The sequence below is a fragment of the Elephas maximus genome, chromosome 9 (assembly GCF_024166365.1).
Source record: "Elephas maximus indicus isolate mEleMax1 chromosome 9, mEleMax1 primary haplotype, whole genome shotgun sequence".
Lineage (NCBI taxonomy): Eukaryota > Metazoa > Chordata > Mammalia > Proboscidea > Elephantidae > Elephas > Elephas maximus.
Window position 1 is genome coordinate 67,295,212 of NC_064827.1, and position 144,179 is coordinate 67,439,390.

The 144,179-nt window shown below is 41.2% G+C and overlaps 1 protein-coding gene and 1 long non-coding RNA gene across 2 annotated transcripts; both read left to right on the plus strand.

Moving 5' to 3' along the window:
- Nucleotides 1-13,441: 13,441 nt before the first annotated feature.
- TLR4 (toll like receptor 4) lies at nt 13,442-30,811 on the plus strand. Its single transcript, XM_049895612.1, has 3 exons — nt 13,442-13,791; nt 24,502-24,668; nt 28,456-30,811. The coding sequence occupies exons 1-3, from the start codon at nt 13,699-13,701 to the stop codon at nt 30,719-30,721; spliced, it is 2,526 nt and encodes an 841-aa protein (XP_049751569.1). The 5' UTR covers nt 13,442-13,698; the 3' UTR covers nt 30,722-30,811.
- Nucleotides 30,812-37,297: 6,486 nt separating this feature from the next.
- LOC126082739 (uncharacterized) lies at nt 37,298-77,368 on the plus strand. Its single transcript, XR_007518632.1, has 3 exons — nt 37,298-38,066; nt 73,419-73,517; nt 74,709-77,368. It is a non-coding gene; the product is annotated as an uncharacterized LOC126082739 (long non-coding RNA).
- Nucleotides 77,369-144,179: the final 66,811 nt, after the last annotated feature.

Sequence of the window (144,179 nt, forward strand, 5' to 3'; positions counted from 1 at the left end):
GCTACCACCAGCTCTCCACAGTCACTCCTGGGAATGGTGCCTGAGAGTTCCCAGCAATTCAGGTCCGGCAACTCCTCTCCACTTCTGAACTGTCTCTCCCTCTCCCTGCCACCCAGTCCATTTTATAACTTTGCCTTTGTTGTTCAGGGCTCCTAGCTTGTCATAAATGTAATCATTCCACCTGTTTTTTGGGGTCTTTGTTATAAGAGGGTTCACCAGAAGCATCTGACTACTTTGCCATCTTGCCCCACCTCTGTATTTCAAAATCTTAAGACCCTTTCTGTTTTCTTGTTTCTTTTTGTCTTGTGATAATACTACCTTTTTCTATGTTAAAGTTTTTCCCCATTGTCTACTTGTTTATTGGTTTCTTTGTTTGACAGTATACTTGGGTTTGAACCCAGGCTCTACCAGATATTAGCTATATGAAAAAGGGCATTGCATATCTAAGTTTTTGTATTCACAAAGAAAAAAATGTGTTTTTTCCAGGCTCAAGAAAAAAAGAGACTCCGTTCTTGGGAACTTTACTCCATAATCAAGACTAATGATATAGTCAAGCTACTACTGATTGATCCAGTCAAGAGTTCTGAAATTTGACTCAACTATAATAGTATTCTTCGTCCTTGTAGAAATTATGGTATTGCTAGTGGAGTAAGGAGGAGAGGGCATGCTGTGAACAAGCATTTTCAGAGACAGGCCTTGAATTGTCTACTTTCCTGTGTGTCCCTTATTCTTTATTTTTGATTCTGTTTTGCTGACCTCCCAGTTTTCCTTTGTACTCCCTTATCTTCAGGCCTTAAAGCTTGTTAAAAAATTATGTTCCATGCTTCAACCACAGAGCCTCTGTCTCCATTTGTCATCTCATTTTATTGACTGTTTAGGAAGATGCTAGCTATCTGCATGAGTCTGATTTATCCCTACCTATAGCAAAGTGGTTAAATGCTACAGCTGCTAACCAAAAGGTCAGCCATTCAAATCCACCAAGCGTTCCTTGGAAACCCTGTGAGGCAGTTCTACTCTGTGCTATAGGGTCGCAATCAACTTGATGGCAACGGGTTTGGTTTTTGGTTTTGGATAGCTTACATAGACATGCCCAAGATCTGCAGCTGACACCTAGTCAAGTACACCCAAAGTCATGTTTCTATATGACAGACCACATTTCAAATTCACAGACTGAATCTGTAGCCCTAACAATTTGCTTCACATTGATCATATAGATACTGCTCTGCACCTTACTTCACCATGACCAAGACAAGCTTTTGTGGAGATGTTATGTTATAAACCTTATTTCCTGTGTGAACGACAGGCCATTCAAAATATAGAACTCTCACCCTACCACTGCCTCTTGTGTAAGGGAAGATGGAAGATGAGCTTAAAGATGCTACAGATCAGCAATGAGCAACCTACAACCATATGCTGCCCCTCAGTTTTGCTATATGGCTCTGAGCCTAGTTTCCAACTCTCTTTTCAGCACATTTAAAGGAAAAGAACTTAGATGGGGATGGGGAATCTCCATGAAAACCACCTTCAAGGGTAGAAAAGAGATTTTAGGATGGTCAGCTCCATGAATGTGTTCTCCAGCTGGGCTGTGACAGAGGCAGGAATAAAGGCTTGTGTTTGGTGGAAATGAAGCAAGTGTTCCTTGAGAGGTCCCAAGGCAGCTGGGCTCATCGGCTCCATTGTATAGCCCTGACTGTGAAGTCCCCAAAGTCTCTTAGAAAAAGGAAATGGGTAGAGCATTCACTTAAGTTGTAAGAGAATAAGATTTTTTCTTTCTTTCTTTCTTTTAGCTGCATTGTTTTTGAGCTTCACATTATGCTTTATTGCAGGGTCAAATTATTTTATTTTGCTTGAGAGGGTTATGTTATGGATAATTTTTCAGTCTTCTTTTAATTTATTGCACTAAGAAGTTTTTTTCCCCCATCTCTTCTTCCTTTCTTCAATTAAACAATTCTTTCTACAGAGCAAAAGGAGCCCTGGTGGCCTAGTGGTTAAGAGCTTGACTGCTAACCAAAAGGTTGGCAGTTCAAATCCACCGGTCACTCCTTGGAAACCCTGTGGGGAGGTTCTACTCTGTCCTTTAAGGTTGCTGTGCGTTGGAACTGAGCCGATGGCACCTAACAACAACAACAGAGCAAAAATGAGCCCTGGTGGCACAATGGTTAAGGACTTGGCTGCTAAACAAAAAGTCAGAGGTTCTAACCTACCAGTGGCTTCATGCGGGGAGGGGGACCTGGTGATCTGTTCCCATAAAGATTACAGCCTAGGAAACCCTACTCTGTCCTATAGGATTGCTATGGGTCAGAAATGACTCAAGAGCACACAATAACAATAACAACGCAGCAAGGTGCTATGTAGATATCTTCGGCTGGGTTCTCTACAGAAGCAAAACTAGTGAAGAGAGAAAGAGAAGAGAGATTTATATCAAGCAAATGGCTCACACAGTTGTAGAGTCTGGAAAGTCCCAAGTCCTTTGGTCAGTCTGGAGGCTTCTCCCAACTCACGTAGCTGTGGAGGCTGGTGCACCCAAGATCCAGATCATGGAGGCTGAGGAATCACAAGTTCATTAGGCAAGCTGTTAGTTCAAGTTGCAAGAACTGGAGGTCAGATGAATAGGAGCCAGCTGCAGGACCCAGAGTAAGCAGAAACCAGAGAGCCTTGCTAGAAAGTCTACCTATATCTGATGCAGGCCACAACCCCAAGGAAACTCCTTTTCCATTCATTGGCTCCTCACAGCGGGCCTTATCATGGAGGTGATCACATTATATCAGATCTCCTCATGGAGGTGATTATATCATTATAAGACTTCCAAACTACATCATAACTACCAAACCACTGGGAATCACGGCCCTAGCCAAGTTGACACACAAGCTTAATGATCACAGTAGAATACATAGATATGCAAAGCAAGGTACCTATTCTGGGGAAGTTCAAGGTCTTTGGGGAATATGAGCTGTGATAAAATTCCTTTCAATGCATATCAGTATTCATAAAGATCGTGGCAAATTTCTACAGAAATTCAGAGAAAAACAAATCACATTGACCTGGTATGTGTAAGTGTGTGTGGCTGAGAGTAGAAAACGCTGATGAAGAAATCAGAGAAGGCTCCATGGATGAAGTCAGCTTTGAGCTGAGTCCAGAGCTTTAGAGAACAGATTTGTTTCCAAATACCTAGGCCACTGTCTCCTTTCCACACTCCATTTCAGTAGGCCTAGTTAAGGCAACTGTGTGCACAATTACTGAAGAAAATGAACTGCAGGTATTAAACCCTAACATACAAAGTAATAGGAGTTCCATCAGGCATTTACTTTGTGTCTTGATAAGTCGTGGGACTCTCCAATCAACTAAAAAATATATTAGGAAATCAATCCAGAATAAACTGTCTGTGAGCAGAAAAGTGCCTTGGGTGTTAACCTTACACTAACAGTGAGAAGTCCTGATAACATTTTACCATGAAACACAATAATAAATCTTAATAATTGTCATAATCTTCACCTAGTTTACTTCATTTTCTCCTCACTACAAGCATTGTACAGAGAAGGAAACTAGGGTTATCAATGTTAAGTGACTTGAAGTGATAGAGCAAATATTAGAAACAAGGACTACCAATCTAATGTTTAGTCCTTGCATTTTGTCATTACTCCACACCAAGTCACCAAGATACTCCATTCAGTCATTCAGGAAATATTCATTGAATATTTACCCTAAAGAATTCCCTGTTTTGAGCTCCAGAGGAGTCTAAAATGAAAAAGTGATGTGGTTCTTTTGATATGGCTCAAAAGGGCACAATCAAGATAAAAAAGTATTGACTCTTACCTCAAACTCAATTCCTTTTCTACAACGTCACATCAAACATTCCTCTCTTCTTCTCTCTTTCTGTCTCCCTCTCCCCATCTTCCTTCTCCCTGGGCCTCAACCTTCCAAGACTAAGGCTTTAGGAAGAAACTTCTTTTTTTCTTCCTATTTTGACTCAAGGCAGGAAAAGAGGCAAATACTTATATGAGCACAAAAATAAATAAATAAATTGCTGAAAAGTGTTTTGTCTTCTCCACATGAGTTGATCCACCTTTTAGTTTATTTTTATTAAATTTTATTTTTTTCCACCTGATGATCACTGCACTGCAATGACCTCTTTGTCCCACCCTCTTCTCCTCAGGATTTGTAGATTTCCCCTTCCTCTAATCATTAATAACACCAAGCACAGCAGGGAATAACTAGCAATCTATATTGAAGTATGTGGTCAATAGAATGCCTGAAATTTGGAAGGAAGAGAAGGTTATGGAACAAGGGACTGTGGGGTTGGAAGAAAGCGTATGAGGAACATGGCCGTGGGATGAGCCTCTGTCCGGTAGAAAGGATGGCTTATAAGCAGGGCTTTCACAAAGGTTAGGGGTGAAGCTGGGGACCTATCATGGATTGAATTGTGTTCCCCCAAAATAGGTGTCAACTTGGTTAGTCCTTCATTTCCAGTATTGTCTGGTTGTCCTCCATTTTGTGGTTGTAATTTTATGTTAAAGAGAATTAGAGTGAGATTGTAACATCATTACCCAGGGCACATCCCTGATCCAATGTAAAGGGAGTTTCCCTGGGGTGTGGCCTGTACCACCTTTTATCTCTCAAGAAACAAAAAAGGAAAAGGAAGCAGGCAGAAAGGGGGGACCTCATACCCCAGAAACAGTGCCTGGGTCCCTTTGCAGAGAAACTCCTAGTCTGGGAGAAGATCGATGAGGAGGCCAACAGAGAAAGGCTTCTCCTGGAGCTGATGCCCTGAATTTGGACTTCAGCTTTCTTTACTGTGAAGGAATATGTTTCTCATTGTTAAAGGCATCCACTTGTGTTATTTCTGTTATAGCAGCACTAGATGACTAAGACAGGACCCACGGAGGATCCATAAGATAATTCCACTAGGGATGACGCTCCAAATCCCATGCCACCCTTTGGTTCTAATTATATCATTTGAGCCTCTAGTAAAACATTCATTGGATACTTTCCAGTGTTCCATATGTATTTGTCCAGTTTGTATATTTTCCCATTGTATTCCTCATCTGATCACCTACAGATTCCTGGGTTCCTCCAGTGTGAAAGATAGAAGAAAAAGAGAACCACCTGTGGTATCAACCAGCTAGTTGACAAATAAGATTTACTTACTCATGTCCTTATCCCCTTCTTTCCAAAGGTAAGTGTCGTAGAGCCTTGGGTTACCTAAGAATGTGCCGTCCACAGTGATGAGTTATAATGTGACCCACAAGTACGGACCAAGATTGCATCACATATCAACTCAAAAATATTTTGTCATGGGTTAACTTCTAGAAAAGGAGCAGATATTCCTCCTTCCTTTTTCTTGGAGGAAGTTGCTAAGAAGAGGAGAAATAATGTACTGACTGAACATTAGACAAAGGCATGATTTTATATATAGCCCACTCATTACACCATTCAAACAATGTTTATTCATAACTTATTATGTACTTGTTTGTGACTAGGCATCAGGGCTACAGCTTGGAATGTAACGGGTAGACATAATATGTTCTGGCTTATTTTAAGCACTCAATATATATTTGATAAATGAATAAATGTAAAGCTGTAACATTTACAAAGTACATCCACATACATTATCTCCTTAACACTCAAATAATATCAGTTAGACCACAATATTATTTGCAAACTGTAATTAAGGGAAGTCAGTGGTGTTAAATAACTGATACAACCAGGAAACGATGATACCAAGAATTACATAGGAAAATTAAATATTTGAAAATAATAGCACTCTGCACCACACTTTTCTGGGGTCTGAATGGACAAGAAGGATTTGCTGGGCAATTGGAAGGAGTAGGGAGAGATAAGAAGGCAGGAAAAGCCTCTTGGCCATAGGGAATAGAAAGAAGGAGAAAACTTGAGAGGCCCCAGGATAATCAATGGGCATCTTAGAGTCAAACCGTTCAATACGAAAAGGTGGTAACCCCTGCAAAATACTAGCTACCTATTAAAAACAAGTTCAGATATGTTGTTCATTGATTCATTTACCATTTATTGAGTAACTACCTATGCACTCAGTAAATGTGAACACTGGACAAAGCCTCTGACCTCATGAAGTTTACATTCTACTGGTAGAGACACAGTACAGAGATAGAAAATACAAATTAATTATAAAAAATAGCATGAGAAATGTCATAGGCATTTAAGACTGAGAGGAGAAGACCTTGCTTAGGGCTGTTCGCCCTGAGATCCCCTGTGGAGAGCACTCACTTGCCTCTGGTACTAGGAACGTTTGGGAGGAAAATATCGAGGCATACAGAGAGGTACTTCATGTGAAGACCTAGCCTTAGAGACAGTAAGTGGGTCACCTGGAGCCAGGAGAATACCATTTATGCATCTGCTTAAAAGCACCATCTTCCATGCTGTACACCACGGCAATGTTGGTCCATTGCATGTTAATGGATACTGTTAATGGATGCTGTCTGAGGATAAAAGAGCTGCATAGTTTAAAAAAAAGTTGAGAAATATTGAGTACTCCATCTCCTTTTGTAGATGCAAAATACACACTAACCCAGACTAGTAAATTTTCTAAAGAGTCCTTAGGAAATAAATCTTTTGTTGTTGTTGTTGTTTAACCCACTGCTTCTTCAATTACTTGAACATAAGATTTTTTTAATTCTCTTAGGGACAAAAGTATACTTCTTTGAGTCTAACACTGATTGTAAAATGCACCATTATTTTGTTTGCTACTAAAAAGGAAAAACTAAAATATCTCCAAATTATAATTGTGATATATAAATCACTGTATGTGGACTAAGGAAATCCTGGTGGTGTAGTGGTTAAGAGCTACAGCTGCTAACCAAAAGGTCGGCAGTTCGAATCCAGCAGGTGCTCCTTGGAAACTCTATGGGGCAGTTCTACTCTGACTTATAGGGTCGCTATGAGTTGGAATCAGCTCGACGGCAATGGGTTTGGTTTTGTTTTATATGGACTAATTGTAATATATCAACATCAGTTTGAGACACATCCTGATTTGAGAGGTGTTAACACGTGAAACTTAGAATTCATGAATGGAATTGGGTTTGGTTTTTAAATATACCAAAATAAAGAGGTCTTTCTTGTATAAGCCAAGCTGTACTGTCATTGCTTATTATTATTTTCTTTTAATCACCATGAAATGTAAATTACAGAATTCCAAGGTCATGACACAGACAACCCACTGATCACCAAAGTGTTCCCCTTCCATAGTATAGAACTGATGCTGCAAAATTGTGCCCACCAGTGTCTCTGTGTGTCTTTGTGTATGCTTGAGCGTGTCGTTTTCTGAGAGAGTTTTATGTAGGCACAGAAGGCTTGAGGCTTAGGCTATTGAGAGTCCTTGCAAGTGAGTGTGGCCATTGAACTAGTTTTGGCCAAAGGAATTGGAACAGAGGTGATATGTGTCATTTCTGAGCAGAGGTAGTGAAGTGTCTGGGTGTTTTCCCCATGCTCTTCATATCCCTTAGCAAATTTGGAGGCAATGTATTGAATACGGCAGCATAATAAGAAAGAAGCAATCTGAATCCATGAGTATCCCTTAAAATACTCCCAGTCAGGGATATCTTTACTGAATATTTAATGAGCAAGAAATAAAATTTATTGTGCTAAGCTACTGAAATTTGGAGTTTGATATAGGAATTATTCTATCCTAGCCCTGGTGATGCAGTGGTTAAGAGCTACAGCTGCTAACCAAAAGGCTAGCAGTTTGGATCCACCATCTATTCCTTGGAAACAGTATGGAGCAGTTTTAATCTGTCCTATAAGGTCACTCACCCATGCTTCTATCAGTTTGTCTTACTGTGGGAGCTTGTGTTTTGCTGTGATGCTGGAAGCTTTGCCACCAGTATTCAAATACCTGCAGGGTCACCCATGGCAGACAGGTTTCAGCTGAGCTTCCAGATTAAGAGAGACTAGGAAGAAGGACTCAGCAGTCACCTTCTGAAAAGAATTAGCCAGTGAAAACCCTATGAATAGCAGCAGAACATTGTCTGACATAGTGCTGGAAGATGAACACCCCAGGTTGAAAGACATTCAAAAGATGACGGAGGAAGAGCTGTCTCCTCAAAGTAGAGTCAAATTTAATGACGTGGATGGAGTCAAGCTTTCAGGACCTTCGTTTGCTGATGTGGCATGATTCAAAATGAGAAGAAACAAATGCAAACATTCATCTATAATTGGAATCTGAAATGTACGAAGTACGAATCTAGGAAAATTGGAAGTCGTCAAAAAAGAAATGGAACATATAAAAGATCCATATCCTAGGAGCAAGCTGAAATGGACTGGTATTGTTCATTTTGAACTGGATAATCATATGGGCTACTATGCCAGGAATGGGAACTTGAAGAGGAATGGCATTGCATTCATTGTCAAGACGAACATTTCAAGATCTATCCTGAAGTACAGCAGTATCAGTGGTAGGATAATATCCGTATGCCTACAGGGAAGACCAGTTAATACAACTATTATTCAAATTTATGCACCAATCACTAAGGCCAAAGATGAAGAAACTGAAGATTTTTACCAACTTCTGCTCTCTGAAATTGATTGAGCATCCAATCAGAATGCACTGATAATTACTGGCAGTTGGAATGTGACAGTTGGAAACAAAGAAGACTGACTGGTAGTTTAAAAATATGGCCTTGGTGATAGAAATGATGCCAGGGATCACACGAAAGAATTTTGCAAGACGAGCGACTTCTTCATTGCAAATACCTTTTTTCGTCAACATAAACGGGGACTATACACATGGGTCTTGCCAGATGGAATATACATGAATCAAATCAACTACATCAGTGGAAAGAGACGATGGAAAAGCTCAATATCATCAGTCAGAATAAGGCTAGGGGCCGACTGTGGAACAGACCATCAATTACTCATATGCAAGTTCAAGTTGAACCTGAAGAAAATTAGAACAACTCCACTAGAGCCAAAGTATGACCTTGAGTATATCCCACCTGAATTTAGAGACCATCTTAAGAACAGATTTGACAAACTGAACACTAGTGACTGAAGACCAGATGAGTTGTGGAATGACATCAAGGATATCATACACGAAGAAAGCAAGAGGTCATTAAACAGACAAGAGAGAAAGAAAACACCAAACTAGATGTCAGAAGAGTCTCTAAAACTGGCTCTTGAACATCAAGTAGCTAAAGCAAAAAGAAAAAATGATGAAGTGAAAGAGCGGAACAAAAGATTTCAAAGGGAGGCTCAGAAAGACAAGGTAAAGCATTATGATGACATGTGCAAAGACCTAGAGATAGAAAACCAAAAGGGGAGAACATGCTCAGCATTTCTCAAACTGAAAGAACTGAAGAAACAATTCAAGCCTCGAGTTGCAATACTGAAGGATTCTATGGGAAGCATCAAAGAAGATGGAAGGAGTACACAGAGTCACCATACCAAAAGCAATTGGTCGACGTTCAAACACTTCTGGAGGTAACATATGATCAGGAACCTATGGTACCAAAGGGAGAAGTACAAGGTGCACTGAAAGCACCGGCGAAAAACAAGGCTCCAGGAATTGATGGAATATCAACTGAGATGTTTCAACAAACGGATGCAGCATTGGAAGTACCTACTTCTGTGCCAAGAAATTTGGAAGACAGCTACCTGGTCAGCCAATTGGAAGAGATCCGTATTTATGACTATTCCCAAGAAAGGTAATCCAACTGAAAGCAGAAATTATTGAACAATATCATTAATATCATATGCAAGTAAAATTTTGCTGAAGATCATTCAAAAGTGGCTGCAGCAGTATACTGACACAGAACTATCAGAAATACAAGCCAGATTTAGAAGAGGACATGGCACCAGGGATATCATTGATGATGTCAGATGGATCCTGGCTGAAAGCAGAGAATATCAGAAAGATGTTTACCTGTGTTTTATTGACCCTGCTAAGGCATTCAACTGTGTGGATCATAACAAAGTATGCACAACATTGAGGAGAATGGGAATTCTGGAACACTTAATTGTGCTCACGAGGAATCTATACATGGATCAAGAGGCAGCCGTTCAAACAGAGCAAGGTTTAAAATCAGGAAAAGTGTGTGTCAGAGTTGTATCCTTTCACCATACCTATTCAATCTGTATGCTGAGTAAATAATCCAAGAAGCTGGACTGTATGTAGAACGGGGCATCAGGATTAGAGAAAGACTTATTAACAACCTGCATTATGCAAATGACACAACCTTGCTTGCTATAAATGAAGAGCACTTGAAGCACTTCTGATGAAGATCAAACAACACAGCCTTCAGTGCGGATTACACTTCAACATAAAGAAAACAAAAATTCTCACAACTGGACCAATAAGCAACTTCATGACAAATGGAGAAAAGACTGAGTTTGTCAAGGATTTCGTTTTACTTGGATCTACAATCAACACCCGCGGAAGCAGCAATCAAGAAATCAAAGGATGCATTGCGTTGGACAAGTCAGCTGCAAAAGAACTCTTTAAGGTGTTGAAAAGCAATGATGTTGCCTCGAGGACTAAGGTGCACCTGGCCCAAGCATGGTGTTTTCAATCGCCTCATATGCATGTGAAAGCTGGACAATGACTCAGGAAGACCGAAGAAGAACTGATGCCTTTGAATTGTGGTGTTGGTGAAGAATATTGAATGTATCATGGACTGCCAAAAGAACGAACAAGCCTGTCTCGGAAGAAATGCAGCCAGAATGTTCCTTAGGAGCAAGGATGGGGAGACTACATCTTACATACTTTGGACATATTATCAGGAGGGATCAGCCTCTGAAGAATGTTATCATGCTTGGTAAAATAGAGGGTCAGTGAAAAAGAGGAAGACTTCAACGAGCTGGATTGACACAGTGACTGCAACAATGAGCTCAAGCATAGCAACAATTGTGAGGGTGGCACAGGACTGGGCAGTGTTTCCTTCTGTTGTGCATAGGGTCGCTATGAGTTGGACCCAATTTGATGGCATCTAACAACAACGACATAAGCATCTAACAACAACAACATAAGGTCACTATGAGTTAGATTTGACTCGACAACGGTGTTCTTTTTGTGTGTGTGTGTAGCAAAGATCATACAGTTTTTTTGTTTCTTTACTTCTTACTGAACATGGTGCCTGCCAAATAACACCAAATATTTTTTCCAGGTGCCTGGTGAACATGAGATTCGTCTATTGACTAAATGATTATGGACCCTGAGTTGACCTTGCTTCTCATAAAAGGGATGGAAAACCAAGTGGCTTCCCAGGCCTTCTGACTGAGTCTCTGCTATGTTGCTGAACGTATGATTATTACTGTACTGCAGTGGAAGTTCTAGGCCTATGATAGTGAATTATTGCCATTCTCTTTCCTCATTGCAACAGTGTAGTGGTGGTAGGTTCATAAAGGGAAGCAAATGAGATTTGATAACGAAGGGGCTTAAAGATTATCTCTTGTATTCGATATGTAGTTTATGTTCTGGAAGAGGCACACAGAACTTAGATATCTGTGATTAAGGTCAGTAGATGAGCTTCATTTCCCATGAAAAGAGACCATCTTTACAAGGCACTGTCAGGCATTCCCAAATCGCAAAATTTCCTAGGGAAGTTTCTGTAAAACACATGTATTAATAACTCACACAACACAGCCTGTGGAATGTCTAGGGATCTTCCTGGACACCTTTTTTTCAGCCTCATCTTGACCATTGAGGGATTCCCTCTCAAATGGTGGGAAGAAAGAGCATTTGCCCCCTTTTTTATGCTTATATTACTCTATTCACTTAAACTCTGCATCCTAATAATGAGGTCTAGTTATGCTTGCTCTTGAATAATAAATATGCTTGTTTCACCTTCAGAGGTGGACTATGTCTGTGTCAGTGTGTGTGGTGGTTGTGGTGGTAGGAGCAGGGGGTATAAAGGGCAGGAGAGTTGAGGCCTATGCAATACACAGCCTCAGAATATTATTAACAGAATGTGAGATAATTATATTTGTATTTTAGAAAATTGATTTGATTGCAGGATGAAGAATGGGGATTGGAAGAGACGAGATATTGGAAGAGACAAGACATTGGAAGGGACAAATCTGGGCCCTGGGATGCCATTAAGAGTGTATGTACTAGTCTAGCCCATGGAATATGTTCAGTAGTAACAGTGGTAGACATGAAGCATGACATTAGAAATATTTTATAAACAAAATCATGAGGACATAGTTTAAAGTTTGATGTAAAAAAAAATGATGACGTCAAAAGAGTAAAGTCAAAGAGATTTCCATCTTAGATGACTATGTGGAGGTGAAATGCCATTAACTTTCTAGGGAACTAAACTTTATTGAGAAACTACTATGTGCTAGGCACTGCTCTAAGAAATTTACATAGTCTCAATTAATCCTCAAAGCAAAGTTTTGGCAGAGAGGCCATTTTTTAAGTTAATTTAACAGAGGTATTGAAGAAATCTGACACAGTTCAAAGAGTGAACTCAGTCTCAGTCCATTTCGACATGCTTCCTCACAATTTGACTTTAGGGATGCTGGATCTGAGGCACCTGCAGGACATCTCAGTAGAAATACCTAGGACACACTACCAGTAATATCCACAATTTAAGATATGTCCTTATTTAGCAAACACACTGTACTTGCTACTGTCCAGGTATGAGTTTCACAAATAGCAGGTCATTTAATCTCATTGCAATACTAAACTCATTGCATTGAGTCAATTCTGACTCACAGTGAACCTCCCAGGACAGAGTAGAGCTGCCCCATAGGGTTTCCAAGGAGTGGCTGTTCACACTGCCAAGGTTTTGGTTAGCAGACAAGCTTTTAACCACTGTACCACCAGGGCTCCATAACAATACTATGAATTACATATTATTATCCCCGTTTTATCCACATTCTTAATTATCGTAACAGCTGCCATTTGTGAAATATAATGATGAACCATGCACTAGGTAAGGAATTTTATGCGAGTTAACTTAATTCAATCATGCAAGAAAACTCTTATCATCTCTATAAGCCTTGGTAGTTTGTGTAAACTGACTAATGTCACATGGCTTTCTTTGTACCAATTTCTAAGCCTGAGCTTCTGTTATTGTTAAACACTATTATGTCCATTTCACAGACCAGATATTAAGGCTTAGTAGTTTAAATGACCCAGTCAGTGCCACGTGGCCATAAATTCACTGGGTCTGAATGTGAACTTTAGTACGTCTGATTTTGAATTCCAAGTATTTTGAAACATACCTATTCTTTTCAAACAATGTTCCACTGGAGCTTTATTTTTAAAATCATTTTCGGGCATGTGAACTTCTACACATTTCATGGGAAAGTAACTTTTCATTACTAGAACATGTTTGTAAACCACTGTCCTAGACAGTTACGCAGTCTGACCACACCCTGATGTTCTTCCTAAGTTTACCAAGCCCAGAGGTCAGGTGACTTCCTGGGATAAACGCCAGCTTCCTCTTGCAGTTGCTCCAGCCACTGCTCTGCATACTTTTTCTTCTTCTCCTTCTGACTTCCCCTCTGTGACAAGATAGATAAATACTAGAGAAACAAAAGTCCAGAATGCTGAGGCTGCCACTCTCACTTCCTCTTGCCCCTTGCCCAGCTCTGCTTTGAATACAGTAACTTCTGTGGGGCACCAAGCTGGGGAGAGAAGACGCCAGTGCTTCAGAGCTGCCCAGTCAGGCCGTTACAGCCTGTCATGCTTTCCAAGGACGACTGCTGGTCACAGAAAATGCTGGGATGATGCCTGTCTCATGCCTGGCTGGGGCTCTGATACCAGCCATGACCTTCCTCTCCTACTTGAGAGTCGAGAGCTGGGAGCCCTGCGTGGAGGTAAGTGGTTGGTGTCAGCTCTTCTCCTGTGCGCTTTGCCTTGCTTCAAAAAACTGCTCCTCTGCCCAGTACTGCCCACTATGTGCCCCGGTTAATTTATTTTGCAAAAAGGAGTCAAATTACTGTAAAGACCTGAGGAAGTACAGGGACCACCTCAACGCTATGGGGAGCTAACAGGGATTGGATGGGGCCATGTCTTACTTAGGACTTTGACTGCTAGTAGGGGCTTTAGGTCAGGTAGATCTAGTTAAGATCATTCTTCTATGACTGGCTGACTGTGTGACCTTGAGCAAGTTATTAAGCCTCTCTGAGATTGATTTTCATGTCTTTAAAATAATTATGATAATACCTCCTTCATTAGAGAGTAGTAAGCAGGCTGCTTCAGTGTCATTCCTTCCTGCTGGTGGTTTGTACACTCAGCTTTAAGCAGTTACTCTGCCTCTTTCAATCACAGGAGGGAGGTATCTTTTCCTGCCTCATAACAGAAAGAATTCGCAAAGTGAATTTTAGACTTCTGCAACCACTCATATAGTTCCATTCAGAGGATGAAAAAAATGAAAGAAAATGGAAAAGAGAGAAAGAAAAGGTGGTGATGAGAGAGAGAAGAAAAAAGAGAGAAAATGTCAGTTAATGCAGCGGTGGTTTTCTTTGTGAAGCACCAGTCAGCTGGCTTGGGATCAATCTCCTTCATGATGGACCTGTTTTGTTCCCCCCTCCCCCACCCCCGCAAGGCCATTGTTTTGGAAGCCCATAGCAGAACTGAACAGTCAGGAAAGTGTCCTGGAATTTAAGGCGGGGCATGGTCAGAAAGTTAGAAACATGGAGAGTCAGAATCCTGAAGTTGAGGACATGGGGGAAAAACAGCATACTTTAATATGTAACAAAGACTAATTCATCGTCTCAAAGTTCCCCTTCCTCCCCCATTCTCTTCCCACAGCCCTATTCCTCATGACCCTTCCTGTATCCCTCTTGCTGTTAGGTTAATGAAGGTAATTTCCCAATCAGAGTCATTCCAGGGCAAACCCACAGCCACCCATAGCTCCTCTCTTTCCCCTTGATTCATGTTCTGTCAATCCTCCAGGCCTGTCTGCTTCCTTGCTCATCCTCTCTGTGCCCCCCATGTGCAGGCCTTCAGCTCAACTGGTCTTGACTCTTGGACAGTGACTGGTTTCCTGATGCCATAGTCCTCTTCCTTTAGTCTATTCTGCATTTTTTGTTTGTTGTTTATTATTTTTTCTAAGGCTTGAATCTAACAAATTATTTTCCTCCTTAAAACCTTTCAGTAACACTCCATTGACATTAAGACAGTTTCCTACCACAGGGCCTCTGCAATGACTATTCCCTCTACTTGGAATACTTTTCCCCTACATCTGTTCAATGGCAAGATACTTAATTTTAAATTTTCTTATGGTCATATTAAAAAAAAAAAAAGAAATAGGTGAGAGCAATCATTTTCTCTCTCTTTTTTTTTTTCTTTACTGTACTTTAGGTGAAAGTTTACAGAGCAAATTAGTTTCTCATTCAATAGTTTATGCACAAATTGTTTTGTGACATTGGTAACAATCCTCATGATGGATGACTACTCTCCCCTTCTCCACCCCAGGTTCCAGGTTTCCCATTTTCATTTGCCCCATTTTCCTGTCTCTTCCTGCTTTCTTGTCTTTGCTTTTGGGTAGGTGTTGCCCATTTGGTCTCACTTACATCATTGAGCTAAGAAGCACGTTCCTTAGGTGTGTTATTGTTTTATAGACCTATGTAATCTTTGGGTGAAAGGTAAACTTTGGGAGTGACTTCAGTTCTGAGTTAAAAGGGTATCTGGGGTCTATAGTCTCAGGGATCCTCTAGTCTCTGTCAAAACAGTAAGTCTGGACTTTTTTTGTGAATTTGAATTTTGTTCTACATTTTTCTCCCACTCCGTCCAGGACTGTCTGTTGTCATTCCTGTCAGAGTGGTCGGTGGTGGTAGCCTGGCCCCATCCAGTTGTTCTGGGCTCGGGCTGGTGGAGGCTGTGGTACTTGTGGTCCATTAGTCCCTTTTGACTAACACTTCCCGTGTGTCTTTGGTTTTCTTCATTCTCCTTTGCTTCGGACTGGATGGGACCAGTAAATGTATCTTAGATGGCTGCTTACAAGCTTTTAAGACCCCGGAGGCTACTCACCAAAGTGGGATATAGAATGTTTTTTATGAACCATGTTATGCTGGTTGACCTAAATCATTGTCCTCAGTCCTCAGCCCAGTAACCTCAGGGTGTTTGGATGTGTCAAAAAAGTTTCTATGACTTTGCCTTGGTCACATTGTCCTGACTTCCCCTATAATGTGTCCTGTCTTTCCTGTCACCAAAGTCAAAACTTATCTATTATCTAGTTAGTGACTTTCCCTCCCTGTCCTTCCCTTTCCTGGTAACAATCAATGATTGTTTCTGTGTGTAAATCTTTCGCTGAATTTTTGTAATAGTGGTCTCATACAGGATTTGTCCTTTTGGTGTTTGATTTATTTCACTCAGCATAATGCCCTCCAGATTCATCCATGTTGTGAGATGTTTTCCGGATTCATCATTATTCTTTATCATGCAGAGTATTCCATTGTGTGTATGTACCATAGCTTGTTTATCCATTCATCTGTTGATAGGCACTTAGGTTGTTTCCATCTTTTTGCTACTGCGAATAGTGCAGCAACGAACATGGGTATGGGTATGTCTATTTGTGTGATGGCTCTTATTTCTCTGGGATATATTCCTAGAAGTGAGACTGCTAGATTGTATGATATTTCTATTTCTAACTTTTTAAGAAAGTGCCATATTGTCTTCCATAGTAGTTGTACTGTTTTACACACCCATCAGCAGCGTACAAGAATTCCAATCGCCTCACAACCTCTCCAATATTTTTTTCTTTGATTATTGCTGTAAAGCGAGGGTGAGATGGTATCTCATTATAGTTTTTATTTGAATTTCTCTAATGGTTAATGATCATGAGCATTTCCTCCTCTGTTAGCTACTTGAATGTCTTTTTTTGGTGAAAACCAAACCGATTACCATCGAGTCAATTCCGACTCATAGTAACCCTATAGAACTGCCCCATAGAATTTCCAAGGACTGCCTGGTGGATTTGAACTGCTGACCTTTTGGTTAACAGCCATAGCTCTTAACCACTACACCACCAGGGTTTCCTTTTTGGTGAAGTGTCTGTAAATACCCTTTGCCCATTTTTTAATTGGATTATTTGTCTTTTTATTGTTATAGTGTTGCAATATCTTATAGATTTTAGAGGTTAGACCCTTTTTTCCCAGTGTAGGTTCTCTTTTTACTTTTTTGATGAAGTCTTTTGATGAGCATACATGTTTAATTTTTAGGATATCCCAGTTATCTAGTTTCTCTTCCAGAGTTTATACATTGTTAGTTATACTTTGTATCCTATTTGTGCCATGTATTATGGCCCCCAGTATTGTCCCAAATTTTTCTCCCAAGATCTTTATCATTTTAGGTTTTATACTTAGGTTTTTGATCCATTTTGAATTACTTTTTGTATATGGTGTGAGGTATGGATCCTGTTGAATTTTTTCTTTTTACAGATGGGCATCCAATTTTGCCAGCACCATTTGTTAAAGAGGCTATCTTTTTCCCATTTAATGGAATTTGGGTCTTTATCAAAGATCAACTGACCATAGGTGGATAAATTTACATCTGGGTTCTAAGTTATGTGCTATTAGTCTCTCTGTCATCTTAGAGTATCAGGCTGCTTGGACTTCAGTGACTTTGTAGTAAAGATCTGAGATCAGGTAGTATGAGGCCTCCTACATCATTGTTCTTCAGTAATGCTTTACTTCTCTGAGGCTTCTTCCCTTTCCATATAAAGTTAATGATTAGTTTTTCCATCTTGTTAAAGCATACCATTGGTATTTGGTTCTCGGTTGCATTGTATCTGTAGATCATTTTGGGTAGGATTGACATTTATACAAAGTTGGGTCTTCCTTTCCATGAGCATGATATGTTTTTCCACTTATGTAGGTTTCTTTTGGTTTCTTGCAGTAGTGCTTTGTAGTTTTCTTTGTATAGGTATTTTACATTTCCTGGTTAGATTTATTTCTAAGTGTTTTATTTTATTAGGTGCTATTATAAATGGTATTTTTTTTTTCCTGATTTACTTTTTGAACTTCTTTTTTTTTTTTGGTGTATAGAATCCAACTGATTTTTTACGTTGATCTTGTATCCTGTATTCTGCTGAATCTTTCTATTAGTTCCAGTAATTTTCTTTTGGAATCTTTAGAGTTCTATATGTATAGTACCATATTGTTTGCAAATTTTACTTCTTCCTTACCAGTTTAGATGTCCTTGATTTCTTTTTCTTGCCTTATTGTTCTAGCTAGGACTTCCATCACAATGTTAAATATGAGTGGTGTTAAACGGCATCCTTTTTTTTTTTTTTTTTCCTATTCTCATGGGAAATGCTTTCAGCCTCTGTCTATTGAGGTGATGTTGGCTGTTGACTTGTATAGATGGCTTTTATTATGTTGAGAAATTTTTCTTCTATTCCTATTATATTGAGAGTTTTTTTTTTTTTTTGTCAGGAATGAGTGTTGGACTATATCAAATGTCTTTTCCGCATGGATCGAGATGATCGTGTGGTTCTTTTATTCTATTTATGCTGGTGATTATGTTGATTGTTTTTCTAATGTCGAACCATCCTTGCATACTTGGTATGAATCCCACTTGGTCATGGTGTATTATTATTTTGATATGATGCTGAATTCTATTGGCTAGGATTTTGTTGAGAATTTTTGCATCTATATTCATGAAGGTGATTGCTCTGTAATTTTCTTTTTTTTTTTTGCAGTATCTTTGCTTGGCTTTGCTATTAGGTTTATGCTGGTTTCACAGAACGAATTCAGGAGTATCCCTTCCTTTTCTATGCTCTGAAAGAGTTTGCGAGTATTGGTGTGAGCTTTTCTTTAAATGCCTGGCAGAATTCTATGGTGAAGCCATCTGGGCCAGGGCTTTTTTGTTTTTATTTTGGAGTTTTTTAAAAAATTACCTTTTCAATCTCTTCTCTTGTTATGAGTCTGTTCAGATTTTCTACCTCAGTTTGTGTTAGTTTAGGAAGGTAGTATGTTTCTAGAAATTTGTCTATTTCCCCTAGGTTTTAAAATTTGTTGGAGTAAGGTTTTTCTTATTTCAGTTGAGTCTGTTGTATTGTTCCCCATTTCACTTCTTATTTTGGCTGTTTGCTTCCTCTTCTGTTTTTCTTTTTTCGGTTTGGCCAATGGTTTATTGATTTTGTTGATTTTTTCAAAGCACCAACTTTTGGTCTTGTTGATTCTTCCTATTATTTTTTTCTTCTCTATTTCGTTTATTTCTGCTCTGATCCTTATCGTTTTCTTTCTTCTGGTGGTTGTGGGCTTCTTTTACTGTTCTCTTTCTATTTGTTTGAGTTGTAGGGCTAATTTTTGATTTGGACCCTTTCTTCTTTTTTAATGTATACATTGTTGCTAAAGATTGACCTCTGAGCACTGCCTTTGCTGTATCCCAAAGGTTTTGGTATGATGTTTTCATTCTCATTTGATTCTAGGAATGTTTTTTCATCTCATCTTTGATTTCTTCTATTACCCAGTGGTTTTTAAGGAAGTTTTTTTTTTTTTTCTTTCCATTTCCACTTTTTTTATTTTCTTCCCCTTGCTCTTCCTGTTACTTAATTTCTACTTTTATGGCACTTTGATCAGAGAAGATGCTTTGTATTATGTTGATATTTGGAATTTTATTGGGGATTGCTTTCTGGCCTAAAATATGATCTATTCTGGAGGATGTCCCATGTGTATTGAAAAACAACATATACTTTGCTGCTGTTGTGTGGAGTGTTCTGTATATGTCTCTGAGGTTGAGTTGATTGATTGTGGCTTTAGATCTTCTGTATCTGTGTTTTTTTCTTTATGTTCTGTCCTTCACTAAGAGTGGTATGTTGAAGTCCCCTACTATTATTGTGGAACGGTCTGTTTCTCTTTTCAGTGCTGTTAGTTTGATTTATACATTTTGGAGCCCTGCCGTTGGTTATGTACACATTTTTTAAGATTAAGTCATCTTGGTAGATTGTCCCTTTAATCACTGCATAATGTCCTTCCTTGTCTTTTATGGTGGATTTTGCCTTACAGTCTATTTTATGAGATTAGTGTTGCTACTCCTGCTCTTTTTTGGTTGCTGTTTGCTTGATATAATTTTTTCCATCCTTTGATTTTTAATATTTTATGTCTTAATGTGTGAAGTGTGTCTTGGAGACCGCATATTGATGGGTCAGTCATGTTTTTGTCCATTCTGTCACTCTCTGTCCCTTTATGGATGCATTTAAGCTGTTTACATTCAATGTGATTATCAATAGCTGTGAGTTTATTGCTGTCATTTTGTTGTGCTTTTTTGTGTGTGCGTGTGTGTATGGTGCTGATATTTTCTTTGTTCCTCTTACTTTCCTGTGCTCAGTCCTTTTGTTCATGGAATTTCTTTTCATTATTACAGGTTTTGCGTTAACTGAGTCTTTACGTTTCTCTTTTTTTGTTTTGATGAGTATTTTCTTTGTTCCTCTTACTTTCCTGTGCTCAGTCCTTTTGTTCATGGAATTTCTTTTCATTATTACAGGTTTTGCGTTAACTGAGTCTTTACGTTTCTCTTCTTTTTTGTTTTGATGAGTAGGTTTGTTAATTATCTTCGTGGTTATGTTAAAATTTACACTTATCTTCCTAAGTTTAAGTAAGTCATTTATTACTTGATATTGCCTTGATTTTCTCTTCATTTGAAAGTTCTATGCATTCACCGTTTATTCTCCCTTTTATTGTTTTGGCGTTGTTGTCGTTTACAGATTAATATCTCTGATTCCCTGTTTTAAACCTTTTACTTTTGTTTTATTACTGAGAGTTCTTTACCTAGGTTGGTCTCTGGCTAATGCTGTCCTTTGTCCCAGCTTCAGGCTGTTGTTGGATGTTGTTGGTTCTCTAACTGAAGGACTCCCTTTAATTGGTCTAATAATTTTGGTTTGGTTTTTACATATTCCCTTAAGTTCTGCTTATCTGGAAACGTCCTAATTTAGCCATTGTATTTGAGAGAGAGTTTTACAGGATATATTATTCTTGTTTGGCAGTTTTTTTTCTTTCCCATTGCCTTCTTGCCTGCATAGTTTCTGCCAAGTAATCAGAATTTAGTCTTATTGTTTCCCCTTTGTAAGTGAACTTTCTTTTTTTCTTGAGCTGCTCTCAGGATTCTTTCTTTGTCTTTGGTTTTGGCAAGTGTCATTATTTTATGTCTTGGTGACTTTCTTTTGGAGTATATCCTATATGGAGTTTGTTGAACTTCTTGGATGATCATCTTTTCATCTTTCATGAAATTAGGGAAGTTTTCTGCCAGCAAATCTTCCGCAAGCTTCTCTGTCTTTTCCATCTTCTCCCCCTGTTCTGGGACTCTGATCACACACAAATTTTTGCTCTTTATTGTGTCCCACATAATTCTTAGGATTTCTTCATTTTTCTTATTTTCTGATTTTTCCTCAAACATTGTGGTGCCCATGGATTTGTCTTCAATCTCACTGATTCTGTCTTCCATTTTTTAAATTTGTTCCTAAAACCTTCTGTTGAGTTTTCCTTTTCTGAAATTTTGTTGTTTATCTTTTGGATTTCCAATTTTTTTTTTTTTTTTTGGTATGATCTCTAATTGTTTATTTTGATGTTTTGTTCTTGTATTATTTTCTCGAATTCTTCTATTGCCTTGTCTGTGTTTTCCTTGATTTGGGCTGTGTTTTATCTGTGTGGTCCATGATTTTGCCTATTTTTTCCTTGATTTTGTTTGTGTTTTCCTTGATCTCTTTCTTAATCTCCTGGAGAGCCCTGAATATTAATCTTTTGAATTCCATATCAGGTAGTTCTGCTGCCTTTTCTACTGGAAAGTCATCTGATTCTTTATTTTGGTCACCTGTTAGAGCCATCTTGTCCTGTTTTTTAAATCTGTTTTGATATTGTTTGCTATCTCTGAGACATTCAGATATTATTTTCCTTATGTACTGATTGTGTGTTTGTTTTGTCCTGCTTTTTTGCTCTGTTTTGATATGTCTGGTTGGTCAGGACAGGCGTGCTTTGTTGCTTGCTCATCTGTGGGTGTGATAACTCTCATGACTTTGTCTGGATGGACAAGGCAGTTTGCTCAGCTGTGAGGCAGCACAGCAGGGCTGGCAGGTAGGGAGACCATGGGGCCAGGACTCTCAGCTGCAGGGTATCTGTACAGGGCTGGTGGGAAGGGAGGAATATGTGGCTGGGTCTCTCAGTGGTGGCTTATAGGACCAGCCTGCGGAGTGGGGGGGAAGGGCAAAGAGCCTGATTGGCCAGCTGCAGTACAATGGGGTAGAACTGGAGGGGGGAGGTATGTGGGGCGGTGTAGCTTGGCTGTACTGAAGTGGGGTGGAACCAGTGGGGAGGGAGGGGCATGGTCCAGGGCACCCAGCTGTGGCACTGTGGAACAGAGCTGGTAGGGAGGGATAGGCACAGGGCTGAGTTGCTCAGTTGCTGTGCAGTAAGGGGGATGTGGTGTGGGAAGGTGCATGAGGCCAGGTCACTCAGTTGTGGGGAAGTGGGGTAGGGCTAGCAGAGAGGGCTGTGCATGGGCTGGCACACTCAATGTGGGATGAGTGGGCAGAGCTGGCAGGGAGGGAGGGGCACAGGCTTGGGTGCTCAGCTGTGGGGCAGCAGTGTGGAGCTGTAAGGAAGGGAGGGGGCATGGGCACAGGCCTGTGTCTTCTGGCTGTAGTGCAGTGGCTTGGAGCTGGCAGGGAAGGAGGGACACAGGCCAGGATGCTCAGCTATGGGGCAAGAGGGTGGAGCTAGCAGAGAGGGAGGAGGTGTGGGCACAGGGCTGTGTTGCCCAGCTGCAGCACCATGGCTTGGGGCTGACGTAGAAAGAGGGGGTGTGGGTCTGGATCTCTCCACTGTGATGCAGCCAGACTGGCTGGCAGGGAGGGAGGTATGCAGAGTCAGGTTACCACTAATCACCAGAAATGTGGGGGTCGTCAGAACATGTTATCAGAACATGTTACCGTGAGAGAGTGTCTGGACACTTCCTTGAGCTGCAGCCAACAAACCGGACCTTACGTTGCTCTGTGGTGTCTGTACCGTTCCTCTATCTTCTATTGGGAGTTCCATGAAGGTGACTTTCTGTGCTCTTTGCGTGGGGTTTCTGGCTTTATGTCAAGGTGGCTGTGCTGTGCCGTGCCAGTCAGCAGGGAACCTCCACTCCATATCTCTACTCATTTGCTGTTTTTGATCAGTTTCTTCTTCTCAGTGGCTTCTGATCTAATGCTTAATCCTTTCATTTAAAGTTTAGGGTTCCAGGATTGATGTCTGTATCTGTTCTACTTGGGTTTTTTTGAGTCTTTGTTGCAGAGGGATGGCTTGGTGTGTTTGACTAGTATGTCATCTTGGCTCTGTCTCTGGTGAGATTAATCTTGATAATATTTTTACTTAACCCAACTATTCAAAATATTTAAATAGGTAATTCGTATTAAAATTATTAATGAGATATTTTACAACTTTTTTGGTACTAAATCTTTAAAATCTAGTATATAGTTTATAGTTACAGGACAAATCAATTTAAATAATTCACATCTCTGGTACTCAATAGCCACGTGTGTCTAGTGCCTACTGTGTTGAACTAAGTAGGCCCAAATATTTTTGTGGCTTAATTCTTCCCTCACTTCATTCAGATTTTTGCTTAAGTGCCACCTCCACAGGAAAGTCTCCTCCAATAGCCCCAAGTAATAGAACCTCCCAGCTCCCTATATTTGTCTTTAGTTCCCTTAAGCTGCTTTGATTTTTCCCATAGCACACCATTATTTATTTTTTCATTGTCTGTATTCCCCTTGGGAATGGAATATGTAAGAGGGCAGGGCCATTGCTGGCTTTATTTATCACTATATTCCCAGTTCCTGGCACATAGTGGTGGCTCGATTATATATGAGGTGGCTCCTGATCTGACTCTGGCTACCCATCTGGTTTAGGATCCACTACTCATGCCACTTGCCAGAAAATTTGAATTAGTTTTCTGCCCATTTCATGCTCATGCTGTTCTTTTTTTGTAAGATATCCTTCCTCTTTCCATGTATCCAGATCTTATCCTCACCCAAGATGTGCCTTAAAATCTCCACACTCTAGGAAGCTTTCTAAGATTCCTGCATCCGGAACCTGGGTTCTCTGGAACATATTTTCCGAGCCTATTTTACGACCCTTTTAGATAGTGTTAGTTTTGTTTCTATCTTAACTATTACTCTGGACTGTAAGCTCATTGAAATCTGAGATATACAGAAAACTAAAAACAAACAAAGAAACAAAAAACTCTTGCCCAAATTACAAGGAAGAGCTAGGATGAAACCCAGAGCTTTCTGACTCAAGATCCTCAGCACTTCATCACTTGACTCCATTTTCTCTTGTTAAATGTAGCCACAGTTAGAGTAGAGATTAGAACATTGAATATATAGTAGGTGCTCTTTTCTTCCTAATCTTGAGTAGAACTTTTAATAGGTATGAAGTGAGTGTATATGTGACTGAATAAATGAATGGGGGATGAAAGAAGGTTGATTGGCCTCTGTGCCTGTATTAGAGGCATCTAAGACACTATTCTAGGAGGAAGGGAGTTGGGGCAGCAGTCCTTTGAAATATATGCAGCAAGATACTGCAGCTAATGTGTGATCTTTGCAGGTAATTCCTAACATTTCTTACCGATGCATGGAGGTGAATCTCTACAAAATACCTGACAACATTCCCTCATCAGCCAAGAACCTGGATCTGAGCTTTAACCCCCTGAGGCACTTAGGTAGCCATAGCTTCTCCAACTTCTCAGAACTGCAGGTGCTGGATTTATCCAGGTAATGAATGAACTTTTACACAATATTCAAGGTGAGATGTTCATTGTCCTATCACATCATTCTTGCTCCAGAAAGCCTGGTTGGTAGAGTCTCAATCTCCACTCATTAACTCAACAGATTTATTACTTGCTATGAGCTACAACTGCTAACCAAAAGATTGGCAGTTCAAATCCACCAGCCATGCCTTGGAAACCCTGTGGGGCAGTTCTACTCTGTCCTATAGGGGCGCTGTGAGTTGGAATCGACTGTAAGGCAACGGGTTTGGTTTTGGGTTTTATATAATCTTAGGCAAGCCACCCCCCTTCCCCAAGTCTCAATTTCTTCATCTATAAAATAGGCAATTGGTGAGATGTTTTCTAAGTGCAATTTTATCTTTGGGTTTTTTTTTTTTTTTTAAGTCAGTGTCTTAGTTCTCTTAAGTTCATAACAGTTCTCTTAGTTCATCACAGAAATGACACAGGTGGATGGCTTTAACAAAGGGAAATTAATTCTTTCACAGTCTAGGAAGCTAGAAGTATGAATTCAGGGTGCCAGCTCCAGGGAAAGGCTTTCTCCCTTTCTGTTGGCCCTGGGGAAGGTCCTTGTCATCAATATTCCCCAGTTGAGGAGCTTCTCAGCACAGAGACCCCAAGCCCAAAGGATACAATATTCTCTTGGCTCTTGTTTCTTGGCAATATGAAGTTTACATTCCTCTCTTCTCCTTAGTCTCTTTTATATCCCAAAAGAGATTGACTTAAGACACAACCGAATCTTGTAGATTGAGTCTTGCCTCATTAACATAACTTCCACTAATCCAACCTCATTAATATCATAGGGGTATGATTTACAACACATAGAAAAATCACATCAGGTGACAAAATGGTGGACAATCACACAATACTGGGAATCACGGACTAGCCAAGTTAATACACATTTTGGGGGGGACACAAGTCAATCCACCCTTTGGCTCCCAGAAATTCATGTCCTTGCCGTGTGTAAAACACATTCACCCCATCATATCATACCAAAAGTCATAAATTAACTCCAAATCCAAAATTCAAAAATTCCTCTTCACCTGTGAAATGTAGAATACAAGTTATCTGCTTCCAAAGTATGGTGGTAGAATGGGCACAAGCTAGACATTTTCATTACAAATGGAAGAAAAGAAGGCATAACAGGCACCAAGAAAGTCAGCAGAACACATTACATTAACCCTCAAGATTTGAAAATAATCCTCTGTTCTCTGAGATTATTTACACAAAGGCCCTGCCCTCCAGACTCTAGGTATTGGCCCTGGGCTTTGGTTCTGCCTTCCAGGTCCACTGGAACAGCAACACTGCTCCCTCGCATTTGGAGGGCCCCGTTGTCCTAGTCCATCTGAGTGGCAACTCCATCCTTTGAGACCCCAGATGTAGTGGCCTTACCCTTTGAGACTGAGGCAGCTTGGCTTCCTGTTTTCCTTGTCTCTTCACCTCTGCTTCCTGGTTCCTTGGCCTCTGGGCCCTTAGGCCTCACCACATGTGCCTACCCTACTGGGGCAAGTGTTTCAAAGCTCTTTAGCTCACAGATAAGTGTCCAGGGACACCCCACTCCACCAGGGAGCCTGTTGCACAAAGGCGATCAGCTCTATAGCTCCATGGGTTGGCTCCAGTGCTGTCTCATGCTGGTCTCCTGGTTCTGCTGCTGCTGTCTGCTGCTGCTTCTCGCCATCTGTGCCATTTCTATTGTAATCACTTCCTTTTGTGTCCTCCCCAGAATCGTCTTTGATGTCCATAATTCTACCAACGGTCTCTCCAAGACAAGCTAGGCTTTTATTATCACGTACTTTAAGACACTTCCAGCCACTACCCATTCAGTTTAGAAACCACTTCCACGTTTTAGGTATTTGTTAGAGCAGCACCCCACTCTCTCAGTATCAAATTCTGTCTTAGTTATCTAGTGCTGCTATAGCAGAAATACCACAAATAAAGGGATGGCTTTAAAAAACAGAAATTTATTCTCTCACAGTCTAGGAAGCAAGAGGTCCAAATTCAGAGTGTCAAATCCAGGGGAAGGCTTTCTCTTTCTTTTGGCTCTGGGGGAAGGTCCTTGTCATAAATATTCTCTGGTCTAGGAGCTTCTCAGCTCAGGGACCCTGGGTCCAAATGACATGCTATTCTTCTTGGCTCTTGTTTCTTGGCGGTATGAGTTCCCCATATCTCTTTTATGTCTTAAAAGAGATTGACTTAAAACAACCTAATCTTGTAGATCTCATTAACATAACTGCCACTAAACTGACCTCATTAACGTCATAGAGGTAGGATTTACAACACATAGGAAAATCACACGAAGTGACAAAGTGGTCCTTAGTCACACAATACTGGGAATCCTGTACTAGCCAAGTTGACACATATTTTTAGGGGGACATAATTCAGTCTGTAACAGTCAGGATAGAAAACTGACTTAAACTCTTTCATTAACAGATATTTATTGGCCACTAGCTATGTATTGTACACTCTGCTACAAGAGTATATTTATACATAACATACAACCCCCTCTATTAAGGACAGCATATCCACTTGAAGGGTCTCTGTGTTTTGTTTTTTTTTTTAATTAAATTTTCCAATCCTAATGTTCCATATTATGCTATAATTCTACATCCCAACTGCATTCATTTTCTAGGGCTGCCAAAACAAAATGGCACAAACTGGGTGGCTTATAAAGACAAAATTTTATTTTCTCATAGTTCTGGAGACTAGTTCTAGAGACTAGAAGTTCAAATCAACATGTACGTCAGTCCATGCTCCTTCTAAAGTCTTCAGGGAAAGACCTTTTCTTGTCTCTCCCAGCTTCTAGCAGCCCCAGCCATTCCTGGGTTTGTAGATGCATCTTCGCATGGCCATTCTTCCCCGGTCTTTCTGTGTCTCTTCTCTTATAAGGCACTACTCAGATTCTATTAAATGTCGATAACATCTTCAAAGACCCTATTTTCAAATAACAAGGGATTAGGACTTCAACATACCCTTTTGGAAGACACAAATCAATCCAAAACATTCCATGTATCATGTTTGTCACATACTTCGGGGCTTTTGTATCTGTTGTTCATGTTGTCTCCTTTTCTTGTTAACACTTACTCATCTTTCATATTTTAATGTGCTCTCAGAGAAGCCTGATTTGATCCCCCTGGTCTGGGTCGGTTTCCTCGATATAAACTTTCATAGCACACTTTCCATTTCCACTCCCCCCAAAAACTCACTCATATCATGTGTTACTAGCATTTACCTGTGATAAGGACACCACTTAAATATCTAGCTATATACAGAAATTTTCATAAACATTAAATTTATCTGTAAGGCTTGTAATTTTTTATATCTTTGAAATTGACCTTCATCAGTCATTTATCATGCCTAACAACTAGCAATTATCTGCATCATCTGTATGAATCAGACGTACACTCACAATTATTTGTGGTAGGAAATGGAAAAATTTGATCTTAAATGATATTACATACTCTACCAACCACACAGTTATTGTGTACCCCAGTCATTACTCTTTAACTGATTTTTTTCTGATGGTTTTCCTCTCTCTGCTAAACATGTGTGCCAAGTGTAATGAAAAGAGTACATCAGTGTGGCCAATGTGATAATACTGGATCTGTGGGGACTTCTTATTTGTCCATGCCATCATCTTCCCTGCTTGATATCTTTACCTGGACACAATCATACAGCAAGTCACATCCTATGAAGAGCCAGATGACTGGTAATGCTATTCCAATTTGGGCTTTTATTCAGCAGAAGTATTATATAATCTGTATCTCTTTTCCATGTAGGTGTGAAATTCAGATAATTGAAGATGGTGCATATTGGGGACTAAATCATCTCTTCACCTTGATATTAACGGGAAACCCTATCCAGCATTTAGCCCTGGGAACCTTTTTTGGACTATCAGGTTTGCAAAAGCTGGTGGCTGTGGAGATAAACCTAACCTCTCTAGAGGACTTCCCCATTGGGCATCTTAAAACTTTGAAGGAGCTTAATGTAGCTCACAATTCTATCCATTCCTTCAAATTACCTGAATATTTTTCTAACCTGTCCAACCTGGAACACTTGGACCTTTCCAATAACCAGATCCGAAATATTTTTCGTAAAGACTTGCAGATCCTACATCAAATTCCTCTACTCAATCTCTCTCTAGACCTGTCCCTGAACATGATAGACTTTATCCAACCAGGTGCCTTCAAAGAAATTAGGCTCCATAAACTGACTTTGAGAAGCAATTTTGATAATATGACTGTAATGAAAATGTGTATTCAAGGTCTGGCTGGTTTAGAAGTCCATCAGTTGGTCATGGGAGAATTTAAAAATGAAAGGAACTTGGACAGGTTTGACAAATCTGCTCTGGAGGGACTATGCAATTTGACAATTGAAGAATTCCGGATGGCATATGTCAGCGACTTCTCATCACATGATATTGATGTATTTAATTGCTTGGCAAATGTTTCTGCAGTTTCTCTGGTGAGTCTGAATCTAAATGAGTTAGAAAGATTTCCTGAAGATTTCAGATGGCAATCCTTAGAACTGGTTAACTGTAAACTTCAACCATTTCCTGCACTGGCACTTTCCTCTCTGAAAAGATTTGTTTTAACTGCCAATAAAAATAGTAACACTATTGTCGAGTTTAAACTACCAAGCCTTGAGTTTCTAGATCTCAGTGGAAATGTATTGAGTCTCAGAGGTTGTTGTTCTCAGTCTGATTTTGGGACAACCAAGCTGAAGTATTTAGATCTGAGCTTCAATAATGTTATTGTCATGAATTCAAACTTCCTGGGCTTGGAACAACTAAAACATCTAGATTTCCGATATTCCACCTTGAAACATGTCAATGATTTTCCACCATTTCTATCACTCACAAAACTACTTTACCTTGACATTTCTCACACCCATATTCACGTTGTCTTCCACGGCATCTTTCTTGGCTTGTATAGCCTCAAAGTCTTAAAAATGGCTGGCAATTCTTTTCAGGACAACTTCCTTCCAGATATCTTCACAGATCTGACTGACTTGATTTTCTTGGACCTCTCTTACTGCCAACTGGAACAGGTGTCCCGAGGAGCTTTTGACTCACTTCTCAGACTACAGGTGATAAATATGAGTTCCAACAACCTCCTGTCCTTGGATACACTTCCCTTTAAATATCTCCACTCGCTTCAAGTTCTAGACTGTAGTTTCAATCATATAGTGGCCTCCAAGGTACAAGAACTACAACATCTTCCAAGTAACCTAACTCTCTTCAATCTTACCCAGAATGACTTTGCTTGTATTTGTGAGCACCAGAGTTTCCTGCAGTGGGTCAAGGACCAGAGGCAGCTCTTGGTGGAAGTTGAACAAATGGTGTGTGCGACACCTTCAGACATGCACGGCAGGCCTGTGCTGAGTTTTAGGAACACCACCTGTCAGATGAGTAAGACTGTTATCAGTGCATCAGTTCTCAGTGTGTTCATAGTATCTCTGATGCTAGTTTTGGCCTATAAGTTCTATTTCCACCTGATGCTTCTTGCAGGCTGCAGAAGATATGGTGGCGGCGAATGCACCTATGATGCCTTTGTTATCTACTCTAGCCAGGATGAGGACTGGGTGAGGAATGAGCTGGTAAAGAACCTGGAAGAGGGAGTGCCCCCCTTTCAGCTCTGCCTTCACTATAGAGACTTTATCCCAGGTGTGGCCATCGCCGCCAACATCATCCAGGAAGGTTTCCACAAAAGCCGGAAAGTTATTGTCGTGGTGTCTCAGCACTTCATCCAGAGCCGCTGGTGTATCTTCGAGTATGAGATTGCCCAGACCTGGCAGTTTTTGAGCAGTCATGCTGGCATTATCTTCATCATCCTGCAGAAGGTGGAGAAGTCCCTGCTCCGGCAGCAGGTGGAGCTGTACCGCCTTCTCAACAGGAACACCTACCTGGAGTGGGAGGACAGTGTCCTGGGAAAACACATCTTCTGGAGACGTCTCAGAAAAGCCCTGTTAGCTGGGAAACCATGGAATCCAGAAGGAACAGCAGATGCAGAGAACAACCAGCTTGAAGCAACAACTTTTACCTGAGGCAAAGAAACTCCTGGGATGCTTTCCCATCCAGCTGGGCTCAACACTTGTTCAGCTAATACCAAAAAAAAAAAAAAAACCCACTGCCATCTAGGCAATTCCAACTCATAGCCACCCTATAGGACAGGGTAGAAGTGCCCTGTAGGGTTCCAAGAATGTAACACTTTACAGAAGCAGGCTGCCACATCTTTCTCCTGCGTTAGGCTAACAAAAAAAAAAATTTTTTTTTTTTTTTTGAGGCTAACAAGCGTGTATTAAATGCTACAATGTACCAGGTACTGTGCTGTGCTAAGGGCAGATAATTCAGTGGTGTGCAAGATACAAACACAGGGCTGCTAATCTCATGGAGTTTACAGTGCAGAGGGAATAAGTACCAGGGCTAAAATACAGAACCTTCTAGATTGGTGCTTTAGCCAGCTCAACTAAGGAGTCCATGACAGGGAAATTTCAAGTCAACTCTTAGCCCATCAAATCGAATTAGAACTAAGAGTGAAAGCAGAAAGGAACACTATTCTTTTCCTGAGCATTTGAATAGAAACTACCTCATGTATTATGTTTTGTCATTGTTAGCTGCTACTGAGTCAGCCCCCAACTCATGGTAACCCCACGTGCTACAGATCAGAACTGCTCTATATGGTTTTCTTGGCTATAATCTTTATGCAAGCAGTTTGCTAAGCCCTTGTCCCTGGAGCAGGTGAGTGGACTCAAACCACCAACCTTTAGGTTAGCAGCCCATTGCAAACTGCTTATGCCACCCAGGCAAGTAACATATTTAAGCCATCTTAAAACAAAACTGCCATGGTAGTTTCAATAGAACTGAGAATTTACTCACTTTTTCCTTTTCCACTGAATATAATTTAAATTCTACTTGACGATTCTGAAGGCACCTGATTCAGGATCCTCCTTCCACTTCAAGGCCGTTTACCTTCAAAGGTAGAACCCCCGTAACTAATTCCTGAGGAATTATACACACTCACAAACTTACAATCATCCTAGTCATTGCTTAGAACATTGTATTTATTAATTTAAAATCTGATATATATTTTGTCTTTATAAATCCAGTTCTCATTTTTTATATCTTTGGTATACCCCCATATCATAAATAAGGCTGTTGGGGATATGCTGGAAATAACTGTATTTAACCACAATTTTTTGAGCCAATAAAAAAAAATACAGTGTCACTTTGTCATTCAAAAGTCGTACACCTATAAAAATTTGAACTTGCAAAAGTTGTGTGATAGGTATATTTATAACAATAACAAAAAGAGAGATAGTAGCTGCCGAGGCTGCTTATGTACAGCCAAACACCTCATGGGATTTGGTTCCTTAGTTTGGAGATTCAGGTTCATGGTTTCATAGAATATCCCAGTTAATTGGCCTGTTGTTGTTGTTAGGCACTGTCAAATGAAATGGAGGTAACTGAATGAATGAAACAGTGCCTGGTCCTGTGCCATGCTCACAATTCTTGCTATATTTGAGCCCATCGTTGCAGCCACTGTGTCAGTGCATCTCATTGAGGGTCTTCCTCTTTTTTGCTGACCTTCTCTTCTTTACCAAGCATGATGTCCTTCTCCAGGGACTGGTCCCTCCTCATAACATATCCAAAGTAATGAGACGAAGTCTTGTCATCCTCCCTTCTAAGGAACATTCTTGCTGTACTTCTTCCAAGACAGATTTGTCTATTCTTCTGGCAGTCTGTGGTATATTCAATACTCTTCACCAACACCATAATTCAAAGGCAGTAATTCTTCTTCAGTCTTCCTTATTCATTGTCCAGCTTTTGCATGCATATGAGGTGATTGAAAGTACCATGGCTTGGGTCAGGCTCACCTGAACCTCAAAGTCACATCTTTGTTTTTTAACATTTTAAGAGGTCTTTTGCAGGAGATTTGCCCAATACAATATGCCATTTGATTTCTTGACTGCTGCTCCCATGGGTGTGATTGTGGACCCAAGTAAAATGAAATCTTTGACAACTTTAATATTTTTTCCATTTATTAAAATAATTGGCCTAATATCAAGTTTAGTGCTTCTGTTCTACCTCCTAGTTCATTGTGCAGTATCTGGGGGTCTTAAAACCTCACACATGGCCATCCAAGGCATGACCATTAGCCTCTATTCTCCTGGAGCAATAGAGGAAGAAGAGGAGTCAGGAACAGGAGGAGGATATTGAATTTGTGGCTAATTACCTCCATGAACTGCCTCCTTTGCCATCAGATCAGAAGAACTGGGTGGTACCCAGCTACCATAAGCAAACATTTTGATCAAAGATTCCATAGAAGAATCCTGACCTAAAGGGGGGAAATGCAGAACAGAATTTCAAATTATCATGGACTCTAGAATTTCTGGAGCCATGGAGACCTGAAAATATTGCCCTGAGATAATCTTTAAACCTGAAACCAAAAAATATCCCCTGAAGTTATCTTAAAACCCAACAGTACCAAAAAAACCAAACACTTTGCCATTGGGTCAATTCCAACTCATAGAGATCCTATAGGACAAAGAGAACTGCCCCACAGGGTTTCCAAGGAGTGGGTGGTCATTTGAACTGCAGACTTTTTGGTTAGCAGCCGAGCTCTTAACCACTATGCCACCAGGGCTCCATACTGTATGTGTGTGTATATACACATGGGGCAGTTCTACTCTGTCTTATAGGCTCGCTATGAGTTGGAATCGACTCGATGGCACTGGGTTTTTATATATATATAAGAAGAAAGAGTGAATGCTAAAAGGATAAAGCCAAAATGCAGTGATTATATCTTAATGGTGGCATTAAAAAATATACGTATGTATTTTATAATTAGGAGTAAAATTATTTTCAATTTGGAGGAAAAGATAACATATAAGGAAATTCAGCAATGTAATAAAATTTTATTTTATTTTATTTTTGAGATAGATAGATAAATTTGTTATATAGGTTCACTAGTAATAAAGGTCTGTCTTGAGCATTACGCTGTTTTAAGAACTAACTATAGGGGATCAGATTGACAACAGCAACTCCAAAGATTAGATAGAAACCTTAGGGGGCAGTGAGTTTATATTAATGAGAGAGGAACAACTCAGAAAAGGAGGATGAAAATGGTTGCACAACTCCAAGAATGTAATCAGTGTCACTAAATTGTACATGCAGAAACTGTTGAATTTGTGCATGTTTTGCTCTGTATTTTCTCAACAACAACAATAAAATAATAAAAAAAAATCATTACCTACTAAATTATGACTTTTGAGGAGACGGTGTTAAAAAATTTGGTTGAAGGTGACACTTGTTTAAAGAAGCCCAACTTCTGAGTCTCATAATGGTCAGTTCTGATTAAAGGCAAGAGGAAAGATGGTGTGAGCTTAGGATGTCACCTCTTCTCGATGATCTCAGAATCATATGGGCTAATGTAGCTGGGATGACCACATGAAATGCCTTGCAGCAAAGGATTCTTCTCAGGGTAAGTGTTGTTTGGTGAAAATTTGAATCCCTTCTGAGAAACATAGAGGGCTGGGGTCCCCCCACCTCCCACTGATAGGAGAACTGTTTGTGAAATGATTCAACATGTGGAGCTCACATTGCTGCTTCCTGTGGGGGCTTCACTCACAGACTACATTTAGGAACGACTGGAAGTTATTATTGAGAAAGCAATGTCCCTGAGGTTAATGGGGGTCATGGTAAGGGGAGTTCTCAGAAAATCACACTTACCCAACTTCCCCAGACCTGGTGCATTCAAAGAAAGGGCGATGTGGACATGTAGAAAATCCAGTGGTCAAGCACTGAAGATAAGGCCACACCCAGGAGTGTGTTTCTAACAGTGTTTCAGAGTATATTTTGGTTTGATCATGGCTGGCATTGTTGAACATGCTTGATGTGTTTATGTGTCTTGGGTGCTAGTGAAAGTGGGCATATGCATTTGTACATATGCTTCCGTGAGTTCCTGTCAGGGTTTGTGTGTATGTGAGAGTGGTTTTGTCTGTGCGAACATATCCACATGGAAGGGAATGTGATTATACCTCATGGGGAACACATGCATTTGATGCAGATGTTTACAGCTGTTTGCTATAGGTTCTGTACACTTGTCTTGGCACAGGATTGCATATACACAAATGTTTGAGTTAGTTTCTGATTTGCTAGAGGCTGTGTGTTTGTGTAAGTCCATGCTATATTTGAGTGTGCTTGTGCTTATATCTGAGTAGACATTCTGCGTATGAAAGTTAGTTCAAGCAAATACACAAGGCACCAGGGGTGAAAATCAAAATACAACTAGAATGTTTCCTTTATACAAAGCTGACATTGGCCCCTTCCCATCAGTCCCCTCTCCCAGATGGAGAATTCTGAAAATTGCAGGTGAGGTAGGCAAGAAGGCAAAGAAATGATATGGACAGACACAGAAGGAGAAAAAAGAGGAAAGTCAGGGCTAGGATGGGCTCCATGGAGCTGTTTAAACCCTCTGGATGAAAAAGAGTTGAAGAGTGGAGTGGAGAGAAATTAACTATAGTGCTGTAAATTTATGTCATAGCCTACAACTTGTAACATAATCATACAATTACAATCACATTTAAATGTCTCATTTTTTTTTTTTTTTTAGCCAGGTGAGGTAGGCAGATCAAGAATCATTAGGTCCATTTTACTGATGTGAAACCTGAGGTTCAGTGAAGTAAATTTACTGTCAACAGGCCACTGAGTGAGCAAGTGGCAGGGGCTGAACCTGGGCCTCTGGCCCACTCAGTGCAGCTTACTTTCCACTACACCCTGGGGCTTTACACTTTAAGTTGGCAAAATGGGAAGTGAAACCCCTGTAGTGTCACCTGTAGAACCCTGAGAAACCTCCCCTGTGGTTGATACCAGTGGAGGGTTTTTCACTAAAGCCATGACTCATTAGGCAAATACATATCCATATATATTATGTATACATAACAAATAACTTATGATATAACACTTTCCACATAAGACTTGAGGGAGCTTCAAATAAAGTATACATGGGCAATAATTAGTTGCCATTGTGTCAGCTACAGCTCATGGTGACCCCATGTGTGTCAGAGTAGAACTGTGCTCCATAGGGTTTTCAATGGCTGGTTTTTTGGAAGTAGATCCCCAGGCCTTTCTTCTAGATTCCTCTGGGTAGACTCAAACCTCCAATCTTTCAGTTAACAGCTGTGTGCGTTAATCATTTGTACCACCCAGGGACTCCACATGGACAATAGAGTTAATCAGAAGTACAAAATCTGGACAAAGAACAAAGAGAGGAAGAAATGGTACTAAGAGTGAGCATCAATGTAGTTTTTCTAGTGCTAAACTCCAGAAAGACCCCCCCTGGTGCTTTGCATCATGTGGCTTCTGGAGAAAGCTCCAACTCAGATTCACCCTTACCAATTAGCTCTGTGCCTTGGGCTTCACTTCTCTGAGTATCCAGTTAACTGCAAGGAAAAACCAGGGCAAGGATATTACTTTGTAAGGTTGATTCAAGGATTGAAAATCATGTATGTTCTACATGAGGAACACAGTTCTCTTATGGGTGAGGGCTCCTCTGGGACTTTATAAACAGGGCACAGGAAAAAGCATTGGCAATGTTCCCCACAATGGCTTTACAGCAATTGCTGTGTTTCTCCAGCCTATGGGAGCATAAGAGTGACTTAACTATAATTAAACAGCTTCATTCTGACTCAGCCTCCACCCACAGGATTTTCAGAAGCCCAGCTTCCTTCTGGACGCTGTAACCCTTCTAGAAATTGCCAGCAGGTTTCTAGATGGTCTTCATGGACTTACAAGAGTCCCCACTAGATTGACTGTAAGCTCTGTGAGAAGAGAGAGCATGACAGTTCACCCTCCTGCTTCTCCACCTGTGATCACGATGCTTGAAGCATAGTAAACAGGAAACATCTATTTATTTGAAGAATCGATGAGTAAACAAAGCTCCATTTCTACAGATGATGTTTTCTGGGCCTCCCAGTCAAGGCTGCAAAGTTCTAGACCACAGTTCTCTGCTGCCTACATAGCCTTGCGGGCTCTAGACTTTCATGGTTGTCTTCCATTCCTGTTCTTGTCAACTATTCCCTCCACTCTGCTTCTTTAAGCTCAACTATTCCAAACATTACTTGTGGAAGGGGAGAGAATACCCTGGTAATGTATATCCTTAATGGCTATCTCTAGGTCTTATTCTTCTTTATGTATGATACCTGTTCATTTGTAATAGAGCAGGCTCTTGGTGGAGTGATCACTCGAGATCTGGTTCAGGCTCTCCATCTACTTCTAGGGTGATTTTGGGCAAGTCATTCAGGTCCCTTGAGGCTCAGGTTTCAACACTTAAAGTGGGGGTAATCGTCTTCTCTCACTTGACAATAATGATAATAACAACAATTCAAAAAGAAAAAAAAAAAAAACTTGTCAAGTCCATTTTGACTCATGGCGACCCCACATGTTACAGAGTAGAACTGCTTCATAGAATTTTCTTGGCTGGAATCTTTATGGAGAGAGTTTTCTAGATCTTTCTTCCATGGAGCCGCTGGGTGGTTTGGACTACCAGCCTTTAAGTTAGCAGCTAATCACAAGCTGCTTGTACCACCCAGGCACCTTACAATAACAATAAACAACAACAAAAAGTTGCTGTTGAATCGATTCCAATTCATAGAGACACTATAGGACAGAATAGAATTTCTCCATATTGTTAATTGAGCAATCATTTTGTGCAAGGGGTTTATATAAATTATCTCATTTATTTTGCCACATCAGTGACTTAGGAAGACACTACTTCCAATTCACAGATGAAGTGACTGAGGCTCGGAGTCATTATATAACATGCCCAAGGTCACCTACACATAAAAGGCAACTCTGGGATTAGGATCTAAGTCCATCCTGCTTCAGAGCCAGGATTTCTAAATACAGTACTATGCCAAGAGCACCCTTCTCCCACAAAAATGCATGAGACCACTTATCTCACCACGATGGATTTGATGTTAACCAAAGGGGGATACTATTATTGCTAGTGATGAGAAATGGATGCCCAGAGAGGATGAATAACTTGCCCAAGGTCACACAGCTAGCATGTATTGCTTACAATAATAGCTACCACTTGCTGAGCTTTTGTTACATACCTGGGGCAGTTTTAATTTATGTACCGATTGATTTAATTATTAAAATGAGCCCATGAGGCAAGTATAGATAGGTTTGTCATTTTACAGATGAGGACAATGAGATGCAAAGAGAAAATTGTCTAACACCACACAGTTGGAAGAGGCAGAATCAGGGTTTGAACCCAAGCTGACCTGTTTCTCAGGGCTGTATTCTTTCTACCAGGTGATGGATGCCTTGATATCCTGGGCTGGCTCAGGATAACCTGAGGAGTGGCTGGAGAATAATTTAGACAAGGTCAGTAACTCCCACTCCATCTAGAAACTGAAAACTTAAAAGACGGAGTGTGCTACCTTCTTGATTTTGACAGCAATAGAGATGATACCTCCCTGTGACAGCTCTAAGTGACAATTCTGAGTGTAAATGTGCTTTTTGGCACAAATTTCCCTGTCCTAATAGTCTTGATTATAATTATAAAATAATGGGTTTCTGAAAGGCTGCAAGCAGTTCTGGGAATGGCAATAAGTGTTTAGAAATGACATGTTACAGGAGAAGTGTTTTGTGAAAATAAAACCCAAGTTTAGGAGAAAGGATTGTGTTGTATGCTCCTAAGAAACTATCTCACTATGTAATTAAATCAAAACCAGTCAGTCGCCAATTTGAGCTCTTGTCTCATACTAACAACCCTCCCTTTCCCATGTACGAAGCAAGGAAAGACTAGCCTTAAATAACCACAGCCTGATTCTCATCCGCTGCTTCCCCAGAGCCCTGCGCCCCTCATCTTCCCAGGGCCCGGCTGGGAGATGCTACTGTGTGGTCCTCTTTCCTCCTGGGACACTGTCTATCTTTTCATCATAGGCTCTGCCTTAGAGGTCTTCCCAGCTCCATGAAAAGGAATGTACACCCTTCCCACTGAAGGACTTACTGGGAAGCCCTATATGGAAATGTTGTTATTGGTGGCCCCTGACTCATGGAGACCGCATGCACAATGGAACAACATGCTGCCCAGGCCTGCACTAATCCCATGATCCACTGCGGATTGTGCTGTTGTGATCCATAGGGTTTCCATTGGATGAATTGCAGAAGTAGATTGGCGGCCTTTCTTCCTAGTGTGCCTTAGTTTGGAAGCTCCTCTGGAATCCGTTCAGCGTCGTAGCAACACAATCATAGCAAATGGAAGCCAACACTGACTGGCAAGTGGTGGCCGTGCGTGAGATGCATTGCCTGGGAGAAGAACCCAGGTCTCTCGCATGGAAGTTGAGAATTGTACCACTGGACCACCATTGCCCACTATGGAAATTGTGAGTTTAATAAGAAAAAAAATATATATACATATATAGGAAACCCTGGTGGCGTAGTGGTTAAGTGCTACGGCTGCTAACCAAAAGGTTGGCAGTTCGAATCCACCAGCCACTGCTTAGAAACTCTATGGGACGGTTCTACTCTGTCCTATAGGGTCACTATGAGTTGGAATCGACTTGGCGGCAGTGGGCTTAGGGTTTTTTTCAGTATCACTGGTCTAAGGAACCCTGGAGATAGAAAGGTTAAGTGCTTGGCTGCTAAGCAAAAGGTATGCAATTCGAAACCACCAGTGGCTCTGGGGGAGAAAAGACCTAGCAATCTGCTCCCGAAAAGATTACAGCCTAAGAAACCCTATGGGGCAGTTCTACTCTGTCCTAGAGGGTCACTGTGAGTCAGAATTGACTCCACAGCACACAACAACACCAGGGTGGTCTGGGTGGTTCTGAGTTTACCATATCCGTTTAGACTCTGACTGGGCAATTGTTTGGTTTTCCCAGGTCCTACCTAGTATGTCAGCAATTTTCCCTTTTCATCCTTTGGGATAGCTGAGGACCCAGCAAAAGGTTATACCAGAAAAATGCCACGGTCTGCCTGGAACTCTCTGAAACATTCACCACCAAAATTTCCCCCTGGTTTTTCAGTACAAAGATAAAAATAAAACATGTCAGCTCCACTTTTGCAAACAGAGTATTCAGCTTGCTATTGACTATCAAGATTTCAAAAACAGCATTCTCTGGAAAACACCAGGACCTCCTGTGCAAAGGCTTGCTAGGTTATTGTCAGAGCCTCCCAGGAACATCTTTTTATTATTGCTGGGGGTAGGGAACACTGAGCACTGAAGGTTGGCAGTCAGTAGCTTTGGCCTTTAAGCTTGAGACCCTGAATCCCCTGGAGGAGGTCGACTGCTCCCCAGTTGGAAAATACTAGCTGTAGAAACTTCCTGCTTCCAAAGACCACTTTTGAGATTAACAACAGGAGGTGAATCACTGGCTATTGCTCACTGTTGGGTCCTGTTGAATCCTTTCTATGACACATCATCTCAGGCAGTATTGGCTGTAGTCTCACTTTCTGGTCCATACCTGAGAACCCACCATGGGTAAAGCAGGGAACATTTTCGTCATTTATTGGAATATGAGCCGCTGTAACCAGGTAAGTGAGCAGAGGCTAGGAGGCTGATCTGCTGCTGGGAGCCCCTCTCAGGGCTCAAGTCTCTCACCTGTAAAATGGGAAGTTTGATTCAGATCAACGTTCTCCAGAATGTGGTGTGTTAGTAAATGGGATGATTTCCTGTGGTTGACGGATCAGCATATTACTTTTAATGGTTATGTATTTATTTTTATGATGATCTTTTCTTTATGATAAGCTTTGTGAACAGTAAGGAATCAATGATCCCTTTAAAAATGTATTTACCTTTAAAATGTAGGCCTGTTGAAAAACAGAGAACAAGATGAGTTACACAATAGATATGTAGATGTGGAAAAAAAAATTGCCATGACAAAGACCCCAAATTGGAAAGCATTTGGCCAAATGAAGGATGAGGGTCAGGCCAACTCTCTGACATTCTGGCATTTTCATGTTCCAGGCCTACTTTCTTATCTACAACATGTGGAGCTGGAGTAAATGTCTTCTATGATTAGGGCTGTAAATTCCATCATTGAAAGTTTTGAGCATCCTTAACACGTAATTCTAGTATTTTAAAACTCCTGATGTTACCCGAAAAAGGGATATACATTAATCAAGTAGTGACTTAGTCATGCACTTATAATTTTTCCCACTATCCCCCATTTGTGAAAAGGTGTCAGTAAGCACATGAGTTGAGTCATGGAAGAGGGAAACAGAAGAATTGGTTGGTGACTTGGGCCCATCATCAACTAGCTGTTTAACAAAAGCAAGACCCTTGATCTCTTGGTCCGTTGGTTTCTGTTTCTTTGTCCATGATGTGGGATGGTTTATGGAGTTGCTTCTATGATAGTTTTGACAATCAAATGAGACAGAAGATTCAAAAAAATTAGGAAAGTGATATATAAATGTGAGGAATTGTTATCAAACTTGATTGAAAACCCCTTGAAGGAAGGATTCCTTTTCTGCCCAACTGTACAATCCCAGGTATACCTTCCATCCTGCTTGAAAATTGTTGTTAAGTTGATTCCAACTCATGGTGACCCCATGTGTTACAGAGTAGAACTGCTCCACAGACTTTTCTTGTCGTAATCTCTATGGAAGAAGATCACCAAGCCATTTTTCCACAGTGCCACTGGGTGGGTTTGAATTGCCAACCTTTAGGTTAGTAGCTAAGAGCAAATCATTTGCACCACCCAGGGACCTTCTCCATTCTGCCTACATATTTAAAAAAGTTTTAAATGAAGCCATATGTCATTTTTATAAGCTTCTCCTTTATTTCAGCAAAGTGTATACTTGGCCGCTATGAATGATCTTAAAAAGAAAAATAGAGTTTGTCCGAATCCAAGAACTTTCTTGGACAAATGCTTACAATTATCCTTCCCCTATCCTGTACTTGACATTTAAAATGCTACTCACAGTCTCCCCCTTAATGGTTAGCTATGGAGGCACCACCCGACCCCTTGTGCCTCTCATCGTCTGTGACTTCTTGCTAGTAGAGAGTAAATACCCTGAAAAATTTCACAATTGGAGATTCATAACGCCATGGGCCTCTAGTTCCTCACCCCCTTTTGCTTTCCTTCTTAAAATGCCATCCATAATTGTCCCTTGTTTCACTGTGGTGCTGCCATCGTCCCTCATCCATATGCCACCGCAAACAGCCATCAAAGGTGCATGCAGTGGCCAGATTGCCAGGCCTTCCAGGCACTTCCCTTCTTAAGCAGCAGGGTCAAGCTGCTCCCTTCCTAAGCTGTGACATCTGCCTCTAAATCATTCTTCCTTCTTCGCCTGCTGCAGGCCCTGTCTTTGCCCTCACTCTTTTCTCGCTCCTGAAACAGTTGAAGAAAACTCCAATTACCTGGGGCTCAATTTTGGTGCCATTCTAACCTATCTAAATGTCACCTATCTTCCTTTCTTGGCACCTTCTTATTGGATACTAAGTTGGCTCTTGCCTATTAAGTCTTTGTCTCCCTCTCTGCCTTAAGCTGTCAGTATTCCAACTTCTTTATTCTTTTTTTTCATAATTTTTACTGTACTTTAAGTGAAAGTTTATAAATCAAGTCAGTCTCTCACACAAAAACGCATATACACCTTGCTACGCACTCCCAATTACTCTCCACCTAATGAGACAGCCTGCTGTCTCCCTCCACTTTTCGTGCCCATTTTGCCAGCTTCTAACCCCTTCCACCCTCTCATCTCTCCCCTCCAGGCAGGAGATGCCAACATAGTCTCAAGTGTCCACCTAATCCAAGAAGCACACTCCTCACCAGCATCCCTCTCCAACCCGTTGTCCAGTCCAATCCATGTCTGAAGAGTTGGCTTTGGAAATGGTTCCTGTCCTGGGCCAACAGAAGGTCTGGGGACCATGACCACCAGGGTCGTCTAGTCTCAGTCAGACCATTTAGTCTGGCCTTTTTATGAGAATTTGGGGTCTGCATCCCACTGCTCTCCTGCTCCCTCAGGGGTTCTCTGTTGTGTTCCCTGTCAGGGCAATCATCGGTTGTAGCCGGGCACTATCTAGCTCTTCTGGTCTCAGGATGATGTAGTCTCTGGTTCATGTGGCCCTTTCTGTCTCTTGGGCTTGTAATCGCCTTGTGTCCTTGGTGTTCTTCATGCTCTTTGATCCAGGTGGGTTGAGGCCAATTGATGCACCTTAGATGGCTGCTTGCTAGCGTTTAAGACCCCAGGCGCCACTCTTCAAAGTGGGATGCAGAATGTTTTCTTAATAGATTTTATTATGCCAATTGACTTAAATGTCCCCTGAAACCATGGTCCCCAGACCCCTGCCCCTGCTACACTGGCCTTCGAAGCATTCAGTTTATTCAGGAAACTGCTTTTGGTGTAGTCCAGTTGTGCTGACCTCCCTGTATTGTGTGCTGTTTTTCTCTTCACCTAAAGTAGTTCTCATCTACTATCTAATTAGTGAGGGCCCCTCTCCCACCCTCCCTCCCTCCCCCCTCTCTTAACCACGAAAGAATGTTTTCTTCTCAGTTTAACCTATTTCTCAAGTTCTTATAATAGTGGTCGTATACAGTATTTGTCCTTTTGCAACTGACTAATTTCACTCAGCATAATGCCTTCCAGGTTCCTCCACGTTATGAAATGTTTCACAGATTCCTCACTGTTCTTTATCCATGCATAGTGTTCCATTGTGTGAATATACCATAATTTATTTGTCCATTCATCCATTGATGGGCACCTTGGTTGCTTCCATCTTTTTGCTATCGTAAACAATGCTGCATAAAGGCTCTTATTTCTCTAGGATATAGTCCAAGGAATGGGATTGCTGGATTGTATAGTAGTTCTATTTCTAGCTTTTTAAGGAAGTGCCAAATTGATTTCCAAAGTGGTTGTACCATTTGACATTCCCACCAGCAGTGTATAAGTGTTCCAATCTCTCCACAGCCTCCCCAACATTTATTATTTTGTGTTTTTTTGATAAATGCCAGCCTTGTTGTAGGGAGATGAAATCTCATTGTAGTTTTGACTTGCATTTCTCTAATGGGTAATGATCGTGAACATTTCCTAATATATCTCTTAGCTACCTGAATGTCTTCATTAGTGAAGTGTCTATTCATATCTTTTGCCCATTTTTCAATTGGGTTATTTGTATTTTTGCAGTATCATGTAGATTTTAGAGATCAGGTGCTGATCAGAAATGTCATAGCTAAAAACTTTTTCCCAGTCTGTAGGTGGTCTTTTTACTCTTTTGGTGAAGTCTTTGGATGAGCATAGATGTTTGATTTTTAGGAGCTCCCAGTTATCTAGTTTTTCTTCTACATTCTTTATAATGTTTTGTATACTGTTTATGCCATGTATTAGGGCTCCTAATATTGTCCCTATTTTTTCTTCCATGATCTTTATCGTTTTAGATTTTATATTTAGGCCTTTGATCCATTTTGAGTTAGTTTTAGTGCATTGAGTGAGGTATGGGTCTTGTTTCATTTTTTTGCAGATGGATATCCATTTATGCCAGCACCATTTGTGAAAAAGACTGTCTTTTCCCCATTTAACTGTTTTGGAGACCTTGTCAAATATCAATTGCTCATATGTGGATGGATTTACGTCTGTATTCTCAATTCTGTTCCACTGGTCCATGTATCTGTTGTTGTACCAGTACCAGGCTGTTTTGACTACTGTGGGGGTATAAAAAAAAAAAAAAAAATAGGTTCTAAAATCAGGTAAAGTAAGGCTTCCCACTTTGTTCTTCTTTTTCAGTAATGCCTTATTTGTCCGGGGCCTCTTTTCCTTCCATATGAAGTTGGTGATTTGTTTCTCCATCTCATTAAAGAATGTTGTTGGGATTTGTATTGGAATTGCATTACATGTATAGGTCGCCTTCGGTAGAATAGACATTTTTATAATGTTAAGTCTTTCTGTCCATGAGCAAGGTATGTTCTTCCACTTATGTAAGTCTCTTTTGGTTTCTTGCAGAAGTGTACTGTAGTTTTCTTTGTATAAGTCTTTTACATCTGTGGTGAGATTTATTCCTAAATATTTTATCTTCTTGGGGGCTACTATAAATGGCATTGATTTGGTGATTTCCTCTTCGATGTTACTTTTGTTGGTGTAGAGGATTCCAACTGATTTTTGTATGTTTATCTTGTATCCCAATACTCTGCTGAACTCTTCTATTAGTTTCAGTAGTTTTCTGGAGGATTCCTTAGGGTTTTCTGTGTATAAGATCATGTCATCTGCAAATAGAGATACTTTTATTTCTTCCTTGTCAATCTGGATGCCCCTTATTTCTTTAACTAGCCTAACTGCTCTGGCTAGGACTTCCAGCACAATGTTGAATAAGAGTGGTGATAAAGGGCACCCTTGTCTGGTTCCCGATCTCAATGGGAATGTTTTCAGGCTCTCTCCATTCAGGGCGATGTTGGCTGTTGGCTTTGTATAAATGCCCTTTATCATGTTGAGGAATTTTCCTTCTATTCCTATTTTGCTGAGAGTTTTTATCATGAATGAGTGTTGAACTTTGTCAAATGCCTTTTCTGCATCAGTTGATAAAATCATGTGATTCTTGTCTTTTGTTTTATTTATGTGGTGGATTACATTAATTGTTTTTCTAATGTTGAACCATCCCTGCCTGGTATGAATCCCACTTGGTCATGGTGAATTATTTTTTTTAATATGTTGTTGAATTCTATTGGCTAGAATTTTGCTGAGGATTTTTGCATTTACATTCACAAGGGATATAGGTCTATAATTTTCTTTTCTTGTGGTAACTTTACCTGATTTTCGTATCAGGGATATGGTAGCTTCATAGAATGAGTTTGGTAGTATTCCGTTTTTTTCTATGTTCTGAAATACCTTTAGTAGTAGTGGTGTTAACTCTTCTCTGAAAGTTTGCTAGAACTCTGCAGTGAACCTGTCCAGACCAGGGCTTTTTTTTGTTGGGAGTTTTTGATTACCTTTTCAATCTCTTCTTTTGTTATGGGTCTATGTAGTTGTTCAGCCTCAGTTTGTGTCAGTTTAGGTAGGTAGTGTGTTTCTAGGAATTCTTCTATTTCTTCTAGGTTTTCTAATTTGTTTGAGTATAGTTTTTCACAGTAACCTGATATGAGTCTTTTAATTTCGGTTGGGTCTGTTGTAATATTGCCCCTCTCATTTCTTATTCAGGTTATTTGCTTCCTCTCCTGTTTTTCTTTTGTCAGTTTGGCCAGTGGTTTATCAATTTTCTTGATTTTTTCAAAAAAACAGCTTTTGGTCTTTTTAATTCTTTCAATTGTTTTTCTGTTTTGTATTTCATTTAGTTCAGCTCTAATTTTTATTGTTTTCTTCTGGTGCCTGTGGGTTTCTTTTGTTGCTCTCTTTCTATTTGTTCAAGTTGTAGGGATAGTTCTTCGATTTTGGCCCTTTCTTCTTTTTGGATGTGTGCATTTATTGGTATAAATTGGCCTCTGAGCACTGCTTTTGCTCTGTCCCAAAGGTTCTGATAGGAAGTGTTTTCATTCTCATTGGATTCTCTGAATTTCTTTTTTCCATCCTTAACAGCTTCTACAATCCAGTCTTTTTGGAGCAGGGTATTATTCAGTTTCCAAGTGCTTGATTTCTTTTCCCTGCTTTTCCTGTTACTGATTTCCACGTTTATGGCCTTATGGTCAGAGAAGATGCTTTGTAATATTTCAATGTTTTGGATTCTGCTAAGGCTTGCTTTATGACCTAATATGTGGTTTATTCTAGAGAATGTTCCATGTGCACTAGAAAAGAAAGTATACTTGGTTGCTGTTGGGTGGAGTGTTCTGTATATGTCTATGAGGTCAAGCTGGTTGATTGTGGCATTTAGATCTTCTGTTTCTTTACTGAGCTTCTTTCTGGATGTCATGTCCTTCACCAAAAGTGGTGTGTTGCGGTCTCCTACTATTATTGTGGAGCTAGCTATCTCACTTTTCAATGCTGATAGAGTTTGTTTCATGTATCTTGCAGCCCTGTCATTGGGTGCATAAATATTTAATATGGTTATATCTTCTTGGTGTATTGTCCCTTTAAGTATTATATAACTTCCTTCCTTATCCTTTCGGATGGATTTAACTTTAAAGTCTATTTTGTCGGAAATCAATATTGCCCCTCCTGCTGTTTTTTGATTGTTGTTTGCTTGATATATTTTTTTCCATCCTTTGAGTTTTAGTTTGTTTGTGTCTCTACATCTAAGGTGTGTCTCTTGTAGGCAGCATATAGACAGATCTTGTTTTTTAATCCATTCTGCCACTCTCTGTCTCTTTATTGGTGCATTTAGTCCATTTACATTCAGGGTAATAATGGATAGGTATGAATTTAGTTTTATCATTTTGATGTCTTTTTTTGTGTGTTGTTGACAGTTTCTTTTTCCCATGTAATTTTATGTGCTGAGATTTTCTTTATATATTGTCCTTTCCTTGTATTTGTTGTTGTTGATTTTGTTTCTGCTGAGTCTCTATTTTTCCATTGTGTTTTATTTTGATAAGTGGGATAGTTTGTCTTCTTTGTGATTACCTTATTATTTACTCCTATTTTTCTAAATTTTAAACTACTTTTTATTTCTTTGTATTGCCGTATCTTCCTCTCCAAATGGAAGGTGTGTCATTACATTTCTTAGTACCTCTTTATTATTTTAATGTTGTCTTCTTTTAGATAATAATATGGCTGTTACCCTGTTTGGGGCTTTTTTTTTTTTTAATAATCCTGCTTTTTTTTTTTAATTTTTTTTTATTTTCCTGTTTTGGTTGACTTCTGGTTGCTCTGCCCAGTATTCTAGTCTTGGGTTGAAACCTGATATTATTGATTTTCTAACCAAAGAACTCCCTTTAGTATTTCTTGCAGTTTTGGTTTGGTTTTTTACGAATTCCCTAAACTTGTGTTTATCTGGAAATGTCTTAATTTCACTTTCATATTTAAGAGACAGGCTTGCTGGGTATATGACTCTTGACAGGCAATTTTTTTTCCTTCAATTTTTTAAATATGTCATCCCATTGCCTTCTTGCCTACATGGTTTCTGCCATGTAGTCCGAGCTCATTCTTATTGGCTCTCCTTTGTAGGTGGTTTTTCATTTATCCCTCGCTGCTCTTATAATTCTCTCTTTATCTTTGGTTTTGGCAAGTTTGATTATAATTTGTCTTGGTGATTTTCTTTTAACATCTACTGTATGTGGAGTTCAATGAGTGTCTTGGATAGATATCTTCTCATCTTTCACAATATCAGGGAAGTTTTCTGCCTACAAATCTTCAACAATTTTCTTTGTATTTTCTGTTATCCCTCCCTGTCCTGGTACTCCAATCACTCATAGGTTATTTCTCTTGATAGAATCCCACATGATTCTTAAGGTTTCTTCATTTTTTTTAATTCTTTTACCTGATTTTTCTTCAAATATATTAGTGCCAAGTGATTTATCTTTGAGTTCAGAAATTATAGCTTCTACTTTTTTTTTTTTTACTTGCTCAGTTCTGCTCCTCTGACTTTCTATTGAGTTGTCTAATTCTGTAATTTTATTGTTAATCTTCTGAATTTTGACTGCTGTCTGTCTATGGATTTTTCCAGCTTATTAAACTTTTCATTATGTTCCTGAATAATCTTTCTAATTTCTTCAGTTGCTTTGTCTGTGTGTTCCTTGACTTGTTCTGCGTATTGCCTCATTTCCTTCCTGATGTCTTGAAGGGCTCTGTATATTAAACTTTTCTATTCTGCATTTGGTAATTCCAGGAACGCACTTTCATCTAAAAGATCCCTGGATTCTTTGTTTTGAGAGCCTGTTGAGTTGATCATGGTCTGTTTCTTTATGTGACTTGATATTGACTGTTGTCTCTGAGCCATCTATAAGTTATCGGATTAGTTTATGCTTGCTTACTGTGTCATAGCTGCTTGCTTTGTTTTGTTTTGGTATACTCCTATGGGTTGCTTGAGTGAGATAGCTTGATTATTTTTGCCTTTGGAGCTCTGGTATCCTGTCCCCAGCTGACTAGAGCTGTTATCAGGTATATCAGTCTAGGAGTCCATTCAGTTTTCTTGTATGAATTCAGCTCAGGTGTCCAGGTAGCTGATCATCAAGTGTGTGGTACAGGCTCTGTCCTACAGTCTTAGAGGGACAGAGGTGATTGGCGTATATACTGGTATCTAATTGCTGCGGGGGGTCACACTCTGAACAAGGGAGGGGGCTGAGAACCAACCCCCAAGTGTCTCTGAGGAAAATGCGTCTCTGTTCCCTAGAGTGTGCTGGTGGGTGGGTTCTGCAAAAGGACCATGGGCACCTAAAGTTTTTGGTCATAAGGACTGGGAGGTACCAGTTATCTTTGAAGCCCTGTCGTGGGTGGCTTGGTGACCTGAGTGGAGCTACCAAAAGTCCTTAGGTCCCTGATGTGGGTAGGTGAGGGCCTTGTTTAATAGGGAAAACAATGTCAAACGTCAAACACCCACCTCTCCACCGCACAGCTGAAATGGTTGTAGTTTGCCAGCAAGGGCCTATTCTCCCAAAATAGGCCCACACAGGTCCATGCAGAAGGAAAAGGTGCTCAAGGTCTATGGACGATTTATGCCTGGACAGGAGCTGCTTCTGTCCTGAGCTCCCCTGGTTAATGGAGCTAGCAAATTATCTTTTCCCCCCAACTGCAAATTTTTTCTGTCCCCGAGGCCAGAAGCGTGGCTCTAGGTGCTCATCAGGGTCTATCTCAGGCCCACGGATTCAGCTGCTGAAGCTGGCTTGGGAGTGGGGGGGGGGGGGGGCGTGGGAAAATATATGCAAGTATTCCAACTTCTTTATTCTTTGATGTACTTTTTTTTCTCTTTCACTTCCTTTCTTATCTTTTAATGCTATTAACTGCACCTGCATGTGACATCTATTGCATTCCCCAAAGTTAAATGCTGTTCCTACTTTTAGTGTATTTGAAAGGCCCTGATGGCCCAGTGGTTAAGAGCTTGGCTGCTAACCAAAAGGTCGGCAGTTCAAATTCACCAGCCACTCCTTGGAAACTCTTTGGGGGCATTTCTACTCTGTCCTATAGAGTTTCTATAAGTCTTAATCAACTTGACGGCAATAGGTTAACGTATTTGTAAAATACAAACTTGGGGATTTGACTAATCTATGTTCTGATTCTAGATATAATAGTATCTTTTTTTCCTTCTCTCAGCTGTAAAATGGGGATAATAATACCTACCTTTCAGATTTGTTGGAAAGTTAATGAAAATTCTCACCTTCACTTTTTTCCTTGAAAGTTTTCTTCATTTCGCTCATCCTTTCATCTAACATTTATTGAGCAGCTGCTATGTTGTAAGGAGTCCCTGGCTGCTGCAAACAGTTAACACGCTCAGCTGCTAACCAAAAGGTTGGAAGTTTGAGTTGACCCAGAATTGCCTCAGAAGAAAGGGCCAGTGATCTACCTCAGAAAAACCAGTCATTGAACACCCTATGGAGCATAATTTTACTCTAATACGCATGAGGTCTCCATGAGTTGAAATCAAGTCTATGGCAACTAATAAACTCTGTTATAAGCACACTGCAAGGCGCATGGGAACCCAGAGATAAATAACAAAGACAGATTCCTGAAGCTGTGAAGTTCAGGTTAAATTTGGCCCGTAGGCATCAAGTTAATTCTGACTCATAGTGACCCTATAGGACAGAGTAGAACTGCCCCATATAGGTTCCAAGGCTGTTACCCTTAGGGAAGCAGCCTGTCACATGTTTTCCCACAGAGTGGCTGGCAGGTTTGAATTGCGGACCTTTTGATTAGCAGCTGAGTACTTAACCACTGTGCCACCAGGGCTCCTTTTGACCAAGAAGACATAATAAACATACGTACAAACTGTTATACCTACATAGGGTTCTTTCTAGAGGCAATCAGGGAAGTCTTCACAGAGACGGTGCCTTTTGAGGAGGAAATTTTAAAAGAATAGCTCTGTAGGTGAACCATGGCAAAGGATGAAGGGTGAATTGTTAGCTGAGGGGGTAGCATGAGAGTAAAGGGCAAGTCTGGAAAACAGCAAGTAGAAAAGCATGACTACAGCACAGAATGGACAGAGACAATACAGCAGAAATAACTGGCATCAGGTGACCTTGGTAAAATCATTTATCAGAACTGTGCTTCCATTTTCTCATTCGTCGGATAGATAAGGATAATACATTAAATGAGTGAATACAAAGTGCTTAACACACTTCAAGGCACTTAGTATTTACTCAAAAATATTAATATTTCACGTGCTTTTGTTGAGCGGTGGGAAGGATGCAATCAGAAGGGAGGCCCAGAAATTTCTTAGGATTAAGCCCATTGTTTCCTGGTGCTGGGATTTAGCAAGCCAGGGATTGAGACGTTCTCATCATGGTGTTGCTTTAAATCTGCTGTGTGAGGCTAGAGAAATTATAACTCAAACTTAAGGTGCTGTGGCTTGTTCGTTTTTTAGGAGCTTTCCGGGAATTGAGGTGACCCACCCTCCCTTTCAAGAAATAGGCAGACATCCTGGAATATTACAACACCAAGGACAGAGAATCGCTCTTGTCATGTGTTTTACTGGCTATAAAAATGCTGTCAGTTTCATAAAAGGGTTATGTAATTTCCCCTTCCCCTATTTTTATGCCAGAGAGTCAAAGAATCATGACATGGCATTTTGCTTCTCAGAGCTGACACTGTAGTTGAATAGACTCCATCACCTAGAAATTAGCAGTGATAGAATCAGCACCAAGGGAGTATTCACTGAAAGCAGAGACTTACAACCAGATGGTAAAAAGGCACAAAGGGAAGAGAGAACTGCTTCCTGGTCTCATGGAGCTGCCCCTTGATCAGTGGAGACAAAATGTGAAACACCAGAAAGTGAAACCTTCCAAAGAGCTCTGCCTGGTGAGGCATATCAACACAGCCTGCTCAGACCCTGTCTCCCCTTCCCCTCAGCTGGCCTTCCGTACATGACCTGTCTGTGCCATCCCCATGATCGGTTACAGATCGGACCTTTGTGATCCATACGGTTTTCATTGGCTGATTTTCAGAAGTAGGTCACCAGGCCTTTTTTCCTGGTCTGTCTTAGTCTGGAAGCTCTGCTGAAACCTATTCAGCATCGTAGCTCCTTGGAAGCCTCCACCGACAGATGGGTGGTGGCTACCCATGAGGTTCATTGGCCAAGAAGCAACCCCGATCTCCCGCACGGGAAGTGAGATTTCTACTACTGAACCTACTCTGCCCCTCAGGTAAATGTATAGAAATAAATACAAATATTTAAATTGAACTCAAATCAGCTTCCCTATGCATGAGAGCTAGTCCATCATTTTCACCTGGGATATGAAATAAGTGCTGAGAGCTGTGGCTTTACATGTATTTGGATGTGAAATAAAGGCTTGTCTGGAAGGGCTATTGGATTGGCATCCTGCCCTTTGCTCACCAGGAACTCCTGGCTGGCCTGGAGCAGAAATCCTTTTTTCCTGGGGTAGAAACACCATCAGTCTGTCTGGGAGAAGCCTCCTGCAGAGACCTTCCCTTTTGGTAGCCTGGCTGTTCAACCCTCAGCGAGGACCTGCTCAGGCAATCTGGGAGGTAGGAACTGCTAAATGAGTGCACACAGAGGTTCCTTCCTCTGTGAGCTCCAGGAGGGATGTGGCCTCATCTGTGTTTTTCACCAGTATCTCCCCAGTACACTGGAATACTGTGATGTAAGGCATTTACATGAAACAGGGCAATGCATGTGAGACACTCAGCAGAACACCTGGCACATGCTACTTGTGTGGTCCTGACACGTGGCTGGCTTCAGTAACTAGCTGCGGAACCAAACGTTGCATGAAGCATCAGGAAGCAGTAGGCAAGTGTTCAGGAGACAAGAGGCCTGGAATCCAATCCTGGATCTGCCATTTTCTAACTGTGTGGTCTTGTACAGATTGCTTAACACATCTATGTTCTTTTTGCCCATCTGTCAAATGGAGAAAAAAATATTACTGACCTCAAAAGTTTCTTGCAAGATTTAATGAACTTAATGCCTATCATGCCATCAGTCTTAGAGGAAGTACAGCCAGAATGCTCCTTAGAACCAAGGATGGTGAGACTTCATCTTGCCTACTTTGGGCATGTTATCAGGAGGAACCAATTGCTGGAGAAGGACATCATGCTTGGTAAAGTCAGTGGAAAAGACAGAGACCCTCAATGAGATGATTGACACAGTGGCTGCAACAATGGACTCAAACAGAGCAATGATTGTGAGGCTGGCACGGGACCGAACAACATTTTGTCCTGTTATGCATTCTGTCATTGTGACTCAGAAACAACTCCATGGCACCTAACTACAGCAAAGCATTTGCTTACAATTGTTGGCAGTTACTGTCATTCTTTTTATTACCATAGTATCATTACTATTTCCCCTGAGCACCAGTATTAATGAAAGCTGAAGACATTTTGAATTTCTTGGAGATGGTGTCCTTCTTCAAATTCATAGGAATGCTACAGCTGGATGGAACCTTGGAATTTGTGAAGTCTAAAAAGTTAATTTTATAGTTAGTTAAGAAAGGGGAAATAACTTGCCCAAAGTCATCCAGCTAATACATGTATACCTCGTCCAGCCCCCACCCCTCATCAAGTTTATACTATTCCTCTCCACAGTTGTAATATTTTCTCATTGTTTCTATTGTATGTGTTTTATCTCCACAAGAAACTTGGTGTTCTTTCAGGGCAGCAATTAGGGGGTCAGCTTATTTTTCTTACATCATCTATAACTGCTTGAAGTTTCTTGGTGTGATAGAATAAGGGACAAAGCTTTTGAGTCAGACTGGTATGGCCTTGAATACCTGCACTGAGTAGCTGTGTGACCTTGGATGTTCTCTGTCTTCCTCATCTGTGGGGTGGGGGTATTAATACTTCTTCCTTGGAGTTGGTAAGACCTGGAATTCATTAATAGATGCAATATGTAATTAAGCTCAGAGGAGCCCTGGTGGAGCAGTGGTTAAGCCTTCAGCTGGTAATGGAAGGTCAATGATTTGAACCTACTGGCTGATCCACAAGAGGAAGAAGTGGCAACCTGCTTCTGTAAACATTTACAGTCTTGGAAGCCTGATGGGGCATTTCTACTCTGTCCTGTAGGGTCGCTGTGAATCGACTCATCCACAGTGGGTATGGTTAAGCTTTCAGCAAAAACCCCTCTTCTATGTTCCCAGGAAGAAGTGTTTGATAAATAATTGGTGATTGATAAATTTTCCAGAGTAGACTGGCACAATTATCTTGTATGGATTTTCTCCTTTAAGTTCTTTGCTGCCATATTTTCTGGGACAGCTTGAGTCACAGTCACACACCCATACCACACTGATTCTGGAAACTGGAGGAGGCAACCAAGAATCCCTGTCTGATAGTCTCCTTGTCCCCCACAACCTGGATCATAGAATGAGCTTAATTGTGAGCACTGTGCCTACTCAATCAACAATCTTGACTGAGTTCATGCTACCTGCTGGACCTTGAAGGTAGGTGGTGCCAAAACCCAAATAAATCATGGCCTCCATGCGCAGGAAGGTCCAGGTCTAGCTGAGCAGACTGACAGGGAAGAGTAGCGTGATGGTATCTTTTCTAAAAGTGTGTGCCAAATGCTAGGAGTTGTCAGGGAGCCAACTGATCATCATGGCTGCTGTTTGTGGAGTGCTTCCTCCATGTCTGGCACTCTTCCAAGTGCTTAATGTGAATTAACTTATTTACTCCTCATACCAGACTCCACTATACAGATAGGAAGCCAAGGCACAGAGCAGCACAGAACCTAGCCCAAGAACGTCACAAATCCAGAAAGTGACAGAAGCATGACTTGAACTCAGGTAGTCTGGTGCTACTCAGCCTCTTTGCTGCCTTTTGCCTACCTTTAGGAAATATAATGAATATTACACAATTTGGAAAACATTTACTGAGTGTCTGTTCTAGCTAAAGATGAACACAATGACAGACAAAGCATTATTCTTAGTTTCTAAAAGTTGATGATTTAGTTGACAGTGACGGAGGCATGTGAACTTGTTGCACTGCAGGGTGATATACACAAGGCAAAGACTGAGTAATTGAGAGCGTTTGATTTTGTGACAGACAGATCTAAATCCCTGATCTACCATACACAAACTGTGTGACCTGGGGCAGGTTACTTAACCCCTCTGTTCCTAAGTTTCACCATCTTTCCTGGTAAATGGGGAAAATGCAAATACTTGTTTCAGAGAATTATAATGGGGTAAAAATAAATAAATATAACAAATACAAATTGGTTATCGAACCATCACGTAGTAAACCCTCAATAAGTGATTCCTGTTATTATAATTGGAGTCCCTGCATGGTGCAAATTGTTAAGTGCCTGGCTACTAACCAAAAGGCTGACAGTTCAAATCTACCCTGAGGCACTGTGGAAGAAAAGCCTGGTGGTCCATTTCCACAAAATTAGACATTGAGTTGGAATTGACTTGACAGCAACTATTTTTTTTTTAATCATTATTATAATTCTTTTCAGTAATGAAAGTGTGGGCAAGTTAAAGGGAAGAGGCTGAAAAGACAGTAGCGAACCAGATCCTGAAGGGCCTTCAATGTCTTGTAAGGGTGTTGGGAGGTGGAGAATCTCTTTATAATTCCAGGAAGGGACAAGATCAGAAATGAGCTTTACATCTGTCACTCAGGGGATGGCATGTGGGAAGATCCAAGGGGAAAAGGCTGGAGGGAAGAGGCCAGTTACTTGAAGATGGAGGCTGAACTTTTAACTGTTTTGATGAATGTCAAAGAAATTCCTGAACTTACTGCAGAAGTAACTAAAAGTTCAGGAGATCTAGAAACTTTGACCTCTTTAGCATGTTCCAAAAAGTGTGGAGCGAGACCTTCAGGGGCAGAAGCACAGCCGGTTCTTACTGGGAGAAGGAAGTAACTGCGAAGTCTCCTGTGGCCTGACCCAAGAACGTGGGCCTGCTCATTTATCTCAATAGCTCAAGCATTAGGTATATATAGAACCATGATGACAACAGGCAGAAAGTAATTTAATTTGAGCAAAGTCCCCAAGTGGAAGAGACAGGCAGCCCTTCTGAATGGAAATACCTCAGGTGCATGACTTTGTTTTTTGTTATTTTTGTATCCTCTAGCAAAGGCTCAGTCTTTTCAGGACTCCAGTTGTATTTGGCCAAACACCAGGAGGAAAAGAGACATAATCTAGGCCAGCAGGTATCAAAGGGAAAAGTCTTTTCTGGAAAAAAAGGCCTCTTAGCCCCTTAGAGGGTTTCAATGAGGAGAGTAGGATTATTGGTAATTCTCTTCCTAAGAACTGACGAATCATTCTCTCCTAGACCCCATAAACTATCCCAGAATATATTAGCCAGAGGACAGTTGGGCAGGCCTGCTTAGATTGTAATAAATGCTGGTGAGTGCTCATGTGTGTGTATGTGTGTGTGTGTCTCGCCCCTACCTCTGCCTGCATGTGACTGTTTTTTCCCCTCTTCTCTATGTAGATATGCTTCTTGCTTCCTCTGCAAGCAGCTGTTCTGTCATTGTTTTCTTTGTCTGGGGTTGAATCACATGCTTCAAGGCCTCTGAGATTTACAGACAGGACAACCTGGGTAAAATCCTGATTTTCTGCATGAATGGCTTTGAGCAAGTCATGTAACCTTGCTGACCCTCAGTGTGTTCCCAAGCAAAATGAGAATGAAGATGCTTACCTTCTCAGATTAGGCCGGGGATGGGGTTAGCTAACGGAGGTAGAGTGCCTGGCATGCAGTGTTGCTGTTAGCTGTCGTTGAGTTGGCCCTCGACCCCTGGTGATTCCATCTACAACGGAACAGAAAGCTGCCTGGTCTCTGCTATCCTCATCATTGGTTGCAGATAGGACCATCGTGATCCATAGAGCTTTCACTGGCTGATTTTTGGAAGGAGATTGCCAGGCCTTTCTTCTTAGTCTGTCTTAGTCTGGAAGTTTTGCCGAATCCTGTTCAACATCTTAGCAATATGCAAGCCTCCACTGAAAGATGGGTGGTGGCTGCCCATGAGGTGACTGGGAATCGAATCTGGATCTCCTGCGTGAAGGGGAGAATGCTACCACTGAACCAGCGCTGCCCTCGGCAGATAGTAGGGGCTCTATAAAACCTAGATCCCCACTTCGTGACAGTATGGCCCCCGGCTGCCCTCCTGGCCTTAAAATCTTTCCACCATGCCATGTCTATGGGCTTCTCCCTGTAGGCAAACCCCATAACCCCAATTTCTTCTCCTATAAATCCTCTTTATCATTCAAGGCCCAGCTAAAACTCGGTCTCTTCTAGGAAGCCCACTATGACAAGGCAGTTCCCAGTGCTTACTGGCACATTAGAACCCAGTGGGATTTCCAGGCTATGAGGCCCCCTTGGATGTTCACTAAGCAATCCCAGGATGCCAGGCTGTGTGCCGATATATGGCCATCTAGACTCTGCCTGACCCTGAGAGATAAAGCTAACAGTGATGGATGGGCCTTATAGGGGAGACAGACAGGTATGGATTCAGTGCAAGTCAAAGTTCTTGTGGGAACCAGGCCTGACCAAAGCTGGAATGAATGTCTCTGGAAGACAGTGACTTCCCAGGCAGTGCTCAAACTCAATTCTTAGCTGCCCCAAATGCTGGTGCAGGGGATGATGCAAGAGAAACGTCCAGAAGCGGGGTTGGGCTGGCAGTGGATATGAAATAACCTTAGCTTTGGCTTACAGCTAGAGTTGAGATTCAGTTCAGTGGTCACCAAACCTGGCTGGTCACCAAATCTCCTGGGGGAGGCAGCCTGTTAATAAATGACAAAGTTGTGGAGCCCAACCCCTAAAGACTTAACAAGACTTTTCAGAGTTAGAGTCAGGAAGTACATGTTTTTTAAAGCTCCCTGGGTGATTCTGGTAATCAACCAGATGTGAGAAGCACTAGCGAAACCCATCCAGTGTAATACACAGAAAGACAACGGTATTTTCAGTCCTCTCTCGCTCTAACAGGAGTTTGTTATTGTTGCTAGCTGGCTGCCATGAAGTCGGCTCCTGACTCATGGCGACCCCATGCACGATGGAATCGGACCATTGTGATCCATAGCATTTCCACTAGCGGAGTTTTCCGAAGTCGATCATCAGGCCTCTCTTCTCATAATAGAAGTTGAGGCATCCCTACATGTTGCTGTCAAATTATTTCAGTGTTTGAAAGATTAATTTCAGCTATTAACCTAGAAGAGTCGGAACATATTTTCCTCTCTTAGCATCTCTAGCCTTGCTTGCACATATGTCATATAATTTTTCCAGGCCCAGTTTCTGGCTTAGTTGTGCAGGCCCCCGTTTAGTGATTGATTTCTGTGTCCCAGACACTGTATCTATCCCTTTACTGTGTTGCTTCTTTGAATCCAATCGACTTCCTTTGAGCAGCACTGTTATTTTCCTCATTTTACAGGTGAAATCATAACTCAGAGAAGTTAATTAACTGGACACATCCCACAGCTAGTGATTGGAAAAGCCAGAGGGATTTATTCCAGAACCTACTTTCATAAATATCACTGATACTCATCGGAATTTTAACATAGGTGTCTGAATATCTGTTGTCTAATCCTATGTTTAAACAGGTAGCTTCAAAGGTCATAGGTCATACTTAGCTCCTTCCCAAAGTTTGCTTTTCCCTAAGACAGTTAAAATCTTCTTTCAAAATATCCCTTGTTATTGCTTCAAGAAATCATCTCTTTTCTACAAGTATATTTTTCTTTTGTGTTTTGGAGGGAAAGGAAAATTCATTAAAAAACATGCTGGGTTCCCTTTACTATGATACAACCTATAATATATGGGGTATAGTCACAGCTGTGTTGGTGAATGGTTAACAACCAGTTCTCCAGGATGTGGGGCAGGGGGAGTAGGTAACTTTGATTGATAGTGTTTGCTGATCCCTCTGGTGTAAATACAGGTTTCCCTGCTATCCAAAAGTAGAGTGTTCCTGTGAAACCTTTCATAAGCCAAAAACAGCAAACAACAAAGAAACAATTACCATTAATTTACATAGGAAAAATATTTTGAGCATTCTTGGACCCAAAAAATAACCTGCCAAATCATGTCAAATAACACATATAGCCTAAAATAATACTAACACGTGAAATCTAAAATAACACTGACATAGAGTAAGAGCAGGAATGGTATGATAAATACACCATCTGCATGTAAATAGTACGAATGGTGATGCAGGCAAGTTCAATGCATACACAACGTATCCATTTTGTTCACCACGATAAAATGCTGAATTACATCCAGTTTTACACCAAGCCTAACACCTTACGAGCTCTATTAGGCTTTTCTGATACCTTAGGACAAATCTTGCTAAAGGATGCACAAAATAAATCGAGGTAATTACAGGTGCTCACAGACATTTGAGAGCTGTGGCGTCTTGATAGTGAGATGCTGAGTGTAGCTCCCGGGGAAGGAGCTTGGTAACAACACTCAATGCTCAGGGTGCGTGCTGCTGCCTTTTTAACAGCTCCCTGAAAGACAAACACTGAACATTATTTCTACTTTTCGTTGTTTTTCTTAAAAGCAGAAGTCCTCTTCAAGTTTCTTTCGGTTACCAAAAGCAGGTATTAATGTAGGTCGTTTCGTGGCATAAAGCAAACTTTCAAAAAGCGGGGGGATACCTGTACTTCTAAATATCTAATGTCAGGCTACCAACATGATGTCACTAAACATAGAATTGAGAAGGGATGCTTACAGTCAACTTTCAGTAGCTGGGTAATCAGATATTGTGGCATCTTTTCCTCTACCATGTACAATCTCTATTCTTGTTCATGCATAAATCATACCAATTTTCCACATTTACTTTCAGCTAAGTAGTCATGGAAGCCAACATTTATGGAGTGATCTGTGTCCCAGGCACTGGCAAACCACCTGTTTTATTCTAATATCACCACTTGTATTTGTACATCAAATAGTATGTTAGATAGAATTTCCAAGTTTATTTTGCTCTAATGACCAGTATACAGTCCACCAACTTTGATGGAGGCAGGCTGAAACATTGGGAAAGGATTAACTCCAGACTTTGGGCATAGGTGCACCTCAATTCTAGTCTTGCCTTTACCACTATTAGAGTTGTGCCTTTAGTCAAGACACTTAATCTCGCCTGGATCTGGAAAATAGCGATAAACATGCTGACAACATAGGGATGTTAGGAGGGTTATGAGAGACCATATGTAACATGCTAGACACATTACAGATGATCAATAAACGTTGGCTACTAACCCCTGATCCCTTCAGGAACTGTTTACATTGTCTCAATCCACGTTGCCTACTTTCTTGTGCTCAAGTTATCTCCACTTATTCTTTGCTCACAGCTGACATGCTTGCTTTCCTCTTTGTGTTACACGTCCCCTATTCTGAGTTGTGATTTCTCTGTATTTGCCTGGCTCTATCCTGCAATTTCATCCTTCAAGTCTTCCCATCTAAGCTTCTTGGCTTTTCCCCTTTGTGTTACTACTTTTTTTTCTCAGACTGTAACTTCCTCAGTACTGAATTCCTCCTACTGTGATGTGTGCCCCATCACTAGTGGGACTCTTAGTCTCAACTCTTTGCTTTTTCCTCCATTAATTTCCCACAATACCCCTCCCTTCTTCCCCTCTGTGGACTTCAGACAAAGCCATCTTTACTGACATGTGTTCTGTTTGCTTTTCTACACAAGAGCAGTCTTCACTCTGCTCTTTATTTGTTGCATCTTGTATATCCTGGCTTCTGCCGACCCTCCCCACAACTCCCAAGAGCTTCCTCTGCCTCAACCTGAAATCCGCAGCCCTTATTTTCCCATTTTCCCCCAAAGGATGCTGTATCCCTTCTCTATCGGCCTATTATTTTTATTTCCCTTTCATTTTTCCCTGAAAATGCTCTGAGCATTTTTTCCTTTCATGATGCAAAGGGCTCAGGGGCAATTTGCATTGATTTATCTGTCTGCATCATAAGGGTAACTCTCCTTTTTGGGAGTGTGTAGCTGAGTTCTTGTCATTCACTTGTGAAAAAATGCTTCTGTGTCTGTATTGAACTTTCTTTCATGAGTCCTTACACAGAATTACAGTGTGGGAGAGTGGAAAGAACATGGACCAGGACCTTGATTCATATCCAGCTTGTCAGCGCTGTGTTATCCTGAATAAGGGAATTAAGCTCCCTAGGCCACAGTCTCCCTGTCAGTAAGATGGAGGCAGCACAGTATAGGATCTAAGACCTGACTTTGGAGACAAACAAATCAGGATCCAATCATTGGCTCATCTTAACAATCACTCACTTTCTCTCGATGGCAAGTGCTTCTTCATCTATGAAATAGTCATTGACTCTCAGAATCAGTGGGAGGATTCAGTAAGATCATACATGTCAAATACTTACCGACGACCTTGCCCATCACAAGCACTCAGTATTGGGACACTGTTCTCAAATGTGACATGGCCTCTTGTGCATATCTGATTTTGATCATGCTGTTCCCTCTACCTAGATGTCCTTTGACTTGATCTCCGAAGTGTCTTTCATGACTCTTTTTATTCATCTTTTGCAAAACCTTCTCCAAACACACCATTACCCTAAACAGAATCAGTCAATCCCCATTGTGTGTTCTCAGAGGGCTTTGTCCACGATATGTTTATAGTTCTAAACATCTTATCCTGTAGCTGTCAGTTTATTTACAGGTTTCCTTCTCACACATTAGTCCAGACTATGAATTTGTAGAGAACTGTTTTTTTTTTCCTTGACTTCTCAGCACCAGACACAATATATGACAGATAGTATGTGCTCAGTACATGTTTGTTAATGAATGGACTGATGCATGAGGACAAATGGTAGGTGCTCACTATACAATTTGTGAGGAATGAATAAATGAGGGAAGAGATTCTGATTCTATAAGTTCACATTAAACCAAAAAATCCAAACCAGTTGCCATCAAGTCAATTCTGAATCATGGTGACCCAATGTGTTTCAGAGTAGAACTGAGTTTTGTAGGATTTTCAATGGCTGTAGTCTCAGAAGTAGATCACCAGACCTTTCTTCCAAGATGCCACTGGGGTGGATTTGAACCACTGACCTTTCAATTAGTAGCTGAGCACTTAACCATTTGTGCCACCCAGGGTATTCCATTAGGCCATAAGGCAGGGGCATAAGAACAAGCCAGTTTGTGGGACCATGGTAGATCTGGCCAGCAGGCTAGCTGACTTGTTTTTGAGGTCCTGAGTTGCTGGTCAAGGACCTTTAATGTTTATGTAGATGAGGCACAGGGCTGGTTCCAAAGTGTGGAGTAGGTTGGAGCATAGGTATATATATAGTGCACCTTTCCATGTATAAAAAAAATATTAAACACTTCCAGATACACTAAAACATCCTTAACATAATAATACAATAATAATAATGTTTTGATGGGTGTTGCAAAGTAGCGCCTGCTTGTTGTTATGAACCATTGTAAGGATTTTGAATTTTTAATATAATACACTTTACAGGGGTTGGTTTGTAGCTATGAGTTTTGCATAAGCTGGACCTTTGAACCCAGGGACAGTCTGTAGTATATTAAAGTGCTTTGAAGACTAAAAAGTGTTACATGACTACAAAGAATGAAATTAAGTTTTTTTTTTTTTTTTTCCCAATCAAATATCATGAGCTTGATTTTGAGGAAACTGATATAAGCCAAATATGAGAATCAAAAATAAAATCTGGCAAAACGAGACACACAACCATCCCCCAAGTTATGACTCTGGCAAACGTTAGTTGTTTGTTTTTAGTCAGTCTCTTGTCTGGGCCTCAATTTCCTTATCTTATAAAATGTAATTGCCAGATCAGATGAGCACTAAAGACCCTTCCAGCTCTGACAACATTCTTCTGTCTTTCCATGGAAATGACTGTCATTAGCCCCAACTTAGTAGTATCTTATGATTATAACTCTACTCACTGACAAGGTAAAGGTGGCAGGACCAGACTGGTATCTTTCGACCTAGGAGCACAGCTGGTATGTGGAGGATGCAGGAAGCAGAGGTGTTCCAAGTCTAAGACCTGAGAAGATCAACATGAGATGAACTTTCTCCATCCTCGCTTCTAAGGAGCATTCTGGCTGTATTTCATCCAAGACAGATTTATTCATTCTTCTGTCAGTCCATGATATATTCAATATTCTTCTCTAACACCATAATTCAAAAGCACCAATTCTTTTTTGGTTTTCCTTAATCATTGTTCAGGTTTTGCATGCATATGAGGGGACTGAAAACACTATGGATAGGGCTAGATGCACCTTAGTCTTCAAGGTGACATCTTTGCTTTTCAACACTTTAAAGAAGTCTTTTGCAGATTTACCCAGTGCAATACGTCTTTTGATTTACTAACCGTTGTTCCCATGGACATTGACTATTGATCCAAGTAAAATGAAATCCTTGACAACTTCAATCTTTTCTCTGTTTATCATGATGTTGCTTATTGATCCAGTTGTGAAGGTTTTTTTTTTTTTTTCTTTATGTTGAGATGCAATTCCTACTGAAGGCTGCAGTCTTTGATCTTCATCAATAAGTGTTTCAAGTCCTCTTCATTTTCTGCAAGCAAGGTTGTGTCATCTGCATATCGCAGGTTGTTAATGTGCCTTCCTCCAATCCCAATGCCCTGTTCTTCTTCATATAGTCCAGCTTCTCAGATTATTTCCTCAGTATACAGATTGAATAAGCATGGTGAAAGGTTGCAACCCTGACGTATACCTTTCCTGACTTTAAACCATGCAATATACCTTGTTTCCTGTTAGAACAACTGCCTTTTGGTCTATGTACAGGTTCTTCATGAGCATAACTATGTATTCTGGAGTTCCCATTCTTCACAACGCTATCCATAATTTGTCATGATACAGAGTCAAATGCCTTTGCATAGTCAATAAAACACAGGTAAAGATTTTTCTGGTATTCTCTACTTTCAGCCAAGATGCATCTGACATCAGCAGTGATATCCCTCTTTCCACAACCTCTTCTGAATCTGGCTTGAACTGGCAGTTCCCAGTTGATGTTTTGATGCAACTGCTTTTGAATGATCTTTAGGAAATTTTTACTTTTGTGTGATATTGTTCAATAATTTCCACATTCAGTTGGATCACCTTTCTTTGGAACAGGCACAAATATGGATCTCTTCTAGCTGTTGTCCAAAAAGCTGTCTTCCAAATTTCTTGACATAGAGGAGTGAGCACCTCCAGTATGGCATCTGTTTGTTGAAACATCTCAGTTGGTATTCCGTCAATTCCTGGAGCCTTGTTTTTCACCATCCCCTTCAGGGCACCTTGGACTTCTTCCTTCAATACCGTCAGTCCTTGATCATATGCTACCTCCTGAAATGATTGAACACTGATCATTTCTTTTTGGTACAGTGACTCTGTGTATTCCTTCCATCTCCTTTTGATGCTTCCTGTTTTGTTCAGTATTTTCCCCGTAGAGCTCTTCAGTATTGCAACTTGAGGCTTGAACTTTTTCTTCAGTTCTTTCTACTTGAGAAATGGTTAGTGTTTTCTTCCCTTTTGGTTTTCTAATTCCAGTTCTTTTCATGTCTTTATTATACTTTACTTTGTCTTCTCGAGCTGCCCTTTGAAGTCTTCGCTTCAGTTGTTTTACTTCATCATTTCTTCTGTTTGCTTTAACTACTCAATGTTCAAGAGCAAGTTTCAGAGTTTCTTCTGACATCCATTTTGGCCTTTTCTTTCTTTCCTGTCTTTTTAATGACCTTTTGCTTTTTTCAAGTATGATGTCCTTGATGTCATACAACGACTCGTTAGTCTTTGGTCATTAGTATTCAATGTGTCAAATCTATTCTTGAGATGGTCTCTAAATTCAGGTGGGATATAGTTTGTATTGTGGCTTTTGTGGACTTGTTATAATTTTCTTCAGCTTCGACTTGAACTTGCGTACGAACAACTGATGGGCTGTTCTGCAGTCAGCCTTGGCCTTGTTGTGACTAATGGTATTGAGCTTTTCCGTAGTCTCTTTCCACAGATGTAGTCAGTTAGATTCCTGTGTATTCCATCCTGGGAAATCCATGTGTATAATCACCATTTATGTTATTGAAAAAAAGTATTTGCAACGAATAAGTCATTGGTCTAGTAAAATTCTATCATGTGATCTTCAGAGTCATTTCTATCACCAAGGCCATATTTTCCAACTACTAATACTTCTACTTTGTTTCCAACTTTTGTATTCCAATCACCAGTAATTATCAATGCATCTTGATTGCATGTTCGATCAATCTCAGACTGTAGAAATTGGTAAAAAAATTTCAGTTTCCTCATCTTTGGCATTAGTGGTTGGTGGGTAAATTTGAATAGCAGTTGTATTAGCTGGTCTTCCTTGTAAGCATATGGATATTATCCTATCACTGATATCACTGTACTTCAGAATAGACCTTTCTGGCAATGTTCTTTTTGACAATAAATGTGACACCATTCCTCTTTAATTTGTCATTCCTGGTAGACTACATGATTGTCTGATTCAAAATGGCCAATACCAGTCCATTTCCACTAGCTAATGCCTAGGATATCGATCTTTATGCATTCCATTTCATTTTTGACAACCTCCAATTTTCCTTGATTCATACTTTATACACTCCACGTTCTGATTATTAATGGATGTTTGCAGCTATTTCTTTTCATTTTGAGTCCTGCCACATCAGCATATGAAGGTCCCAAAAGCTTGACTACATTCGTGTAACTAAGGTCGACTCTACTTTGAGGAGGTAGCTCTTTCCTAGTCATATTTTGAGTGCCTTCCAACCTGAAAGATTCATCTTCCAGCACTGCATCAATGTTCTGCTGCTATTCATAAGTTTTTCACCAGCCATTTTTTTTTCAAAAGTAGACTGCTAGGTCCTTTTTCCTAGTCTGTCTTAGTCTGGAAGCTTTGTTAAAACCTGTCTGTCATGGATAACCCTGTTGGTATTTGAAATACTGGTGGCATAGCTTCTGGCATCAGAGCAACATCCAAGCCATCATAGTACAACGAACTGACAGACCCATGGGGATATAAATATACATATCTATATATATACATATATACACATATACATATATATGTGTGTATATATACATATATAGGTATAGAATCACAGTTTATGATTGCATCGATATAAAGTTTAATATAATCCCAGCTGGATTACTTTTTTTTTTCAGATTTTAAAAGCAATTAAAATTTTTTTGGCCCTCTAACTTGTGGGCCATAAGCACTGTGCCTACTATGCCTAATTAAAAAAAAAAAAATTCATAATTAGCCCAGGTAAATTCTAAAAGTGGTAGTACATTTTACTCAAAGGGCATATAGATTACCAGCCGACTGAAACTTGACTCCTGTTTACAAAAGAGTTTCTCAGCCTTGGCACTATTGGCATTTTGAGCTGGATAACTTTTTGTTGAGGGGGGCTGTCCTGTGCATTGTAGGATTTTTGGCAGCATTCCTAGCCTATATATGTGTGTGCGTGTGTGTATGTTGTTGTCAGATGCCGTTGAGTTGTTTCCCACTCCTACTGACTATATGCACTACAGAACAAAACACTGCCCAGTCCTGTGCCACGCTCACAATCGTTGTTATGCTTGAGCACATTGTTGTAGCCATTGTGTCAATCCATCTCGTCAAGTCTTCCTCTTCTTCACTGACCCTGTACTTTACCAAGCGTGATGTCCCTCTCCAGAGATTGATCTCTGCTGATAACATGTCCAAAGTATATAAGATGTAGTCTCGCTATCCTTGCTTCTACGAGCATTCTGGCTGTACTTTTTCCAAGATATATTGGTTGTTCTTTTGGCAGTCCATGGTATATCCAATATTCTTCACCAACACTACAATTCAAAGGTGTCAATTCTTCAGTCTTCCTTATTCATTGCCCAGCTTTCACATGAATATGATGTGATTGAAAATACCATGGGTTGAGTCAGGTGCACCTTAGTCTTCAAGGTTACATCCTTGTTTTTCAACACTTTAAAGAGATATTTTGCAGCAGATTTGCCCAAACCAATGCATCTTTTGATTTCTTGACTGCTGTTCCAATGGATGCTGATGGTGGATCCAAGTAAAAATGAAATCCTTGACAACTTCAGTCTTTTCTCTTTTTATCGTAATGTTGCTTATTGGTCCAGTTGTGAGGATTTTTGTTTTCTTTATGTTGAAGTGTAATCCATATTGAAGGCTGTGGCATTTGATCTTCATCAGTAAGCACTTCAAGTGCTCTTCACTTTCAGCAAGCAAGGTTGTGTCATCTGCAAAATGCAGGTTGTTAATGAGTCTTCCTCTGATTCTGATGCCCTGTTCTCCTTCATATAGTCCAGCTTCTCAGATTATCGTCTCAGCATACAGATTGAAATTCAAGCCTCGAGTTGCAGTAGTGAAGGATTCCATGGGGAAAATTTTAAATGACAAAGGAAGCATCAAAAGAAGGTGGAAGGGATACACAGGGTCATTATACCAAAAAAAAAAAAAAAAATATATTGGTTGATGTCCAACCCTCTTAAGAGGAAGCATATGATCAGGAACCAATGGTACTGAAGGAAGAAGTCCAAGTTGCACTGAAGACATTGGTGAAAAACAAGGCTCCAGGAATTGATGGAATAGCAATTGAAATGTTTCTACGAACGGATGCAACACTGGAAGCGCTCACTCATGTATGCCAAGAAATTTGAAAGACAGTTACCTGGTCAACTGACTAGAAGAGATCCATATTTATGCCTATTCCCAAGAAAGGTGATCCAACCAGATGCAGAAATTATCGAACAATATCATTAGTATCACATACAAGTAAATTTTTGCTGAAGATCATTCAAAAACAGCTGCAGCAGTATATTGACAGGGAACTGCCAGAAATTCAGGCCGGTTTCAGAAGAGGACGTGGAACGAAGGATATCATTGCTGATGTCAGATGGATCCTGGCTGAAGCAGAGAATACCAGAAGGATGTTTGCCTGTGTTTTATTGACTATGCAAAGGCATTTGACTATGTGGATCATAACAAATTATGGATAACATTGCAAAGAACAGGAATTCCTGAACACTTAATTGTGCTCATGAGGAACCTGTGCCTAGATCAAGAGGCAGTTGTTTGAACAGAACAAGGGGATGATGGGTGATTTAAAGTCAGAAAAGGTGTGCGTCATCTGTGTGTGTGTGTATATATGTGTGTGTGTGTGTGTATATATATATGTATAGTTCCTGAGTGGTACAAATGCTTAAGTGGTGGGCTATTAGCTTAAAGGTTGGCAGTTTGAACCCACATATAGGTGCCTCAGAAGAAATGCCTGGCAACCTGCTTCTGAAAGTCACAGCCATGAAAACCCTGTGGAATGCAGTTCTACTCTGCAACACATGGGGTCACCATATATCAAAATCGACTCAACAACAACTGGTTTATATATCTACATAGAGAGAGAGACAGAGATAGACCGACACAAACACACACACACACACACACACACACAGATGATTTTCCATAGCCTTATCACTTTTTTTTTTATCACCTTCTAACATACTATAAAATTTAATTATTTACTGTGTTTATCATGTATTGTCAGAGATCTTTTTTTTTTTTTAATCTGTTTTGTTCATGAATGTATCCCACACCTGGTACCTAGTAAACCTAAAAACCAAACCCGTTGCCATTGAGTCAATTCTGACTCATATCGACTCTATAGGACAAGGTAGAACTGTCCCACAGAGTTTCCAAAGAGCACCTGGTGGGTTTGAACTGCTGACCTCTTGGTTAGCAGCTGTAGCACTTAACCACTATGCTACCAGAGTTTCCTGGCACATAGTAGGTGCTCAATAATATGTGTCACATTGCATTGAATTCGATTCAGTCCGATTGACATAACCCCCCTCTGTCTTTGAACGGGCCTCTTAGGAGCCTCATGATTCCTCTGACCCCAGATCTGCATCTGTGTCTCCCTTGCTGTGTGACCATCCCTTCTACTGTGGAGTTTTGTGTCTTTCTGAAGTGCTCCCATTCTCTCCTAACCATGTTTCTGTTTGTTCGCGCCCTGATCCCTTTTTGTCCCTGGCCTGCCTGGAGCAGCACCTGGATGCCCTGGTTTTGAAATAGCTGATTTATCACTTCTTACAGCAGTTCTGTCCATGAAAATGAAGGATTCAAAAGAGGCTTGAAAAAGCAAGAGCTTGCCGTTCCTGCCAGTACAAAGAACAACCGTGAGAACAGAGGAGCCCCTTTTGATCTTTGTGTATGGAATTATTTACTATTGGAGCTGCTGAATAGAAGGCACAAGCTCTGGGGTTATTATGTCCTCCTCTCAACGTCGGCTGGGGAGAGACAGCTAAGGAGGCTTTGCAACTGGGGCAGGCATGTGGGGACACCAGGAGCCCACATCTTGCCGGAAAGACAACCCCCACTGACCCAGTTTCAGCACAACTTCGCCTGACACAGCACTGCAATCCGCAACTTTAATAACTTGGTGACATACAAAGCAGTTTTGATGCAAAGTAGAGCTGACAGAGTAGCAGAGGGAAGGCTCTGCTTCTCACTGAGCTGTGTGGGGAATCCACTCAAGGTGACCGTGATCTTCGTAGCCCCGCCGACTGTCTGCGTCTTCTCTTGCAAACAAGGAAGGCTGGTTTTTGCAGGAGGGAAGACATGGGGGTGGCACGGAGTAAGTGGAACCAATTTGGAAGGACGGGTTGAAACCGCCTGTCTCTTCTACTTTGATGCTATGCCCCTAATATTCTTCGCTTCATCATCCCTGCTGTCCCTGGTGTAAGTCAGGTCTCTATCACCCGGGCTGTTTTAACAGCTATACAACATTCTCGAGCCTTGTGCCCACCCATTCTGTGTTGTGCACAATCAATAGAGTAATCTTCAAAACCAAATCAAGTGACCACTGATCACATCCCACATCAAATCCTTCCACGGCTCCCCACTCATCCCAAAAAACTGTTAATGCAAAACAAAGTTTTCTATGCTCCGTCTGTGAGCTAAACTTTTAGTATCTCTCATTCAGTCCTGCATATTCCCTATCACTTCTTGCCACCACCACTCCATTTCCCAAACTTCAGTTTTCTCTTTGTAATTTAGTGGAAATATGCCATGCTTTTCATTCCCTGATGTCTTGATGTATCTGGTCATTCAGTGTTCACTTGAATACTCCCTGTAGTGGGGAACTCACTACCTAACAAGACAGCTTTTTCTAATATTGAAAAACTTTAGAACTCTGCAAGTCTTTCCTTATGAAACAAACTCTGCTCCATAACTCTCATTTGTTGTTCCTGGGCCTGCCCTCTGGGGCCTCCCAAAATGTGGTCTGTTCCAGGACACTCTTCTGAGAACGGAGCTCGGTGAAACACATCTTTTGAGCTTCTTTTTATTTGTGCCGAAGTTGTGAGCTCCTTTGCCCATTTTTCATATATATAAGGTTTCTCCTGTCCCAGCTGGCTCCATCTCCCCTTTTTTGCACCCACCTCATACATTCAAGATCCCCCTTAGAATCGATAAGGGAAAGGTCATATACTGTGCATTTGAAGATAATAACATTTAGCAACAATAATAACAACAATTGGCAACTGTTCTTGGTATATGGAAATGGATGTTTTGCCCTAGGTTGTGCAATTTAAATTATTTGTTATAGTATTTAGTATTTATTCATTATTTTTTTATATATATATATATATATGTATAAACCCACTGCCATCGAGTCAATTCTGGCTCATATATATGTGTATGTGTATATATATATATATATACACACACACACACAGAGAACAATGTGGGTACAAAAAGTAAAACACCAGCCCTGTCTTCCAATGTTTCCTGGTCTGGAGCAGGGGCTAGGTTGAAGGTATAACCATGCAATCACCGATTACAAATCAGTGTGATTAGCCCTATGATGGGATCTATGCAGGTATTGAAGAGGGGCCCCTACCCCAATACGGGAAGACTATAGTGAGGCAATAGGAGCCCTGGTAGCTCAGTGGCTGCGAGCTCGGCTGCCAACCTAAAGGTCGGCAGTTTGAATCCACCAGCCGCTCTTTGGAAACCTTGTGGCACAGCTCTACTCTGTCCTATAGGGTTGCTTTGAGTCGGAATCGACTAGGAAACATTTTTTTTTTTTTTGGATATAGGGAGGCAAAGAGATCAAGAAAAGCACTGTGGAGGAATCGCAGTCTATAGAAACTTGGAGGATAACAGGGGTTAGCCGGGTGAAGGGAGTAGACAAGGACGTTTCAGGTGGCGGGAGCCGCAGGGGCAAAGGCACAGAGATAAGAGAGCGTGGAGAGTTCAGTGGCCGCGAAGATTCTTACGATTCCCTACCAGGGCAGGGTATATTAAGAGGTCGATTGCGCATTCAGACTGCAGTTCAAATGGAGTTCCAGAAGAGAGAGATTACTGGGGCTTGAAATTGTCAGGGAAATATCTCTGGAGGTGGAGGGTCCTGAGGTGGGGCTAGAAGGAAGAGCAAATTATGGAGAGGAGAGAAGGGAGAGGGATATCTATATGCAAATATGTCCACACACATACGTCTGCTTCATATGCATTTAAACCTTAAATTGACTTTCACTTGCCTTCCACTTTGGTTTCTATGGTAACCCTGGCCACTTATTTTTCTTTTAACCTCCTGTTCATTGTTTCAGGATGAGGTGGGCTGCGTGAGGGTTAACCAGTCAGAGGGACACAGGAGATTTTAAAGCAATTATTTGGGTTTTTTTTTTTTTTTTTAAAGAAAACTGCCAAGTTTGCAATTTAATGCAAAGTGTCTCTGGTATATTTGCCCTGAAGGATGCTGTAGGGAAAAGCAGAAGCCAGAATCCTTTCGCCCCCTCCTCCCTGACTTCTATTATTACCGTGCACTTACTGCTAATACAGCATCTAAACTTGCAATCTTGGTAACTATGGCAATACAATGGGTGAGATTCCCCTCCATTATGACTTGAATTGTTAGGACTTTGCAAAGAGCACGTGCGTTTGCACAGGGAAGGAGGAGGACGCGCTCTGGGGAAAACAGTTATTTCAACTCCCTGTGGGGAGCTGGAAACCGTTGTCTATCAGTCATCAGTCCACATCCACACAGAGAATTATCACCGTCCCTGAGTCAGAGGATGCAGTCACAGTACCTACTGGTTACATGTTCATCCAGAGCTAGCAAAACTCTCCTGTGCATGGCCTGCAGGGCCAGGAGCCCAGGGCTGCACAGAGTTTACAAGAGATGGCACCAAGAGGGGAGATAAGAAGAGCTAACCCACATGCTGGTAAACTTTCTAAAAGGGCCAAGTAGTAAATATTTTAGGCTTGGCTAACCACACAGTCTATGTTGCAACTACTCAATTCATTCGTTATGACACAAAAAGCAGCAGTCTGTAAATAAATGGGTGGGCTGTGGTCCCATACAATTTTATTTAGGGACACGAACATTTGAATTGCATATAATTTTCACATGTCAGGAAATAGTATTGTTCTTTGAAATCTTACCCCAACCGTATAAAGAACCATTCTTAGATAACAGGCTGTACAAAAACATGTGCTGAGCTGGATTTGGCCCATGAATTATAATTTGCAATTCCTTATTTAATCTATGCCACCAACCATGCATGGCACACTGACGAATTTATTATTGTTACCTGTTTTAATTCATCATTATTATTGTTGTTGTTGTTAGTTGCCGTTGAGTAGAGTCCAACTCACAGTGATCCCTTGTGTGCAGAGTAGAACTGCTCTATGGGGTTTTCAAGGCTGTGAACTTACAGAAGCAGATTGCCAAGCCTATCTTCTGAGGTGCCTCTGGGTGGATTTGGACTGCCAACCTTTCAGCTAGTAATTGTTTGCATCACCCAGAAATTCCTATTATTATTACCCTAAGTAGCAATATTAAATACTACCATTGACTCTAATTTTTATCACTTATTATGTGTCAAATACTGTATTAAGTTTTATACACATATACACACACACCTTCTTTTCTGCAAATAACATAGCCAGGTAAATAATGTGCCCAAACATACAATGTGCATAGCATGCCTAATAATGCATGAAGGGGTTGTGCAGTTGGCAAAAAAAATGTATAATGTGTGTTATCTGTGTAAAAAGTGGTATATATGTATACATATATGCATAGTTACATTAAGTACTATATATTTCATTATATATATATATATATATATATATATATGATCTTAATCATAACCAAAATCTAAAAACATTTGAAACCCATATCCAGGGTCCCTCTGACACAAACCCAGTAAGCAGCTTACCAACATGCCAGCTTCAGACCTGGGACAGTGTCTGCACCCACCAGGCCCTGTCAGGCCCTACACTCAGAGGGCTGGACTGGCAAACCTAACAGAGATACACCTGTGAGGACAGGACCCAGGATTTTCAAGAGCTGTCACATTGCAATGACCCAAGTGTCCACAAGCATTCATTGGGAATGGCCTTATATCCAGTCTGGCTCCCAAGCCTCCAGATAGTCCCTGTTGGACCTAATTTCCAACCCACTCTTTGTTTGGACTGGAGGCCTGGTGATGCAGTGGTTAAGAGTTCAGCTGCTAAATAAAGTTCAGCAGTTCGAATCCACCAGACACTCTTTGGAAATCCTGTGGGGCAGTTGACTCTGTCCTATAGGGTCACTATGAGTCGGAATTGACTCAATGACAACGGGTTTGGTTTGTTTTTTTGCTTAGACTCTGTAACACCACATTCACATTTACAATCTCCTGAATCTCACTGTACCCCAAGAAGAATTTTTAGCTTTCTAGCCTGCCTCCACCTACCCTTCCTGCCTTTGCTTCCTCCATGCCTTTGCTCTCCTGTCTCAGTGCAGACAGCTCATCCCCACAGCGCATACATTTCTTCATTGGTCTGTTATTCTTGTCCCCCAGCTCCAGGTCCTTTGCGGAGTGTTCTGGGAACTTGAGATGCTGAGTATGGAGAGAAAAATGCTCCAGGGAGAGGGTCACTATCTTCTAATCTCCAAGAAGGTAGGAGATTTTAATTATCCAGGATAGTCCTGAGAAGAAAAACTAGGAACCTGGAGTGGAATTAGAAAATGGAAGGTTCCTGTCTTATAAATATTATACTAGGTCCCTAAGTACAACTTCTGCCACAGGCAGCCTTGATGTGGTAGAGAGAGGACTGAACTGGGGGTCTGGGGTTCGTATTCAGGACTCTAGTTCTTTCAATTTTAATAGTTGGACCCAACAGTCTTATAGTCCTTGAACAAAATGACTCTATGGCTTCAACAAGTGTAAAGCTTGCCACAGGAAGGTTCCTAGATGGCACAAATGTTTTGTGCTCAACTGCTAACCTAAAAGTTTTTAGTTCAAACCCACCCAGTGGTACTGCTAAAGAAAAGGTCTAGAAATCTGCTTCCATTAAGATTATAGCCAAAACCCTATGGAGCAGCTCTACTCTGTAACACATGGGGTCACCATGAGTTGGAATCGACTCAATAGCAACTAAGAACAACAACAAAGTTGGCCAACAGCTGGCCTTGCTTCTCTTCATAGGTTGTATGACCTTGGGAAACTCAGGCTTCCTTCTCTGGGCCTTCCTTGTCTCATCTGTGCCCTCAGAGCTGTAATCCTCTCCAGCTCCAGAGACCACCAAGGTTGCAGCCCTTTCTGCTCTGCTCCTGAGGAACAGCCACATCTGTTTTTGGATCTATTACTTTGCAAGCTTTTAAGGGATTTTTATTCCCCTCTCAGTCCCTAGGAAATTATAGCAGCTCTTTCTTTGGAAAGAACATTAGCCAGGCCCTGTGCTAAGCAAATGCATTCCCGTCTCCCTATCTGATTTCCCTTTTTCTCATTTGTCAGCAAAGGAGAAACCTCCCAGCTATTAATCAAACTCCTGGCTGTGGATGGCTTTAATTGCAGAAACCATTGCTGTATGAGGGATGCTCAACTTTCCCAAAGAAAACTGGCTGCCTAGTGCAGAAAAAAAACAATTAATTACCTGCTCCTCCTGTCCCCAACAGAGATGCAGATGAACTAACAATATTGCTGCTGGCACCAACTTCTCCCTTCCCAAGGTGGAGGGAAGCTAATGCAAACTCAGACAGCATTCGAAGAAGTAGAATGCCCAAATAGAAGTTTAGCTGTGAGGCTCTGGTGGGACCAAAGTTTTGCCTCTGTTTTTTTTTTTTTTTTTTTTGGTATCTTTATTCTAAGATGGATACTGACAACCTCTAGTCCTTATTGATGAGAGGGATCGGAGATGTCGACATGCCTGAAAATCGTGTTCTCTGAGGAAGGATCACACCTGGAAATGTTAAATCCAGAGAAAATAAGTTTAAGGTATGGGAAGAAGTGCAACTTAGGAAAAAAAAAACAAAAACGGGCTAAAAGGGGTTACCATTATTTTGAGAGTCCCAGTGGAGAGAACTAGAATTGTGCATGGAATTTACATTATCCTATAAGAAGGAATCTTTGGGCCTTGGATCTGTATGCCTATGGAAAGGGACGTAGTCCAAACGTAGTCAGTTTCTTGTCTCTGGAGTTGCTCAGAATCCAGTGAGGATGTTGTAAGAGAATCTTTGCATTGAATGGGAAGTTGACTAAGATAATCTAAATACTCTTGGAGAGGCTCTTATTTTACTTGTATCTTTGGCTTGCTTCAAAGCCTAACACTATGGACAACGTATAGGGACTAAAGGGAGGGAGGAGGACTGAGCCCAAGATTGGAGTCTGTTTGAAGTAAGGTAATGTGTTTGAGCTAATGCTGGGACACTTTTACTTGTATATTTATTTTCCGATCTTCAAATGCCACAAGGATATGACAGTCCCTCGGGAATTTGCTGGTACAAACCACATCCTTTTTTTTTTTTCCTTCATTTAATGCCTAGCAGAGGCCCAACACAGGGGAAGTGCTTAAGAAATGTTGAAAAACATTTTTGATTGAGTCAAATTTAAACTTGCACTTCCGGTATGATTCCTGGGAGGCAGTATTGTACCATTATGAAGAGTATGAACCCAAGTAAGGCTGCCTTGTGCCTGGAGCTTAGCTCTTCATTTACTTGAGGAATGAACTTGGGCAAGTGGCATAAACTCTCAGTTCTCTCAGTTCCCTTATCTGTAAAAAAGGAATTGCCTCATGGCATTGGTCTCAGGATACAATGAGTTATACGTTCAAAAGGTTTGTATCAGCATTTGACACATAATAAAACAAAAACGAAATCTAACACTGTTGATTCTGACTCATAGCGGCCCTGTAGGAGAGAGTAGAACTGCCCCCATGGGGTTTCCAAGGCTGTAATCTTTACAGAAGCAGGCTGCCACATCTTTCTCCCATGCATCAGCTGGCGAGTGTGAACTGCTGACCTTTAGGCTGGCAGCTGAGAGCTTTAACCACTGCGCCACTAGGGTTCCTTGACACATAATAGCAGATATTTATCCAGCACTTAAAACGTGCCAGCACTGTTGTGTATATCGTGCATGTATTTAATACTCACAACAACTCAAGTGTTGGCTATGACACTGACAGAGAGGTTAAGCAATGTGCCCAAAGTCACAAGAAGAGGAGATTGTAACACCAGGCGTCTAACTAAACCAATGCTCTTGACCATACTGATTTCCACTTGATAACCATTGGCCGTCATTTATATTATCATCATTCCAACCGGTTGTTGTTGTTAGGTACCATGGAGTTGGTTTGGACTCAGAGCTACCCTTATGTACAACAGAAGGAAACGCTGCCTCGTCCTGGACCAGTCTCACAATTGTTGTTATGTTTGAGGCCATTGTTGCAGCCACTGTGTCAATCCATCTTGTAGAAGGTCTTCCTCTTTTTTGCTGACCCTTTACTTCACCGAGCATGATGTCCTTCTCCAGGGATTGGTGCCTCCTGATAAAATGTCCAAAGTACACAAGACAAAGTCTCGCCATCCTTGCTTCCAAGGAGCACTCTGGCTGTACTTTTTCTAAGACAGACTTGTACCTCCCAGTGAAGGCTAGTTTCCATTCTTTCCTCTCCTTTCTACCTCTGCTATGTATATGAATATACATACTAATTCTCCACTGGGCAATGAGTCCCCAGAGCGCTGGGACATTATTTGATTTCTTTTGTCTTTTTGGATAGATTCTTGCATGGACTTTGCACTTGACGGATGCTGTTCACATGTTGGCAGAGTGAATGAATAGCATAATGATGTCATTTGTTTAAAGCAACCATGTTATCTGGACAGTTGGTCTGTGGTTCTGCATTGAGGCTCTAATCTCTTCAGAGTACCAGATTGGAATCCTACGTAAACCAATCTTTTTCCTTTATCTTTATTTGATTTGTTGGTTTATTTCTTCATCTATTTAGTTATTTATTTGCAGGCAGAATGGTGTGTCCTGAGAAACACAGGGCTGTGTTTGCATCCAGGCCTCAGCACTACAGGCGTGTTAACTCAGGTTAGTTACCAAATGCTCAGAACTTTGGTTTCCCCTTTGTGATGTAAGCAGAGTAACGCCTATTTTTGAGGATTCACAATGGCGAAGTGAGTTAGCTGGGAAGCCTTCTTTGGTGGTAGATGATTTTCACACGTAGTTGCAAACCGCAAAACTACCAAAGTGGAAGTATGTGGCTTATGTCAGTGACTTCCCCTGTCAATCCCCTGGTTTCAGTTTACCTCAGTTCCTGGTAAGCCCAAGGTTCCCATTGTTCACAGAATTTTTCTCGCTGTAGTTGAAATGTAGTAGGTCCAGTATGGGGAGGGGAGAGAATCTTAATGTCTTCATCGTTGCCTTTTCAACAGCTGGAGCTATTTTTTTCATTACCTTTTTTTTTCTTCCCTTTGCTTGAGGTTTTTTTTTTTTTTTTTTTTTACTCTTGGTTTCATCAGGTTTTCTCAACAGCTTCAAATGTTTAACTTTGAAGTAAGTGAACTTAAAAGAAGAACTGAAAACTCATTCCGATGGCCCGAAGTCCCCTGGGCAGCCTTGCCACAGTAACCAATTTACGTGGAACTCATTAGTGCAAGCTGTTCTCATCAGCGCCCGGAGGACGGTGACGCCAGCGCTCCCCGCTTTGAGCCTGGTGCCAGAGTCCAGCGCCTTCGCGGGGCAGCGAGGGCTTGGGGGCCCTGGCGCCGCATCTCGCGGTCAGGGCGACGCCGCGCACAGAGTCTGGGCAGCCCCTGGGGGACCAGGCTCCGGGCGCCGCTTATTGTGCAGCCGGCGCCAACCAGCAAATTACATCTGAGCGGCCTTTGAAGCCACCGGCCGCTTTCAAAATGGGACTTTGAAAGCCGGGCTCCCCTGACTCTGAGCTGAGGAACGGAACTGGGCGTTTCAGGGAGGACTGGTTGACGCACACGTGCCTACCTCTGTGGCTCTCGGCCGGCATTAATAGCGAGAATAAAAGGAAGACTTTGTCTGATGGGTGTTCGTGTGCAGGGTTCCATCCCTTTATTGACAAAGGAAACGTTTGGACTCCTGGAGTTCTGACTGGCCATTGGGGAAGGAATGGAGCTCTTTGAAGTGAGAGCACTGAACGTTTTTCCTTGGGCTATGTATGTGTGTATTTTCTCCTCCCTCTCAAGCTCTGGTGGTATCCTTTTGCTTAAGGATCCAGTTGAGGGAGAGGGGAGGACCCTCAAGATACATGTAGAGTTAAATTGGATGGTTGAAACCCTATTTGGGGTTTGTGAATCCTATTTCTATTTTCTGGAGTCTCTAATGGTGCAAAGGTTAACATACTCGCTGCTAACTGAAAAGTTGGTGGTTGATTCCACCCAGAGTTGCAGTGGAAGAAAGGCTTGGTGATTGACTACCAAAAAATCAGATATTTAAAACCCTATGGAGCACAAATCTACCCTGACACAAATGGGGCACCATGAGTCAGAATGGGCTGGAGGGCAATTTTTTTTTTATTTCTATTAGAGAGGAAGTAGCTCTGGTGGTGCAGTGGTTAAGTGCTCAGCTGTTAACTGAAAGGTCAGAGGTTCAAACCCACCTGCTGCTCTGTGGGAGAAAGATGTGGCAGCCTAATTCCTTAAAGATTAAAGCCGTGGAGACCCTGTGAGGCAGTTCTACTCTGTCCTACTGGGTCACTGTGAGTCGGAATCGACTTGATGGCAATCAGTTAGGTTTGGCATTAGTCAGAGAAGGGAGAGAGTAGCTAGCTACCACAAAAAAACAAAACAAAACAAAACTTGTTGCCTTTTAGTGGATTCAGACTCATAGGCTCCAAGAGGACAGAACAGAATTGCCTCATAGGGTTTCCAGGGAGTGGGTGGTAGATTTGAACTGCTGACCTTTTGGTTAGCAGCCAAGCTCTTGATGACTGGGCCACCAGGGTTCCTAGCTGCCATAACAGCCCCTTTTTCCTGCTTTTGCCCCCGCCTTTTGGCACCTGATTGAATGAGCCTCTTTGCACACAACGGGAAAACAAGTGGGAAGATACAGTTGCTAGAACTCAGGCTCTGAAACCAGACAGGCTGGGTCAGAATTTTCTGCAAATCACTTAACGTTGTGAATGTGTCCAACAGACAATAGATATTCAGGCTTTTCCTGCAACCAGGCATCACCAGGTGGTCCTTTGCCTTTTTATTTCTGGCCTTCTCTAACTCCTATTTATGTCAGTCTTTCATTGCACAAAGGTAGAGTTCATAACAGTTCACAGAGCTCCAGTGCTTTCCTTATCAGCAGCTCTTATTTGTTGTGTCCTCCCTTAGTATAACCGCCTTCATACTCTTATACCTACTTTTCCAAACTCAGCTTCTTCTAAGTCACCCCCTTCATATGCTGTGTGCCATCAAGTTAATTCCGACTCATAGTGATCCTATAGGACAGGGTAGAACTGCCCCATTGGGTTCCAATGCTGTGATCTTTACAGAAGCAGGTCGCTACATCTTTCTCCCATAGAGTGGCTGGTGAGTTTGAACTGCCTACCTTTTGGTTAGCAGCTGAGCAGTTAACCACTGCACCACCAGGGCTCCTTTCCCTTCATAGAGGGCACCTTGTTCTTCTGTTTTAGCAGCATGGTTCTGCCCTTCATATGTCTGAAGCCAATCAGCATATCATACTGGGTTACAAAGGAAATATGCACTCTGCCCTAGAACACTACCGTGTTTGGAAGGACCATAACTTCTGAGTTTCATAGCAAGGTTATCAATGAGTCAGTGTCAGCCTACAAAAGCATATTGAAATTAACTTTTCCAGAAAGGACATATGGATTCAGTGCAACAGTCCTTGAGGCAGGTCTTGTTATCTGTTTCTTATTCATAAGGAACTAGGATTTAAGGATCTATATGAATTCCAAGTGGGACCATCGGTGGTTCAATTGCAAAAGTGTTGCCTTCCATGTGGGAGACCCGGGTTCGATTCCCAGCCAATGCACCTCAAGCAAACCCACCACTCATCTGTCACTGGAGGCTTACATGTTTCTGTAATGCTGAACAGGTTTCAGTGGAGCTTCCAGACTAAGATGGACTAGGGAAAAAAGGTTGGTTGTCGACTTCCGGAGATCAGCCAGTGAAAACTCTATGGATTGCAGAAGGATGGTGCAGGCCCGGGCGGCATTTTATTCCATTGTGCAGTGTGGTCGCTACAAGTTGGAGGCTGACTTGACAGCAGCTAAGAACAATACAACATGAATTCCCAAGGGAACGTAGAAAGTGATGGAGCCAAAACACAACAAAATGTAGGCTTTCTGACGCCAACTGGGTGCTCTTTCCATAATACCACATAGCCCTTCCTCTCTTCCAGGTTAGAACGCTGTCTCTTAATTCCTTACCTTAAACTTGGGTATCCTGAAGCCTTATCGGGCTATGACAGGCAGGCCTGGGCAGACAGCCCACTCAGTACCCTGTGAATAGTACAGTTTCAATTTTCAGATGCAGACCGTGTTGTGCACCAAAACCTTATTCCCTTTAGCAGGAGGAAACTGCTAATTACAGACGCTCATGGGCTATGTGTTCCAAAATGATCCAGTGCGTGTTTTTGTGTCTGGTCCAGCCCAGCAGAGAAAAGCTAAATTGTGTTGGAAAGCCTTACAAGGGGAACTTTAATTGAGGCATAAAAGCGTGTGCTTTTGATCTTCCTGGGACCTGCGGTTCTCCCATTACCTGCATCATGTTCCTATGACATAGGTTGGAGTGCAGCCTGCCAGGAGACCTGGGCCAAAGGCACCAAGCAGGATGTCCTAACTGACACCTGCCCCTTCCTTCCATGAGCACTGAAAGCTCTATCTGTGTATATTTATCTGTCAGATGCATTTGAGGTGGCCCCAGCCCTGATCACCACAGCGATCTTCCCGTCCTATAACACAGGCCTGGGTCCTCAGCTTTCAGATACATCTGTCAGCTTTTCTATCCTCCTCTTCTAGAACTCCTCTCTTGTCTCTCATATTGTCCCGACCTCTAGCCTTGATTGTATGACTCACCGAGAACAGCTGAATTTCAATGTTTTGCAGTATGCCTCACTTAATTTCTCCTTCACTCATTTATTCATGTCTTTCTTTAAAAAAATAAGCATTCACTAATTTCATTGCTCCATTTTCAGTCCTTACTTATTGGGCCAAAGGGGAATAAATGTGTAGGAAGTTGGCTAGAATCATTGTAGAAATATATGGAGTCCTGTGAACACGTGCCTGTTTGTGTTAGTGAAAATGGCTGGATGGGGCTCATGAGGGCCTCCAATCTGTGAAACCTCACAGTTTCCACAGAAAATGCTTGTCCAGGGGTTGTTTGACAGTCCAAGGTTGTAAATAATGAGCAAGTGAACTTAGTGTAGATGTTTGGGACTGAAATAAATGCCTGGGTTCAAATTTCAGTGTTGCCACTTAGCAACATTATGATTTGAGGCAAGATGCTTAACTGTCCTGGGCCTCAGTGTCCTTATTTATAAAAGGGAGGCACTAATACTTATTTTAGGTGGTCATCATGGAAAAAGAAGCAATGTCTGTAAAGTGTCTAGCTCAGGGCCAGGTACACTGTTAGCGTGGTAGCATGGTTGACATGAGGTTTTTTTTTTTTTTATTGCTCCTGCTTCTGTTCCTCTTTTGTGATAAGAAAGATGGGTTCATATCCACCAAAGTAGCCTGGCTGGTGAGCCCTTGTGTTCTCTGGGGAATCACAGGTACCCTGATACACTGAGACAAAGCCTAGAAAGTGGACCTTCCTTGAGGAAAACTTAGCTGAAAATAAAACTCTTGGTGCTCTAGATTTTTCCTTCATTACCTCCTGGAGGGAGCTGGAAGCCCATGTGCACAGGACACCAGGACTGACATCTGGAAGAGTGGGAGAAACAGGTGAGGGAGTGTACATGATGGCAGCACTGTGTAATCAAATCAGCCATGTCTTAATTTCCCTGCCTCCAGTGTGGGATGCATCCCCCTGTTTAAAACATTCATTCATTCATTTACCTGTTCATTTGTAACGTTTATGTTTGATCTGCTGAGCTCTGAGCAGAGTACGGGAGGGCCCAGACAGGCCTGTCCTGTGTTCCTCTTCACTGATGCTGCATTTTTAAGGTAGTTTTCAAGCATTATTATTATTACCTTTTTTTTCACTCGCTGCTGCTCTCTTCTGTTTAGATGACATCCTGGTAGGAAATCCACTCTGTAAATCAGATAAGAGGGAATGTTCTAGTTGAAGTCAGAGTCTGGTTCATGGAGCCTACCCGTTCAGCCTTCCCCAACTGTGCCTTCCCATCCTATGTAGCCCCTGCAGGCGTCCTGAGGAATCCCCTTTAGTTTAGGAACTGAAGAATGAAGACATTATAAGGCTGTCGACAGTGGAAAAACCTGTTTCATGAAAGAGTGGAATCGTAACCATTCGTACCAATATGCTCCATAGCCAGGACTGATCAAACACACAAATAAGTCAATTTTGATGAAAGGAGGAATACGACACAGTTCAGGAGTATGCACCTCTTTGAATTCCAAGTTAACGTAGAAAATGAAGCCAGAACACAAGAAAATGTGGGTTTTCTGACCCAAAGTGAGTGCTCTTGGGCATAGGAAAGGCATGGATAAAGCTGCTTTCACACTTTTTTATCACTTTGACTTATTAGCCATTTCCATGTCATTAGGAAAGCAGTATCATTGGCTTTAGCATTCCAGTTTGATGGTCTAGGAAACTGAAGCTCAGAGTAGTCATTGAGCTGAGAAGTGGCCAAGCTGAAATTTTAATTCAGGTCTTCTGCCCTTTTTCTATAAGCCGCACAGTGCTTCCCATGCCTTCCCCTCCACCTCCACGAGCATTGTATCAGCTACACCTCTTCTCCAGGCAAGGGGTAGATGCATGACCCAGAGAATGTGCTCCCTGCTTTTCAAATAGCCTCTTCCCCTTCCCTTCCTGCTCGTTATCCCCTTATCTTCACCTGTGGCTGACAGATAGTATGCGCTTCAGGGAGATAAATGACCCCTCGGATTTCTGACAGGGATGCCTCATCTTGGGAGAAATGCTTACAATATCCTTCCTAGATCCAATCAGACAGGAAGATCCAGAGATCATCACCTTCCCCTTCCTCAGCCTTCAAGGGTGAGGCTGAAAATGGCAGAGCTGAGTGTGGTCGAGGGAAGGTTCCAGAGCCAGAAAGGAATCAACTCCTACGCCATCTACAACTAGGTGAATCACCTCCTAAGCCGTCAATAACTTGGTGTCAGAGGTGTGGGCAGATTTATTATCTGAGATCACTCTCCTTACCTCCCCCTTGTAACTCATCTTTCAAGTGAGAAATGAGTTCATGCCAGGAGAAGATGAGGAGAGAAGGTCTGCAAGCTCTCCAAGGAGAGTGAAAAGACTTGGTGAGGTAGGGCTTCTTATTTGGCTTTGGAAATGCTTGGAGACCCCCAAAGGAATGGAAGTCACTGATAATGGAATCATTCCTTGTCATTTGAGCTTCACAGGATTAAAAAAAAAAAAAATGCTTTCTTGTGTATTATCTCATTTGATCCTCGTAATAGCCCCATAAGTTAGGGAAGACAGAGATAATCAAAGCCCATTTTACAGAGCGGGAAACTGAAGCTCAAAGTGACTAGGTGACCAAAGATTACACAACTGTGAAGCAGCACTGACAAAATTTAAATTCAGATCTTCTGACACAAATGCAGGAATATTACTATACTCATGGGTGCTCAGTTTTATGAGAATATTTATCTCTGCAGTGATGACATTCAATTTTACCAGGGATGGAGTTTTGAGGTCAAGTTTCTTGCAGACCATTTAGGTAAAAATTTAATAAAACATGACATATAGCATTTTGTAAGGAATTAGAAAGGTCCATTGCTTTTCGAACAGAGTAAAGGAATACTGTGTGGTTTTAAATTAGAAAAGGTATAAGTCAGGATTGTATCCTTTCACTGTACTTATTCAATCTGTATGCTAAGCAAATAATCTGAAAAGCTGAACTATATGAAGAATGCATCATCAGGACTGGAGGAAGACTCGTTAACACCCTGCAATATGAATATGACAACCTTGCTTGCTGAAAGTAAAGAGGACTTGAAGGACTTACTGATGAAGATCAAAGACTACAGCCTTCAGTATGAATTACACTTCAACATAAATAAAACAAAAATCCCCACAACTGGCCAATAAGCAACATCATGATGAATGGAGAAAGGATTGATATTGTCAAGGATTTCATTTTACTTGGATCCACAATCTACACCCGTGGAAGCAGCAGTCAAGAAATCAAAGGATGTATTACATTGGGCAAATCTGCTGCAAAAGACCTCTTTAAAGTGTTAAAAAACCAAAGATCGCTTTGAGGACTAAGGTGTGTCTGATCCAAGCCGTGGTATTTTCAATCACCTCATATGCGTTTGAAAGTTGGACAAAATATAAGGAAGTCGGAAGAAGAATTGATGCATTTGAATTATAGTGTTTGTGAAGAGTATTGAATATACCATGGACTGCCATAAGAATGAACAAATATATCTTGGAATAAGTACAGCCAGAATACAGCCATAATGCTTCTTAGAAGTGAGGATGGCAAGACTTCACCTCACTTACCTTGAACAAGTTATCAGAAGGGACCAGTCCCTGGAGGAGGACATCATGCTTGGTAAAGTTGAGGGCCAGTGGAAAAGAGGAAGACCCTCAACAAGATGGTTTGACACAGTGGCTGCAACAGGGAGCTCAAACCTTGCAACAATTGTGAGTATGGTGCAAGGGCAGGTAACTTTTTATTCTGTTGTATTTAGGGTCTTACTGAGTTGGAACTGGCTCGATGGCATCTTACAGCAACAACATCGTCAAATTAGCAACCCCACCTTCAACATTTTGCCTCAGTTTAAGACAGGAAATAACAGTTCTCTTCTAATAATATCCAGACACATGCATTTTGAAAAAGATTTGGTCACACTTCCACAGAGTAAAACTCCAAACTTTGAGGAAACTCTATCAGTCAAAATTTCCTGGGCATTAGTTTTTCATATAACAATTTTATGAAAGAGAAAAGGAATTCAATAAATTGGTGCATGAGTTGGGATAGAGGAAGAATACATGAGGAAGACAAAATGGTTTAAAATCGTGAGAAACGGCACTGGCCAGCCTCAAATCCCATTTTCCACACCATTTTTCAGGAGGGAGCTCTGTTAACACAGTGTTGTTGAGTTCTGTGCTCCTCTTCTGTGCAATCCCACATTTATGCATCAATATCAGATTAATCTCAAAGCAGAGCTCTGGGCACATCACTAATGTTCCTGCTTGGACACTCTCAATGGCTCCCCATTGCCTGCTGGATAAAGTCAAAGCATCTTAGCCAACTATCTCAGGCACTTAACACCATGGCCCTAATTAACCTTTCCAAATTTCTCTCTTAGAACTGGCATTCTTTATCATGGTAAACTACTCTGCTCATTTATCCTGCTCTTAACTGACTTTGCAACTCCGTATCCCCAGATCCCTGAATCCTAGCTGACTCCTGCTTTTGCCTCCTCCTCTCTCTACACATCTCGGGCTGCTGGAACCTCACATGCAGCCTCAGCCCCAACCTATGAGACACATCACAAAGTAAGGACATACAGATCAGTGATCAGGGGACTCAGCATGCAACTAGCCTGTATGCTTGTTCCCTTAGAATTTAGCCATCAGGCTCCTGCTTTGTTTCTAAGACCCTCATCTTGGGCCCCAGGTATCAGCCTTGGGTACCTGTCTACATTACCTGCCAAGATTAATATTACTGCAGGAGTGAAACCTTGCTTGTTGCCTCAGGGTCCTGTCTTCTCTTTTCAGGAGATCAGATTACTTTTCTGGAACACTGGACTGATGATTGGTTGGCAGCAATTGCCTACTGGATCTCCCAATATTGGCTACTTCTTAAAAACTTGAATATTCTACTGCTGTAGTCCCTGATCATGCAGTGGTTAAGAGCTCAGCTGCTAACCAAAAGGTTGGCAGTTGGAATCCACCACTGCTCCTTAGAAACTCTGTGGGGCTGTTTTACTTTGTCCCATAGAGTAACTATGAGAGCTGCAACAGGGTTTTTATAGTGCCTGGGTGGTGCAAACTTTTAACACACTTAACTACTAACTGAAAGGTTGAAGGTTCAAGTCCACTCAGAGGTTCCTTGGAAGAAAGGCCTGACAATCTACTTCTGAAAAAATCAGTCATTTAAAACCCTTTGGGGCACAGTTCTACTCTGACACACGTGGGGTTGCCACGAGTTGGAGTCGACAGCAACCGCTTTTATTTTCTAATAGCTATTCAGGACACTATATCTCTCCGTGTTGACTCTCTGATGTTGACCAGTTGTCTTCTCCCCCCTACTTGTTGGCTGCTAACTCACACTCCAGATTCAGTGTTCCACCTTCTGGGTTGCCAAATGCCGTCTCTTCCTAAAAACCTTCCATGATCTTCTTCATTTCAGCTGCTTTTCCTTCCAAGGTGCTTCCTTGGCAGGACTACAATCTTGCAATATAGTCATATACAGTGTTGAGCTGGTAAATGCTTAACAACTGGCTCTTAAAAAAAAGAGCCTTGAGTGTGTAGTGTTGACCAATTCCCATTTTGTAAATAACCCACCATGGTGGATTTCAAACTACTGCCCTAGTTGGAGAAAATATGTACAAGTGGCTCTCTCCAGCCAATGTGAACTGGCCCCAGCACACTCTGTTCACATGTGTCCTTGAATCATCTCTCCTGCTATCCCTTACTCTCTATTACAGCCGCACGGAACTCTCACTTTGAACGTGACATACTGTCTCATATTTCTGTGCATTTATAAATCTTATTTCTTGGCCAGCCACATTTTTCTTTTCCATTGCCCCAAGTCCTTACCCTTTATGTATCGAACTAATATTAATTCTTCTTCCATTTAAATATCACTTATATCTCAGCTTAAATATCATTCCCACCAGATATTCTTCCCTTCTCCCTCAAGACTGAGTTAGGTAATCCTCCGGTTGCCACGCCACTTCACATTGTTGAACTTTTTATTGTGTTTGTTGTACGACCATCTCTCCACTGGACTACAGGCTCTAAGAGGCAGGTATCATGCTTGTTTAAAACCCACTGCCGTTGAGTCAATTTCGACTCATAGTGACCCTAGAGGACGGAATAGAGCTGCCCCATAGAGTTTCCAAGGAGCGCCTGGTGGATTTGAACTGCCGACCTTTTTGTTAGCAGCCGTAGCACTTTTAACCACTACTTCACCAGGGTTTCCCATGCTTGTTTAGTTCCCCATAATGTCTCTAGCCCTGAGTTCCTTGACTGACACGCTGTAAGCTCCAGTGCATGCCTGTTCACTATCTTAGACTCCCTTACTGGATGATAAGCTTTTATCAGTGTGTTTCCTCTGAGAAATGGGTATGCATTTTCTGTTGGACATCAAGCAACCAGTTTTGTTTTCCTCTTTGCTTTGGCAGACAGGATGCTCAAAACTGACTTTGCTGCTTAAATTTAATAACTTTTATATGCTAGACACTGCATATCTTAGTTCCAGTATTTTTTCACCTTGGTCTGGATCGTCTGTTTTGCCTATGTTTGTAGTTTCCAATTTCAGCACAGGCATTTTTGAATTCTGCCTCCAATTCACTGGGTTACAAAGTAGGATATAAACAAGCACATATTTCTTCAGTGCAATCTGTTGATTTCATCACTGAGCGTAAACCTTCTCTCTTCCCCAAAGCAGAACCTCACACCATTTCTTACAATGGAATGAAGCTGAATGGACAGGTTGGGACATAGGTTTTGAAACGATAGAGACCTGTGTCAGAAACCCAGTTTGTTACCAGTTGGCAATGTGGCAAGTTAATTGGCCTCTCTAATTTGAAGTATTTTATCTGTTATGTGGAGGTGACAATTTATGCCTCACAGGGTGGTTATAGAGATTAAATTAAATAATGTATGTAAAGTGCTTAGCAAAGTTCCTAGCACTGGGTAAGTACTCAATAAATGACAAGTATAATTACAAACAAAGCTACCGAAGAGTCATGACAAGATCAGAGAATCAGGGGTTTGGAAAAAGCCAGTTTATTTGCAGCAACCTCTTCTATCTTCTCCTATCCTTCCGGTACTTCCCTTCTCCCCACCCGTCTCTAAACTTCACGAAACATACCAATGTTTAGTCTCTGATTTGCTTAGAGTATATCATTAATTTCCCCAGGGATAATGTCTGGTTGAACTCCCCCCTGGTTTCATTTGCTGGAAGAGAAACTTTAATTCAGCACACTGAATAAAAAGCAATTTGGTACATTTAATCAATTTATTGCCACCTCAGTTTGCTCAATTTGTGCAGAGAAGGAGAGGTAAAGACATTGAAAGCAAGCCATAGTATGCTTAAGATTGTACAAGTCTCAAACACAGGCTTATTTCTTGGCGGATTTTTGCTGAGATCTTATACCTCTATTTGTATGAATCCTGTCTGGCATCTGTGGCTTCCACTTACTCACCCAGAACACTGTGTCAGCCTCTCGGGGGCTCTAGGAGATGACGCAGATAAGCCCATTATTTGGCTTTTCCTGTGGAGAATTTTGAGTGAATTTGATAAAGTTGCTCTGGTCTTCTCAGATTTTAGCATCAAAGTTGGTATGTGTTTACCCTCAGCATCATTTATCAAGCTTATTGAGGGATAACTCAGTATGAAATGTTCTCATCCACATACCTCATTCACAGTTGACATGCACCAGTTTTCTATTAAGAGTCTCTGGTGGTGCAATGGTTAAGCACTCAGCTGCTAACTGAAAAGTTGGAGATTTGAACTCACTCAGTGGCTTTGTATGAGAAAGACCTGGCAATCTACTCCTGCAAAGATTACAACCTAGAAAACCCTGTGGCACAGTTCTACTCTGTCACATGGTTGCTATGGGTTGAAGTAGACTTGTTGGCACCTAACAACACCAGTCTTCTATTCCAGACAAATTGATTTCCCTACAGTCCTTTAAGATGCCTTGGCTCCCCACATTAACTTGCCTTCTATCCTCCTCCAAGAACAAATTCAAGAGTTTTGATTTCAATCCACATTCAACTAGTAATAATAAATCACTATTTGTTCATCCTTTAAGTGAATGCTTATTAAACATTTACTATGTGCCAGGCACAGTGTTTAATGCTGGATATACAACAATCAGTAAAATGACACAGCCCTTGGCCTCAGGGGGTTTATGTCCTAGTAGGTGAGACAGGCAGTAACAAGAAACTCAAACAAAAGAGTAAGGTACCTACTATTTATGGAATACCCATTATACATTAGAAATATTGCAAGTTGTCTTAATCCTCAAAAAGGCTTGAAAAGTAGGTAATTTCCTTTTAATAGAAAGAAATTGAATTTTACTGAAGTCCTGTATCCTGGAATTTGTCCAATGTCTATCAGTTGTAATGGCAAAATTGGAATTAGATATCATGTCTGTATGTCTTTAAAGGAATTGCTTTTTCCACTGTGCTACTTTACGCACTGGAAAGCTGTATGTATACATATTTATACATGTATATACAATAAAAAAAATGCATATATATATACATATAACTGTTGCTGTCGAGTCAATTCCAACTCCAAGTGACTTATATGGCAAAGTAGAACTTCCCCATAAAGCTTCTAAGGCTGTAATCTTTACTGGAGTAGATTGCCACACCTTTCTCCCATGGAACAGATGGTGGGTTCAAATCATCGGCCTTTGGTTAGCAGCCAAGTGCTTAAGCACTGTACCACCAGGGCTCCATATATGTACATGTATATATATTCTATAGCTGTGACAATCACTTGACTTATGAAGTCTTTGCCTATAAGGTTTCAGATCCCAGACACACACAAAGAAGAAAGGAGTCACAAATAGGGGCTGTAAGTTTGCAATACATAGGAGGCATGCATGGAACACCATTATTCAATGGTGGAAGGAGAGCCAGCCAGCCTCAGGGATGGCCTGGGGTCAGACACTAAGTCAAATTCCTTAGTTAAGTCTAGGCAAGGGTGGGGACCAGACTCTGAGGATCTTCCCAATGCCTGGTTAAACCTTGGTAAGAAGGCAGCGGACAGGGATTAGGGAGAGTGCTTGGTGGTTCTAGAAGAATGAGTGTGAATGACATCCTCTAGTCATAAAATCTATTTTGAAGTTCTAAGATGAGCCTCCTCTTACAACATCCTGTTCCTGCCATGCCCTTCTCTTACCTCTTTGTTTCCTTTAAAGATGCAATGCTCTTGAGTGGGCATCTAGCCAGCATTTAGATTGCTGGACCAGTCTCTTGAGCCAGGTAAGGCTGTTAAAGTTTTCTTGGAATAGATCACTCACCTAAGAGTCCAGGGACCATAGTAACACCAGTCATTGCCATCTTAGTCGGTGACCTTAAGCAAATCACTCTTTTTTTCCTCTGAATTTCACGTCTTCATTTTAATAACGTGTGGATATGAATATGGAATCTATGAAGGGAGACACAAGCGACTGCTAACAGCAGCTGACTCTGGGGAGGGCACCTGAGGTTCTTGGGGGAGGGAAACATTTTCTTTTTATAGCATTTTAAATGGTTTGCATTCTTAGCAAGTTCATCTATGTAATTATGTATTTCTTCTCTGTGTGTGTATGTTTATAAAATTTGATCAAATCATAATTACCACCTATTACATTCCTGACCCTTACTGTAGTATACTGGATTGTCACTCACAGGGTTTACCTCTGCAGTAAGCAGTGGTCTCTCAGAAGGCAAGAATGGAGTCTTGGTCATCTTTGTCTCCTGGAGCCTAACACAAGATCTGGCACATAGTAAGTTTTAAGTAAATTTTGTTAATTAGTTTTTAAATATATATATTAAAAAAATCTTTAGAAAGAAATATTAGACAAGAATCTCCCAAGGTAGGCCTTACCAAGGAGACTCTGCTTCACCAAGCCTGGGGTAAGGCTCGGGAATCTGCATATTAAGCATGTACCCCAAGGGGATTCTTATAATTAGGCAAGTTGTTAATCTCTGACCATCTTGCTCTTTAGTCTGGGATGGGTCTGGGAGGTCAGAGTAAGTGTAACAGGCCAGAAGCAGTAATGGTCCTTTTGGTTCCCAGGATGGGATCTGTTTATGACTTCTGAACTTTGCTGTGAATCATGACAAGGGCTTCCAGGTGTTTGTAGCCAAAGATCAAGGCAAACCTCAGGGGTGTATCCTGTCCCTGGAGAAGGCAAGGAGCAAGAGTGGAAGGTGAAGCCTTTAAGGAATTTCTGAATAACCAGCCTTCCCCTCGGGTGCAGTGCAGAAAACAGTGCTGTGGGGGGTCACTTCCTCCTAGGAGCCAGGCTGTCTGCTTCCAGGCCTTTTTCTGTGACATCTGCTCTAGCAGCCAGGAGCTGGGTCACAGGCTTCCTTCCTTCATCTCTTGCTTCTGTGCAGTGTGGTTCAGAGGCAATGAGGAACAGGAAAGAGGGGAGAGAGAATGTTGTGTACATGGAGTTTAAGTGATGTCTTCAGGGTTTGGAAAAATATAATTCTGTTCGAACAGTTTGCTGGCAGTTTTGCAACTCATCCCCCTGAATTAGGGACCAAATGAAGTCATTAGGCCCTAATCAAAAGCAGCTAATCAGGAGTCAGCGGGAGATCTACCAATTAATCGCGGCTGGAACCCAACGAGCTGAAGTACCCAAGGCTGGTTGGATGAAAGTAATGAAATTAAGTATCGGTGCCAAGTAATGCTGCACAACTCTTTAAATGGGTTATGGGCTGCTCACTCCTTCCTGCCGTATGAGAAACAGAGGCTCGGTGCCAAGTCATGGGTGAGTTGGAAAGCTGCTTTGACACTTGCCCTGAGCTTTCTCTGAGGTCAAGATGTGTGTAAGGCAGCGATTATATGATAAAGATGATGCAGGTTGACTTTTGTAGGTGTAATGTTTTTAGCTGCCATCAAGTCAACCCCTGACTCATGGCAACCCCATGTACTATGGGATCAGACCGTTTTGATCCATAGGGCTTTCACTGGCTCATTTTTTAGTAGTAGTAGCCTTTATTCTTACTTTATCTTAGTTTGGAAGCTCCGCTGAAATTTGTTCAGCATTATAGCAACATGCAAGGTAGTGCATGACCAGTACTGGCCGGGAATCAAACCTGCGTCTCTCACATGAAAGGTGAGGATTCGACCACTGAACCACCACTCCCCACCTTATAGGTATAATACTGTGGTGGAAATACGACTTTCATAGCACTTAACTAACTTAGATTCTTTGCTGATGTATTTTTCTTTCTTTGCAGCTAAACTGTGAAGACAGGTTTTATCAGGCTTGTCTCTTTTCCCACACCCGACACAGCTCCTGCCACATGCTAAATAAATAATCATAAAATGATTTAATTAATTCAGAGGCATTTGAACCAAGGTTTCTCTCGCTCCAAAGCTGGCAGACTGTTGCCCATGCCACGCAGGCAGAAGGGCATAATTGCACTCGTTTAATCAACGTAAGAGTTGTTAACTGCTGGTGGTGTCTGCTTCAGAACTGTTCACATACTTTGAATTACAGCTTTAGGGAATCTTATAGGCTGTCAAGTCCAATCTTAGTCCTCTAATTTCACAGGCCAGGCCAGAGGGTGACGGCAACTTGCCCCTGGTCCCCCAGAAAATTTGTGGCAGAAGTAAGAGCAGAACCAAGGTCCTGACTCTGAGTTCAATCACTTCCCTTACACCTGGCCCTCTGCTTTCATTACTAACAGCCATCCTTTCTAAGTGGAATTTCTTCGTCCTTTGAGATTTCCAGAGCTATTAGTCTGTCTAGATTGGGATCAATGCAAGGTTTGCAGGAGGATTTCTGGAGTCTGTCCTGGTGGCCAGAGCCGTGAGCCTAGGCCATGGGGACTCAGGAGCCATCTTGGGCAGAGGGGATCATCCTCTCTGGGAGACCTGTATTAAAAAGAGGAAAGGCCTTGTTTGTGTCTGAGGAGATTTCTGTAGGGAGATGTTGCTGAGTGTGGGCTGGGCTCTAAGATACAATAGGGTAAGTGTTTGCGGGAGGAGAGGGCTGTGGTCAGTGTGTGTGTGTGTGTATAGATGTGAGTGTGTGATTATACACAGGTACATTTTATTTATTACGCAGCTTACATGTGGTTTTGTATTTAAAATTTAGTACTTGAACTTGCCTGCGGGAATGCATATGTGTGAGGGAGTTCATTTGAGTGTGACTATTTATATGTGTCCATGAGGTATGGATGGCTTCTAAGAGATGGCATTTGTGTAAAGAATATTATGGGTTATTGTGTATTGGTATGCATGCTTATGTGTATTTTATTTTTTTATTTTCCTTGCACTCTGTTTTCCTAGATTGCTCTCTTGCACGTTTGTAGGTCTGAGAACCTGTTAGTGTCTGTGCCAATGGGTGTGTGCTCTTGGTCCCCAGGAGAAGGATTTGAAAGTATGTATTTAGAATTTGAGGACATATGTGTGTACTGGTGAATGTGTGTGTTCATTCTGCAGTGGTTGAAACTTTGTGTTTTCTTGCGGGAGAAGGAGGTTGAGTGTTTTGTACGTGTTTGCGTATGTTTATATGTGTCTGTGAATGGTATGTTTTGTTGGGGGATGTACCTAGTGTGTTTGAAAGTTAAGGTGACCATATAATTTCTCATTCAAATGGGATACACTTAAACATGAATTTTTGGAGTGTGTACATGTGTGTGTTCAATAATTATACAAGGACAACAGGAGAAATCCGTAGCTGCCACAGGTAATCCAGGATGTATTGACATCAGCGTGTGTGTGGAGGGAGGGAAAGCATGTCTGTGAATGGACTTTGGTATGTATTTAATTTTGTGTATGTTATTAGTGTCAGAAATTCATAAAAAGGCTATGCAAAGAGGTGGAGCCATAAATTATTTAGGCCTTTCTTAGGTTGTAGGCTCACAACAGAGGCATTATAGAATTAACAGGAAGAGCAGGTCAGCCCCAAAGAGATGTGTGTGTGTTTTTTTTTTAAACCAGATCAATGAACTGAGAAAAGAGGCCATACATATCTTGTGGTGACAGAAACCCACATGGTTTAGAAAAATGAACACAGTCAGTAAGGAGAAGAAATGTGAACTACATTGCGCTGGGAAGTGTCTTTCATGTTCAACATGAGCTTTGCCATGTCCTCTTTATGCCTCCTGCCTTGTTCCCCATGAGTAACTCCGGCTTCTGATGGCCAAGATAGCTGAGACCTTTCATCCTCTCACCGTAACAGTTTAGAAAAATAACTCAGTGTGACCTCCATTGCATAAGAGGCAGAAAGAAGCTGGGGAGAGTCAGCTGCTTCGTTTTGGGTGATGCAGAAAAGAGAGTTCTGGCCTGCTCCTGGTATTCTCACCGCTTTTTAGAGAGTAAAAGTGCTTTTCACTCTCTGGTTTATAAGAGCATCCCCAGCAGTTGGGAAATTCACTTGCGTTATTTCTCACTGGCTTTGTGGGAGTGAAGTAAAGAGGTTGGCAATGTCACTTCTCCTTCTCCTCCAGCACGTTGGTACACTCATTACTCAGTGACCTCATGCCCTACCAACCACTCCTTCTCCGTGTATACTCTACGTGCTCATCTCAGAGGAGTACGTACTATTGCTTCTCAATGTTATTATAATAATAATACTACTAGTACTGTGGCAAGTTTGATGGCTATAAATTCTTTGCCCGTTAAAAGGTGAAGTCTAAATGCCTTCTTTTGAATCTGGGCTGGCCTTAGTGACTTATTTGACCAATATGTCAGAAGTGACTTTCTTAGACTTCTGAGGCTATGTCTTAAGAAGCACGTGGCTTCTGCCCAGGCCTCTTCTCCCTCTGAGAAATCGTCCACAATTCTATGATAAGCCCAAGTCATATAGATAGACCCCTCTGGGCTATGTAGACATCTGGTCAATAGCCAGAGCCAAATACCCAGCTGACGGCTAGCGTCCTTTCCCTACACAAATACCGTCTTCGCACAGGTGCCAGACAAGTGAGTGAAGAAGCCAACTTGGATGTGAATGTTCCAGGCCTCATCATCTCAGCCAATGCCATGTGAATCAGAAACAAACCTCCAGGTGAACATTTCCTGAATTCTTGACTCACAAAATAAAATGATCGTTTAACAACACTAAATTTTGAAGTGGTTTCTTCCATAACAAGTCTATTCCAACTCACGGTGACCCTATGTGTTTCAGAGTAGAACAACCCTTCGTAGGGTTTTCATGGCTATGACCTTTTGGAAGCAGATCACCAGGCCTTTCTTCCAAGGTGCCCCTGGGTGGGTTCAAACTGCCTACCTTTTGATTAGTAGCCCAATGCATAAACATTTGTGCCACCCAGGGACTCCCATTTTCTTCCATAGAAAAACTAAACCTAACCCATTGCCTTGGAGTCGATTCCGACTCATAGCCACCCTATAGGACAGAGTAGAACTGCCCCAGAGGGTTTTTTTTTTTCCCGTAGGGATACATAATTAGAATAACAGTACTAGTAATAGCTAGCATATACTGAAGAATTGCTATTTTATACAGAATGTTCTTAGGGCTTTACATTATTTCATCATATCTTCACAATTACATGAGGAGGTCGGAACCCCTATTATTCCCATTATACAGATTAGGAAGCTGGCCTAGGTCACACAGTGAGTAATTGACAGAGATGCATTCAGACCAGGACGTTTTCTTAACCGCCTCACTCCCTTATAGCTGTGTGCCTTCGTTCATAATAATGAGGATGCTTAGAAACACACTCTTGGTTTTGCTTGAAGTAACTTTTCTATTAATCCCCGCCCCTTTACTAAAGCTGACAAATTCCTTCTGGGCCTTCCTGGCCTAGCTCCGTGGAAGCTCCTCTGACATGGAAAACCTCTAACCATACCCACTTTGTGCACAAGTTCAGGTAGATGTATCACAGTTGACACATGGTACTACTCCCACTTGTACTAGCTGTGTAAACACAAGCAGGTTGCTCAACTTCTCTGAGGTTCAGTTCTCTCATCTGTAAAATGGAGTTAAAATACCTGCTTCACAGATTTGTTGTGAAGATTAAGGAGGGTGTGAGAGATGCTAAAATATTTCATATATGTTGTTGTTGTAAGTTTGTTGAGTTGGTTCCAACTCATAGTGACCCTGTGAACGACAGAACAAAACATTTCCAAGTCCTGCTCCATCCTCACAGTCCTTGCTATGTTTGAGCCTGTTGTTGCAGCCACTGTGTCAGTCCACCTCCTTGAGGACCTTCCTCGCTTTCACCAGCCCCCTACTTTACCAAGCATGACGTCCTTCTCCAAGGACTGGTTCCTCCTGATAACATGTCCAAATACATGAGACAAAGTCTTGCCATCCTCTCTTCTAAGGAGCATTCTGGCTGTATTTCTTCCAGGAGAGATTTGTTTGTTCTTCTGGCAGTCCATAGTATATTCAATAATCTTCACCAACACCATAATTAAAATGCAGCAATTCTTCTTCAGTCTTCCTTATTCACTGTCCAGCTTTTGCATGCATATGAAGTGATTGAAATTTCAATTAATTTCATATATGGAGGACCACAATGCACACACTAACCATTATTAAAAGCTGAGTTGCAGACCTAAAGGATTAATTCCATAGTCAATTACCTTCTGCTGTGTGTGACTCTGGATAGACAGAGATGCCTAAGGCACCACTCATGCCTTCAAGGAGTTCATAGCTCAGTGGAACAGAGACAAGTAAAACAGCCAATATATTAATAAGATTCATGGCAGGGTAGAGGGGAGCACAGAGTCTTGGAGCCTCAGAGCAGAGGCTCTTAATCCCTTTGGGGGTGAGAAGCGTGTCATGAGAGGTTTCCTGGAGGAAATGAGTTTTGGAGGATGGGAAGGTATTAGTAAGGTAAAGAAAAAGAGGAGTCAGACATTTCAGGTCAGAACAAACTTGAGCCAAATGTGAAGCAATCCAGGAGTAGGGTGTGTGGGGGAGAACTCCAAGTAACATTGTATGTTTGCAGCATAACAGGGTTCAAGTAGGGGTGGCCTGGACTAGGGAAGACATGAGAGGCATTTAAGGAGAACATTGAATTCCAAGCTAAAGACTTTATCCCAAGGTCAGTGAGACTCTGTTAAAGGGCTGACAGCAGAAAAGTGATGAATCAAGTCTACCTTTAGGACAATTACTTTGGGGGTTGCACTGGAAGAGGCAAGACTGGAAGCAGAGGGATCAAAATGGAGGTTCGGACAATATTCTAACAAAGGGTGATGGTAATGTGCTCCAGGGCCACTGGAGTAGATACTGGAAAAACATCAAAGCAAAATAATGGGGAAAGTTGGTGACTGGGTGTGTGGATTTGCAAAGGGGCTTTGGTGGCTCAGTGGGTAAGTTCTTGGCTGCTAACCGAAAGGTCAGCTCCACAGGAGAAAGATGTGCCAGTCTGCTTCCATAAAGATTACAGCATTGAAAGTCCTATGGGGCAGATCTACTCTGTCCTATAGAGTGGCCATGAGTCGGAATCTGCTCAACGGCAACAGTTTTGGTATTTTTGGCTTGATTGGGTTGGCAACCTTGTTTCTGACTTGAGTGACTGAGTTTATGGTGGCAGCCAACACTGAAACAGAACTAAGAAAGCCCAAAAGGAGGGGCAGTATCTTTTCCAGCTGGTGAAGGGTTACAAAGCAGGGAGTGCAATGAGTCATGTGGCCTCAGCTGTGTGGGTCACAGGCACCTAGGAGCAGCGCACCAAGCAGGTCATTACAGGCATATCAACATCTGTGATGAAAACTGAACTCTAATTGTGCCAGACCCATTCTAGCATAATAAGTGTGGTTTTTAACATAATGCACTGTTGGAGTGAAGTTGTCAGAAAAGCAGGGGGCGGAGGAGGTAATCTATGAGACTTCAAAGAAGAGAAGATTGAAGCCATTTAATGTGGCTTGAAATGAGTCATTTGTCAGCAATGCCAACGGGCTGTCAGCTCCACGGGGAGAGTTGACTGGGCACCCTGGGGGGGAGGACTGGAGAAGGTGTCAACCTGTACTCACCGGAGGCCATATGTGGGGTAAGAAGTGTCAGTCACATCTCATCCCTGTCCTGACCTGGGTCAGAGGGAAACCAAGGTCACAACAGAGAGTTTAACTTTGTAACCAAGGAACCTTGTAACCTGCCTCTGTCAGGAGAAAACTAATGTGCTCAGCATTCTCAAAGACAGTTCAGAGCTTCAATTCCCAAGGAGATTTGCACTTGGAAAGAACATGAGAGGGCAAAACTTAGGAGAAAGAAATGAAGAGACAAGAGTGGATTTGTGGCACAAGGGAAAAGAAACTTCTGAGCAAGGACCTGCCTAAGGTCACTGAAAGGGTACCACACAGATTAACACTCCTTTGCCCTACCTAATTGGGAAGTCTTTGGGGGAATCTCTGAGTTTGAACAGCTTGGAAGCCATTCAAATGAGCAACAACCTTCCCTGGATGCAGGAATCCCTGTTTTTAAATCCATTGCTTTACCTGACAGCAACCAACCCCAATTATGCCACTGTCTATCACTTGAAAACTTGGGCACTTACTTGCAGAGGGCATCTCCTAAGTGGTCTTCTTGCTTCCATTTCTGTGTTCTAACTCATTTTGCTCACTGCAGCAATAGGGATCATTTTAAACTTAAATTGAATATTCTCTTTTTTTTCCTGCTCATCATGGCCTTCTGGGCTGCGTGACCTGGCCTCTACCTACTTATAAGTTTTCGTCTCAAGCTCCTTTGTTCTCCACACTCCAGATGCATTTGCCCTCCTTGAGTGCCTTGAACACATCAAGCTTTTGCCATTCTTGGGGCCTTGGCCCAGGTTCGTTTCTCTTCCTACGAAGCTCTCACTCACATTTCCTTAATTGGTTAGTCTCTACTCACCCTGCAGCTCAGCTTAAATATTGCTTCTTCTGAGAAATGCTTCCCGATTCTCAAACTAAGTCCTCCTCTCTCCCCACACATACAGACTGTTTGGTCTCATAAAATTTTGTTCTTTCCTTTTGTCATTTTTACGGTTATTTTCTTGTTTATTTTACGATATTCCATTATGATTCTTAACTCCACAAGGGCAAAAATAATGTGTGTCTTGTCTGCCACTGCATCTACAGCACCTAAAGTAGTTCCTAACATATTATATTTATAGGATAAATGACACCAAAACCATAGGCAACACAAGAAAAAAAATAGGTAAGTTGAACTTAATCAAAAATAAAAACTTTTGTGTATCAAAGGACACTATCAAGGGAGTGAAATGACAGCCCACATAATGGAAGAAAGTAGTTGCAAACCATATGTTGATAAGTACTTAATACCCAGACTGTATCAAGAACTCCTATCATTCAACAACAACAAAAAGACAAACTACCCTATTTAAAAAATGGGCAGGGACTTGAGTAGACATTCCTCCAGAGAAGATACACAAACGGCCAAGAAGCACATGAAAAGCTGCTTAACATCACCTTCGTCAGGTGAATGAGAAGTGGACGAATGAGTGAATAGGTAAGTAAATAAACGTTCTGGCGAGCAAAAACAAAAAACAAAACAAAAGAAAAATTGGGACTCAATGTACCAGGTAACATTATAGAAGTACCAAGTGATTTGTGTAGGCAAAAAGAAGGCAGGAAATCAAGGAGTTTTAAAGTAACTTTCCTGCTATTTTAAGCTCTGGGTCTCATTCATACTTTCTGTGCCAGTGTAAATTTTTTTTTTTTTTAGTTTTCATTATTATTGTCTTATTATCAGTATCTTTATAAATCCAACCTTTATTTGTTTTGGGGGGTTGGAAAGATTATTTATAAACTGACAGATACGTTTTAATACATACATACATTAAAAAAAAACGCATGTTCATAAAAAAATGCATGATGTTGGCATTTTGTCATTTTTGGTAATAACTCGCCTTGTGGAAGGTTCTGGATCATCATTCATTGGGATTAATCCTGGGAATGAGGATTGCATTTCTAGTCAAAAATTAGTGAGAATTTCATGTATGGTCTTTTTACGTGCTGTTTTTTTTTTTAACATTGTAAGTAGTACATGTTACTAACGATAAGGTATATAAAAACAATAAATAAAACAGTTTTATGTGCAGTTCTTCATAACCCAAATACATAGTAAGTACAGGACTATCTGTATTTCATATAAGTGGAATGACACAATATTTGTCCTTTTGTGTCTGACTTATTTCATTTAGCATTATGCTTTAAACGTTCATCCTTGTTATAGCATATATCAGAACTTTATTCCTTTTTATGGCTAAATAATATTCCATTGGGTTCCAATTTCTCCACATCTTCTCCAACACTTGTTAATTTCCTTTATTATTATTACTATAGCCATCTTAGTGGGTGTGAAGTGGTATTTGATATGCATTTCCCCGATGGGTTTTTATTTGCATTTCCCTGATGACTAACGTTGTTAAGCATCTTTTCTTTATTATTTGCATATCTTCTTTGGAGAAATGTCTATTCAAGTCCTTCCTATTTTTTTAAATAGGGTCGTTTGTCTTGTTGGATGATAGGGGTTCTTGATATAGTCTGGGTATTAAGTACTTTTCAATATATGATTTGCAAGTATTTTCTTCCATTATGTGGGCTGTCATTTCACTCTTGATAGTATTCTTTGATGCACAAAAGTTCTTAATTTTGATTAAGTTCAATTTTTTTCTTCTTTTGTTGCCTAGGCTTTTGGTGTCATATCTAAGAAAGTATTACCAAATCCAAGAATTTGTAGATTTGTCCCTGCCTTAGTTATCTAGTGCACCTATAACAGAAATAACACAAATGGATGCCTTTAACAAACTGAAATTTATTCTTTCACAGTTAAGGAGGCTGTCATTATTGTTATTAGGTGCCGTCTAGTCATTTCTGACTCATAACGAACCTATGAACAACAGAACGAAACACTGCCCGGTCCTGTACAATCCTCACAATCGTTGTTATGTTTAAGCCCATTTTGAGTGTCTTCCAACCTGAGGGGCTCATCTTCTGGCATTATATCAGAAAAAGTTCTACTGCTATTCATAAGGTTTTCACCAGGCTTTTTCTTTTTTTTCAGAAGTAGACTGTCAGGTCCTTCTTCCTAGTCTGTCTTAGTGTGGAACCTTTGCTGAAACCTTCCCACAAAGGGTGACCCTGCTGGTATTTGAAATACTGGTGGCAAAGCTTCTGGTATCACAGCAACACACCAGCCACCACACTACAACAAACTCACAGATACTTGGTGGCTGATAGATGCGTGGTGGAGGCTAGAAGTCCAAATTCAGGGTGCTGGCTCCAGGGGAAGTTTTTCTCTCTCTGTTGGCTCAGGGGGAAGGTCTGTGTCATCATTCTTCCCCAGGTGTAGGAGCTTCTCAGTGCAGAGACCCTGGGTTCAAAAAACACACTCCACTCCTGGCTCTTCTTTCATGGTGGTAATGAGGTCCCTGTGCTGAGAAGCTCCTAGATCGGGGGAAGATTGATGACAAATACCTTCCCCCACAACTGACAGAGAGAGAAAGCATTCCCCTGAAACTGGTGCCCTGAATTCAGGCTTCTAGGTTCCTTAACTGTGAGAGAATAAACTTCTGTTTGTTAAAGCCATCACTTGTGGTATTTCTGTTATAGCAGCACTAGATGACTAAGACAGAATTCGGTATCAGGATTGAGGTGCTGCTCTAACAGATACCTAAAATGTAGACATGGTTTTGAAGCTGCCAATGGGTAGTGGCTGGAAGAGTTTTAAAGTGCCGAATAGTAAAAGCCTAGATAACCTTGAAGAGACTATTGGTGGAATTATGGACATGAAAGACAATTCTGGTGAGGGCTCAGAAAGAAGTGAAGATAACTATAACACCAGAGATGGTGTAGACAGTGAAAAGCAGCAACAAAGAAGTGGCGGCAGCAGAACCAGGACACTGATGCAAGACAGTGCAGGAACCAGCCCATGGAGCAGGAGAGTAGACAGCCTTCAGGCCAAGGTTTATTGGTAGAGTGGGGTGCCTCCAGGCACTTATTGGTACAGCTAAAGAGCTTTGTAATGCCTCCCCGAGCAGGGCAGAGGCCAGGCCAGCCCAAGAAGCCTGAGGGGCCAAGGGGCTGAGAGGCCAAGGAACAAGGAAGCAGGAGCTGAAGAGACAAGGAGCATGGGAAGCTTCTGTCTAAAATATTGGGGCCACAACCTCTGGGGTCTCAAAGGGTGGAACCAAGGTCTGCTGGGTCTTGAAGAGTGGCACCACAACCTCTTAAGTTTCAAAGAGTCAAATCTTTACCAATTCAGCTCCAGAATGTGGGGCTGTGGTTCACGAGTGCCAGGGGGATGGGGTTGGATAAGTTGCCCAAAGTGAGGGGCCTGGGCTGTGATGCCCAAGGGGCAGAAGAAAAGGGCCTGCTGGGCTAAAGGGGTAGGGTTGCCACTCAGACGGACTAGGAAAATAAATGGGGTCACCCAAATCCAAGGGAGCAGAGTTTCTGTCCCAGCAGGCCTGGAAGGCAGAGCTGAAGCTCAGGGCCAAGGAACCTCCACCCAGAATCCAGAGAGTGTGGTCAACACTCAGGGCCATCACCTAGATGGTCTCAGAGAACAGAGTATTGAGACTAATGTGAGACTAATGTAATGTAGCCTTGAGAGCTAATGTAAACTTTTCTACTGGGTATTTGACTTGCTTAGAGCCCACTGGAAACCCTGGTGGTGTAGTGGTTAAGTGCTATGGCTGCTAACCAAAGAGTTGGCAGTGCAAATCCTCCAGGTGCTCCTTGGAAACTCTATGGGGCAGTTCTACTCTGTCCTATAGGGTTTCTATGAGTTGGAATCCACTGGATGGCACTGGGTTTGGTTTGGTTTTTTGGTTAGTGCCCATTATTCCTTTTTTCCCTCCAATTTCTCTCATTTGTAATGGGAAAGTCTACTTTGTGCCTATTTCACCACTGTATTTTGGAATCAGATAACTAAGACATTCCCTCTGTTTTCTTCTAGGAGTTTTATAAATTAATCCATTTTGAGTTAATTTTGGTACATGGCATAAGGTAAAGGCACAGCTTCTATCTTTTGCATATGGATATCCAGTTTTTCCAGCATCGTTTGTTGAAGAGACTATTTTTTTCTCCAGTGAATGGTCTTGGCACCCTGTTGAAAATCAGTTGACAATATATGTGAGGGTTTACTGTTAGGTTCTCGATTCTGTTCCATTGGTCTATATCCTTAAGCCACTACTGCACTGTTTTGTAATAAGTTTTTAAATTGGGGACTGAGAGTAATCCAGTTTTATTCTTCTTTTTCAATATTGTTTTAAAATGACATGATTTTTTTTCTATTTCTGGAAACAAAACAAAACAACATTGAGATTTTGGTAGGGATAGTATTGAATCAGCAGGTCTCTTTGTCCAGTATTGCTCACCAAGGTACTTTTGAGGAACTGAATTTGCAGAATAAGTGCTGTTAGACCAGTGGTTCTCACACTCTAACATGCATCAAAATCTTCTGGGTGGTTTATAAAAACAAAGATTACTGAGCCCTGAGCCCTGTTCCCAGAGCTAAGCCCTGGTAGTGCAGCAGTTAAAAGCTCAGCTGGTAACCAAAAAGTCAACAGTTTGAATCCACCAGTTGGTCCTTGGAAACCCTATGGGGCAGTTGTACTCTGTCCTATAGAGTTGCTATGAGTCGAATCGACTCAACAGCAATGGGTTTGGATTGGGTTTTATCCCCAGTGTTTCTGATTTAGTAGGTTTGGGATGGGACCTGAAAATTTGCATTCTGACAAGTTCTCAGGCAATGCTGTTACTGCTGGTGCAAGACTACACTTTCAGAACCACTGCATTGGACCATAAACTCCGGCCCAAGGACAGAGCTTTTCGCATTCACCATGGTTATCTATAGATTATGTTATATTGGAGAAAATAGTTAAGTGCTCGACTACTAACTGAAAGGTTGGCAGTTAGAACTCACCCAGAGGCACCTCAGAAGACAGGCTTAGACATCTGTTTCTAAAAGGTCACAGCCTTGAGAACCCTATGCAGCAGTTCTACTTTGAGACACACGGGGTTACCATGAGTTGGCAACTGGCAACAAGAACATAAAAGCATATATACTGTAACATAGTACGTGCTCAAGACATATTTGTTGAGTAAATGAAAAAATCTTGGTGGGCACTGGTGCTTGTTTATCTGGTTCTGTCCCTAGGGCCACTGCATTTTAGATGATCAACACCATTTCAAGGCCCAGGCTTACCAATTACTTGACTTTCTCCATGTAGCTTTCATGTTTTAGTCCTTCTGTTATGGATGCCCAACATCACAGGGAGACATATTCTATCTTTATTTATTCAGTGTCTACTAAGGCCCTGATGATTCTGATAAGTCTCTTCAAGTTACAGTGTTAATGAATGATAGCTGACCAGCATGTTACTGCTCTAAAGAGAAACTACTCTAAAGTTTGAACAGTTGTATCCAAAGAAGATTAATTAATAGTGCTGGTCATTCTGGCCGTGTAATAAGAATTTGCTGGCTGAAATAAGCCTTTGCACATATTATTAAAAATATTTCATTTAACAAACCATATAGTATTGCAAAGATTAAGGGTAAGCAATGATAAGAATATCGCTTAAGAGTAAAAATTGCTTCTCTGTACTTCAGAAGCATCTACGTGTATGTAATTAAGTGGTGTGCTTATTAAAATAGTTTCTAATGTATCCTAGAAGGATTTTTATTCAGCAATATTTTGATATGGTATGTAGACTTGTCACTTGCATCTGAAAAAAACAAATGCATGCATCGTTGTTGTTGGTTCCCACTGAGTTTATTCTGACTCATGGTGGCCCCATCTGTGCAGAATAGAACTGCTCCATAGTTTTCAAGGCTCTGATCTTATATAAATAGATCACCAGACCTGTCTTCCAAGGCACCTGTTTGGGTTCAAATCACCAACTTTTTGGCTAGTAGTCAAGCACTTAACTATTTGTGCCACCCAGGGATTCCCTAAATGCATACACACATATGTAAAAACCTAGGTCAATAACCATGTACGTGTATATCTTTTTTTCTTTATGAAATACTGAAATTCCAATTTTTAACTAAAGAAACCTTACTTGACTTAATTTAGCCCATATGAATTAACTTTTAATCTACAAAATGCTATATATTGCAAAATGCATTATCTGTTCTTATACACACTAGATTATATGTCATTTGCCTTACATTCATTAAAAATGAGTGTTAACTAAAATTCTAAACGAATGACTTCTGCTAGAGCAAGATGGAGGCTGCCGGGGAAGTGAAGTGAGCTTTTTGTTTTGTTTTGATTTGACTGTGAAGCCTCATAATCCCTGAGCAATACCGGGTCGATTTAATTCAGTCGCTTCCATGCTTTCCTGTAGATCTATCCTAAATCTCTAGCTGAACAATGTTAGGAAGTGATGAAATGTTCTACCCTGTATCACACACACACACACACACACACATCTCAGTTTCAGCACTGATACTCTCATCTACAGCCTTGGTTCTACTTGGGAAAATCATATGTTTTCTTTCCTCTTGAACCAGATAGGTGCTTTTGACAGTAGGGAAGGAGGAAGAGAACCAATGTCCCCAACACATGCTGCATGTCAGGGGCTCTTTCTATATCAGAAATGATCCCCACTCCAACTCTGGGAGTGAAATTATATGTTTGAGGTCACACACCCAGAAAACAGCAAAGAACAGCTTCAGACACAGGTCTGTCTGTCACCAAACACTATGAAGTATATTTGGCAGGGGCAGTGCCCACAACAGAAACACTTACGGCAGCTACATGCCAGCCTTGGAGATATAAACAAGAGAGGAGTCAGAAACAGTCTTGCAAGCATTTCCCTCCATCCATGTAACTCCAAGAAGAGTGTAGAGCATCTTTTTCTCTAGTACATTTCAAGGTTAGTTTTTTTTTTTTTTTTTTTTAAATCACTTTGCTAATACTTCTCAGTAGGCCTCCTTCCCACACCTTTCTTTTTGTTTTATCTCATTTTGAGAACCAAGTACAGTCCCCTCATGAATGAATTCTATTCTCATTCCACCACTGGAAGTAACCTTTCTTCATTCAGTTCTTCTACAGTCCTGAGCCTTTTGTCTAGCACTTAATACTTTGCAACTCAACTTATAAACTGTTTATTGTCCAGGGATCCTAGGGTTGATGAAAGAGATGTAGGAGGCTGAGGTTTTGGATCAAATCCATGACATTAATTTATAAATCTCTGATTTTATTTCTAAAATGAGAAAGGGCAAAAACCAAAAAAACAGTAAGATTAACTGGTATTTCCGACCAATTCTCTTTGAAGTTTGATTTCCCCCTCTGTTACATGGGAATAAAAATACTTTGCATGCCTCTCTCACAGGGCAAATGTGAAGATCAAATATGATAACATAAAGGACAGCTCTTTTTAAACTAACTCCAAAGTGTGAAACACACAAAGGGTTGTTATCATTATTATTACTGTTATGATAACAATAAAGGCAGAGTCAAAATATTATGAATCTGTGAGAAAAAGCATCATGAGAAATTTTTTTTTCTCTTTAAGATAAAACTCTTAGAAGACTGATCACAACTATCGTGTATGCTTTCCTTGCCTTGTTTATTCTGAATTCCTAATAAAGTTCAAGTTATTTGTATGCTTTAATATTTTAGAATCAGTGGAGATTTTAACACATGTCAGCCTATTTTTAATAGGCTTTCTAGGCAGTAAAGGCTTAAAAAAAAAAAATCAGTGGGGTGGGGAAAAGGTGGTTTAAACTATTCAAGAAATAAGCCATTATTCAAGAGTTCATAAAATCTGTTTAGCTGCATCCACTGCTTGCCAAGAATACACAAGTCATTCTTATTTATATTCATTTTTTCATATCTCTGTAAATCTGCATTTATTAAAATGCCATTTAAAAATGAACATAGTCTAAACCCCTCTAAACTTTCCCAATATAGGGAATTTAAAAAGTCAGCAGATTGTAGTGGTTCTTAATTTTCCCACCTGTAAAATTAGGAAGTTGGACTAGGTCAGGAGTAGAAAGAACATGGCGGGGGGTGGCCCAACAGTTTACAAGTTCTGGCCCATGACAGACATCACTAATGGATTACAGCACTTTCCGCGAGAGCTAGGAAGTAGTTTCAGATTCACACTTCCCTCATTCCCAGTGATAATCATCAATAAATTTGGGCTTTGCCATTGTTGAATTAGATGATGTTTAAGATTTCATTGTTTAGCTTTGACATTTCCAAAGTCTCTAATTCCAATGAGTTTACCTAACTTCTCAAATTCATTTTGTTGGAAAAGGATCTGTTCCTATTCTCTGGAAGGTGATGACAAATTTCAGCATTTCAGCTGGCATTTCTCACTCAGTTGTCTGTCTTCTCTGTTCACCGTTCTGTGAATGGCACCGGTGTCTCTCAGTAGGAGATGCCAAGTAAATGAAGCTGCCCAGCAGGAACCCTGCTTGGCAATTCTAACAAGGCTTGAAGAATTGGTTTCCTCATTAGAAACAACAAAAGTTTCCAACCTGGTGAATGTACTAGTTCTGGGCCTGGTTCTGACGGGGTGCTGTACCTGAACAAAATATCGAAGCATGAGGAATAGAAATGAAGTGTAAATACTTGATAATGATGGGATCACACATTCACCTTGACTGTAAGAGATAAAAATTCTATTCCCTTTTAATGTGTTGTCTGAGTTTATATAATTCAGTCCTGGGGACAGGAGGACTTCATCTCCTGGATTCTGATTGCCGCTTAATGAGCTCCAACTACATGCTGAAAGAAGCTCTGGGGGCACAGTGTTAAGTGCTCAGCTGCTAACTGAAAGGTCAACAGTTCAAACCCACCAGCAGCTCTGTGAAAGAAAGACGTGGCAGTCTGCTTTGGAAGCCCTATGGGGCGGTTCTACTCTATTCTAAAGGATCTCTATGAGTTGGAATCTACTCAACAGCAACGGGTCAACAGGAATCATGTGCACAGGTTCTTGGTGCTTATTGTTTTATTTAAATCACGATAATAATTGTCAACCTGTATTAAACCTTTCCTATGCCAGGGACTGGTCTAAGTATTTCATTTGTTTATTAAGTGAACACATTCGCTCCTCACAAGAGCTGTATAGACTAGTATTGTTGTTAGCTGCCATAAAGTTGGCCGCGGCTCATGGTGACCCTATGCACAATGGGATCAGACCGATTTTCCCTGGCAGATTTTTCAGAAGTAGAGCTCCAGGCCTTTTTTCAAGTCTGTTTTAATCTGGAAGCTCACTGAAATCTGTTCAGCCTCACAGCAACACATAAGCCTCCGCTAACAGATGGGTGGCGGCTGGGCTTGTGGTGCATTGGCCAAGAATTGAACCTGTGTCTCCCACATGGAAGGCAAGAATTCTGCAAAGTAGGTATTACTAACATTTTCTCTAACAATTTAGGAAATAGAGGCAAAGAGAGGCTAAGTAACTTGTCCAGAGTTGTATAGTGGTAAATGGTATAGCTTACATTTGAACCCAGGAAGTCTAGACCCAGAGTCCCAGCTTTCACCATGGTATTATACTTCCTCATAATATTCCAAAGAGTTGGTTGTTATTTTTCTCTGACGAATAAACCAAACTTTAGAGAGTTTAGTTATTTACCCACTGGCTTCTAGCCTGTAAGTGGCACAGAGTTGGACAGCAGCGTAGGGCCAGCACTTTTCATCTGTTATCTCATTTAATCCTTGCAATAATCCCGTGATAAAGATGCTAGTATCTCCCCTGTTTAACAGATGAAGAAACAGAAGTTCTAGGGGATTATAACTTACGTGAGATCACACAGTAAGTAAATTGTAGAACCAGGCATTGAACCTGGTAGCCTAGTTCTGAGTGTGCATACAATACCAGTTCTCAAGGAGCTCACAACCAGATTGAAGGGAGGAACATTGCGAACATTTAAAAAAAAAAAAGTCTTCCTGGGGCAATGCTAAAAGAGGGTGAGGGGCTCAGAGAAAGATCAGAGTTGTGGGGGGGGGCCTAGTTTCAAGGATGAGGTAGAATATCCACTTACTCATTAAGAATAAGTGGAGGGTAAGTTAAAAGGCCTTCAAAGACAAGGGAACTTTCAGCATCTAAGTGAGGATGTGTTTGGATGTATGTGAGACATGTTTGAAGATGAGTAGTAAGGAGACAGGCACCCTCCCAGGGTCGAATTGCCTAATAAGAAAGGTACGAATGGGCTGATCTGTGCTTATTTACTACTCTGTAGCGAACAATTTGAAACCCATGTGAAATTGTTCACTACAGATTAGTAAGTAAGCACAGGTCAGCCCATGCACACCTTGTTTGCTAGGTAATCTGTTCCTGTCAGAGATTACAAATTTGAAAAGAGGCCTTGATCCTGTAGGAAGGTGCTATGTGGCTGGGAGAGAGATAGATGCCAGCCATACCTAGAAGCAGAATCTGTGATGTGGTGAAAAAATGTGAAATTGTTCACTACAGATGATCTGGTACGCAAGGTAAGCGTTATGCTTACTTTGCCTATTGGATAATCCATCCCTGTCAAGACCTAGCATGTTAATCCTCTAAGAGGCACTAATAATTGGCTAGTGATAGAAAATTGGATGAAGACTTATTGTTCAGTATGTGCTTCATCAAATGCAATGAATATGTTCCTTAATTGAGATCTCAGAGGGAAAGATCCTAGAGTTTAGTTTCCCTAATTTATTCTCTCTCTCTTTCTTCTTTCTCACTCTATCTGCCTCTCTGCCAAACCTCACAGTATTCTTGGGCTCTTTTTTCAGCTATTAACAAAATTCTGGTCTTTGAGCTGGTCTTTTAAAAATTGTGATCCTTAGTTTATTTTCACTGCATTTCAGCTTTTCATGTCTTGGCAGTAAGTAGCTCTCAAATTCATTCCTGCCAACCCCACCCCTCTGCCTCTGCTTTGCCGTAATTGGATTTATGCTGCTCCTCTGCCTTTCACATATATATATTTATAAATAAATTGTGAACATATATAAGCTACACACATGCATTCATTGCTCCCTCTTTCTAGTTCTGGGGTTTGGGGGTTGTTGGGTTTTGTTTCCCAATCACAAACAATGTTTCCATTCCAGCGCCATCCTCTAGAGAAGATATATAAAATTTGACTCATGAGGAGAGAGAGCAAGAGAGGGAAAAAATCCAGGAAACGAAAGTAATATGGGGAGAAAATGAAAGAGATTTAGTGCAGCTATCAACCGACTGTTGTGCTGTCTTTAAGAGTCTGTTGAAACAACATAATAAAAGGTAATAAAGGTTGGATTTATAGCCTACCTGGTGGAGATGGCTGCCTGTTTGTATCTTGCCTGCTCCTAGCCCACCCTGGGTCTTTGTCTTGGGGGTGGGATCTTTTTTTCCGAGAGGGATTGTCCTCTTCCCACCCCCAACCCCCAAACTTAGGAGACATCAGGTCACCCTGAGAGCATCCAAGTCAGGTTGACGGGTGAGTTAAATGTCCCTCTAAATCCTTCCCCTTCCCTTATTTGTCCTGGGATTTACTTACCCATTTTAAAAGATCTGTCTGATTCAGTTTGCCTAGGAAAGCCCTCAGTGATTCACTAAAATAACCAAAAGGACCTTTGAACTTTAAAAATGGTCATGCCAGTCCCCTGGGTATTCAGTTTTGTTTCCCCTTCAAGTTCAAATGAATCTCAATAAATTCCTAAACAGTGCTAATCGTCTCTGAGAAGAAGGTGGCACCCAATTCCAAGCTAGAATGGGAGGAAAGCAGTGGCATATGTCCACAAAACAGTTCTGGACTATGTTCCAGGAGGCAGTGTGACAGGCATTAGGTCCCTGAACCTATAGAGCTCTCTGACCACTGGTGGGCCATCAGAAGATTGAAGTTTGTTCATTCTTTCCATTATTTGTTCATTCATTCATCAAACATTTGTTCAGCATTCACTTCGCGTCAGGCTTTGTGCTATTGACTAGAAATGCAGGATTAAGGTACATAATGGCGGAGTATCTCTGGGCTCAGGAGGTACAAAAGGGAGGTAGGGGCCAAGTTGACTGTAAGAGTCTTGGAAGGCCTCCAAGTAGAACTGGCCATTGATTCTGCCACAAGAATTTGTTTAAATAAGGAGCTCTGGTGGCACAGTGGTTAAGTGCTCCACCACTAACCCAAAGGTCAGTGATTTGAACCCACCAGCAGCTCTGCTGTAGAAAGATGTGGCAGTCTGCTTCCATAAAGATTTAAAAAACAAAACACAAACAAAAAAAAAACCAAACCATTGCCATCCAGTCAATTCCAACTCATTGCAACCCTATAAAATAAAATAGGACAGAGTAAAACTCTCCCGTATGGTTTCCAAAGGGTGCCTGGTGGATTTGAACTGCTGACATTTTGGTTAGCAGTCGTAGCTCTATGCCACCAGGGTTTCCAAAAAGCTTTCTCTAACCAGGAATTGAAGTCGAGTGGCGGCAGTGAGCGTTGAATCTTAGCCACTAGACCATTAGGGAACTGCCCATAAATACTGCTTTGGAAATCCTATGAGGGCGGTTCTACTGTGTTTTAAAGGGTTGCTGTGAGTCAGAATCAACATGACAGCAATGGGTTTTGTGTGTGTGTGTGTGTAATTTTCTGGAATGTATGAATAAATTACTAAGTTAAAAGAATAGAAAGGAGTCATGGGTTCAGGTACCAGATCTACGACTCACTGTGAGATCTTGGGTAAGTATCCTCCTCTCCTTGGGCCTCAATTTTCTCGTGTAGAAATGAACCCTGAGATTTTTGCCTGTTTGTAAGTTCTCTGCCATCTCTGACATTCTAGGTTATATTAAAGAGAGTAAAGGGAATATAAACTTCTTTTTTTTCAGGTTTCGGTTCTTGGTGGCAGTTCTGAGACATCCCTCTTGCCTCCCTAGAAAATAAACCACAATTTCTTCATACTGTATGTTTTTTCACTGCTTCTTTCTAAACTTAATCTTGTTAGGTGGCTCTGTGAAGCTCCAAATGTTTGTAAGATACAAGTACAGTCACCACTCCCTGCTCCCCACCCTGAATAGTGGTTGAGGTCAACAAGGAAACTAGGGTGGGGGGTGGGGAGTGGAAATGCAGTCATTGTGGGGATGAAAGAGGAGGGGCACCAGCAGTAAAGCCCTTAACCCCTAGAAGAAAGACCTCATTACTAGAGCAAGAGTTGCCATAATAGGCAGAATAAATCCCCATAAAGTCAGGGCTAATGGTGTCTGCTGGAGACCTCCTCATGCCATAAACACGGAGGGGTTGCCCAGCCAAGGCTGCACTAATTGTCAGACCCAATCAGAGGGGCCAGTGAGCATGAAATGAAGGATTAGTTTAGGGTGGTGAATGCCAGCCTCTCGGGATACCCTGGCTCTGACTCCTGGCTGGCTAGAGCTCCTCAGTGTGAGGGCTGGGCAAGGTAAGGACAGCCAAGAGGAAGGGCGAATGCTCTCACAGAGGTGTCCATAGCCTGGATCCTGGGGCCAGTGAGTGACCCCTGACCCCCAAGTCACCTTGAAATACTGGCATCCTTCTCCCAGGGACCTATTTCTTTATCCCCCTCTGTTTCTTTCAATTGTCTTTTCTCTTCCCATTCTTTTTATTTTCTTTTCTCTTTTTTGTTTCCCTTCTTGTCTTTTCTTTTTCCCTTCTCCTTTTTCTTTCCACATGCAAGCCTCATCATTCTCTCCTCCTTTTTTCTTACACTTCTGATCTTTTTATTCTCTTCCTTCCTACCCCTTCTCAACCTCCCTCTGTACTCTCACTTCTTTGCTCCCTGTTTTCCTTCCCTTCATTCTCCTTCCTCCTGTTCTCTCATCATTTTCCTACTCGTCACCCTTTTCTCTCTTCTACTCTTATTTCTTTTTCTTATTTTTATAGGTTCCTCTTTTTCCTGGCTTCTTTCTTCTCATCTTCCTTTTGTCATCTCTCTCTGTTCTCTTTCTGTAGTTTACTTCTTCTCTTCTTTCCCTCCGCTTATCCGAGCTTGGCTTCAAGTAACCTGGGGGTTTACTCAACCAGAGAACTGAGCCCCCTGCTCAATCATCATCTGCAACACACCTTTGTGATTTAATTCTCACAACAACCTTCTGAAGAAGATATATATGTTTTTTCCAAATATGGAAATTAAAGTCATAAATGCTAAGTGATGGGCCAGACTCACATGGATGCTGAGTAGAGGAGCTCGAATTGAATCCCAGATCTGCCTGAATCCAAATTCCCCACAGAGTTTAGAAAGAGTGTGGGTAGCAAAAGAACCAATCTTAGCTCACTGGCAATGTTAGAGGGTGAGATGTTACAGTTTAAAGATTAAGGGGAAATGTAGCAGGAAGCTTATCAGTTCCCCTTTCTCCTCCTGAGGAACTGATTTATTTAATAAACATTGAGTGACCATCATATGCAAGCATTATTCTTGGAGCTGAGGATAGAGAACCAAATGACTCATGGGGGCGAGAGGCAACAAACTAATAATGAAGTAAATGCATAGTGTAATACACTATGATATAGGTGCCAGTGGTTCTGGGAACTGTTGGGAATGGGGTTGGTGAGAGAGAGAACTGTAAATCATTATAATGGGGTACTTATAAAATCTTTGTGAAGTTCTCTTCCTCTGTGAGTTAGGCTTGAACCTGACTTGTACCTGAACCTTTCACCATGGGGTACAGCACTGATTAACAATCTAAGATAAACAAAGTGAAATTTTTAAGCTAAATTGTTCTTTGAGATAATGTTGGTTATCCAGAGACCCAAACAACCACAGCTGCAGAGCCCTGGTTGCTAGCTGTGAACACACCCTGCCTCATCCGGGCGTTCAGCTGGTCTTCTGTCTCCCAAACTGAGCTCTTTTTTCCTTCTTTTTCTTCTCCTTCCCCTCCCCCTCCCTCCTATCCCTCTTCCTCTTCCTCTTCTTCTTCTCCTCATTTTTTCTTTCAGCCCTTGTCTTCTGTGTCTACCTGTGGCTGAGCTATTTCACAAGCTCAGTTGCCTGTGTAATGGGCAGTAGCCATCTGAGGACCTTGCAATCTGAGCAAACAATGCCCAATTTTAGTCACAAGAACTTTTCAAAAGGATAATTAACCATGTCCCTTTTTTTATGGACAGAAAATGGCCCTAGAGAAGCTAAAGAAACTGGATGACGGCTCCCTCTGGGACTTTAGCCACACTTTTACCCCATGTTCAGAGCACCCTTTGCTGCAACACACAAATCTTACCCTTCCTTCAAAGCCCGCTTCAAATATTACCTTTTCTGTGAAGCCTTCCTTAATTACATAATGATCTGTCCATCTTCTGAAATCTCAACAAAATCTGCCAAACTCAGACTGGCCTGTATTCATACTCCTGCTTCCACTACAGACAGCTGTATAACTTATACCTTGAATGTTTGTTGCAGATTATCACAGCGGCATCTCTCATTCCACAGACTCTTCTGAAATCTGGCCTTTCTACTTCCCCATGAAGAACTGGAGTCTAATTTATCTCCCCTTTAAACTGTGCTTGCCTTAGAAACATTCTCGTAACCAATAGAATATGGTGGAAGTATCATTTCATTTCTCCTGATGCTAGGTAGGTCAGGAGAACCCAGCTGCCATGCTGTGAGAAGCCCAAGCTACATGGGGAGGACATGTGTAGATGCCTCTGTAGACAGTCCCAGATGAACCCAGCTTTCAAGTCATCCTAGCTCAAACTCTAGACTTATGGGTGAAAAAAAATCTCTTGATGATGCCAGCCTCCAGCCATTCAAGCCTTGCTCACTACACTAGATATCATGGAGCAAAGACAAGCTGCACTATGTCCTAATTCCTGACCCACAGAATCCATAAGCATAATGAAATGGTTGTCTTACACCACTACATTTGGGATATTCTGTTATGCTACATTTCAATTTTTGAAACAACAAAATGGGGTGTTGAAAAATTAATGAGATACTATATAAGAGGTACCTTTTAGTGTCTGACATAAAGAAGGTATTTAATGAATATCATTTTCCCCATCTCCTAACTACAGAAGGCTTATCTGTCTACATGTCTTATAATTTACTGGAATTTTTGCTCTTCCAAGGCAGTGGTTGAATCATATTTAAATTTTAAACCCTGTATGATGTATTGTGTATATATTATGTGTTTATAAAATATTTGCTGAATAAACAGATAAATGAATAAATAGGAAGAGCACTAGATGTGGAGTAAGGAACTTAGTTGTTAGCTGTGCGATCTTGGCTAGATATCCCTCTGTCTTCATTATGTGTAAAATGGTCATGCCTGGACTGAAAGAAGGAATACTGTGGCCAGGGTGAGGATGAGGCAACTGACCTCAAATTCTTGAAAAGCTGTCTTAAGGAAGAAAGGCAGAATTCTCTGTTCGACCCTCAAATGGTACAGTCAGAGTCCCTGAGGGAATATATATATAACCCCCCCCCACACATATATATACATACACACACAAGACAATGAAGAACTCTCTAAAGAATCAGAAGTATCCAAAGATGGAGAAGATGCCTCCTGAGCTAGTTAATGCCCTGTCCCTGGAGGTGTTTGTCTGGGAAACTAAATGACATCAGTTCTGCTTTGTAGAGATTCAAGCACTGGGCTAGGCAGATTCCATCCCTGATATTCTTAATTCTACCACTGGGAAGTTTCTTTCAGCTCCGAGGATCTTCCAAATTTGGAACAAATATTTTGACCCTGTGGTCTCTGTGATTTCTAGGTCTAGGTCAGTGGCCTGGAATGGTGTGGATGGAGAGCTGGCAAGCACAGCCGCCTGGAGTGTGAGCCTCTTGGGGATGGATAGTCCTACTTGTTTGTCTCAGTGATGTGGGGAGAGCGAATAGGGCAGGAAAGTGGAGGAAGGAGTATTGATCCCAGGCTGAATTTTAAGTGCACTAACAGAGATGATTACAGTGACATGATTAATGGTCTGTAGGAGCTCACCAGGGGAGCTCTAAGTGTAGAGAACTGGAAAAACCTCTGGGAAGTTTAGAGTACAGAAACCCTGATCTAGGGGGACCTCAGAGCTCAAAAGTTGGGTTTGCAACTCTTCAAAGGGCATCAATATTTATCAGGTGAGAATGAGTTACGCTGCATTAACACGCAATCTCCAAATGTCTTAGTACTAACACTACAGAGGTTTATTTCTCACTTCTGCTAAGTTCATGACTTTCTTCCGGGCAGCAGCTAATATCCCAGCTGTTTTGGTTTTGTGACTCCATTTTCTTAACATAAGGCTGTAACAGGGGAAGGAAGTGCCCCAAGGTCTTGCACCAGCAGGTAAATGCTTTACGGCCCCAAATGATACATGTACTTCTGTTCGTGGCTCATTGGCTAAAATTAGTCACATAACCCTTCCTAACTATAAGGTGCCAGGACACTAGTCAGTCTGTGTGTCTAGAAGGAGGAGAGATTCATATATATGTGAACACCAATCATCTCTACTGTAGGAGGAAAGTGAATCAGAAATGAGAGAAAACTCACAAAGTATTTGAGGGGCTAGGATGGAAGGAAAGTAAGTGATCTCACTACATCTCTGTTTCTTCAGCTCTCAAAGAATGTTGATCACACCTATTGCACTAAGGGCATCACGAAGATTAAGTGAGAAAATGTACGTGATTATTTTAACCCTAATCTTTTGTCCATGGAAAGACTTATGAAAAATGGAAGTATTACTTTATAATTGGTGATTGTATTATTATGAAATCATAAAATGCTATATTTTATGGCATATAAAAGACTAGTATAGCTTTATCTTCGGTAGAAGAATCTCTATTACTGTAGCAGATCCTAAGTATGACTGAGTGTCAGGCTCTGCTGGGAAGCTACGGATGTGGTCGATCTGAGTCAGAAGGAGTGGGCAGGTATTTGGGTGCACTGAATTTTTTATATGAGCCACAAAGAAGGTACCAGATAAGAAGTTGACAGGATGGCTGGAAATTTTCAAAATGCACAGGTCAATTGCAAGAAGTCTCAAGCTACTTTTGGGAAACTGTAAGCTAAAAATAGTCACGGTTTCCTGGCTGCAGCTTATTTTGATGTTTTTTGTGACCTATCTGTTTTTTGCCATCTGTTTTTGCCAAAGTGTTTTGTTCCTCCTTTGGCCGTGCATATCTGCAGCATTTAGAGCTGCCTCAAAACCCCTTGCCTTTATTCATTGATGATTTAATTCACATAGTCATTTATTCCCTCATTTGCTTATTCATCCATTTATCTTTCCCTTTCTTTCCATCAAGTCATCTAGACTTTTATTCAAATAATGAATATTTATTGAGGACCAACTTTCCTCCAGGCACTGTGTTAGACATTAGAGGTTCAATTAAAAAAAAAAAAAAAGTTAGCAGTATAGTTAGGAATATAGACAAATACGTAATTACAAAACCAAGTGCTGCGTGCAGTGGGAGTACAGAAGTGTGTCTCAACCAGCCTGAGAATGGGCCAGTAAAAGAAGGCTTCTTGGAGGAGGTGATAGTCAAGTTAAGGAAGGTGGGAAGGGCATCCCAGGTAAATGGGAGAGCATATGAAAAGGAAGCCAAGTGTAGGGGAGCATGGGATGTTTACGGATCTGCAAGACATTCTAGGGACTCTTGTTGAACGTGTATCCGATGAATGGAGGCAGTTGAGCAGCTCAGGGGCCATTGGTGAACTATTTAATCTCTACCTTAAACATAGGTTGCAAGGATTAAATGTAACGGTTTAGGTGAAGAGTCTAACAGAATGCCTGACACACAATACGTCAGTAACAAACTAGTTGCCATCTAGTCGATTCCAACTCATGGCAACCTCGTGTGTGTCGGAGGAGAGCTGTGCTTTATATGGTTTTCCATGGCAGATTTTTTAGAAGTAGATCATCAGGCCTTTCTTCTAAGGTGCCTTTGGGTGAACTTGAACCTCCAACCATTCAGTTAGCAGTCAAGAGCATTATCCATTTGCATCACTCAGGGACACCCGACGTAATTAAAAAATAAAAATATAGTTGCACTTACGTCGATTCCGACTCATAGAGACCGTATATAGGACAGAGTAGAACTGCTCCACAGGGTTTCCAAAGACCGGCTGGTGGATCTGAACTGCTGACATTTTGGTTGGCAGCCAAACGCTTAACCACTGGCCACCAGGACCACAAAATAGGCACTAGAAAAATGTTATTTCTCAGCTCTCATTTCTTCCCATTATTTGCTTTCCCAGTTTGATTGTGCCTAGCAGAATGTATCTGTTCGATAAAGTTCCCTTGAATTTCATTCAGTTACTTACCGCTCGGTTCCAGTTTTAACTTTCCTTCTTTTCCTACCAGGATGCTGAGGGCCTCAAACAGGATAGCCTCTTCTCAAAGTCTCCCAAGCCCTCTCTGCTTGGGGAAAGAGCTTGTACTGTGTCTCCTTTGCAGTCTGTTTCTATGTCTCCGGGGAATCTCATCTCATGCAAATCCTGCAATTAGAGGCTCCCACCCCCTCCACTAGAGCTACATCTGCCTTCCAAGATATGCACCCATTTGATTGTGAAGAGATAATCACAGGGGTTTGCCACAGCCCACAGCTTGGTGAAGACAGAGATTCCCAGTAAATTGGTTTCAAGAGCAGGGATCCCCTTCTTGCATCACACCACAGCTTCCTGTCTGCCTGCCTGCGCACAAGGACTCAAGGCTCAAAATCTTGTTTGTTCATTAGTTTATCAAAAGCCATGTACACTAGGCAAGAAATAAAAATACCCCCCCCCCCTTTTTTTTGGATAGATGTAGAAGGTGTGGTTCAGAGAGGTAAAGCTTTTGACTTATGCCATGGTCGTAGTACAGCTAAGTTTAGCACAACCACTGGATTCTCCTGCTACCTGCTTTTATTGTCTCCACAGGGCAAAGCAAAAGAAAGCAAAGCACAGGATTTTTCTCTTGGGATTATCTGGTTTTGGTGTGTGCGTGTGTGTGTGTGCGTGCGTGCGTGCATATGGGAGTGCACACATGCATGGTATACATATAATATTAATTCAAACCAGATATTCAAATTAACTTTTTAAAAATATTACAGATACGTGCACAGTGTAAGAAATATATAAAATATGAAAAAGTATGAAAAAGATCCTGAAGTCACTCACTATATCACCATCCAGAAATTATTTTTGGTTGATTAATATAGTGTGTGTATATATATTTTTTTTTTTTTTACAAAATCAGGATTATACTACACACATAGACACATAGTTCTTGTTTCACTTAACTTTCTACCATAAACGTTTCCCCCAGGTCATTAAGTATTCACTATTTAATAACCTCTTTCCTGTGTGCCTCAGTTAACCCATCCGTGAAATACCGTTGATAGTGGCCCTTCTACCAAGTATACAGCACCATTTTGAGGCTCATAGGAAGTTGCAGTGATGGGTTCACATGGGAACATAAGATTGCCCGGTGCTGGGTTGATTGCCACATTGACAACGATTCCTATTGCTGTTTTCCGTCCGCACAAGCACAGAAACCTTCCGGGAGGTAGGTTTCTACCTTTTTCTCCAGGCAGCGCTTACCAGGGCGGCACAGTTCACAGGAAGCACCTCTGCTCCAGTTGTCTTCCTGTATTGTCTGTCTTGATGAAAAATGACCAGTTATTATTTCCTACCTTTGGTTCTGGAAGGTGCAAAAGAAATCAGGAGCCAGATAAAATAGCTGCTGTTATTGTAACAGCCTTTTCGTTGATGGATTTAAGTGTGAGGCGTTTGCTATCGATTGGCAGCATCGGTCCCGGGGAGGCTGGGCTGTGGGGAAAGCTGTGATAACGGTGGGTGCGGCATCACCGGGGCCGTAACGTGCCGAGTGGTTTCCATGAAGCTGGTGGTAAGAGTGTGTTTGGACTACTGAGGCATCTTACTTTGCGGGTTAAGAGTGCGCCTACAAAAGGTATTTTTAAAGGCGCAACCGTGTAAAACAAGTGCTGCTTTCATAGTGGATTGCATTCGTGTTTGAGAGATTTATAATTTTCATCCGTGATTTGATATTCAGTTGGCTCCTAATTCTTTACCTTGCAATATTTTTGGTCTTCCTTCTCTGCAGATCAATGTTTAAATGCAACAAGTGAACCAACAATGAAATATATTTTATGTTTTAAATGAGTCATGTAATATAATAGTTTTTTTTTTTTTTTTTTTTTAATATAACAGGGAAACCCTGGTGATGTAGTGGTTAGGAGCCACGTCTGCTAACCAAAAGGTGGGCAGTTCAAATCCATCAGGTGCTCCTTGGAAACTCTATGGGGCAGTTCTACTCTGTCCTATAGGGTCGCTATGAGTTAGAATCGACTTGACGGCAATGGGTTTGGTTTGGTAATATAATAGAACACATTTTAATATTAGTTTCTCTTTCTTTCTGTCTTTAAACTTTTCTTCTCTGTTCTCCCTTTCATGCTTGAATTTTCCCCCACTCTTTCTCCCTTCAGAAAACAACAAAACTGAAACTGAAACTTAAAACAACTCCATGATAGGCATTGCGGAAAATGAAAAGTTGACTAAAACACTTCTTTGCTCTCAGAGAAACCCAATGACATAGAATTTACAGTCATATGCACATTTTCATAACAGAAAGAGCAGAACAAATTGGGAGAAAGTCAAGAAAGTACTGAATAGTAGATGGAATGACAGAACTTTAATATGTTACAACTCAAAGAGACCCTAGTACAGCCTAGGGTGAGTCTTCCATTGTCACATATATGGAGCAACTTGGGTCCAGGGAAGTAAAGAGCCTAAGCCTAGATCCTGTCAGGACCAGGCCCTTGCTTTTGATTTCCTTCCCTGAGGCTTTTGAGTCTGAAAGACCGAGGTTCAAACCCTCACTCTGCTATTTATTTGCTATCGACTTAACTAACCTCTTTGGAGCTTGCTTTCCTTATCCATAAAATAACACCTTGCATGATGCTTGTGATTGTGGATGTGACAGTGAAACCATTTATGCAGTGCATCTAACATGGCAGTGCTCATTATGCACTCTCCTGTGCTCCGCCCCTTCCCCCAAGCCAGCATTCTCTTTGGAAAGTCATGGGGACTGTTGTAAATCATGTGGCCTCTGTTTAGCAGTGTACATTCTCCTCCTGTGAACCCAGATGGATGGAGATACAGTTCGGTAGGGCTGTTTGGGTGTTTGCATCAAATGGTAATGATTGCTCACTTTGGCAGAAAAACACACTCAGGCCAGTGGGGCTCTTGGAATATTAATCCGATTTGTTAAAGAAAGAATCACTCCATCAGCAGGACCTAGTGAGGAGGCACCTCACACTGACAGCTGCAGAGGCATAGATGTGATGACTACTACCCTGTCACAGGCAGCCCTTAAACCATAACTTCTCAGATCTAGAAGATGCCAGAGTCTGGTAATACCCCACAATCCCTGCCATACATGAGTGATTAAGATTGGAAGCTCAGAAAGGGAAAACAACTTGCCCAGTATCACATAGCATGCTGGTGGTGAAGGCTGTGGAAGAATCCAACTTTCTAGAACCAAGTGAAAGTGCTTTATTTCTCAGTTAGGTGAACTTTCTGTGCAAAGAGCTAATCTCCCTGTGTGTTCCACTGTGTAAGAGAAAATATACTGCCAACGAGTGGTTGAGTGTGTGTGTCAGAAACTGAGGTGGTGAAACAGATGGAGATACAGGAAGCAAGGAGTTCAGTGACATGGTCTGAGAGAGAGATTGAGGCAGAGGAAGCAAAAGCAAACTGAAATTAAGAAAGAGAGGAGAGAAAGATGTTGAAACAAAGACATGGGGGAAAACATAAGCGACAAAGAAATGGTGAGGAGGCAGAGCTAGACATTTAGAAAACATAAAAGAAAAGCATAATGAGAGAAAGAACTAGCACAATGGTACCTAGGTGGGAAAACAAAGAATAAAGAGGGGAGAGCAACCAAGCGAAGGTACTGTTCTTGCAGCCAGCAGCTGGCAGCTGGCAGCAGGGGGCATCAGAACTCCATGGATATTAAAAGATGACAGCAGGAGAAAGAGGTTACTAGGAGAGACAGAGGAGACTATGTGTGTGAGACAGAAAAAGAGGGAGGGACACCTCCCCCAGGCATTGTCCTGCTCCGAACTGACTCTGATGGTATGCAGTTGTTTAAAATTACATTGAAGACCACCAAGAGATTGATGTCAGGACACTGCTTTGTTTTGTTTTTCCTCATTTTTGCTTCTCTGTGTGTTAGTCTTATTCTCTAAGTTTTCTCTACAGTTTGAAAGACAAGGCTCCCATTTTATCTGATGTCACCTCCTCAGTATCTTACCAGAGAGAAAAAGAACTTACTTCCAATTTAGTTTAAAAAAAAAAAAATCCTGAGGAAGTTTCTGATTGGCCCACCATGGAACTGTACCTACCCCAAGGGCCAATCACTGTCACCAGGGGAATGTTGTACTCTGATTGGCTCAGGCCGAATCACATGCACACCCCAGTACAGGGATGGGAGTGGGATGAAGCATATGGGAGTGGTGAGGCTGAGATGGTGGGACTAGAGTCATGATTACTGAAGCCTTACAAAATTTAGGTATACTAAGTACATGTAAAGTATCCCTGTTGGTACAGTGGTTAACAGCTCGGCTGCTAACCAAAAGGTCGGTAGTTCAAATCTACCAGCTGCTCCTTGGAAACCCTATGGGGCAGTTCTACTCCGGCCTATAGGTTTGCTATGAATTGGAATCTACTCTAGGTCAACAGGGAGTATATTTTGAAGAACTGAGCTGACTCTGAGCTTCTTTTGTGATTTGTCAACTGGCATCAATTACACCTGCCTTACCCATTTCCTGGAGTTGTTATGGTGGTCTGATTAGGATACAGAGCAAATCACAAGGCTCCCTGCTAGCAGATGAGCAGACAAGCAGTGAGATGAAATGAACCAAATGCAGGGCTCTAGTCAGGCGGCTCCGGTGTTAGCTCTGACTCTGACATAAACCAGGCTTATGACTTTGGGCAAGTAACTTAATCTCTCTAGACTTAAATATCCTCAACTGTAAAACAGAATGTGACTGGGTCAACAATTTATTATTATTTTTTTGTTTGGTTATTAGATCCCTTTGAGAGTCTCAGGAATTATAGGTGCCTCCGCTGCCTCCCTGCCATTGCCCCAAATGTGCAGGCATGCAAAACACTGTGCATAATGTCAGGAAGCCAGAGATCCCTTGCAGGCCTACCCACAGACTCCAGGATAAGAACTTCTGGATTATACCATCTACCAGGTGATATCTGACTCTATTGGATTGACTGAAAAGAAGGGCTACAGTTTCAATGGAAAATCCAACTCTGTGACTGAAGCCAGCAGATATTTCTCTTTGGTTTGAATCTCCTTCTTAGAAATAGCAGGTATGTTTCTCACTAACTCTTTTCTCTGAACTACGCCTTCTCTTCCCTTCCTTTTCTCCCTCCACCACCTCATCTTTCCTCCGCTACAGGTAGTCAAGTGTGGGTGTGATTGAAGTTTCTTTTCCATCTGTGGTAACGGCAGGCAGTGTTGCTATCAGGGAAATAGATGGCACATGTATCATCTCTTCTCTGTACCTCTAAGAATTTAAATTATTTCTTTCCCTCAACCAAAATAAATCAAAGGAGAGGAGTTTTAATTGTAGTCACCAGGTGGTGAATTCAATACATCCACATGAGTCTCATCCTGGCAGTGTTGTCTGATGAGGCTGTCTCTCCAGGCAGGAGGATAATGGGATAGCGAGAGTGAGGACAGGAGAACTCTGGGGATTAGAACAGCGGCTCCTTGGTGGGAAGGAAACAGCAAGTTGAGGTCTGTTAAATAGAAAGGCCAGAGAAATATTGCATCATGTCAGAGTTGTCACCATTCATGGCTTTGTTTTGAACAGCTTCACCAAGGGACTCGTAGGGACTTCTCACGTAGCATTGCTCACAAAATCTGAGGTGGATCCCTTATATGACACTAATTTCTCACTGATTGTTCAGTTTGGAGCAGTGGACAGAGCTCTAATTTAGGCGTCAGAGAAATCTGGACATACATTCACTTTCACTATTAACTGTTGAAGCTTTTCAATTAATGATTATTTATTGAGAGCCTAGTACCTCCCAGGCACTCACTGTCCTAGGTAGTGAGGGTGTGTCCAGTTTGCTGTTAGCTGCCATTCAGTCAGCTCCAGTGAATAGCAACCTTAAGGATCACAGAGTGAAGCGTTACCCAGCCCTGCACCATTCTCACAGTTACTGCTGTGTTGAAGCCCATCGTTGCAGCTACTGTGTCAATCCGTCTTACAGAGGGTCTCCTGCTTTTTCGCTGACCCTCTACTTTACCAAACATGGTGTCTTTCTCTAGCAATTGGTCCCTTTTGATGACATGGACAAACTAAGCAAGATCAAGTTTCACCATCCTCACTTCTAAGGAATATTTTGGCTATCCTTCCTCTAAGACTGATTTGTTTATTCTTCTGGCAATCCATGACATATTCAATATTCTTTACCAACACCACAATTTGAATGCATTAGTTCTTCTTATGCCAAGTAGTGGGGATAAATCTCTGAAAAACAGAGATTTCAATCCAAGTTAAATATAAATTTACCTATGTCCCAACAATTCAACTTGTAGATATGTACCTAAGAAAAATGAAAACATATGTCCACAAAAGGCCTGTACACCAATGTTCATAATAACATTTTTTTTTAATTTACTGTGCTTTAAATGAAAGTTTACAAATCAAGTCAGTCTCTCATACAAAAACTTATACACACCTTGCTATGTAACCCTACCTGTTCTCCCCCTAACGTGACAGCACACTCCTCCTCTCTACCCTGTATTTCCCATATCATTCAGCCAGCCTCGGACCCCCTCTGCCTTCTCATCTCGCCTCCAGACAGGAGCTGCCCACATAGTCTCACGTGTCTACCTGAGCCAAGAAGCTCACTCTCACCAGTATCATTTTCTGTCTTATAGTCCAGTCCAATCCCTGTCTGAAGAGCTGGCTTCAGGAATGGTTCCAGTCACATTATTCTTAGTAGCCCCAAATAGAAACAACTCAAATGTTAACAGATGAATAGATAAACAAATTGTGGTATATTCATCACAATGGAATACTACTTAGCCATGAAAAGAACCAAACTACTGATCCTCAGAATACTGTGAATGAATCTCGTAAACATTATGTTGAATTAAAGGAACCAGACACAAAAGAGTACATATTGTTGATTCCATTTACATGAATTCTAGAAGAATCAAGTCTAATCTATTGTGATAGAAATCAGATCAGTTTGCTGCTTGAGGTAGGGAGTGGGTCACAGGGAACTTTTTGGGGTAACAGAAATGTCCTGTTGCAGTGGTGACACTGATGCGTGCATATGTCAAAACTCATCAAACTATACAATAAGATGGATGCATTTTGTATGATTTAAATTGTAATTCAATAAAGTTAGGGGAAAAAAGAGAGGTTTAACCCACATGGGGCTTATATTCTAATAGGTAAATAAATATGCACATTAAAAAAAAACCCAAGGAGCGTGGCAGGTAGGATAAGTGATCAGATGGAAAACAAAGTAGTTTTAAAGGCTTAGCGAATGCTAGCAGAGGTAGTTTCTTTTTTATAAGGATGGCTCCCCTGATAGCCCAAGCAACTGAAGAGATGGAGTTACCATTGTGTGACCTTTGGCAAGACATATAACTTTTCTCATTTTCAGTCTATTTATCTGTGTAATGGAGGTACTAAATCCTGCTTCTCAGAGTTCCATTATAGGAGCAGGAAGAACATAAGTGCACCTGTAGTTGTTAGTTGCTGTTTAGCCAATTTGGACTCAAGGTGATTTGATATGTACAGAGTGGAACTGCTTTGTAGGGTTTTCAAGGCTGTGACCTTTCAAAAGCAGATCTCCAGGCCTGTCTTTTGAGGCACCTCTGGGGGGGTTGAACACTTAACCACTTGTGCCACCTGGGGACTCCAGTTGGAATGCGTAGCACATGAGAAATTCAATATCTTAGAATGTATCTGGTATCCACTAATCATATGGAAACTGTTTTCTTTTGTAGAGGAATTCTAATTTTCTTGTTTCAGTGTTTATCATTTCCAGATATCTGGGAGCATCATTACATCCATTCTGGAAAACTAACTGGCATTTAAAAGAGATGAAGTGATTTGCTCGATGTCAAAATTGTGACAAAGTGCTAGACACCAATTCAGGATTCTTAATGTCACATAAAGTCAACCCAGTTATCCTGACTCCAAATTTATTGCCCTTTCCATGTTTCTAGCATCTTCTCTAGAATTTTAGTTCAATTAAGCAAACATTTCTAAAACATCAGCTCTAGGTTGGACTCTAAAAAAAAAAAAAAAAAATGGACCACTGCTGTTGCATTCCATTGTATCTTTCCTTGTGTCCTCTCCTTTAGATGAAAATCATCATGACCGTAACTAATATATATATACACACACATACATATACATACATATATATAGACTAAATAAGTGAATGCCTATATTTTTCCTTGCATATCATCTAATATTCACAGCTTCCCTATCATGTAGATTTTATAATTCCTATTTTATACATGAGAATGAAATTTTGAAAATTAAGTAACTTATATAAAGTCAAATACCTAGGTATTCTAGATTCCTTAGATTTGTCTGACTAGAAAATTCTTCTCCATCATGTAATGTTGCCTCCATCTACTACTCGCTGACACCATGCCATGGTCTAAACTTAGGGGGAAAGCAGTGGGTAGTCCATGACATCACCAGCTGCAACATCAGCCCATGCACGTTGGAGAACCCAGTGAATCTTGAAAGTCTGAGTCCCAAGAAGTTCTCAGGTGTGCAACAGATAGCAGCTAGGTCCAGAGTTGGAGAAAGGGATATTCATTGAGTTCTGAGCCTTGAACACAAAGGCCAGGGGAGTACTGGCTAAATGTCAAAAGTTGCTCAGCCCAGATTTGGAGCTTTCTGCTGCCTTTGTGGAGATGCCATTAGGCAAATGAGCTGGTCTGAAGGAGGCAGATAAGGCTCAGGAAGAGAATGTGGGAGTCTTCCCAAAGAGTGTCCTTTGAAGCAGCCACAGAACAATGAAGCTGCTGGCCTGAGATAGGAAGAGCCTTGAAAAATAACCAAATGAGGACCTATTCCCTAATTCCTTAGATCTGAATTTTATCAGCAAGGCCACTTGCACTTACAGAAAGCTGTAATCGCTCATGGTGGGAAGCATATTCTTTCTGAGGATGCAGTTGATGGTCCAGTCTAACTGTTCAGGATCCTGCCTAAAGACATATTTGTCATTCTGCTGCCTGTTCTGTTCTTGTGACCTCCTGTAGAATTTCCTAAGCATGAGAATTATTTGATGATTCCTTGAGAGTCATACTTGCCAAAGACCACTGCTTCCTTCCAGAAGTACTAAGCTTTGAAATCCATTGGGGAGGACAGTATTGGCTGTACCTGCCTTATCAGATCAGCCTCAACCAGGGTGAATCAAGGGCACATGACCAACCACTCTTTCCTTGTCCTGTACATTCTGCATATAATGGATCACTAAATCTTCTCAGTGAAACTATTGTAGACGAGCATACCTGGGCTAACTGCCACTTGATCAAGGGCTCATCTAGTTAGTGTCAAACTTAAGTCTCCTAAGACAAAAGCCCAATATTCCCAGTACACAATGCTACTCAGAAGAGCAAGAGTCTTCGAGACTCTTATTGAAAAGAACAGAAATCCCAAATAGTTGCTTATGGGTAATTGACCATGAGAAGGAAAAAGAAGCAGACTGTGGGAAAAATAAAGGAGGTGCCTAGTGATCCAATCTGAGCCACAGCTGACTTAGAGCAGGGAAGATAATAATAAAAGGTCCCTTTGACTCCTTGGAACAGCCATTCATCAATAGTCCGGTGGCTACAGAGTATATGAGACCTTTTCTTCCTTCTCTCTGCATCTTGGGAAAGCAGAAGAGAAAGATATTTAGGAGTAGAGAGCTTCTGCAGTTCACTTGGCCATGTACATATTTCACTTCTTAAAAGCTGCCCACAAACAGCGAGATTCATTTTAGCACCAGCCTACCATAAATTTCTTTGCCTGTTAATGCAGCTTTTCCAGTTCATGTTTTTGCTAACTACGAGCATCAAAATGTCAATCTGTCCTCAGGGGTGTATCATCCTCATGATCTGAACTTGGTAATAAGATTAGAGTGTAGACTGCTCAAGCACAGGCTGCCTTAGAATCCAGGCATATTGGAATGTTAATATCAGAGAATCCTACAACAATAAGAATTGTAGAATCATAGGAGCTCTGGTGGCACAATTGTTAAGTGCTCAGGAGCTAACCAAAAGGTCAGTGGTTCAAACCCACCAGCTGCTCCACAGGAGAAAAGACCTGGAGATCTATTCCTATAAAGATTAGAGCCTAGAAATCCTATGGGGCAGTTCTACTCTGTCCTATAATGTCGCTCTGAGTCAGAATTGACTTGATGGCACATGACCACAACAGACTAGTAGGCTCTTACAAATGGACAGAACCTTAGGACTTAACCTTTTTTATTTGCTTCTTTTCTTTTTTGTAATTGCCCCTGCCCTCCATTGCTTTAGTTTTATTTTATATCATACTGATATTTAAGGAGAAGAGAAAGATATAAAGTGACCAGTGATCTGATCCGATATTATGTTAACATAATAAATGGGCAAAAGACGGGTTAATTGGTAAAACTTGATTTGACCTCAAGATTTTCGATACAAAACAAAGGCATAAATAGTGACACAATTCTACCATTATCACTGTAGAAGACATTTTTGTTTATTTAAGTGGGTGTTTGCCTATCTACATCTTATTATTCCTTATTTTGGGACAAAGCTCTTGCTTTTCCTTTGGAGACCCATTCCTCCCTAATGTTCTCTCTATGGGGAACTGGCCCAATCCCCTAGCCCCAGCCTGGCCAATTAGCTTATTTCATTCTCCTGGCCACAGTGTTTAGTTCATGAATAAGCACAGCACTCCAGTCAGTCAAATGAGAGTGAACACTGGGACTTTGTCAAAATATGTAGAAAAGAGGCTCTTTTTTTTCCCTTGTGTTGCTGTTCTAGCGAGATGTTAGCTTCATCTGTTAGTTGCCTCCTGGCCATCTTGTAGTAAGAGCCCGAATGAAAATATCAGAGAGGAAAGCAGAACCCAGATGCGTGGTGACAAAGGCCTGATAGGCAGAAATAGTGAACCCCACAATCCTTAGCACTCAGCAGTGAATCAGGCCATGTGACAAGTTCAAGACAATGATATGCGTGTAGAAGTGACATACCCTTCAAGATGGCAATGAGTTGTACACCTAAATAAAAAAAGAAGTGGCTAAAAAGTTAAACGTTAAATTCCCATTGGAATTCTAGGTATTACTCAAGAGAAATGAAAAATATATATCCATACAAGTTGTTCTATGCAAATATTCATGGTACCTTTATTCATAATAGCTAACAACTGAAAACAACCCAAATGCTTAGCAGAATGGATAAAAAATATGACGGCACGTTCATCAAGTAGAATACTATTCAGCAATTTAAAGGAATTAACTCTTGATATGATATGGGTGAATCTTAAAATAATTATATCGAATAAGTGAAGCCATAGAAGAAAGAATACCTGTTATAAGATTCAATTTGTAAAAAAAAAAAAAAAATTCTAGAAAATAGAAATTTATCAATAGTTACAGCCAATAGATCAATGGTTGCCAAAGGACAGAAGTGGGGTGGGAAGGGTCAAGGATTGAGGTGGGAAGGGGTTACAAAGGGATATGGCATAATTTGGGGAGGGAGTGATAGGCATGTTTACTGTATTGATTGTGGTGATGATTTCACTAATGTTTTCATATGTCAAAATGTATTAAATTATATAATTTAAATATGTGTGGTTTACTATGAGTCAACTATGCTGCAACAATGCTGTTAAAAATAAAAAAGGTAGAACTTGTGCCAGTCTTGGTCCCCTATTAGAGCAGGGCCCCCTCCCACCAACTTCTGAACCACATTGGATATTATATTACTTGGCTGTTGCCACTAATAATGCTACATAACAAATCGTCCCACAATTCAGTTATTTAAAACATTGATGATTTGTCACATTTATAAGTCCATGGACTGGATGCAACTTGGTTGTGCTAGACTGGACTCCAGGATCCAAGCTTCATGTTGGATTCATGTCTATTCCATGAGTTTCTTATTCTACTTGGAGTAGCAGCTACCCAAGCCATGAGGCTTGCTCCATGTGTCTCACTCAGCATCCAGGCTGATGGACAGAAGAGTCACCTGGGGATTTGTAAGAACCCCTGGGGGATCTTGTTAAACTGTACATTCTGATTCAGGGTATCTGGGGTGGCAATGTCAGCTCTCAGCTGAATGAACCCTTTGGAAGCCCTTGACGCAATGCATCTATCTCTAAGGTCTCTAATTACCCAGGGCTTTCTCCAGGAATCTGTGACCCACTCCACGAAAATCAAAAGATCTCTCAACAATGGCTGTGATGCTTTTTTTTTTCTAAGAGATCTTTATTAACTTCTCAGCCGCTGCTGGGGCCTAGAGGCCAGGTAGGTGATTAATGGCCCCTGAATTATGATCCAACCAGAAAGGCTGTTGGTGGAAATTTATACTCAGAGTGGTGAGCTAAAATTCTTTCAGCCCAGGTACTCAACATTCATTGCACAACCTAATTGCAAAAAGTAGTAGTTAATGACAGCACAGGGGAAGAGGGTAAAATGGAGCTGCAAGGCTGGGCCAAAGGCCAGTGCTCCTAGGGGTGAAGTTCCAGCTGGGAGCAGTAAATCACAGGGTGGAAAAATTGCAGGATTGGAAGAGGGTTTTCATCATCATCATCATTTTATCAAAGAGGAAACTGAGGCATAAAGAGACTGATAACCACCCCTTTTTAGTACCTTCTATGAGTCAAACTCTAGGCTGAAAACTTTGCAAGCACCAAATATAAGCTTGACAACAATATTGTGAAATTAGATATTATCATCTTTATTCTAATAATAGATGAGAAAATTGAGGCTCAATGATTTGTCCAAGATTGTACAGCAACTCTCAGTTGTGGAATTATAAATAAGATCAGTCTGGGCTTCGAAGTTTCTGCTTCTGCCAGCGTATCACTGCCATCATCACTACCTTTATTCTTTGCTGTATGCATTTTATGAGTTTTTTACCCATTTTACAGATGAGTAAACTGAGATTTGGCACGCGTAGGTAATTTGCCCAAAGCCATGTGGCAAGCAAGAGACAGAGCTGAGATTCAATTCCAGGTCTGTCCGACTCTAGAGATGATTTTCTTAGCCGCTACCATACTGTTTGCAACTGCCATTAATAACCAACACTATTGCCATAATACTCAATGCTATGGATACAAACTCATCTTCTAAAATTCATGAGACTGCCTGGTTTTGTCAGAAAACTAATCTGTTTGAAGGTATTAGGATGAGATGAATTGGAGGAAGCAGAGACAGAAAGCAAAAGGGTATGCATGCTGCTGAACCTTCTGTTACTACTGTACCAACATAATTCACTGGCATGGAAGAGACCCTATTTTGGTAATTGACCATGACATTTATCTCCATGAAGGTCCATGAAGTCCTCAGGGATCATGAGTTTAAAGAGTCAGCTACTTCCTACACAGGAAGAATACACGTGCTTGATGAAACCACATTGTCCTTCTAGCTGATTGGAAAATTGGATGAAAAAGGCTGCCAAGATGCATGCAAACCACTGAGCCCTGATAAGCTTCTCTGAGTAAATAAATTGCAAAAATAAAGTATCATTTTTACTTGCATATAAAAACAAGCAAATGAACGCCTTTTGCATAATTGCTGCAAAGGGCCCTAACCAAACATTCCCATTTGCAATTTCATATTTCAATAAAGTTTTATTTGTTTTCATTTGCAAGTGAATTTGCTGCTTGTGAAAAGAAGACTCCTGGCTCTGACTCATGCCAGGTTGTGGGGAATAGCTTCTACCACCGTTAATGGCCTTTTTACAGACCAGATGACCTCTGAGCTTGCCTCTTTTCCCTCCCTCTCTCAGCTGTCTCTGCTTGGCTCTTGGAACCCAGCTGCTTCAGATTCCCTGGCCAGGGTTGTTTCACCATCACCATGCCACATCTAGGGAAGCTAGGACAGAAGGCATGAGGCATGGTGTTGAAATTTTTCCAAATGGTTGGGAGCTTCGTCCAAGCCACCTCAATATGGAACTGCTCACCTGATGATGAATGTTGTTATTAGTCTTCATGGCACTTACTGTCCAGTGCTTATGCAGAGGGACAGTGATTTATGGCTGTGTTACATGTCTGGATTTGGCAGCAGCAGGAAGAGAATGAGGACTGGAATGGCCTGAGGATTTGGGTTTCTTTGGCTATGACCAATAACAGCTATTTCTTGATTCTATAACACTAGTCAGAAATTCCTCTGGCTCACTTGTACTCTTTTTCTCTTCTGCCCTCCTCTTTTTATTTCTTTCATTTCTCTGATCATATCCCAAAGGTCCAACCTAATAAGCCCAGCAGGACCTGTGTCAAAGGGAAGGTAAGGGAAGAGGAAGGGAAGGTGACGTTATTTAAATATGTTCAATGTCGGAGGCATCGGGCTGAACGTCCATGCTTGTCTTTCCACTTAAGCTACCCCAAATGAAGCCGAGAAGGGTAATTTACCCCTATTTTTCACATGAGAAAACTTGCCTAGAGTTCACAGAGATAGTAGGTAATAAAGTTGGAATTCAAACTCTGGTTTAACTGATTCCCAAAATGTGCTCTTTCCGTGTGTCCTCAGTTATATCTCTCTTCATCTTTTCAACGGAAACCCTGGTGGTATAGCGGTGTAGTGCTACGTCTGCTAACCAAAGAGACAGCAGTTCAAATCTGCCAGGTGCTCTTTGGAAACTCTATGGGGCAGTTCTACTCTGTCCTATAGTGTGTTGCTATGAGTCAAAATTGACTTGATGGCAACAAGTTTGTTTTTTTTTTTTGGCTTTCATCTTTTCAACACATCTTCCCACTCCTTGCCCTGTGTACTTGACGGCCTATTCATTCAATAAACTCTTACTGAACTTCTGTCCTATAGTGTGTCGCTATGAGTCAAAATTGACTCGATGGCAACGAGTTTGTTTTTTTTTTGGCTTTCATCTTTTCAACACATCTTCCCACTCCTTGCCCTGTGTACTTGACGGCCTATTCATTTAATAAACTCTTACTGAACTTCTAAGGGTCCCTAGGTGGTATAAAAGGAGCCCTGGTGGCATAGTGGTTGAAGTGCTTGGCTGCTAACCAAAAGGTCGGCAATTCAAACCCACTAGCCATTCCACAGGAGAAAGATGTGGCAGTATACTTTCGTAAAGATCACACCCTTGAAAACTTATGCAGCAGCTCTACTCTGTCCTATAGGGTCCCTATGAGTTGGAATTGACTTGATGGCAACAGAGGGAGCTGGCTTAAATTATATGCACTCTGTTACTAACCTAAAGATTGGAAGTTGAAACGCACCCAGCAGTGCCTGGTGATCTGCTTCTGTAACGGTTAGAGCCAAGAAAACCTTATGGAGCAGTTCTGGTCTATAACTCATGGGACCTCCGTGAGTCACAGGAGGCTCAAGAGCAATGGGCACTGAACTTCTATTATGTACTAGACACTGAAAGATTACAAAATATGTAAAACAGAGTGCCCACCCTCAAGCAGCGCCCAAGTCAGTGAATGCGTATGTGTGCTTGGGGGTTAGTGATGGAAAAGAATGCACATTCGTAAAAACGTCTTAAGACAGAACATTTATTCATTCATTTATTCATTCCGCAAATGTTTATTAAACACCTGTTCTCTACCAGGCATTATTCCATGCCAGTGTTTATCAACCTTGCCTGCATATTAGAATAACCTAGTGTGCTTTTTCTAAATAAAGTCTATAGAATGTTTCAGATTTACAGAAGAACCATGCAGAAAAGGCAGAGAGTTTTCAGGCACCTCGCTCTCCCCACTGCACACTATTTTTCCTGTTACTGACATCTTGGATTCCCAACGTGCATTAATTACAATTGATGAGCCAATATTGATACGTTATTATTAACTAAATTTCATAGTTGACATTAGGGTTCACTCTTTGTGTTGTACAGTCCTATGGGTTTTGACAAATGTATAATATCATGTGCCTCCCATTATGAACTTTGGACATGTTATCAGGAGGGAGCACTCCCTAGAAAGAACATCATGCTTAGAAAAGTAGAGGGTCATCGAAGAAGAGGAAGACCCTCAATGAGATGGATTGACACAGTGGCTGCAACAATGGGCTCAAGCATAACAACAAAGGTGAGGATGGTACAGGACCAGGCAATGCTTCCTTCTGCTTTACATAGCATCGATATGAGTCAGAACTGACTTAAAGGCACCCAATAACAACAACCACCATTACAGTATCATACAGAATAGTCTCACTGTCCTAAAAATGCCTTGTGATCCACCAATTCACCCCTCCCTCTATCCGTTTGAGCTCCTAGAAGCCACTATCTATAGTTTTGCCTTTTCCAGGATGTCAGTTGGAATCTATAGTATGTAACTTTTTCAGACTGGCTTCTTTCATGTTAAGGTTCCTCATTGTGTGTGTGTGTGTGTGGTTTAATAGCTCATTTCTTTTTATCGCTGAATAATATTACGCTATATGGATGTGCCACAGCTGGGAATAACACTCCATCATATGGATATACCACAGTTTGCTTATCTATTCACCTGTTGAAGGACAACTTGGTTGCTTACAATTTCTGTCAATTATAAATAAAGCTGCTATAAACATTTTTGTGCAGGTTTTAATGTGGACATACATTTTAAAATCTTTTGGGTAAATACCCAGGAGCAGGATTGCTGGATTGTATTGTTTACTTTTTAAAAAATACTGATGTCTAGCTTTTTTTTTTTAGCCACATCCAGGTGATATTATTTAATTGATGATGTGGGGCTCTGGCACCAGTACGTTTAAAAAAAAAAAACCTCCTAGGGATTGTGATATACAGAGAGAGTTGAGAAACACTCTTCCAAGCTCCAGGGATGCGGCAGTGAACAAACAGGAAAATACGCACTCTTGGTGTTCATAGGCTATAGATTCCCCTTATTCAGATTGGATGACGTGGAAGATAATGGAGGAGAGAGGGATATGAAGCTGGAATGGCTGACTTGCTCACAAACTGTCTTAAACCGAAGTCAAGAATTCATTCTAGAAACCATGCAGAACTTTGACAGTTCGAAGCAGGGAACCGACACAAAGACCGAGGTACCTTCATATTCTACGTGTCTGTGATCTCTACTGAGTAGAGGGGTCTGCTTTTCTAAGAGTTTTTGTTGGATTAACTGATGCAGGAGTTTTTTATAAAGGGATGGACTTACTTGTCTAAAGACTAGAGGTATTCGTTTATTCAAGCATCAGTTTACCTTGAGGTGACTGGGTCATGAGAGAGAAGAAAGGAGGTAAGAATTGCTCTCATAATCTTACTTGTGACCAAGCCAACTCGGAGGTGGAGGTTTAGATATACTGAGATAGTCTTTCAAGGGTCTTTCAAATATCTTCAAGTTGTGGCCATACTTACTCCAAGAGCTTCAAGGTATTTATGCCAGTCTTGGCTTTGGAGTCGGACAACACTGAATTTGAGTTCCGGTTTGGCAGTTTACCAACTGGGTGACCTTGGGCAAATGATGTTATTGCCTCAATTTCCTCGCTTGTAAAGAGGATTTTTAAAGTAGTATTCGTTTTCTAGAGTTCCTGTGAAAGTTAAAGAAGTCATCAAAACTACCACATTTCTGGCTGAGTGAATGCTCACTTAATATTAGCTGTAACTTTTAGTATCTTATTATCCCAACATTTTTTATTATTGCATAACTTTGTAGATAAGAAAATGTGAAGAAATAAGGAGGATGGCTAAGTGTATAAAAGTGAGTGAATATGTGAGTGCAAACAAATGAGATTTATACATTTAATATACCTCAGTAACACTTATTATATGGGAAGCACCTCTCTAAATATTTTATGAATATTAACTTCTCGAAACTCTGAGGAGGGTGCTATATTTCTACATTTTATTACAGATTTTTTTTTTTAAGTAGAGAGAATAGCATAAGAAGCCTCCTTGTACCCATCACCCAGCTTCAACAATCATCAACATTATGTTAATCTTTTTTTTATCACATTCTACTAATTTTTTTCTGAAGTATTTGAAGAAAACTTCAGAGTATATGTCATTTTGCTTATAAGAAGTTTGCAGTTAGAGAGGGCAGTGGGGTGTAATGACCTTCCTCCCTAGGCCACGCTAAAAGTCTCTTTACTTTGAAGGCAAACTTTTGAAGACTAAGTGGAGGGAGTGGCATGGTATGATTTGCATTAGAAAGTTGCCTAGGGCTGCCCTGTGGGTAATGAGGGCTGTTGAAGAGACTGGAAGCAGGGAGGCAAGGTGACTGCAGTGATAAAGTTGATAAGGAAATACAAACTCCATCAAATAGGGAGTAGCTGGGAGACTCTTGAGTCTCAGGTTTGCGACTCCAGAAACTCTGCCACCTTTCTACGCCAAAAGGTAGTGGGGTTCTGAAGGAAAAATGGTATAGTGAAATGAAAATGATACTAGGGGGCAGAAGATATGGGCTTTTGTTCTGCCTTCATCGCTTTCTAATGGTGCCCTAGTGGGCATGCCTCTTTACCTTGCTGACTTTGTGTCCTCATCTATGAAATGGGAACATCCTAGCTACATTCATTAATTTAGCGATCTTGGAAGCCAAGCCACATGAAAGCATTTTGTAAACTGTAAAGAATTTTACAATCAGGCATCATATTTTAGATTCTCAGAGCCAGTCTAGGAACCCAAGTAGTATTAATATGGACCAGATAGAAAGTTGGGGCTCCTGTTGACTCAGAGCTCTAAAATAGACTTATTTATTTATTTGGTATGGACTTTTACTGTGTTAGCAAATCTAATTCCAAAACATTCTTATAGGCCACATGTTTGTCTTTTCCCAATTTTGCAACCACATCAGTTTCTGATTAGAGTTACAATTTGAGTGGGGAAGCAAGGCTGCTGTCAGCAGATGGGAGACGGGATCAAGACGGAGGGAGGGAGCCTACTCTAACCCTTTTTCTGGTAGGGACTCTGAATGAACATAAAAGGTAAGCAGAAACCCAATTAGTACCCCCTGAACTTTCCACATGTTATCTCTGTGAACACACACCCTTCTCCATCCTTTGCCTCCAAAGGAGAGCAGGCTTCCTGTAAAGCTTTTAGCAAAGAAGGTTGCAGACTAAGAGAAAATAAAGAATAAAGCAACTGATGGCCATTTCTGCCTCCTCTAGTATCTGTAATTCAGGGTTTTCTGTGAGGATTAAGCAGTTTCATCTCTGGAAGCTGAAAAGAGGATTGTTCCATTTATTAAGTCCCTACTAAGTGTCTTGGTAAGAAGTACACCCAAAATGCTCCTTAGAAGTGAGAAAGGCAAAACCGTCTCCACATGTTGGATACATTTTCAGGAGGTACCCATCTCTGGAGAAGAACAACATGCCTGGTAAAGTAGAGGTTGACATGAAAAAAAAAACAAGGAAGACCCTCAACTAGATGGATTGACACAGTGGCTGCAACAATGATCTCAAACATACCTACTATTTTGACGATGGCACAGGACTGGCCAGTATTTCACCTGTGTATAACATGTGCCATTTTGTTGTTGTTGTTAGTTGCAGTTGAGTCGATTCCAACTCATGGTGACCCTGTATGTGCAGAGAAAAGCTGCTCTACAGGGTTTTCAAGGCTGTGATCTTTTGGAAGCAGATTGCCAGGCCTGTCTTACAAGCCGCCTCTAGGTAGGTTTGAACAGCCAAACTTTAGGCTAGTGGTCAAGTATTTAACCACTTGCACCACCCATGGACCCAATACTATGTGCTTGTGCCATACATGTCTTCTTTTCAAAACTGCATTAAATGCTGGTATTATTGCCTCCATTTTATAGAGAAGGAAAATGAAGTCCAAAAAGGCAAAGTAGCTATATAGCTACTGAGCAAAGGATCAAAGCCTTCTCATGCCTTAACTCATTCGGTTCTCAAACATGGCCATGAAGTAAGCACTATTATTCTTTCCATTGTATTACTGTTTGGCCAGACATCTCTGTTTCGCTCTCTGCAGTGCCTCTTCTTATGAAAAGATGATACTTCTTACACACTGAAGGCAGTTTTGCCTCTGCAGAGGGTGAGTAGAAGTGATGGGTGTCAGTGTGGAGAAGAAGCTTTAAGAATCTGGGTCTGGCTTATCATATCTCTTTTTTTTTCCTCTACTGTTAGAACAACAAGGTTCCAGACTGAGGCTGTTCAGTGACCCTCAGTCCCAAAGTAAAGACAACGCAGGGGACAGTCATAGCCATATGTGGACATGTAGTGTAAGAAATGAATCTTGAGATTCTGGAGTCATTTATTACACCGTATAACTTAGCCTAAACAGAATAATACTATTTGAAGAAACCGAAGTTAAGAGAAGTTAAGTAGGTACCCAGTAAGGAGGTGGTGAAGCTCAAAGTTGAAGTCAGTTCTGTCTTACTCCATAATATGTAATCATGGCTGTTGTATTATTCTTCCTGTCTGGTTCTGGTTCCATGAGATTTTCCTTTATTTTACAGTGACCCCCTTAAAACAACAGCAACAGTAATGACACCTAGTTTGAATGGATTTATTTTTTCTTGCCACCAAATAATTGCCGAGGCAAAAAATGTGCACTCGATGCGATAGCTATCTTAAGCTTTAAAGTCTTTGCGCTCCCTGGGAAGCCTGTGAAATTTTGCAGAAATACTTTAAACCACTGAGGGCAGGGGCCACATGCCTGCAGTACCCAGCTCAAGGACCTAGTAAAGAGCTAAACTGGATTGCTTCTAGATCGTGGATGTAAGTTAGCCAATGATAGTTTTAACCCATGCACTCTAGTGAGGAATAGTATTTGGTAATTCAGATGGGTCGGATGTAAAGCTGGGTAAGAAAAGCTGGTGTCGAGCTTCTGGCAAATATAGTGGGGGGGGGCAGGACATTTTATTGCTACTCTGCTCTTAGATTATTATGATGTTGCACATGAGCAAAATTATGTTCCCATGTCACACTCTGGAAGCAGACTCTGAAAGCCCCTAGTTTACATCTTGGTCATCTCACCATTTTTTTTTTTTTTTTTCTTTTCTCCTCATCCCCTACTGAAAGCAAAGGTAAGAAACTGCTTTGAAAAAAGAAGGCATGTGAAGCAGCGCTGGGAGGAAATGAGGAAGTGACTGGACAAGAACTGCTGCATTTTCTCTCTCTTCCCTGTCTTCTCTGGGTAGCCCCTGGACCCACCTGCCAACCATGTTGCATAACCACCATCACTATGTCTCTCTCAGACAAGAAAAGGTAGCTGGAGAGGGTGAGGAAGGTCTTGTATAAGGAAGGAAAGTGAGTTAGGACAATGCTTTTCAGTTCTAATGAACATGCAATTCATCTGGGAGTTTTGAAAAAATACAAATACTGATCTAGTAGGTCTGGCATAGGATCTGAGTCTGTATTTCAAGCAAGGTCCCAGATGAAGCTCATATTGCTGGTCCTTGGACCTCTTTTTGAGTAACAAGGATCTAGGCTATGCTCGTCAGTTTACCATGGTAATGAAGGAAAAGTAAAATAGTGCAATATAGCATTAGGACTGGGACTAGAACAAAGCAAGAGAAGCACCTAGGGAGCATAATTTAAGGAGGCAAAATTGAGCAAGCTCCTGAGAGTGAGTGCCTCCTACTTTCATCTTCTCTGATGTGTTTGTACGTTGATTCTAACAACTGAATTTGAAAATGAGTTAATATAGAGCCAAAGAGTGTGCTCAGATCTTGCCTTCTTCACATTGGTTCTAATGCCATTGACTACCATCAGGCTATTCCAAAGAGAATGGTCTTAATACCAGGACAAATGTAGACTTTTCATTCTAATTCAAAAAAAAATTGCTTCATATTTGGAACATTCTGTAATTTTTGGTTTACGTCCAGCAGTTTCTTATTATCTTCCTTTGTTTCTTGCCTCTGTCCCTTTTTTGCAAATTTGAATTTTTCCAAGCCTGCGGTTATACCAGAGTATCCCTCAAATCACTTCCACCTTTAATGTCCCTTAGAAAATTTCCTCCTACAATTTTCTGTGCTATTTTTCCAAACTGAATACTGTTATACCATGCTGTTGGATGAATTTTTTGGTTCCCTTTTGTCTTTAAATTGCATCTAACTCCCCCCAAAAAAACCCCAAAGTGAAGATAAAATACCCCCTAGTCACCCAAATTCTAAAGAGAGACCTAAGCATCACCAACTTCAGTCCCAGACCCCTCCCCTGACCCCGGAGTCTTGCCAAGAAGTAACAACCAATTCTGCTACCCTAGCTACCAACATCTCTCTTTTTTTTTTTTTTCCATTTCCTGGTCTACCTAAGAAGAGGACTAGGGTAGGCAAAGGGAGTGGGAGTTGTTAGAGTCACCTAAGTCATTGCTGTTCTTGTGAGAAACTTAATTTTCTTGATAAGTAGTGTTCCCTTCTTTTCCCATGAGGCAAGGCAAAGGAAATTCACAACATAACCCAAGTCAAGTGAAGGAGTGCCAAGAAAAGAACTCATAAAGCTTTGGAATGCCTATAAGAAGGGGAGACTGACACATTCCTTCCCTCATAGATAAAGGAACCACAGAACCTGCAGGACCCCTGGGTAGTGAGTGATGTTGAGAGAGCTTCACATCTATAATCTGCAGGGCAGGTCTCAATTCCTTCTTCATCTAAGGTCCCCTCCATGCACATGCCATGGTGTGGTTTCTTACTCTGCTTCATTAGTCAACAGTCCCAACTGATTCTGAAAAAATGTTTCCATTCTTTTGTCTGTGATGTTCCCCTCCTGTTTTCCTTTCTTTTTTTAGGTTAAAGTTTTCAGCCTTTAAGCATCCCTTTACATTTATTTTAATAGGAATCATCTCAGGAGGCAGGGAATATTAACGCATGTTCTCTCAGTCCCCTATTTTGCAATGCAAGTGTCCCCCATAGCATTGGCTTCCACTTCCATTAGTTGATATTTATTTATGTTGCACGTGGTTGTTTTGTATTGTTTATGAAAAAGTCGGAATGATCAGAGGGAAACGCTGGGTTTAGAAATTTCACCAGCCTGGATTAAATTCTGGCTCTGTAATTTACTGCCTATATGATGGTGGGCAAATTTAAACTATGTTTTCCTCTCCAGGACATGTGAATAGTAACAACAAGATCAAAAATAGCAACAATAATGGCAAAGTCAACATCAATAATGCAAACATGTACTTTACTTGGTTATTGTCAAGAATAGATATAGAATATTTAAACACCTAGTTCAGGAATTTAATGAACACATATTTAGCAACCACTATGTGCCTGGTGCTATGATGGGCACTGGAGATTCTACAGAGTAAAAGAAGTATTGTCTGTGCCTTCATAGAGCTTAGGGTCTAGCGCAGGGGTCGGCAGACTACTGCATGTCCTGTGCCCCAGATCTTACCTTTGGTCTGTTTCTGTGCAGGCATGAGCTAAGAATTGTTTGCTAGTTTTAAAGGGTTATTAAATATATATATATATATATTATATATATATATGAAACAGAGGCTCAGATAAGTCCTGCAAAGTCCAAAATATTTTCAATCTGGCTTATTACAGAAAAGTTTGCTAACCCTTGGTCTAATGGAACACATGAGAAACATTCAATAAATGCTTTTTTCAAGCCCATTCTCTCTTAGTCTGACATTCCTTACAAGGATTTCTGATTAATTTCTGTATCCCTTCAATTCCCCATAGGCTTAGCATTGCCCTTGTGTTAAAAATCCATACTTTAAGATGGTTACAACTTGCATATGGATGTCCCCGGCACTCTCCAGCTTCCTCTAATTTTATTCTCCCCCCCACTTCATACCCCTGCAGGACTGGATTTCTTTTTGTTCAGCAAATATTGCGCGAATTAGTCCAGCGTATCCTTACTCCCACCCTTTCAGCTAGTTTACTTTCTATTTCTCTTTCAGAGTTCAGTTCTAAAGTCACTTCCTTTGGAAAATTTCCTTGACCTCGCCTTACAGCCTTACAAGGTTAGTCCCCTTTCCCATCCCTTTATCTGTTCTCAGGCTCCTGATACTTACAGTAATTTTATATTCTCCTTTGCGGTCATTTTATTATTGTCACTTCTACAAATGAATTCTATAAGGGCAGGGGTTGCATCTCTCTTGTTAATTATTTTATCTCCAGCATCTAGAATCCTTGCCTGCTGCTCAATAAATATTAGGTGAAAAAAAAGAAAGAATGATTCAATGTCAAGCTTATTGAAAGCAAATGGATCAGAAAGCTTCTAGGTAACTTCCAATATGAGAGCACCTAGGTTTTCCTGGAAAATAGACCCCCAAATGGAATTTCTGTAGCTCCACTTAAATAGTCCCTTCATTCGTCCTGTATAATTAATGGAGGCCCAGTGAGCTGTTTGTGCTGATACATCATCTGTGCCACACAGCAAATGCATTTGTTACAGCGCTATCTGGGCCACAGCTAATGAAACATTTGCAAATGTCCTGATTTACAAAGAGAAAATTGGTTCACCTGAATGACAAGGTTTGTGTGCAAGGGAAATGTTCTCTGCAATTTTCTAGCTTTATTCTGGGGAGCTTCAAAGTCCCGAGGAAACACACATTAGCAGCATGTCTAACAGAGAAAGACTAGAGGTCACCTTGGAGGAGGACAAAAGGTTCTGAGAGCAGCATTTCCCCACTGGGTCTTGCAGGAGCTCCAGGATACCAGTGAACCCTCTCAAATTGCACATAGGATACATACTTACATAGCTACACTGTTCTTGGAAGTACCTAAGATTTATCTGCTTCTCGTTGGAGTTTGAGAACCAGTGATCTAAGGAATCCAGGGCTTCCCTTTCCATAAATTGATTTAAAAAAAAAAAAGAACAAGTAAAAGAATAGAGGTAAATGTAAGTCCTTTGAAAGGATCCTTCATATTTCTAGTCCCAACCTTCCCTCACTGACTGTGCAAACGAGGAGATTGAGATCAGGTTGGAGAAGTGACTTTCCTAGAGCCTTACAGCAAGTGAAACACAAACCCAGGAGGCAGATGCTGCCAGGTCACTGTCCTTTCCACCGTAACCGGCTGTCCACTGATGTGGTTTTCATTTATTGCTTGTTTTGTTTATTTTCACATTCACACACCCAGTTTCCTTCCCATTCACTTATTCTTTCTCACTGGCTCACAGTATCATTTTCTCAACATGATTTTTAAAAATTATTGATCATTTGTGACCATATCATTTCCAAGAATAATCTTGACTTCACTAAATGATTCTTCCACAAAACTGATAAAGGAGAATATAAAATACAGCAGGAGAATACATTTATCTTTTTCTTTCTTAATGCATCTCTCAAGTGATAGCAACATAATAAAAATCATATAAATCCACAAGAACCGAGAGAATGGAAGAAGAAAGTGCAACACATGAGAGACTTCAACAAGCTTTAGAATTTGAAGATCGAAGATTCGACAAAGGGAGGAACCTACAAAATAAGTGTCTGAAAAGGGAGCTACTGATGAGAAACAAGGCTTCAAGTCTATTTTGTACTTCTAGAAGAATAACAGGTAGTAAAGATCAACTGACATTTCAGGAAAGATTCCAAAATGAGAAAGAAAATCTTAAACAAATAAACAGGAGAGGAAAAGACCTGAAGAAAAGCAAGATAAGTTAAACTAAACCCAAACGAAACCCATTGTCGTCAAGTCAATTCCAACTCATAGTAACCCTACAGGACAGAGTAGAACTGTCCCATAGGGTTTCCGAGGAGCGGCTGGTGGATTGGAACTGCCGACCTTTTTATTAGCAGCCAAGCTCTTAACCACTGTGCCAGCAGGGCTCCAAGATAAGTTAAGGAATAGAATAAAATTTCAGAATAGAAAGTATTTAGTAGTATAAGCTATTGTATATACAAACCAAGAATAGAATATTATTAAAAAACAAGAAAATTCAGAAATGCTAGATACATATATATAACCATATATATATGTATGTATGGAAACCCTGGTGGCGTAGTGGTTAAGTGCTAAGGCCGCTAACCTAAAAAAAAAAAAAAGGTCAGCAGTTCAAATCCGCCAGGCACTCCTTGGAAACTCTATGGGGCAGTTCTACTCTGTCCTATAGGGTCGCTATAGGGTCACTATGAGTCGGAATCGACTTGATGGCAATGGGTTTGGCTTTGGTTTGGTTTATATGTATGTATATGTGTGTGTGTATGTGTATGTGTGTGTGTGTGTATGTGTGTGTGTGTGTGTGTGTATATATATATATATATATATGGAGTCCTGGTGGTGTAGTGGTTAAAAGCTTCAGCAACTAACCAAAAAGGTCGGCAGTTTGGATCCCCCAGTGGCTCTTTGGAAACCCTATGGGGCAGTTCTACTCTGTCGTATAGGGTCACTATGAGTCGGAATTGATGGCCAACTTTTTTTAAAAAACATAT

Excerpts from the sequence above, each read along its gene's own strand:
- TLR4 (XM_049895612.1), top strand. The coding sequence starts at position 13,699 with ATGATGCCTGTCTCATGCCTGGCTGGGGCTCTGATACCAGCCATGACC. Across the intron at positions 13,792-24,501 it reads GCTGGGAGCCCTGCGTGGAG|GTAATTCCTAACATTTCTTA; the intron begins GTAAGTGGTTGG and ends TGATCTTTGCAG. Across the intron at positions 24,669-28,455 it reads CAGGTGCTGGATTTATCCAG|GTGTGAAATTCAGATAATTG; the intron begins GTAATGAATGAA and ends TTTTCCATGTAG.